This window comes from Lampetra planeri, chromosome 53 (genome assembly GCF_965212315.1).
Source record: "Lampetra planeri chromosome 53, kcLamPlan1.2.h2, whole genome shotgun sequence".
In the NCBI taxonomy this organism is placed as follows: domain Eukaryota; kingdom Metazoa; phylum Chordata; class Hyperoartia; order Petromyzontiformes; family Petromyzontidae; genus Lampetra; species Lampetra planeri.
The window spans coordinates 1,168,401-1,305,557 of record NC_136159.1 but is presented as its reverse complement, the minus strand read 5'-3'; the positions used below and the strand labels follow the sequence as shown (position 1 = coordinate 1,305,557).

Genomic DNA, 137,157 nt, shown 5'->3' with positions numbered 1-137,157 from the left:
TAGGGGTTCGGGGAGGCCGAAGAGCGTCTCGTGCTGAAAGCCACCCCGCCCCAAATCGCTGCAGGGCTGCCGGGGGCCGCAGTTCAGGAAAGCCGTATAAAGCCTGCACTAGGCCCCCCGTTGAAGCTCCGCTCACGCAGCGGCGAGGCCCCGCGTCCCCCTGACGCCTCCGGTCTCGCGCCTCCCCTAGGGGGGGGGCGTTCGCATGCCAGGACCCCACGTCCCCGAGCTCGCCCCGGGGGCCCCCGAAACTCACCGATTCCGAGGTCTCCACCGCAAGTCCCGGCTCCTCCAGCCGCGCCGCCTCCTCCATCGCCATCGGTGAGCTCGGCCTCACGTGACCGCGCGGTGACGTCACGGAGAGAGAGAGTTCTCGTGATGACGTCACGCCCCGGCGGGAGATTCAAACTCCCCGCCCGCTCACCCACGTTGACTCACAGATAAAAGTCTGTCGGTAAGACGTGATAATAATAATATAACGTTTATTTAAAATAAATTATCTCTATGACAAGGGGGTACAGTAAAAATACAACAAGAGATTTAAATAAACAACTCATATGTACAACGAAAGAATAAGGGCACACGGCTGTTTTTATTGTCACTCCACTGCTGGATGAGAGGCCTCCAAACTCCCCACTCACGTGCGGTGTCATGGCGGTTATTTGACCATACTTCACCGTGCCAGCTTGTTGGTGAAGGCGCAGGGAGCATAGACGTTGGAGCATAGCGCAGTACTGTACAACATTGGCGGTTGCTCCCAGTGTGGGCCCGTATAGTTAACGTGAAATCAATCACGTCTGTTGGCAACTTAAGCATGACCAAACCTCATAGCTATCGTGTAGGGTACACAGTTACGTGGGTAAGTCCTCGCTCAACACGTGGTTGCACAACGCGTGTTCGCTACAACGCGGTTCTTCCATTTGGGAACACTTTTCGCACAACGCGGAAAGCGCCCGTTATAACGCGAAACGCGCCCGTTATAACGCGAAACGCGCCCGTTATAACGCGAAACGCGCCCGTTATAACGCGAAACGCGCCCGTTATAACGCGAAACGCGCCCGTTATAACGCGAAACGCGCCCGTTATAACGCGAAACGCGCCCGTTATAAGGCAGAACGCGACCATTATAACGCGGAACGTGTCCGTTATAACGGGGTTTCTGAGCGGTCGATGACGAACTACTTTCTCGAGCTGCACGGCTGAGCAATCACGTGGTGGCGTACCCTGAGTTATTTGGCCCGCCACCTCACTGTGTGTAGCACATCGTATCTCGCCCCAAACATTATCGCTACATTACTTATCGGGAAATGTTTTCGCTAAACGCGTTTTTCGCTTAACGTGGCACTTTTCAGAAACGCATCTATCGCGTTCAACAAGGACTCACTGTACTCCACAACAACTGATCAGTGCTCTGATAAAAAAAAGATTGTAAAAAGAGGCCCCGTGGAGCCACCTGGAAACCCACAACAAACCAATGCTGCTGAACTACACTATTGTTACACGTACAGTATCAAAGGCAATGCCACTACACGTGTGGGAGTTGCTATTGCTCACCATCGTAATCGGCCATTCCACTGCTGGATTAAAGTCCTTCTCCCCCACCCCGCCCCCTCCCAAGCTACGAATCCACTGGCTTACGAACAGGACTGCGGTCGGATTTGTTTGAAGTGACGTCGACGTTGATTTACACACGACACTTTGACGACGTTGCTACAGCTACTGATGAGGCAATTGCGAACGAATTTCACGGAGACATCGACCACAGCGCGCGTTATGGCGGACGAGTGATGACGACAACGGCGGTGTCACGTGGTGTTGCGGTGAGCGCACAAAGACGCCGGGATGGTCACGTGCAGCACGGATGCGATACAGCTCCACGTCGTTTACGATTGGTGACATTACGAGGAGAGAACCCGCTGTTGCTCCGCAACGGAAATAAATGGAACAGCTGCGATGTGTATACTCTTCTCACAATCATCCTGTACTCGGAGCACTGCGAGTAATCTGCGTTTTTTAACGTCATAAAATAATGTCAAGATAATATGCATTGTGAGGTTTATTTTTTTCTCGGATTTTAAGAATATTCTGGCGAAATATTAACATGAATAATTAAATTGAAAAGTTAGACAATTTTTTCAATAAACCGTGTGCTTAGTCTTCTGTATTTGTTATTCCCATCTCGTCGGTGGGGGGGGGGGGGCAGAATAGATGTAGAGAAGAGATAGAGCTGTAGCGAGATGAGAGGAGATCCAGGCGAGACAGGGATGGAGTGAAATGAGAGGAAGGATGCAGACATGATACAGTGGAGAGATTAATTCGCTGTTTATGTTGATTATCTTGATGTGTTTATATTAATTGGAATTTTATCTGATCATTGAAGCACTTCTACATTTCATAAAACCAAATCCCCTTGAGATAATTGGGGCCCTACACTTGTACCTGGTTTTAGCCTACCTAGTGCCACCGTTGTTAGGAAGCTCACATCATCCTCATGACAAAGTGACGAGGGGGGGCCCGGCTGGGGCTCCTGGGACCCCCCCTCGATCTGCGGGTCCCCCCGTACTCGAGCTCCGTTCGCTGCCTCGTCCTCCTCCTCCTCTTGTGGCCCCAACTCCGCGTTCCCGCGGCGAGGACCAGGAGGCAGAGAATCACGACGCCGAGGAAGGTGAGGCCCCCCAGCCCCGCGGACACCAGCAGCAAGGGGGTCAGCGGGGTCAGCGGGGTCCCGGCGGGCTCGCGCGTCTCCCCGCGCGTCCCCGTCGCGTTGAAGCTCTCGGAGTCTGCGGGATCGACGGCGTCCCAGGGGTCCGCTGGGTCCCAAGGGTCCGAGGAGTCGGAGGGGTCGGAGAGGGACGGCGGCGGGACCCCCCCGGGCCCCGACACGACGAGGGGCACCGCGCGGAGGTGGCGGCCCGCGGCGCTGGAGGCCACGCACGTGTACGAGCCGCGGTCCCGCACGCGCGCCGACACGAGGAGCAGCGAGCCGTCCCGCAGCACGCGGAGCCGGGGCCCGCGCTCTCGATCATCGTCATCATCATCATCATCATCACCCCCCCTTCCCATCCCCCTGCTTCCCCCCCTCCTCATCACCACCACCTCCTCTCTGCTCCCTGGTGTCTCCCTGTTCTCCATTCGCTATTGGCTCTCTCGTCCCCTCTTCCCCATCCTCTTCCACCTTCTTCTCCTCCTCCTCCTCCTCCTTATCCTCCTCCTCCCCGCCATTCTCGCCCTGCTCTCCTGCCTCCCCCTGCTCCCCCTGCTCCCCCTGCCGTTCACCCCCCTCATCGTCCTCATCCCCCTCGTGCTCGTACCAGCGGCCCCGGGGGTCCCTCCACGCGAGACTGGGGGGCGGGTCCCCCCTCGCGCTGCACGGGATGCGCACGGCGCCCCCCGCGCGCACCGCCACGGGCCCCGCGCGCAGCCTCACGCGCGGCGCCCTGCACCGCAGCGGGGCGCTCAGCAGCCGCGCGCCCCGCGCCTCGGGGGGCGCCGCGCACGGGGGGCCCTCGCCGCCCCCCAGCAGCGCCTCGGGACTCGGCCGGGTGCGCAGCCACAGAAGGCGGCAGTCGCACGCGATGGGGTTACCGTCGAGGCGCAGGGCACGCAGGGCGAGCGGGGGCGCCGGCGCGCTCGGGCAGGGAGTCCAGGGCGTTCTCCGAGAGGTCGAGGTCGCGGAGCGCCGGGAGGCCGCGCAGGGCGCCCGGCTCCACGCGCCGTAGCCCCGCGCCCGACAGCCGCAGCACGCGCAGGCGCGGGACCCCCCGCAGGCACCGAGGGTCCCAGCGCGCGCAGGGAGTTGCCCGACGCGTCCAGCTCGGACAGCGCGGGCAGCCGGGCGAGGGCGCCGCTCGGCAGGGCGCGCAGCCCCGCGCGGCGCAGCGACAGCGAGCGCAGGGCGCCCAGGCCCTCGAAAGCGCCCTGCGCCACCCACAGCAGCGAGTTCTCGGACAAATCGAGGCTGCCCAGGGCGCCCAGACCCGAGAAGGCGCCGCGCGGCACGGCGCGCATGCGGTTGCCGCTCAGGTCCAGCCGCCGCAGGGCGCCGAGAGCCGCGAAGGCTCCGATCGGCAGCACCGCGATGCGGTTACAGCGCAGCGACAGGGAGCGCAGGGCGCCCAGCCCCGCGAAGGAGCCCGGCTCCAGCGCGCCCAGCGCGTTCTCGCTCAGGTCTAGCTCCTCCAGGGCCGCCCAGGCCGCGAGGTCCCCGGCGCCCAGGCGCGCCACGTGGTTGCGCGACAGGTCCAGGGAGCGCGCCGACCCCGGCGCGGACCCGGGCACGGCGAGGAGGCGACGGCGCGCGCACAGCACGGAGCCCCCCGAGGCCGGGGGGCAGTCGCAGCGCGGGGGGCACTGCAGGGCGAGCGAGGTGCCCGCCAGCAGCAGCAGCAGGGAGGTGCGTAGCGACGCCTGCAGCAGCAGGCAGCAGCAGGGGGGGGACGCAGGGTCACTTCCAGGGGGTCGGCAACCTGCGCCTCTTTGGCTTCCCCCGTTTAACAACAACCCCAAAAAAACTTCAACCTTAAACATCATTTAACGTCACGACAATGTATTAAATACGGCAGGGAATGTTTGGCTATGGAAAGTATTGGTGACGACAAAATGTACAACAGTCAAACGATACTGTTAAAGAATAACTAAATGCAGGGAAAAAATATTAAATAGACGCACTTTATTCCATCACTATTTTGTTTATTTAAGTCATAATGTGTTGTTGTTGTTGTCATCTTGCTGTTTACCCGCTGCTGTGTTTGTGTACAAGTAGCTCTGCCTGTGATGCGGTTCTCGAACTATTTGGGTCAAAGTCAAAAACCAAAATAAATCTCTCTCCTTGCGTCTTCTTCCTCCTTTGGCTGCGTCCAAAGGACGTGTGTGGGTTTGACTTCTTTCGCACCGTACGTAGCCAACCGCGCTAATCGGAGGTGCGGGGGGAAGGACAACAAACAGTGCGGGTTGCAAGTCCATATTTATAATCCTGTTTGATTGATTATGGGATTAAGGGGCCGTCCATAAATGACGTCCCGCGATTTTGCCCCCCCCCCCACAAAAAAAATGCTTCAAATCGCTTTAAACTATTGTCATTGTAGTGCGTATTTAATGTACCGCTGCACTCTGATGTTGTAGGAGAAAACATGTATTCAAAAGTCTATTTAATTAAGTAGAACGTGTAGTCTACATTTATTTAAAGTTGCGCATTTTGATGTGACGTCACATTTCTCAAACCCCTCCCCCCCCTCGTCACACATCGTCACAAATGTCTGACCCCCCCCCCCCTAGGTGCGTGACGTCATTTATGGACGGCCCCTAATACAGAGTACGATAATAGAGGAATGTGTATGGAGAGTCGTGCCCTGTACTCCAGTGGTAGTGCCTTACGCCATAATCCCTTCTCCAAGTCAGCCTAGCAGGGTTCCGGAAAATATCGAGTCAGAAATGAATGCCTAAGCAACAGTGAGGGATTGGGATGAGGAAGTGGGGTGATGGTGAAGGGGTGAGGGAGTGGGGTGATGGTGAAGGGTGAGGAGAGTGGGGTGATGGTGAAGGGGTGAGGGAGTGGGGTGATGGTGAAGGGTGAGGGGAGTGGGGTGATGGTGAAGGGGTGAGGGGAGAGGGGTGATGGTGAAGGAGTGAGGGAGTGGGGTGATGGTGAAGGGTGAGGGGAGTGGGGGTGATGGTGAAGGGGTGAGGGAGTGGGGGTGATGGTGAACGGGTGAGGGAGTGGGGTGATGGTGAAGGGGTGAGGGAGTGGGGTGATGGTGAAGGGTGAGGGGAGTGGGGTGATGGTGAAGGGGTGAGGGAGTGGGGTGATGGTGGATGGGTGAGAAATTGAGATGTGGGCCTATTCATCTATTTTAATCTATGGATTTCTACGTATTATTTAATTTTCTCTCTGAGTCTACAGGTCTTTCTGCGAGTCTACGGGTCTCTCTGTGAGTATATAGGTCTCTCTGTGAGTCTATGGGTCTCGTTGTGAGTCTACGGGTCTCTGCGTGAGTGTACGGGTCTCTCTGTGAGTCTATGGGTCTCTCTGTGAGTCTATGGGTCTCTGCGTGAGTCTACGAGTCTCTCTGTGAGTCTATGGGTCTCTCTGTGAGTCTACGGGTCTCTCTGTGAGTCTACGGGTCTCTCTGTGAGTCTACGGGTCTCTCTGTGAGTCTACGGGTCTCTCTGTGAGTCTATGGGTCTCTCTGTGAGTCTATGGGTCTCTGCGTGAGTCTACGGGTCTCTCTGTGAGTCTATGGGTCTCTCTGTGAGTCTACGGGTCTCTCTGTGAGTCTACGGGTCTCTCTGTGAGTCTATGGGTCTCTCTGTGAGTCTATGGGTCTCTCTGTGAGTCTATGGGTCTCTATGTGAGTATATGGGTCTCTCTGTGAGTCTACGGGTCTCTGCGTGAGTCTGTGTTGAGCAGATGTCTCTCACCCCACACCCCCCATCTGCCCCCCTCACCTGCATCCAGCAGCAGCAGATCTGGGCCTTTGGAGCCTTGAGGGGGAGGGGGAGAGACGCCATCACTCCCCGCCTCCAGCTCTGGGAACCCGGGGGGGAGGAGGAGGTGGGGAGGAGGAGGTGGGGGGGAGGAGGAGGTGGGGGGGGGAGGAGGGGGTGGGGGTGAGGAGGGTAAGAGGGAGAAGGTGTAGGAATGGAGGAGGTAGTGGAGGGAAGAGGAATTGATGGAGAGTGTGAGAAGAGAGGAAGAGAGGGGGAGCAGGAGATGGGGGGGGGGGGGCGAGGAGGAGGTGGGAGACGAGGAGGAGGAAGACGCGCGCCCCCTGCGCGCCGCGATGCCGGCAGTGACCTTGGTGGTGAAGGGGAGGGAAGCTTCGTCTGGGAGGTGAGGGGGAGGGGCCGTGAGGGGAGGAGGGGGGGTAACGAGAGAGGTAACGGGAGAGAGATCGCTGTAACGTCAGGGGTAACGTCAGGGCTAACGGCTGTCGTAGAGGCGGGAGGAGACGCCGTCTCTGACAGCGGCGACTGCCTTCTCCTGCAAATCTCCCTCCTCGCGTCTCTCCCTCGCGTCTCTCCCTCGCGTCTCTCCCTGGCGACTCTCCCGTCTCCCGCTGTGTTCTAAACCGAGTGAGTGGGGGGCTGAGGGGGCGGAGGGGGCTGAGGGGGCTGAGTAGGATGCCCTGGGAGGAGCAGAGACGTTCACGCGTGCTCACCCACGCGCAGGTGAGCACAGGCAGGTGTCTGTGTGTGTGTGTCTGTGGGTGTGTGTGTGTCTGTGTGTGTGTCTGTGCGTGTGTCTGTGCGTGCGCGCTAACAGAGGCAAAGATCCCCCGTGTAGCCTTAACAGACTGTAGGGGGCAAGTGCTGTTAGGGAGCACCGATGACGGCCACAACGGCACACGAGGGGGTGGGTGGGCCAACACCACGCCCGGCCGCCTGTGTCTCCCCAGTGGCAATGTTTACACACCGCACCAGGTACTCTTTTGAGGCTGAGTCGACCTAGGGAAGGCCCAGGACCGGTTCAGATAATCGTCATTGGTGTTGGCCGTGAGCGGGAATCGAACTCGGGTCGCTGGGTTTGTAGCGCAGGGCGCTCACCACTACACTACACACACAGACACGGGTACACACACACACGGGTACACACACACACACAGACACGGGTAGACACACACAGGTACACACGCACATGGGTACACACACACACAGACACGGGTAGACACACAACAACAACAACAACAACCGCCATTCGCCACTAAGTGGCGGTGACGTCACCACGACGCTACCTCCTACCTCCTCGCGGTGCCGGACGGGCAACATTGTCGTGGGCAGTGCTGTGGGGGGAGGGCCAATGCCCATTGGCCTCTCCCCTCATGGCGTCTGTGACCACCACAGTGGCTAAACGGGGGCTCTGGACGGGTGCGAGGGGCTGGTAACCCCTCCACCTTCAATTAACCACCACTAAACTACGAAGGTAGACACACACACGGGTACACACACACACATGGGTACACACAGACACGGGTAGACACACACACGGGTACACACACACACATGGGTACACACACACACACAGACACGGGTAGACACACACACGGGTGCACACACACACATGGGTACACACAGACACGGGTAGACACACACACGGGTACAGGCACACACGTGTACACACACACGCGCACCTACGCAAGGTGGCAGTTGCCAGGCAAAGCGGTGACCCTCGGGACCCTCGTGCGAGAAGTGCGTGGGGGGGGGGGGTAACGGGGGGTGGGCGGAGGGGGCGGTTAACAGGGTAACGAGGTGAGGGGTACTGGGGCGCAGAGGTAACGGGGTGAGGGGAGCGGGTACCGAGGTGAGAGGGTAACGGGGTGAGGAGGTAACGGGGTGAGAAGGACTCCGTGTGAGGGAGTGTGGCTCGTGGCCTCATCATCATGATCCCACCTCTCTCACCTCACCTCCTCCTCCCCTCACCTCCTCCTCCCCTCACCTCCTCTCCCCCCTCACCTGCTCCTCCCCTCACCTCCTCCTCCCCTCACCTCCTCTCCCCCCCTCACCTCCTCTCTCCCCTCACCTCCTCTCTCACCTCCTCTCTCTCTCTCCCCGTGTCTCTCGACCGATCCTGAAGACCGTGATCGGCACTAGCATCGTCATCAGTAGCAGCACCACGACCATCATCATCATCAGCAGCAGTTTTATAATCATAGCATCACCACCACTGTCACCATCAGCAGCATTATAGCCATAACATCATCATCTGCACCATCATCATGATCATCATCATCAGCATTACAATGACGACATCATCATCAGCACCATGAACATCAGCAGAATTCTAACCATGACATCATCAGCATCATTATAACCACGACATCATCATCAGCAGCAGCATACGCACCGTCTACGTTCGGTAGTAGGCGGTCGTTAAAGAAACTGAGTTGCATGACTGTACAATAAACTGTCGGTTATTTATAACTTCACTTACAATTGACATCGTATAATCCCGTGTCTGTTTACATGTTGAAACAATAGTCACCAGAGACCTGCATTTTCCATTGACTTACACTGCCCATATATTAACATTGCCCATAAACTAGCATTTTTTATAGACTAACACTCCACATAGACTGACACTGCCCATAGACTAACATTGCCCATGGATTAACATAGTCCATAGACTAACACTGCCCATAGGCTAACATTTCCCAGACTAACGTTGCCCATTTGACTAGTCCATAACCGTCTGTCTACACATTCGTACAATCGTCGCACTCGACAAATGGTGAATGTTTCTGTGACTTCATGTTGTAATTGTGCCGAGATCGGTTTAACATTCATCTATGGGAGCCGTCTCACGCTCCACGCAATTAGTTTTGTAACGTTGATTTACCTTTGTGCAGCATTCCCCACGTCTTGAGTTCTCACCCGGGTTAAACAATAGACTGCTTGTAACTTGAACTCACCAACCCAGTTTCAGTTTTCACTTTCATTTATTTGGTATAGCCCTGTGAGCCATTCGGTTCTTGATTCAACTCACCCACCCACTCAATCACCGGAGTCACTCTTGAAAATGAGACTCCTATCATGGTCTCCACTTGAGTTCACACCCTGGTTCAACAATAAACTATGATAATTGTTTTTTTTTCCCTTCTATCTGGCAACAAAACTGACACCTTTTTTACAAGGAGTCATGTTTACATAGACCACAATACCTGCAGTCATAATGCAAACAAACAACATAACTCTGATAATGTGCACTGTCCTTGAAGTGTCCTTGAAGTTGATTGAAAACTGCCTCTGGTGTGGACCAATCAACTTCAAGGACAGTGCATACATTATCAGTTGTGTTTTTTGTTTGTATTCCGACTGCAGGTATTGTGGTCAATGCAAACATGACTCCTTGTAAAAAAAGGTGTCAGTTTTGTTGCCAGATAGAAGGGTAAAAAAAAACATTTATCATCTTTTTACTGGCAAATGAGGTTCCAATGGAACAATAAACAACTTGAGCCTCATCAGGCAGGGCTTGCTTACGCCTGGAATTGAATCGGGGGCGGGGGGAAAGGCAGTCGTCAGCACGGACGTCTGCGGGGGGGGGGGGGGGGATTTCGCCGTTCAGATCTGTACATGACGAGAACCTCCTTCAAGAAAACCCGCAGGGTTTCGAACAAGACGCGAAGTCGCGCGACAAGACCACGCAGCCTTTGCACGTTGGATGCAAAAACCCATCAACAGCTCCTGATAGCAAGTGCGTTGTAATTGGACCTCTTGTTTGAGGTCGCCATCAACCTGTGACCGAATGGCAGCGGCAGGAGCAGCAGCAGCGATGCAGGGGTCGAGAACTGTGGACCGGTTTCACCATAATTAGCTCTCATCATCAGCAGCATCATTAGCAGCATCATCATCATCAGCAGCAGCGCAGTATCGTCACCAACGCCCAGTAAGGGGCCATCCATTGAGTAGGTCGGCAAAAATCTGTCAAAACTTGACCTTTCTCCCCCTCCCTGTACACACGCGGACTTTTTACACCCCCCCCCCCCCCAACTGCGTACGTACGCCTGACGCACCCCCCCTCCCCGAATCTTATATAACGACCGATATTTAATCCACGCAGAAACGACCAAGGATTAATAATGTTAACGTGTTTAAGCAAACAGATAGTCCACCGCCGGACTAACTCATTTGAAGGCCAATGTAGACAAATTATTATCGAGGCTTCACACCCCCCCCCCCCCCAGTTTCCTATGCGTACATTGTCAGTAGACCCCCGTACGCAAGCGAACGCATTTGGGTTAACCCCCCCCTCCATGCGTACGTACTAAATGGATGGTCCCTAAACATGCAACGTTGGAACAGCGTTGTCTAATGGTTCTAACGACAATGTCGCTGTTATTCGGCCACATTCGCTCACATGCATCTTGATTAAATGACCTGACACAAGAGGCCCAATTGCAATGCAGTTCTTTAGGAGCTGTTGATGTGTTTTTCTTCATAGCGCACAAATGTCGCACGTTTTTGAGTCTTGTCTTGAAACCCATAGAATTGACGTTCCAGACGACGGTCAAGGGGAAATGGATAAATCACGCAATGACAGACGGGTGCCACGGTGGCTAGGAGATGTTAACTACCTCGCCTGGTATGAAGGAGGTTGTGGGTTCGATCCCGACCCTGACGCCTGCTGCTGTATATTTGGGGTTTCCCTCCACATTTAGAATCAACATTACGCGTTTAGATTATTTGACTGTTTTAAATGTCCGCGTGATAAACCACGCTTCGTTGAACCGTCATTTGTGATAACCAGGTCGTTTCTTAAAAACAAGCTATATAGCTGAGTGGGCCTTACCTGGTAAAATAAAATAAAAAATCTAGTTGAATTTCGGAAGAGGCATGGCATTGTATAGATCCACAAAGGGTTTAATTTCAGCTGGCGGTTCTGTCCTGGCTAAGCGAAAATGATCTATCAGACGACCCGACACGAATATGTTCATTGTGAAAATCCAGGCCGGGCATTGTTAACCACGCCACAAAACATTCACCACACTCGCGCCTGCACAAAATACAACAAAAGACAAAGACCCCCGTGTAGCCTTAACAGACTGTTGGGGCAAGTGCTGTTAGCGAGCAGCACCTATGAAGGCCGGCACGGCACACGAGGGGGTGGGTGGCCAGCACCACGCCCGGCCGCCTTTGTCTCCCCCAGTGGCGATGTTCACACACCGCATCAGGTACTCATCGACGAAGCGGAGAGGCCCAGGACCGGTTCAGACACCGGTGTTGGCCGTGAATGGGAATCGGATTCGTAGCGCGGCGCGCTCCCCGTTCGGCAGGTAGGCAGCCGCCAGGCAGCCGAGTGGTGCAGTCAAGGGCCGGAGCGACCCCTGGTGGCGAGCGGCGAGGGCGCTGTCCTTGCGAGGCTGTAGCGGGGCGTCAATGTGTGTGTACGTGTATGTTGAACCTCTTTTGCACCGTACGTGGAGGTGCGGGGGGAGGGACAACAAACACGAAACACACTAAAAGCTGTTCTCAAGATATGCATTTGCGAATCTAGATCATGATAACGATGTAAAAGTGCATATCTCCCAGTGGCTTCCTCACATCGAAAGGAAGAGCGTTCCAGACGGCCGCTGAAGCGCATCCGAAAGCGCCGCGCGATGCGGTGACCGCCGCCGTTGTTCGCTGCTGCTGCGTGTTCGTCTCCGTCGTCGTGTTTACACTCAGCACAGACACGGCCCGTGTGGGACCCTGCCCCAGTTGAGTGAAGTCTCGGTTCTGTGACTTTCTGTTCAGTCGTGCTCAGTCGAGTCACACACTGCGCCATACTTACCATTACAACGACTGTATGTACGTGCGTGTGTATTTAACACGTAGGCTTTCGCGATCAATATTATTCATAATATAGGTTTTTGGGTCAGATCGCGTTATTTATAAATGTGTCGTAACCCTCCTTTGAAAAACGTGACACATTTTTTACTGTTTGGCCGTGTCGGGTGGTGGAAGGTTACGACACATTTCTAAATAACGCGATCTGACCCAAAAACCTATATTATGTGCGTATGTATGTTGGACTTCTTTCGCACCGTACGTAGTAAGCGATACTTAAGAGCTTCGTGTCTGGCTCCTGTCTGGACTCCTCGCCACCCCAACGATGACTCTGTTGTTGTTGTTGTTGTTATTGTTGTTATTGTTGTTGTTATTGTTGTTAGTGGCTGCTGCGGGGCCGTTGCCACGGGAGCTAGCTGGGTAACTGGCTATACGGGATTTTCTGTGCAACAAATACAGATTGAGTTGAGTTGAAACGTCGGAAGAAACATTTCGGGAGACATTTAACAACAATAATAATAACAATAGACAGACAGCGACACCAAAGAGGTGTGATTTTGTAGCGCTGGTGCAAGTGGTGATGATGACGGTGCTGGTTGTGGTAGTGATGCTGATCATGGTGGTTGTGATGATGATGATGGTGGTGGTGGTGGTGCTAGTGGTGATGATGGTGGTTGTGATGATGGTGATGGTGGTGGTGCTAGTGGTGATGATGGTGGTTGTGATGATGGTGGTGGTGCTGGTGGTAGTGGTGATGATGGTGGCAGTGGTGATGATTGTGGTGGCTGTGATCATGGTGGTAGTGGTGATGGTGGTAGTGGTGATGATGATTGCGGTGCTGGTGGCAGTGGTGATGATGGTGGCAGTGGTGATGATGGTCGCTGTGCTCATGTTGGTAGTGGTGATGGTGGTAATGATTGCGGTGCTGGTGGTAGGGGGCACGGAGGGTGGGGGGCCCTGAAGGAGTGGAGACGCTCAGGTAGTGTGGAGTGCGCGCTGGCTGGTGGGTGGGGAGGGGGGCAGAGCCCCCCACTGTCTGCATCACAGACCCCCACCCTTGGACTCAGCCTACCCCCCTCGCGTAAATAATTCACGGAGGCACCAATCGATAGATGAGTGGCAAGGGGCTGAGAGTGTGCGTGTGTGGTCGAAATGGGTGCGCGCACGTGCGCGTGTGTGCGCGCGCACGTGCGGAGCGGTGGCGCAGCAGTCAGCGCACTGCGCTACGAACCCAGTGACCCGAGTTCGATTCCCGCGCACGGCCACCAACACCAGTGACGACGACGATGATGATCTGAACCCGTCATGGGCACCCCCCCCCCTAGGTCGACTCAGCCTTAAATGAGTACGCGGTGTGCTGTGTAAAACACCAGTAGTGGGGAGACAAAGGGGGTCGGGCGGGGTGTTGGCCACCCAACCACCGACTTTAGTGCCGTTCCGGCCTTCATAGGTGCTCGCTTAACAGGACTTGCCCCAACTGTCTGTTAACACTATACGGGGGATCTTTGTATTTGTGCGCGAGTGCCGATCGGTGGCGATTCCCACTCACGGCCAACATGAGGAGCACGTGCTATCGCAACCTGACCTGGGCCCGTCCCATACCGAGACTTCAATTGAGCGGGGCAGGGCGATGTTGCTCTCACGACCACCCCCTCGTGTGCCGTGCCGGCCTTCATAGGTGCTACTCGCTAACAGCACTTGCCTCAGCAGCCTGTGTAGGCTATACGGGGGGTCTTTGTCTGTGTGTGCATGAAGTAAATGGCTGTACCAGTGGAATTTTACTTTAGAACAAGGCTGATGGATTGTGCGGATGCGGTCAAGGGATGGCTTCCTATTGATCTATCACGTCTGGAAATATCTGCTCACTCTGAGAATGAGTTGGAGACACTATTTCTGACTCTGGATCGTGTGCCACCACCATAAGAGGTGGTGCCTCACCATCAGCCCCACGCACACACACACCAAGCCCCTTGCCTGGGTACGTTGTGTCATCGAACACTCCACCCACTCATCCCTCCACGGGTCGTTGCGGAGGGAGTGGAGGAGTCCCAACACCTAGGCCAGGGTCTCGGCAACCTGCGGGTCAGGAGTTGCATGCGGCTCTTCGAGGCCCGCGCCGTGATGTTGTTCGTTGAGGATGCGTCGTCTCGAATTCGCCACACGGTGCACTGCGGCTCTTGAAATATCGAGGGTTGATTTTTTTGTTTGTTACCGAATTCGAAAAAAAATGTCTCTTTTGTTTTTTGGTTGCCGACCCTTGACCTCGTCAGCGTGCTCGTTACCAGCTCCGGTTTGGCAGCAGAGGTCTCACTCCGAATTACCGTAGCGACATGTTTTAATCGGCTGCGTGTCGCTGTGTTAAGGCTTTCTTGTTTCTCGCTCCACACGAATCCTCAGGTTCTTCCCAAGCCAAAGTTATGCCCTCCCTTCTCTATGCTTGCAAAACTTTATAGGAACATCTGCTCCGGGTTGAAATATTCAGGCTGGCCCTGCCTACGATCCATACTGGGTTTAACCAAACTGGATTACAGTGTGAGGAGCTCACAGATCCTTAAAGGCTCTGGACGCAGCCCCATCAGTGATCTCCTCCAGCAGGCAAGGCTGCGTTGGCTGGCTCAGCCATCGCATGGCCAAGCAGCTTCTGTTCAGCCGGATGACAGAGGGGGCTAAACGGGCGTGGCACGGGCTAGAGAAGCGATGGGCTGATGCGGTCCGTGAGGATGTGGAGCTTATTGGTTTTGCCGGTGACTGGTACCAGCGGTGTCAAGATCGACCTCTGGACAAGAGGCTCGTGAAGGACGCTGCTGCTGCTGGGCAGTTGGAGGCAGTCGCCCTCCAGCAACAACGGCTGGCGGAGGAGTGATGCTCACAACAACGAGCCGAGCGCCGTGCGGATAAAACGCAGTGAGTTGGCACAGTGGGGGGACACAGTTATATAGGTATGTGTGTTTAACTTCTTTCGCTCCGTACGTAGCAAACCGTGCTACTTGGAGATGCGAGGGAAAGACAACAAACTGGACACAGTCATTCCAGTCAGCAGCGAGCCTTCCGCACTTCACGTGGCTTCAAAGTGCACCTAGCCTGGTACAAGCCCATTGGAGACGTCACCATCATTTTATGGCGACTGGTGGCTGTTGCGTAAGTGATTGTGGTGTGTGTGGGTGTTTGCGGTGGTGGCCGTGGTCTGACGGTGGTGAGTGGTGTGGCTGGCGTGTGTGTTCGTGGTGAGTGGTAGTTGTGGTTGTGTGTGTGTGTGCACGATACACACACAATACACACACAATACACACGCAATACACACACAATACACACACATACACCATCCCAACACTCCCCACCCCGCCATACACACACCCCAGACACACACCCCAGACGCACACCCCAGACACACAAAGACAAAGTTCCCCCGTGAAGCCTTCACAGACTGTGGGGGCAAGTGCTGTTAGAGAGTAGCACCTATAAAGGCACGGCACATGATATGGTGGGTGGCGAGTACCACGCCCGACCGCCTTTGTATCCATAGTGGCTACGCATACACATTGCAACAGGTACTCATTCGAGGCTGAGTCGACCTTGGGGAGGCCCAGAACCGATTCAGATAAGATAATCATCACCGATGTTGGTGGCCGTGAGCGAGAATCGAAATCAGGCCGCCGGGTTCGTAGCGCAACGTAGCGCTAACCACTACACCACCGCTCTCCTCACACACAAAAGACAAAGATTCACCGTATAGCCTGGACAGACTGTTGGGGCAAGTGGTGTTAGCGAGCACCTCCCTTCACACGCACACACGCACACACACACGCACCCGTACAACCCAGTCTCATCTCTGCACCTGCTCCCTCTCTCTGATGCTGCAGATGGCTCCCTCCCTCCCCCCTCCACCCCCTCCCCTCTCCACCCCCTCCCCCTACCACCCCCTCCCCTCTCCACCCCCTCCCCCCTGTCTCTCACTCCCCCGTCATCACCCCCCCCGCTCCTCCTTTCACCCCCCTCCCCCTCCTCTCCCAAATCCCCTCCGCGGACGCGTGGAGCTCATCTCGGGGCGGAGCCGCTCATCCCGTGGTGGGGGGTCAGGGGGGAGGGGGGAGAGTCAGGATTGGGGGGAGGAGGGGGAGGGGACTCAGGATTGGGGGGGGGGGGCAGTTGGGGGGGGGGGCTGTGGGGGGAGCTGCACCGTGCAGCCGCTGCCGTCACTCGAATGCGGCTCCACTCTCCGCGATCTCATCTCCACCTCCTCATCACAATCCTCCTCGCCATCTCCTCCTATCCTCTCTCCCCCCATCTCCCCTCATCTCCCCCCATCTCCCCTCATCTCCCCTCATCTCCCCCCATCTCCCCTCATCTCCCCCCATCTCCTCTCTCCCTGCATCTGTCGACGCTCCGTGTCTGCGACTTCGCGAGCCCAGGTGAATCGGTGGGAACCGGGAGCCTGCGTCTGCCTCCCTGTGTCTTGAGCTCTCCGTGTCTCTGTCTCCCCCTGTGTCTCTGTCTCGTGTCTGTCTCTCTGTCTCGTGTCTGTCTCCCTATCTCTCCCCTGTCTCTCTGTCTCGTGTCTGTCTCTCTGTCTCGTGTCTGTTTCCCTGTGTCTATCCCCTGTCTCTCCCCTGTCTCCCTGTCTCTCCCCTGTCTCCCTGTGTCTCTCCCCTGTTTCTCTGTCTCGTGTCTATCTCTCCGTGTCACTGTCTCCCTGTGTCTCCCCCTGTCTCTCTGTCTCTCCGTGTCTGTCTCTCCGTGTCACTGTCTCCCCGTGTCTATGTGTCGTATCCCTGTCCCGTGCCTCTGACTCTGCGTCTCTCTCTCCCATGTCTCTCGTCTCGTCGTCTCTGGCGCTCCTCAAGTGTCGGCATTGTTTCGACACTAACCCCTTCCTCACCGTCTCATCATTCAACCCCTAAACCCTCACCCGTCACTCACCCTCTCAGCATTCTCCCCTTCCATCACCCCTCACCTCGTCACCCTCACCCTCTCAAATTCCACCCCCTTCACTCACCCCTCACCCTTTCAACATTCACCCTTTCACTCACCCTCACCCCCTCACCCTATCAACATTCACCCTCCCCTCACCCCTCACCCCTTCCCTCACCGCTCACCCCACAGTCGATAAGTAATTTTCACAGAGCAAACATCGGGAGGCGCCCAAGGCGAGGCTGGAATGCTGATGCCCCAGTGGTCGATGTGCGCGTGGCGATGATGGGTGATGTTTGGGTGATGTTTCTGTGTTGATGTTGGGGTGATGTTGATGTCCCAGTGGCCGATGTGCGGATGTGCGCGTGGCGATGTTGGGTGATGTTGGGGTGATGTTGGGGTGATGTTTCTGTGTTGATGTTGAGGTGATGTTGGTATAGCAGTGGTCGATGTGCGCGTGGTGATGTTGGGTGATGTTGGGTGATGTGGGGTGATGTGGGGTGATGTTGATGTCCCAGTGGCCGATGTGCCTATCTGTGTGTGTGTTGATGTTGGGGGATGTTGATGTGGCGATGCTGTGATGGTGACAATGTACCGGTGTGTGGTAATGTCAGGGGATATTATGGTGATGTGATGCTGTTTGTGTGGTCGTGGTGTTGTGTTGATGTTGTACGTGGTGATATTCGCGGATGTTGTGATGATGTTACAGTGACGTCTGCATGGTAATGAGGTGTGTGTGTGTGTGTTGTGGTAATGCTGTGTTGATGTTAACGATGTTGATGGTGTGGGGGCGGTGATGTTGGTCAGCATGGCGGCCCCTTCTCTCTGCCTGCTGCTGCTGCTGCTCGCCGTCTCTCGCGCTCTCCACGCGTTCCCTGCCGACGTCGACCCCATCACCATCACTGTCGGCAGAGGTGAGGCACGCTCACCCCTTCTCACCCCGCGCCTCACTCACTCACCTCGCCCCTCACTCACCCAGAGCCCCACTCACCCCGAGCCTCACTCACCCCGCGCCCCACTCACCCCGCGCCCCACTCACCCCGCGCCTCACTCACCCAGAGCCTCACTCACCCCGAGCCTCACTCACCCCGCGCCCCACTCACCCCGCGCCCCACTCACCCCGAGCCTCACTCACCCAGAGCCCCACTCACCCCGCGCCCCACTCACCCCGCGCCCCACTCACCCCGAGCCTCACTCACCCAGAGCCCCACTCACCCCGAGCCTCACTCACCCAGAGCCCCACTCACCCGAGGAGCCCCACTCACCCCGCCCCTCACTCACCCCGAGCCCCACTCACCCCGCCCCTCACTCACTCACCCAGAGCCCCACTCACCCCGCCCCTCACTCACTCACCCGAGGAGCCCCACTCACCCCGTGCCTCACTCACCCTGCGCCTCCCTCACCCCGCCCCTCACTCACCCCGCGCCTCACTAACCCCGAGGAGCCTCACTCTCTCGGCTTTCGCACAGAGCCACAGAGTGAAACCACAGATGAGTGGCGGGACGGTAGCAGCCAGAACCGGCGCGCGCTGCTAACAATTGCCCGCGCTCTGCGGTCCTGTATTTGGATGTTTCGACCCAACTATTTCATGAATGGGATTGTGCACATTTCCAGGGGCGATGCTGGGATCTGAAAGCACGCCCGGGTCTCCGTGCCGCTCCGCAAACGGTCGCGTCAGCGGTTCCCAAATTGGAACGCGGGCGGTGTCCCAACTTAGCCTGACCCCGGCTGACCCCCGGGGTACGCGCGCACGCACGCGCGCGCGTGTGGTGTGTGTCGCAGACACAAAAGCGTCGCAGGGGGAGCGGTGGCGCAGTGGTCGGCGCGCTGGGCTACGAACCCGGCCACTCGAGTTCGATTACCGCTCACCAACACCAGTGACGATTCTCTGAATCGGTTCTGGGCCTCGCCTAGGTGGACTCGGCCTCAAATCGGTTACACGGTGCTATGTGTGAACATCGCCGATGGGGAGACAAAGGCGTGGTGTTGGCCACCCACCCTCTCGTGTGCCGTGCCGGCCTTCATAGGCGCTGCTTGCTAACAGCACTTGCCCCAACAGTCTGTAGCAAGCTATACGGGGGATTTTTGCATTTTGTGTAGTAACGCTTATGACTCGTTCACACCGGAGTTGGAGGCACACTTGTTTATTTAACACCACACGTTGTGACATACACACTGAGGGGGTATCGGCCCCCTCACCCGTCTATCTGAGGACACACCTCTAGGCTAACCCTAGCCTGCCTCTGAGTCCTCCTCTAATGGGCTAGGGGAGGCTATCTTGGCCCGACACTGGTCAGTCGGGCCCGGTACCCAGAGTCCAGACCAGCACTGGCTCTGGCTCTGGTACCACGCCACTGGCTCGAGCCTGCGCGGTCCTGATAAGGACGGCGTGCCAGGGGGAGACCAGGGCTCTATCTAGGACGTCTTCCGTCTTCTCTTCTTAGCTAACACAACACTCCCGAGCCCTTCGATACATTCCCCTTTTATACCCAACCCCTCCCTGAGGGGTGGGGCCCCGGGGGATCATAATGACCGAATCGACCCCCCAGGGTGTCTGGCGCGGACGTCGCAGAGGGCACCTGCTCGTGCACTCATGTAGCCCCGCCTACTGTGTTTGTTTACCATAGGCTGCCATGCATAACGGGCTCTCTCTCTAACACCCCTACATCACTCCCCCCCGCATAGCATGCAGCCGTCCCGGCTGCCAACATACAAAAATTTGACAATAAAGGTGCCTTCACCCCCTGACCGCGCGTGTGCCTCACTATTTTTGAACAATAACAGGAACCAGAACAAGAACGCAACAGCAAGATGAGAAAACAACCCGTCGCACCCCCCCCCCGAATAAATACGAATTCCGTAAAAAAAACAGCCTATATACAATCAGCAGGGAACCCACCACGCACACACAACACACGGTGAAGCCAACATATGTACATCCGAGGAGTGGGGAACACACCACCCACACAACATCCAATGAACACAACAGCTATGTACACATTTTCCGGCCTCACAACAGTTTGCGCATTTTAGCGCGCGTCCTTGCAGCGGGCCCCTCACACGGGGTAACCGCGCGTGGCGGACCATCAGGTGGCAATTGTCCGTCTTGGGGTGAGCATTCATCCGACTCCGCGTGACCCTCGGTATCCGCAGGAGGGGTGATTGGGCGTGAGCCCGTCACTCCTGATGCACCTGAAGGTGGCACAGCCGGCAAGGCATTAGGTGAGAGCGACGGAGACGGACCCAGCGAGTCGGCCGACCCCCCACATGCTTGGCCACGCGCGTGTGAAGTGTGATTGTGTACCGCAGAGAAGGGTTTTAACCTAGAGGGGTGCACGAACCATCGCCGCTTCCCCCACTTGATGCGCACGCACTGCGGTCGTAACACCTCCACCACTTCCACAGGGCCCCGCCACGGCCGCACCAGTTTAGAGGAGGTTGCCAGTGGCACCTGGGGGCAGTGCAGCCATGCCTTGTCCCCCGGCTTCCACTGCAGCATGTGCGCTCGACTCAATCTGAGGCGCTCATTCGCCTTCTGACGGAGGTCAGAGTTTTGCATTGCAGCATCCCGTGCCTCGGTCAATTTGTCCAGATTAAATTTAACGTGGTCAGCCAGATTAGTTTTTCCCTGCGGCACGGGGATCTGCAACTGGGCACGAACAGGCGGGTCTGGTTCTCGGCCGTACATGAGGTAAAAGGGAGAAAACCCCGTAGCTGCATGGGGTGCCATCCGGTACGCCGCCAAGACCCCCTGAATTTGTAGGTCCCAATCCGTTTGCGAGTCCGAAACTTGTTGTGATAACATGGACGTGATGGTGCGATGCAACCGTTCGACCATCCCGTCAGTTTGTGGGTGATATGGGGAGGTCCGAATTTTCTTTGTGCCCAGGAGATCACAGACTTGTCTGAGTAGTTTACCGGAAAAATTTCTGCCCTGGTCGGTCAGCAGCCTCTCCGGAGCACCTTTGTCCAGGACATAACCCTGAACAAAGGCCTCCACGATGGCTGCTGCCGACTGGTTGGCCAGAGGCCAGGCCATAGGCCAGCGTGTAAAATACTCGACACCAGTCAACAAATATCTATTCCCCCTGGGGGTGGCGGGGAATGGTCCCAAAATGTCCAGAGCGACCAGCTCGTTTATCCTGGACACTTTGATCGATTGCAAGGGCGGGTTAGACTCCCGTGCCGGCGGTTTGCGTTGTGCACATCGAGGGCATGATCCCAACAAATCCCCAACATCCCTCGTCATGCCAGGCCAATAAAAATCAAGTTGCAGCAAGGCGAGAGTCTTTTGGGTCCCCAGGTGTAGGAGGCGCTCATGAGCGGCCCATACCACCCTGCCCCGCAACCCAGTAGGGACCACCAGCCGATGTCGACGCGACTTCCCGTCCCAATGCATCAGCAGGCCTTGGCACATTTCCCATGCGTCGGAACCACCTCTTTTTCCCCCCGCCGCACCGCCAACGCGACGTCGCCACCCGAGGAGGGACACATCCTCCATCTGGAGGCGCCCCCAGTCAATGACGGGCAACCCCAACAGGGAATCTTTGCCCTGTTGTTCGATCGAATTAGTAACTACTGTATCGTCGTCGTTGGCGGCCGCCAAGACAGGAACCGATGTGTCCCCTGGAGGTCTGCAACGTCCAGACCCCAGGAGGCATGCACACTCGGAGGTGGTTGGCAAGCGCGACAGAGCGTCCGCGTTGGTGTGGCGAACGCCCTTACGGTATGTGGTTTGGAAATCGTAATCCTGGAGGACCTCCAACCATCGGGACAATTGTCCCGATGGCTGTTGAACCCTCAGGGCGTACTGCAGTGCCGCATGATCTGTGCGGACGGTGAAATGCCGACCGTACAGATATGGGCGATACTGTTGGATGAAATGGACAATTGCCAACAGTTCCCTACGGGTGACACAATATCGTTGCTCCGCTGGAGACAACACCCGACTGCCGTACGCAACCACACGTTCCACGCCGTCAACCACCTGGGAGAGCACGCCCCCAATACCCGTGTTGCTCGCATCGGTGTCGAGCAAGAATGGTTTTGAAAAATCAGGGTAAATCAGGGGAGGAGCGTTTACCAAAGCGTCCCGAAGGGAGCAAAAAGCAGCTTCCTCCTCCTGACCCCAGCAGAACCGAACCCCTTTTGATGTTAAAGCGTGTAGGGGTTTTGCTATAGTCGCAAAATTAGCGACGAAGCGTCTATAATACGACGCAAACCCAATAAAACTCCTAACCTCTCCCACTGAGGTGGGAGTCGGCCAGGAGCTTACACACTGCGTTTTGGCGGGATCGGTAGAAATACCTGAGCGTCCCACGATGTGCCCCAAATAACGCACCGACTCGCGTAACAAATGGCATTTTTGGGGCTTAAATTTCAAATTAGCAGCCCGCATCTTTAGGAAAACCGCCCGCAACCTCTGGAGATGTTCATCAAAAGTTTTGCCAAAGACAATAACGTCATCCAAATAAATCAGGCACGACTCCCATTGCAATCCAGCCAAAACCAATTCCATCAACCGCTGGAAAGTTGCCGGCGCTGAGTGTAAGCCCATCGGCAACCGGTTGAATTGAAACAGGCCGTGCGGAGTACGGAAAGCAGTTTTAGGCTTTGAATCATCGTCCAGAGGAAGCTGCCAGAATCCCGAAAGTAAGTCCAATGTGGAGAAGAATCGCGCTCCCGCCAAGGCGTCAAGCGATTCGTCCATCCGTGGGAGCGGGTATGCGTCGGCAACCGTAATTTTATTAAGGCGCCGAAAGTCAACGCAAAACCGCAACGAACCGTCCTGCTTCTTAACCAGGACGATCGGCGCTCCCCAAGGGCTGTTGGAGGGAGAAATGATGTCGGCGGCTAGCATGTCATCAACAGCCGATTTGACATGGTCCTTTTCGGCGGGACTCAACCGAAAAGGATTCTGGCGTATTGGCGCACTGTCACCCGTATCAATATGGTGACGCAGCAGATTAGTGCAGCCCAAATCGTATTTATCCCGACTGAAAACGTCGGAAAATTCCCTTAGTAGTGTCTTAAGACGTTGACGCTCTAAATTTGACAGGTCCGTCGATCCCGCACAAAGCGCCTCGAGCCACCCTTCATCGCTGTCCGAACGTGGTCGCGGTGCAGGGACAGCGCCGACATGACTCGCGACGGGTTCCTCACAGGGCACCGGCGTTGCGTGAGCAAGCACGGTCCCCTGTGGGACCACCACCGTCTGCGAGCCCACATTGAGGACCGCGATGAAGGGTTCTCCTTCCCCTCTCACTATGGTCTGGGCCGGGAGTAAATCAGGTCCACTGACCCCGGCCCTAGACGGTCCCAACAGAACCCCTTGAGCCCCAATGCCCTTAGCGAAGGGCCGCCGAAGTTTCAAAGGAATCAACATTTGCGCCCCCGGAGGAACGCGCACCGTTCTATCTACGAACGCCGGCACCGTCGCGAACGCCGTCCGGCTCGTAGCGGGGGATGGCAGAAACGCCATGCGTCGGCCCGATGGGAGCTCAATGCATCCCTGGTCGATTAATATCCTAATCGGCATTTTGGCCAGGAAGTCCGTCCCCAGCAGGCACGGAACCGCCAGCGAGGAGGAAACAAAAATCGGCCCAGACAATTTAATATCCCCGACACAAATTTGGGCACGAATTTGTCCGATGATGCCAAGTGAACCCCCGTTAGCAGCAAAGAATGGCACGTTAACAGGCATCAAAGGACGGCTTTGGGCAGGGAGAATGTTATAAATCAACTCCGAAATAATGGTCGCCGATGCTCCTGTATCGACCAGGATGCGCACCTCGACCCCATCGATGTGGCCCACAACGGCCGACGACCCTGACGACGCGGCTACAACCCGATGGGCCAACACGGACCACTGGCTGGGTTCAATCTGAGTACCCAGAGCGGTGCGTGTTGGTGCCATGGTACGCGATATTGGCCCCCCCTTCGCTGCGGTGTTTGAGTGTGTGACGGGCGTGTGCGTGGGCCAAGCATGAGGGGTGCCGCGACTCGCCGGATTATGATGGTGGAGCTTGTGACGAGGGCCGGCGTCCCGTTGAGGTGTCGTCCTGCGCTGCCCAGGAGAGCGGCACCCCGAGGCGACGTGGCCCCGGATGCCGCAGTTGTAACAGCGTGGAAGCGCTGGTGACGACGATGGATGTTGTAGACGGCTTGAACCGGCCCGGTCCTCCCGTACTCCTGCTCCATGCTGCCGTTGATGGTCGATGGCGCAAACCTCTTCCGCCGGGAGGGTGGCTGCAGCGACGGCACGCCCGCTCGCCGCCTTGCTGGCCTTCCGTCGTTGAGAGGACAGGTTTGCGTGGAGAAGACGGGCCGCTTGGAGGGAGCACATCTCTGCATCGTCCTGTGCGACAATGACGATGTCTAAGTCGTCCGCCAGCAAAAGTATCTTCTCTGTCACCATGGCGTCGACACCCTCGTCATCCATTCGTGGAAAGGCCTCCTTCGCCAGTGCCAGGAGGCTTGTGCGGTACGCCAGGGGCGACTCCTTCGTCCCCCGCTGGCGATCGTAAAAGAGTTGGCGACAGTCCGATGGTGGACCATATACCGCCGACAGCACCTGCATCGCCTTCCGCAGCGTGGAGCGCCTCTCCTTCGAAGCCGATGTTAGAGTGGCGAGGGCGTCGCTGTCGAGAAGTGCTGGCAGCGCGCGGAGAGCCTCGGCGTCTGTCCACTGTGCCATCTCCTGGTGAGCGAGGAAGCGCCGCTGGAAGCCGCCCCAGTCGCCATCCTCGCCCACAAATTCCTTGAGTGGAGGTAGCCGCTGATGTAAGGCAGCGGCTGCAGAGGAAGAACGCACTCCCTCGTCCGCCTCACTCAAGTCAGCGTCGGCACGAACCAGCGATGGCATCGCCGGTCGCACCCGTGGTGACGTTCCGCCCGTTGGTGGTGACGCGGCAGGTACTGTACTCCCGCCGTTGGACGCGATGCTTAGAGCGGCCACGCCCTCAACAGCAGCTGCGGCGATGGCGGGAGTTTCAAAATGTTGCTCCGTGGAAATGGCGGGAAGGCGCTGTGATCGTCGGCTGCCGTTGCCCCGTGGCGGTCCCGCAGCCCCCAGCTGCGTGATGGTGTCGAGCATGGCGGCTGCGGCGTACAGCAGCTCGGTCAGCTTCGCGTGCGCCTCCCTCAGCCCCTCCATCGACGGCTCCCCTTCCTCCAGCTGCTGTGGCGTGGATGCGCCCAGCCCCGGCTGGTCGATGGCATCTTCAGCCGTCTCGGGCCCTCCGACTGCAGTGGTGTCTTCTGCCTCTGGTACCCCGACTCGAGTCGTCCGGCGTGTATCCATGTTCGTACTTTGTTTCACTTCTGACGCCAGATGTAGTAACGCTTATGACTCGTTCACACCGGAGTTGGAGGCACACTTGTTTATTTAACACCACACGTTGTGACATACACACTGAGGGGGTATCGGCCCCCTCACCCGTCTATCTGAGGACACACCTCTAGGCTAACCCTAGCCTGCCTCTGAGTCCTCCTCTAATGGGCTAGGGGAGGCTATCTTGGCCCGACACTGGTCAGTCGGGCCCGGTACCCAGAGTCCAGACCAGCACTGGCTCTGGCTCTGGTACCACGCCACTGGCTCGAGCCTGCGCGGTCCTGATAAGGACGGCGTGCCAGGGGGAGACCAGGGCTCTATCTAGGACGTCTTCCGTCTTCTCTTCTTAGCTAACACAACACTCCCGAGCCCTTCGATACATTCCCCTTTTATACCCAACCCCTCCCTGAGGGGTGGGGCCCCGGGGGATCATAATGACCGAATCGACCCCCCAGGGTGTCTGGCGCGGACGTCGCAGAGGGCACCTGCTTGTGCACACATGTAGCCCCGCCTACTGTGTTTGTTTACCATAGGCTGCCATGCATAACGGGCTCTCTCTCTAACACCCCTACATTTGTAGCAGATGCAGGAGCGTCGGTAGGGGAGCGGTGGCGCAGTGGTTAGCGCACTGCGCAGAGAATGATCACGCACGTTAGTGACGAATACTTGAACCGGTTCCTGAATCCTCCTCTAGGTCGACTCAGCCATTAATGAGTACAAGGTGTGGTGTGTACACATCACGACTGGGGAGACAAAGGCGGCCGGGCGTGGCGCTGGCAACACCGCCCCGATTCTCGCGTTGTGTTTGGCCAATCATGGGCGCTCGCTGACTGCACTTGCCCCAACAGTCTGTGGAGGCTACACGGGGGATCTTTGTCTGTGTCACAGACAGCGAGAGTCTCCCCGTGTTCCTGGGAGAGGACGACTCCACCAACAGCAGCCTCAACGTCCAGCTGCTGCTCCAGATCGGAGCACGCCTGCTCATAGCAGGGCGGTATGGCCTCACACAGGCACCACCCACTTCACACAGGCACCGCCCACTTCACACAGGCACCACCCACTTCACACAGACACCACCCACTTCACACAGGCACCACCCACTTCACACAGACACCACCCACTTCACACAGGCACCGCCCACTTCACACAGGCACCGCCCACTTCACACAGACACCACCCACTTCACACAGGCACCGCCCACTTCACACAGGCACTGCCCACTTCACACGGGCACCACCCACTTCACACAGGCACCGCCCACTTCACACAGGCACCGCCCACTTCACACAGGCAGCGCCCACTTCACACAGGCACCACCCACTTCACACAGGCACCGCCCACTTCACACAGGCACCACCCACTTCACACAGGCACCACCCACTTCACACAGGCACCGCCCACTTCACACAGGCACCGCCCACTTCACACGGACACCACCCACTTCACACAGGCACCGCCCACTTCACACAGGCACCGCCCACTTCACACAGGCACCACCCACTTCACACAGGCACCGCCCACTTCACACAGGCACCGCCCACTTCACACGGACACCACCCACTTCACACAGGCACCGCCCACTTCACACAGGCACCGCCCACTTCACACAGGCACCACCCACTTCACACAGGCACCGCCCACTTCACACAGGCACCGCCCACTTCACACAGGCACCGCCCACTTCACACAGACACCACCCACTTCACACAGGCGTCACCCGGCACTCACGCGAATGTCTCTGCTCCTCACAGGGACCACGTGTTCACTGTGGACCTGAGCCGCCCCGTGCACGGCGCCATCACCCACAGCACGGTGAGCGGCGGTGAGGGGTGCGGGGTCGGCGGTGAGGGGTGTGGGGTCGGCGGTGAAGGGTGTGGGGTCGGCGGTGAGGGGTGTGGGGTCGGCGGTGAGGGGTGCGGGGTCGGCGGTGAGGGGTGTGGGGTCGGCGGTGAAGGGTGTGGGGTCGGCGGTGAGGGGTGTGGGGTCGGCGGTGAGGGGTGTGGGGTCGGCGGTGAAGGGTGTGGGGTCGGCGGTGAGGGGTGTGGGGTCGGCGGTGAGGGGTGTGGGGTCGGCGGTGAGGGGTGTGGGGTCGGCGGTGAGGGGTGTGGGGTCGGCGGTGAGGGGTGCGGGGTCGGCGGTGAGGGGTGTGGGGTCGGCGGTGAGGGGTGTGGGGTCGGCGGTGAGGGGTATGGGGTCGGCGGTGAGGGGTGTGGGGTCGGCGGTGAGGGGTGTGGGGTCGGCGGTGAGCGAGCGTCAGGGGTGCGGTGGTGAAATGGAGAGCGGTGGTGCAGCGGTTAGCGCACTGGTGCTACGAAAACGGCGGCCCGAGTTCGATTCTCCACTCACGAACAATAACTGTGGCGAATATTTGAACCGGTCCTGCCGGGGTCTCCCCTAGGTCGACTTAGCCTTGAATGAGTGCAGTAGCTGGTGTGTGTAAGTATCAGCACTGGGGAGACAAAGGCGGTCGGGCGTGGTGATGGCCACATCACCGCCTCGTGTGGCACTTGCCCCCAACAACGCATCCAGGGAATGTTTGTGAAGAGTGAGAGTGAGGGTGAGTGTGTGATGGTGTGAGAGTGAGGGTGAGTGTGTGATGGTGTGAGAGTGAGGTTGAGGGTGAGGGTGTTGATGGTGTGAGTGTGTGATGGTGTGATGGTGTGAGAGTGATGGTGTGAGAGTGATGGTGTGATGGTGTGAGAGTGATGGTGTGATGGTGTGAGAGTGAGGGTGTTGATGGTGTGAGAGTGTGAGGGGTGAGGGTGAGTGTGTTGATGGTGTGAGAGTGAGGTGTGAGGGTGTTGATGGTGTGAGAGTGATGGTGTGATGGTGTGAGAGTGAGGGTGTTGATGGTGTGAGAGTGAGGGTGTTGATGGTGTGAGAGTGAGGGTGTTGATGGTGTGAGAGTGAGGGTGTTGATGGTGTGAGAGTGTGAGGGGTGAGGGTGAGTGTGTTGATGGTGTGAGAGTGAGGGTGAGTGTGTGATGGTGTGAGAGTGATGGTGTGATGGTGTGAGAGTGAGGGTGTTGATGGTGTGAGAGTGAGGGTGTTGATGGTGTGAGAGTGTGAGGGGTGAGGGTGAGTGTGTTGATGGTGTGAGAGTGAGGTGTGAGGGTGTTGATGGTGTGAGAGTGATGGTGTGATGGTGTGAGAGTGAGGGTGTTGATGGTGTGAGAGTGAGGGTGTTGATGGTGTGAGAGTGAGGGTGTTGATGGTGTGAGAGTGTGAGGGGTGAGGGTGAGTGTGTTGATGGTGTGAGAGTGAGGTGTGAGGGTGTTGATGGTGTGAGAGTGATGGTGTGATGGTGTGAGAGTGAGGGTGTTGATGGTGTGAGAGTGAGGGTGTTGATGGTGTGAGAGTGAGGGTGAGGGTGTTGATGGTGTGAGAGTGAGAGTGAGGGTGAGTGTGTGATGGTGTGAGAGTGAGGGTGAGTGTGTGATGGTGTGAGAGTGAGGGTGAGTGTGTGATGGTGTGAGAGTGAGGTTGAGGGTGAGGGTGTTGATGGTGTGATGGTGTGAGAGTGAGAGGTGAGGGTGTTGATGGTGTGAGAGTGAGGGTGAGTGTGTGATGGTGTGAGAGTGAGGTTGAGGGTGAGGGTGTTGATGGTGTGATGGTGTGATGGTGTGAGAGTGAGAGGTGAGGGTGTTGATGGTGTGAGAGTGAGGGTGAGTGTGTGATGGTGTGAGAGTGAGGGTGAGTGTGTGATGGTGTGAGAGTGAGGTTGAGGGTGAGGGTGTTGATGGTGTGATGGTGTGATGGTGTGAGAGTGAGAGGTGAGGGTGATGATGGTGTGAGAGTGAGGGTGAGTGTGTGATGGTGTGAGAGTGAGGTTGAGGGTGTTGATGGTGTGATGGTGTGATGGTGTGAGAGTGAGGGTGAGTATGTGATGGTGTGAGAGTGAGAGTGAGTGTGTGATGGTGTGAGAGTGAGGTTGAGGGTGAGGGTGTTGATGGTATGATGGTGTGATGGTGTAGGAGTGAGAGGTGAGGGGGTTGATGGTGTGAGAGTGAGGGTGAGTGTGTGATGGTGTGAGAGTGAGGTTGAGGGTGAGGGTGTTGATGGTGTGATGGTGTGAGAGTGAGAGGTCAGGGTGTTGATGGTGTGAGAGTGAGGGTGAGTGTGTGATGGTGTGAGAGTGAGGTTGAGGGTGAGGGTGTTGATGGTGTGAGTGTGTGATGGTGTGAGAGTGAGGGTGAGTGTGTGATGGTGTGAGAGTGAGGGTGAGTGTGTGATGGTGTGAGAGTGAGGTTGAGGGTGAGGGTGTTGATGGTGTGATGGTGTGATGGTGTGAGAGTGAGAGGTGAGGGTGTTGATGGTGTGAGAGTGAGGGTGAGTGTGTGATGGTGTGAGAGTGAGGGTGTTGATGGTGTGATGGTGTGATGGTGTGAGAGTGAGAGGTGAGGGTGTTGATGGTGTGAGAGTGATGGTGTGATGGTGTGAGAGTGATGGTGTGATGGTGTGAGAGTGAGAGGTGAGGGTGTTGATGGTGTGAGAGTGAGGGTGAGTGTGTGATGGTGTGAGAGTGAGGTTGAGGGTGAGGGTGTTGATGGTGTGATGGTGTGATGGTATGAGAGTGAGAGGTGAGGGTGTTGATGGTGTGAGAGTGAGGGTGAGTGTGTGATGGTTTGATGGTGAGGTTGAGGGTGAGGGTGTTGATGGTGTGATGGTGTGATGGTGTGAGAGTGAGAGGTGAGGGTGTTGATGGTGTGAGAGTGAGGGTGAGTGTGTGATGGTGTGAGAGTGAGGTTGAGGGTGAAGGTGTTGATGGTGTGATGGTGTGAGAGTGAGGGTGAGTATGTGATGGTGTGAGAGTGAGGGTGAGTGTGTGATGGTGTGAGAGTGAGGGTGTTGATGGTGTGATGGTGTGATGGTGTGAGAGTGAGAGGTGAGGGTGTTGATGGTGTGAGAGTGAGGGTGAGTGTGTGATGGTGTGAGAGTGAGGTTGAGGGTGAGGGTGTTGATGGTGTGATGGTGTGATGGTGTGAGAGTGAGAGGTGAGGGTGTTGATGGTGTGAGAGTGAGGGTGAGTGTGTGATGGTGTGAGAGTGAGGGTGTTGATGGTGTGATGGTGTGATGGTGTGAGAGTGAGAGGTGAGGGTGTTGATGGTGTGAGAGTGATGGTGTGATGGTGTGAGAGTGATGGTGTGATGGTGTGAGAGTGAGGAGTGAGGGTGTTGATGGTGTGATGGTGTGAGAGTGAGAGGTGAGGGTGTTGATGGTGTGAGTGATGGTGTGAGAGTGAGGGTGTTGATGGTGTGAGAGTGTGAGGGGTGAGGGTGAGTGTGTTGATGGTGTGAGAGTGAGGTGTGAGGGTGTTGATGGTGTGATGGAGTGATGGTGTGACTTGTGAGAGTGAGATGAGTGCGGAGCGTGATGAGTGAGGAGCGTGATGGGTGAAGAGCGTGATGGGTGAGGAGTGTTTTTTTTTATCGCAGAAGCTGACGTGGATGGCGGAGCGCCAGGAGGTGGACCGGTGTCTCATGAACGGCAAGACGGAGGTGAGGCCAGACGACCACGAGGGCCCCTCTCTCACGGCTCAGGAGTCTCCAACCTGCGGCTCTTGAACACCCACTTCGTGACGCTCTTCATCAACATTCACCACCGTCTCACATTCACCACGCAGTGCATTGCGGCTCGAGGAGTATTGAGGGTTTATTTTGTACCGAGTTTTGGTTGCCAACCCCTGGTCATCACGGTGGATAGATGTTAACCCCCTCGCCTGGTACACAGGAGGTCGTGGGTTCGATCCCGACCCTGACAGCTGCTGCTGTATATTTGGAGTTTGCGTGTCTGTCTCTCTCATCATCATCACGGTGGCTAGATGTTATCTACCTCGCCTGGTACACAGGAGGTCGTGGGTTCGATCCCGACCCGGACACCTGCTGCTGTATATTTGGAGTTTGCGTGTATGTCTCTCTCATCATCATCACGGTGGCTAGATGTTGACTACCTCGCCTGGTACACAGGAGGTCGTGGGTTCGATCCCGACCCTGACAGCTGCTGCTGTATATTTGGAGTTTGCGTGTCTGTCTCTCTCATCATCATCACGGTGGCTAGATGTTGACTACCTCGCCTGGTACACAGGAGGTCGTGGGTTCGATCCCGACCCTGACAGCTGCTGCTGTATATTTGGAGCTTGCGTGTCTGTCTCTCTCATCATCATCACGGTGGCTAGATGTTGACTACCTCGCCTGGTACACAGGAGGTCGTGGGTTCGATCCCGACCCTGACAGCTGCTGCTGTATATTTGGAGCTTGCGTGTCTCTCTCTCTCAACATCACGGTGGCTAGGAGATGTTAACTACCTCGCTTGGTCTACAGGAGGTCGTGGGTTCGATCCCAACCCTGACACCTGCTGCTGTATATTTGGAGTTTGCGTCTCTCTCATCATCATCACGGTGGCTAGGAGATGTTAACTACCTCGCTTGGTCTACAGGAGGTCGTGGGTTCGATCCCAACCCTGACACCTGCTGCTGTATATTTGGAGTTTGCGTGTCTCTCTCTCTCATCATCACCGTGGCTAGGAGATGTTGATTACCTCGCCTGGTACACAGGAGGTCGTGGGTTCGATCCCAACCCTGACACCTGCTGCTGTATATTTGGAGTTTGCGTGTCTCTCTTCCCGTGGTCGCGTGAATTTTTCTCCAGGTCCTCCGGTTTTTCCCCTCCACATTTAGAATCAACATCACGCGTTTAGAGCATTTCGCCGCTATAAATGTCCACGTAGCAAGCCACTTCGTTGAGCTGTCACTTGCGATAGCCAGGTCGCTTCTTGAAAAGAGCGCTACGTAGCTCAGTGGGGCCTTACCTGGTCAAATCTTTTTTAAATAAAAAAAACAAATAGTCCGTATGAGCTCCCTCTTCCTCATAGCGCAGCGCGATCCTCGGGAAGGAAGTCGCTGCCGTGTGTCACAGACACAGCCTGAGGTGCGTTCACAGCACGGGGCGATGGCTGCTGTGTGATCTCGCCTAGGGGCACCCCCAGTGGCAGCAGTCCCTGTGTATTAGTCTGTCAGTTGAGTAATTCGCGCGGTGCTAACTTGTTGACATTTTGGCGACAAAAAATTTGGACCACGAATCCGGCGCACGTCGTTGGCCTACTCGTGCGAATGACGTCACGGGAATCTTTAACCGCCCGCGTGAATATCAGCCGCAGTATTGACCGGGGCGGCCGCCGGGCTCGAACCGCGAGCGTCTGCGAACACGCGGTGAACGATGGGGCCGCCCCTGGGCCACCGCCCTTCGTGGCCGTTGGCAACGCGGGTGACACCGGCGTCACTCGGGGGAGCCGCGTGTCAGCGCCGCGTGTCAGCGCCGCGTGTGGGGGGGGGGAGGTGGTCAGTGCGCTGCGAGACGATGAACCCAGCAGAGGCCCGAGTTCTATTCCCGCTCACGGCCGCCCACACCGGTGACGATTATCTGAACCTGTGCTGGGCATCCCCAAGGTCGGCTTAGCCTTAAACGAGTACCTAGTGTGGTGTGTAAAAAGACAAAGGTGGCCGGGCATGGTGCTGGCCACCCGCCCCCTCGTGTGCCTTGCCGGCTTTCACAGGCGCTGGCTAAACAGCCCTTGCCCCCAAAAGTCTGTGGAGGCTGTACGGGGGATGTTTGTCTTCGCCGCAGGAGGAGTGTCACAACTTCATCAAGGTGGTTGCGCCACGAGGAGACGGACTTCTCTTTGTGTGCGGCACCAACGCATACAGCCCCACGTGCAGGAACTACCAGGTACTGCTGCCTGGGTCACACACACAGCAGTGACACACTCGCAGTGTCACCCACAGCAGTGTCACACACGGAGCGTCAGACACACAGCAGTGACACACACAGCAGTGACACACACGGAGTGTCAGACACACAGAAGCAGTGTCACGCAGTGTCTATTCCTAGTGCCCCTGCGTGTGTTTGTGCACGTGTGTGTGCATGTGTGTGCGTGTGTGTGCATGTGTGTGTGTGTATGTGTGTGTGTGTGCGCGTATGTGCGTGGACAGCTGGCGGACCTGTCCTTCACAGGGGAGCAGACGAGTGGCCTCGCCAAGTGTCCCTTCGACCCCCGGCAGGGAGGGGCGGCCGCCTTCGCAGGTCCGTAGGGTCGCAGAGAGACGCCAGCGACACGCGTGTGTCCATGTGTGTCCATGTGTGTACGTGTGTGTCCGTGTGTGTCCGTGTGTGTACGTGTGTGTACGTGTGTGTACGTGTGTGTACGTGCGTGGGGGAGCGGTGGCAAAGTGGTGAGTGCACTGCGCGACGAGCCCGGCCACCCGAGTGCCATTCCCGCTCACGGCCACCAACAGCGGTGGCGATTATCCAAACCGGTCTCGGGCCTCCCCTAGGTCGACTCAGCCTCAAATTAGCGCTTGGTACGGCGCGCAATCAAAATCAGCGCTGGGGAAACAAAGGCGGCCGGGCGTGGTGTTTTGCCACATCGTGGGTGCCGCTCGCACTTGCCCCCAACAGGCCGCGCGCGCTAGCCGGGGGACCTTTATCTGTGCGTGCAGGCGAGCGTCTCTACTCGGCCACGGCCGTGGACCCCCTGGGGGTGGACGCGGTGGTCTACGGGAGCCTGGGGCCCGGGCCCCCCCTGCGCTCCCTCAAACTCGACTCCAAGTGGCTCAAGGGTACTGACCCCCCCCTCACCGACCCCCCCCCCCTCACTGACCCCTCACCCACCCTGCCCTCACCAACCTCCCCCTCACCGACCCCCCCCACCCTCACCGACCCCCCCCCCCCTCACCGACCCCCCCCCTCCCCGACTCCCCCCTCACCGACCCCCCCCTCCCCGACTCCCCCCCTCACCGACCCCCCCCCCCTCACCGACCCCCCCCCTCCCCGACTCCCCCCCTCACCGACCCCCCCCCTCCCCGACTCCCCCCCTCACCGACCCCCCCCACCCTCACCGACCCCCCCCCCCTCACCGACCCTCCCCCTCACCGACCCCCCCCTCACCGACCCCCCCCCCCTCACCGACCCCCCCCCTCACCGACCCCCCCCCCTCACCGACCCCCCCCCTCCCCGACCCCCCCCTCACCGACCCCCCCCCTCACCGACCCCCCCCCTCCCCGACCCCCCCCACCCTCACCGACCCCCCCCCCCTCACCGACTCCCCCCTCACCGACCCCCCCCACCCTCACCGCCCGACCCCCCCTGTGGGAGGGTTTGTTGTTGTTGTTGTATCATGCGCGTACCATGAGTCTCACATGTTGTGTCAAGTATGTGCCACATCGTGTGTTTGGGCACGTGTTGCATTAGACTGTCATGCTCGTGCCAGGTCGTGTCACGTCACGAGCACTGTGTCAAGGCAGGTGTGTGCGCGTGCCACGCGTGTCGTGTGTCAGGTTGTGTTGTGTGTCACGCGTGTCTTGTGTATCCTGCGTCACGCGTGTCGTGCGTCACGTGTGTCTTGTGTGTCGTGCGTCACGCGTGTGCCATGCGATGCACAGAGCCCGTGTTCGTGAGGGTGCTGGAGCACGGGCAGCATGTCTACTTCTTCTTCACGGAGATCGCCATTGAGCTCAGCTCCATGGGCAAGGTGACGCGCCCTTCACTCACACACACACCGGCTTTCACTCACGAGTTCCTTCACTTGTGTAGGCGTGCTGACAAGCGTGCTGACAAGGCGCGTCGCTGCCCCCCCTCCCCCCCCAGGTGTTGTTCTCGCGCGTGGCGCGCGTCTGCAAGAGCGACGCGGGGGGCTCTCAGCGCGTGCTGGACGGCCACTGGAGCTCGTTCGTGAAGGCGCGACTCAACTGCTCGGTGGGGGGCGAGGCGCCGGGGGACGCCCCCTTCTACTTCAACGAGCTCCAGGGGGTCTCCGAGGTGCTCTACATCGGGGGTCGCGAGCTCGTGCTCGGGGTCTTCACCACCCCCCTCAACAGGTGCCCCCCCCTCCACCCCCTCCACCCCGACCCCACACCCTCCACCCCCTTCACCCCGACCCCACCCCCTCCACCCCGACCCCCTCCACCCCAACCCCAACCCCTCCACCCCCTCCACCCCGACCCCCTCCACCCCAACCCCACCCCCTCCACCCCGACCCCACTCCCTCCACCCCCTCCACCCCGACCCCACCCCCTCCACCCCGACCCCACCCCGACCCCACCCCCTCCACCCCCTCCACCCCAACCCCACCCCATCCACCCCAACCCCACCCCCTCCACCCCAACCCCACCCCCTCCACCCCAACCCCACCCCCTCCACCCCCTCCACCCCAACCCCACCCCATCCACCCCCTCCACCCCAACCCCACCTCATCCACCCCCTCCACCCCGACCCCACCCCCTCCACCCCCTCCACCCCCTCCACCCCAACCCCACCCCATCCACGCCCTCCACCCCAACCCCACCCCATCCACCCCAACCCCACCCCCTCCACCCCGACCCCACCCCATCCACCCCCTCCACCCCAACCCCACCCCATCCACCCCAACCCCACCCCCTCCACCCCAACCCCACCCCCTCCACCCCCTCCACCCCAACCCCACCCCCTCCACCCCCTCCACCCCAACCCCACCCCCTCCACCCCCTCCACCCCAACCCCACCCCATCCACCCCCTCCACCCCAACCCCACCCCATCCACCCCAACCCCACCCCCTCCACCCCGACCCCACCCCCTCCACCCCCTCCACCCCGACCCCACCCCCTCCACCCCCTCCACCCCGACCCCACCCCCTCCACCCCCTCCACCCCAACCCCACCCCATCCACCCCAACCCCACCCCATCCACCCCAACCCCACCCCCTCCACCCCAACCCCACCCCCTCCACCCCCTCCACCCCAACCCCACCCCCTCCACCCCCTCCACCCCAACCCCACCCCCTCCACCCCCTCCACCCCAACCCCACCCCATCCACCCCCTCCACCCCAACCCCACCCCATCCACCCCAACCCCACCCCCTCCACCCCGACCCCACCCCCTCCACCCCCTCCACCCCGACCCCACCCCCTCCACCCCCTCCACCCCGACCCCACCCCCTCCACCCCCTCCACCCCAACCCCACCCCATCCACCCCAACCCCACCCCATCCACCCCAACCCCACCCCCTCCACCCCGACCCCACCCCCTCCACCCCGACAGCACTGCGCTGGGCGCCTCGCTGTCGAGGAGACGTTACGACCCTCGCCTGCCGCGAAGGAGCGCGTGGGTTCGAGCCCAGACCCTGACGATGCCCGCGGTATATTTGGAGCCCGCGTGTTCTCCCCCCGTTCTGCAGCTTGTGAATGCGAAATTGTGTTTGTGTGTTTATGAGTGATCGAGTGTGGGGAGTGGTAGTGTCGTGGTTAGGGCGCTGCGCTATGAACCCGGTGACCCGAGTTCGATTCCTGCTCCTCACGGCCAACACCAGTGACGATTATCTGAACCGGTCCTGGGCCTCCCCTAGGTCGACTCAGCCTCAAATGAGTGCCTGTTGCGGTGCGTAAACATCCCCACTAAGAGAGACAAAAGTGGCCGGCCGTGGTTCTGGCCACCCACCCCCTCGTGTGCCGTGCTGGCCTGCGTAGGTGCTCCTCGCTAACAGCACTTGCCCCAGCAGTCCCCAAGAGGCTACACGGGGTAGCTTTGTCTTTACATGGTGCGCGCGTGTGCGCAGCATCCACGGCTCGGCCGTGTGCGCGTTCGACATGGAGGACGTGGCCAGCACCTTCCAGGGCCGCTACTCGGAGCAGCGAGGGCCCGACGGGCCCTGGCTCGCCGTGCCGGAGGCCCGCACGCCCACACCCAGGTGCATCACAACACAGCCCCGCCATCACACCGTGCCATCACACCACTCTCACACCACTCCCATCACACTACTCCCATCACACCGTGCCATCACACTGTGCCATCACAGCATACCATCACACCACTCCCATCACACCGTGCCATCACACCATACCATCACACCACTCCCATCACACCACTCTCATCATACCGTGCCATCACACCACTCCCATCACACCGTGCCATCACACCATGCCATCACACCACTCTCATCACACCACTCCCATCACACCACTCTCATCATTCCCATACCCCTGACATCATGCCATGTGGCTGTGATCCCTTGTGTGTCCCTGTGTCCCTGTGTCCACATGTCTCTCTGTCTCACATGTCTCAGCCCTTGTCACCCCATGTGTCACCCCATGTGTCACCCCGTGTGTCACCCTGCGTCTCATCCCCCGCGTCTCATCCCCCGCGTCTCATCCTCCGCGTCTCGCGCCAGGCCCGGTGCGTGTGCGGGCGAGGGGGAGGCGGCTGCGTTCCCCCGCTCGCCGCTGCTGCCGGACGAGGCGCTGAGCTTCGCCAAGACGCACCCGCTGGCTCACCGCGCCGTCGCCGCCGTCTCCCCGCAGCCCTGGTTCGTGCGCTCCGGCACCCGGTGAGAACAGCAACAACGTCACACCGCCGCAGCGCTTGCGCCAGGCTAGGTGCACCCTGAGGCCGGCACGGGAAGTGCGGAAGGCTCGCTGGCAGGAGGTCGCCGGACAGCCCCAGGTGCGATGGGTTGACTGCCAGACTTGACTGGCAGATGCACCACCTGTGGAAAAGTACAAAGATCCCCCGTATAGCCTCAACAGGCTTTTGGGGAAAGCGGACCCACGAAAGCCGGCACGGCATACGAGTGGGTGGGTAGCCAGCACCACGTTCGACCGCCTTTGTCTCCCCAGTGCCGATGTTTATACACTGCACCAGGTACTCATTTAAGGCTGAGTCGACTTAGGGAACGCCAAGAACCGGTTCAGATAAACGTCACTGGTGTTGACCGCGAGTACGAATCGAACTCGGGTCGCTAGGTTTATAGCGCAGCGCGCTAACCACTACCCTAACCAATCCCCATCTGTGAGATCATGCACGCACACACAGATGTGCATGCACACACACAGATGTGCATGCACACACACACAGATGTGCATGCACACACACACACAGATGTGCATGCACACACACACACAGATGTGCATGCACACACACACACACACAAAGATGTGCATGCACACACACACACAGATGTGCATGCACACACACACACAGATGTGCATGCACACACACACATGCAGACGCACACACAGAGAGCGCCAGCTTTCGGACCACCGTAGGACTCAAAACGCTGGATTCAGAATAATCCATCTTAACGCGCGACCTCTGCGTGACCCCCGGCGTGACCCCCCCCGACCCCCCGCCCAGCTACCGGCTGACCCACATCGCGGTGGACGTGAGGGCGGGGCGCCACGGCAACGAGACGGTGGTGCTGCTCGCCGCGCAGAGCGGCGTGCTGCTCAAGCTGCTGCTGCCGCCGGGCGGCGGTGGTGGCGGTGGTGGCGCCGTGCTGCTCGAGGAGGCGGAGCCCTACAGCGCCCGCGAGTACGCGCACACGTGGGGAGACGCACACGTGGGGGAGACGCACACGTGGGGGGAGACGCACACGTGGGGGGAGACGCGCACACGTGGGGAGACGCACACGTGGGGGGAGACGCACACGTGGGGGGAGACGCGCACACGTGGGGAGACGCACACGTGGGGGAGACGCACACGTGGGGGGAGACGCGCACACGTGGGGAGACGCACACGTGGGGGAGACGCACACGTGGGGAGACGCACACGTGGGGAGACACACACGTGGGGGGAGACGCACACGTGGGGAGACGCACACGTGGGGAGACGCACACGTGGGGAGACACACACGTGGGGGGAGACGCACACGTGGGGAGACGCACACGTGGGGAGACGCACACGTGGGGGAGACGCACACGTGGGGAGACGCACACGTAGGGAGACACACACGTGGGGGGAGACGCACACGTGGGGGGAGACGCACACGTGGGGGGAGACGCACCGCACGTCCACACGCTCGTCGCTGAAGCTGGCCCTGAGCGAAATTGAACTCGTGTCCCGTGTCCCACTCTATGCCCTCCCCGTATCTCTCCGCATGTCTGCCCTCCCACGATCCCCCCCCCCCCCCCGGCCCGTGTGTTCCCCACGTGTTCCCCCATCCACCGCCCTCCACCCCATGTTCCCCGTGTCTCCCTCATGTACCCCTTCCATGTCATCCCGTGTGTCCCACGTCGTGTGTGTCCCTGCTGCGTGTGCCATCACGTGTCCCCCGCCCCCAGCTGTGGCGAGCGGTCCCCGCGCGCGGTGCGGGCGCTGCTCGTGGACGCGGAGCGCCACGCCGTCTTCCTCGCCTTCTCCTCCTGCGTGCTGCGCCTCCCGCTCAGCCACTGCGCGCGGCACGCAGACTGCAAGAAGTGCGGCACACGCCTAGCACATGGCTAGCACACGGCTAGCACACGGCTAGCACACGCCTAGCACATGGCTAGCACACGGCTAGCACACGCCACAGCACACGCCTAGCACACGCCTTGCACACGCCTAGCACACGGCTAGCACACGCCTAGCACACGCACACCTTCTCACGACTTCTTCGTGAACCCACTCCTCTCACACTCCCCCCACCCCCCACAACCCCCCCCCCCTAAGCTCCCCACCCCAGGCCCATGGCCGCACGATGGGCGACGGGAGTCGGGTCACGTTCGCACAACTGTCGACCCCTTACCAGTGCCCCCTACCTTATTACAGACCAATTCAGACCTTGTTGGTCACCCCGTGCCATTATAAGTCTAAATGTTAATTCTACAAAGTCCCATCACATGGTAGAAACACAAATAGACAATGTTTTTTTTTTACTCAATTTCCCTGTGCAACAACACGGGTAAGCCGTATGGGTGGACAGGTGTGCGTCCGTTGCGTCGCGCGTACCCCGTGGGTTCCCCGCGGGTACCCAGACCCCAGGCAGGGCTCGAGCGGAGGGTGGTACCGACGCATTTTTGGCCCGGGTGATTAATAGGCCCGGTCAAAAAATGTATTAAGATTCTGAGTAGTGGACTGACTGTGAAGGTGCAGGAGATACGCTGCTATTGACCTGCTCCGTCTCGCGTGGGCCCCAGGGCTTGCCTGGCGTCCCGGGACCCGTACTGCGCCTGGTCGGGGGGGACCTGCAGCCGCGTCACGCCATCGTCCCACGGCAGGTGCGGACACTCGCACACCGCACGCACCGCACGCATCCCGCACCATACCACCACACACACCGCACGCACCATACCACCACATGCACCGCACGCACCCCGCACCACACGCTCCACACTACACGCACTGCACCACATGCACCGCTGCACACACACCGCACTACACACACTGCACCACACAATACACACACCACTCGCACCGCACTACACACACCGCATTACACTCAATAACCCACGCACACCGCAAACACAGACCGTACACCACACGTCACAAAGCGCCACGCACTGGCAGTGACGTCACCAAACGGCAGCAGCAGCCCCACTGAGACGCGAGGATTTGGGGATGTTTGGGGTTGGTTGCTGAGTGGCGGTGTCGGTGGGGGGCCGTGCCTAACTGGATGAGGGGGGGTCCCCTCTGTGCCCCCAGCCCCATGGCGGAGCAAGCCCTCGCCACGGGGAGCGCGGGGAACCTGCCTGACTGCGCCGGTGAGCCCCCCACAGTCCTGCAGGGGGGGGGATCCAGTGTCTCTGTCTGTGCCATGTGCTGTGGTAGATCGACACTTCACGTGGCCTTAACGTGCACGCACATAGCCTGGCACAAGCGCCGTGGTGATGTTGTTGCCGTGGTAGTGGTTGGGGAGCGGCGGTGTAGCGATTAGCGCGCTGCGCGGTGAATCTGGCGACCCGAGTTCGATTCACGCTCGCGGCCAACACCAGTGACGATTCTAGATTTGAAGCTTTCGTGACTGCAAGGATTCATACTCTTAGGTTTTTTCGGTAAATAAATAGTAAAAATAAAAAATAACGTTATTAAATCGATTTAGTTCTTTTTCATTGATTTTTATTTTATTATTATTTTTACCTACGCGACTTTACCGAAAAAACCTAAGAGTACGAGTGACGATTATCTGAACCGGACTCGGGAACTCAAATGAGTACCTGGTGCGGTGTGTAGTAAACATCGCCACTAGGGAGACAAAGGCAGCCGGGCGTGGTTCCGACCACCCGCCTCCACGTGTGCTGTGCCGGCCTTGATAGGTGGTCGCTAACAGCACTTGCCCCAAGTCTGTTAAGGCTATACGGGGGTTCTTTGTATTTGTGTGCTGTTTTGACTTTGGTGCAGTGGCCTAGTGTGTATATTGTCATGGGTTGTGCAAGATTGTGGTGGCGCTGGTTATGATGGTGACGATGCTGATGACGTCGATGGTTACGACTATGATGATGGTAGTTGCAATGATGATGACTTTGGTGGTGATGACGATGATGTCGATGTCGACAATGATGATGTCGACGACGATGTTGACGACGATAATGATGATGACGACGACGATGACAACGACGATGTCGACGATGATGACGACGACGACGATGATGTTGACGATGATGATGACGACGATGACGGCGATGATGACGATGATGATGATGACAACGATGATGACGACGATGACGACGATGATGTCCACGACGATGATGTCCACGACGATGATGACGTGCGTCTCCATTGCCCCGTGCTTCCACAGACTCCGTTGTGACGTCCAGCGGTGAGTGTCTCCTCCACAGCATCACACGGGGCGTCACGGTGTACGAGTAGTGAGTGTCTTGCGTTTAGTGTCAACTGTGAGTAGCGATTGTGAAGTGAGTGTGCAGTGCGCGAGTCATGGCAAGTGCGAGTCGTGTCAAGCCTGAAGAGTGAATGTGCAGTGAGTGCCAAGTGTAAGTAGTGTCACGTCTGAGCGAGTAGTGATTGTGTAGTGTGAAGTGTGCATAGCGTCAAGTGTAATGACTGTGAAGTGAGTGTCAAGTGTGAGTAGCGTCAAGTCTGAGTGAGTAGTGACTGTGTAGTGTGAAGTGTGCGTAGCGTCAAGTGTAATGACTGTGAAGTGAGTGTCAAGTGTGAGTAGCGTCAAGTCTGAGTGAGTAGTGACTGTGTAGTGTGAAGTGTGCGTAGCGTCAAGTGTAATGACTGTGAAGTGAGTGTCAAGTGTGAGTAGCGTCAAGTCTGAGTGAGTAGTGATCGTGTAGTGTGAAGTGTGCGTAGCGTCAAGTGTAATAACTGTGCAGTGAGTGTCAAGTATGAGTCGTGTCAAGCCTGAAGAGTGAATGTGCAGTGAGTGCCAAGTGTAGTGTCACGTCTGAGTCGTGATTGTGTAGTGTGAAGTGCGCGTAGCGTCAAGTCTGAGTGAGTAGTGATTGTGTAGTGTGAAGTGTGCGCAGCGTCAAGTGTAATGACTGTGGAGTGAGTGTCAAGAGTGAGTAGCGAGCGTCCCGCGTTTCGCGAGTGGCCGCTGGCACCGTGCGTGCCGCCACAGGAGCGATCCGCGAGCCGCGGGTCTCCACCTCCCCGGGCCGCGTCCCCGCCGGCATCGTGTGGCTCTGCCTGCTCGGCGCCTTCGCTCTCGGCGCGGCGCTCTCCTGCGTCGCCACCGTCTGCCTCTTCCGGCGCTGCCAACCCCGGCGGCCCGAGCGGCCGCGCAAGCCGCCGCCCGCGGCGCCGGCCCCGGGCGCCGGCCCGGGGCCGGCGGGGCCCTACGGCCGTTCGCGACTGCTCGAGGAGCTGCTGCTGGAGGGCGCCGCGCGGGGCAAGGTCGACGCCGTGGCCAGGTCGGCCGCGCTGCTCGTGCCGCTCATGGCCGTCGGCAAGGTGGACGTGACGGCGCTCGAGTGGGCGGGGGGGCTCCCCCCGCCGTTCCCCCGCGCCGGCGGCCGCCCCCTCCCCGAGCTGGCGGCGCTGCCCACCCCCGAGTCGACGCCGCCCGCGACGCGCAGGAAGGCGGGCGGCGGCGCCGCGGACCCCCGGCCGCGGCCGTCGCCCGTCGCGACCGCCGCGGCCGCCGCCGCCGCCGCTTTCGCCGTATGGCCCCGGGACAGCGCTGGGTCGGACGCAACGACCGCGGGGGGGGACCACGGGCAGCAGCAGGGCCACGCCGAGCGAGCGAGCGCACCCAGCCTGGCGCTCGAGGAGCTGCTCAGGAAGCTGCAGGAGACCGGTCAGGTGACGCAGTGCATCCTGGGAGACGGGCGCCGTCCCCGCCCGGGCGGCCGTCTGCCGTGCGCGCCGCCCGAGCGGTCGGGCGCTCCGCCCCGCCGGCACCGCTCGCGGCCCCCGTCGCGTTCCCCGCCGCGCCCCTCCGCGTGGCCCCCCCTCCCTCGCGGCGCGCGGGGGTCAACCTCGTCCGGGAGGGGGGCGGCTCGTGAACCTGGCCCCCCCCAGGTCGCCGCGTTCCCGCGTCTCGGCGCGCGCAGAACCGCGGCGGTCAAGCCGGCGCCGGCCCCGAAGCCGCCGGGCGCCGCTCCCCCTCCGGCTCCTCCCGCCGGCGCTCCCCCACCCCGCGCGCCGGCCTCCTCCTCTTCCTCCGGGCGCGCAGCGCCGTCGTGCGGACGCTAAGCGCCGGGAGCGGACGGGGGGAGCGACCGCCCGGCCCGGGGATGCTGCGGAGCCGTCGGAGCCGACGCCCCGGAGGCGCGACGATCGAACATCGGCGGTGGTCGAGGCCGCACGGCGCCACGCAGCGCCACGACCAAGGGCTTAGGGAGACGGTGCCTCACGCTGAACAAACGGCGGGAGGCGCGAGGCAGAAATAAACGGGAATGCGCGAGCTCCTGGCGGAATGGTGAAACGAGCGCACAGCCACGCGTGCGTGCGTGCGACAGCGATTGGAGCGCACGGGCCTGTATATGCGCGCGTGAACACTAACACCAATATTGGTATTGGTGTCTGGGGAGTGGTATTGTCGTGGTTAGCGCGCGGCGCTACAAACCCGGTGACCCGAGTGCGATTTCGGCTCACGGCCATGAACACCAGTGACGATTATCTAAACCGGTCCTGGTCCTCCCCTACGTCGACTCAACCTCAAAAGAGTACCTGGTGCGGTGTGTAAACATCGCCACTCGGGAGACAAACGCGGTCGGGCGTGGTGCTGGCCACCCACCCCCTCGTGTGCCGTGCCGGCCTTCATATGTACTGCTCGCTAACAACATTTGCCCCAAAAGTATGGTAAGGCGACACGGGGCATCTTTGTCTTGGTCTCGGTGGAGCAGCAGCTGCAGGTTGAATGGAGGCGGTTTCAAGAGAACGTAACGGGCGGCACTTGTAGCGTCGGGACTCGACCGCCCCTTTTCCACTGCAACATCCGAGCCGCGCCAGCGTGGGGCTCCATCGCAGTCCGGCTAGCTTTAACCCCTTTGCTCACCACTTCTGAATCTGGCCGCGGACCAAACGGGGCCGAAGAGCCCCGAGCGAGGCCAATACATTTTTTCGTGCGTGCAACGTTATTGGCACGGCTTGGTTTCTGCAGTGGAAAACACATCCTGGTGCTTCCTGATCCACGCCAGTGGGCCAGTTGGCCCGACCGTGGCCCTGGCGCAGTTTGGTCGTGCCAGTGGAGGTGGGTAGATGCGTACGCTAATTTGCAACGCGGGGGGCGAGTGTCGGGCGAGCGTGGGGTGAGTGTGGGGTGAGCCGCGTTGACGCGGGCGGTGAGCGTGGGGCGAGCGTGGGGTGAACCGCGCCGGCACGGGAGGGCGGCTCTCCCACTCACCACGCGGAGGGGGCCTGGTTCAGGCCCACAGTCCGTCGCCGTGATGGACGTAGCGGTCATGATCACGCTTCGCCCCGTCTCCATCGAGTTGGCAAACGCTTCAGCGGAGCAGACTGGAGTGCGGCACAGTGAAGTGGAGCGAGGTGGACTGGAGCACAATTGAGTGGAGCACACGAGAGGGGGCTGGAGAAGCACACTGGACGAGATTGGATAATGCAGAGGGGGAGGGAAGTGCTAAATTGCTCACACTCCATTGGATTGTGTCACTACAGTGGAGTAGATGACACTGAACTGGAAGCATACGAGAGGTGGCTGGAGCACACTGGACTGGAGTGGGCAATGCAGGCGAGGACTGACACTATCACACCGGACTGGAGTGGATTAGACAAGGAGCTGTGAGCAACCTCCGTGTCACCGACCAATCACTCATCGGTGTCCACCATCACATCGCGGTGCTCAGAGCCGTCCCTAGGGTAACGGCGAGTCGGGGTGACCCCCCCCTACCCTCCCCCCCCCCCCGTGCTTCCGACGTCACGGTGGTGTCAGATGTAATACTTCCTGTTTAGTTGCCCCGGGCTGCACACCCCCCTATGGATGGCCCTGCTCGTGCTCATCAAAACCATCGCATCCCAGGACGCACGAGACGAAGACGCGCTGACGGATGGGACATGACGGTGATCGCGGCTGCCGCCAGAAATATATGGCCCCATTGAGTGGAGTTGAGCACAATGGAGTGGAGTGGGTGCTGCTGTAATTGCAGGCACCGCTGCTGCTGCGTGTTTACAGGGCTCCGTCGTCACGGGGCCCAGGAGGAAAGCGGGAGGTGGAGGGAGCAATCCCAACCCGAGCGGCGCAGAGTCCGTGTCGCGTCGACACAGCAGAATCATCAGCCAGCTCGCGTTTCGCCTGTTTTAATAGCTTCATGTATAGCGCATTATGACTGTGATAATAATGATGATGATGATAATAATAATAACCATTCTCTTCCAACATAGCACTATTTTTTACATTAAAAAAATCAATCAATAAAAAATGGTGTCGTCCTCATCTTGGCAGTACAGGGCCGGGCAAGGTCGCAATAAACGTGACACACGCTGCCCGCTAGCGCGCATTGGGGCCCCGAGTTACACGGAGGAGGAGAGAGGAGGAATCATTACGAATCGCGTCCACCTTCCACCTCTTCCAAGATGTCGGGCCAGTGTGGAAAAGTAGGCAGAATACCCTCTTTGCTCTCTTAAGAGCTCCCTGTAGTGGAGGCCTTTCCGCCAGCAGTGGCTCGAACAAGCAATTTCAGGGCTGCACCTTCACCCGTACCGTGCCCCCCCCCACCCCCATAGCAGTGCTCACGCTCGGCTCATCCTCCCCCTCCCACCACCACCACCAACCACCACTCCCGGCGGTGGCGGCACACCCTACGAGCTGCAGTATCGGAGCTCTGACTAAACCGGAGCCAAGATGTGGTCGCCGTTGTGGAGCCAGGAGCGGGGCCGGGAGCGGGGTGAGCGATCAGAGGATCTGTTCCGAGCTGGAGGCCGAGATGTCCAGGAGGCGCCACGCAGCCAGGGGATTGAGCTCCTCCTGGTCACGGCACAGAGCCCACACGTACAGCATACGCACCACCTTGTCCTGCAGACACACGGGGCGGGGGGGGCGGGTGCGGGCAGAGCGGGCAGGGTGAGGAGTGGCGTTAAAGCACGCGGACTTTAAACCGCACGCGCGCTCGTTTAACTCCCTTGGTGGGGGTGAGAGGTTGTGGGTACGCACGGGGTCGCCCTCCACCGTCTGCCCCTTGGAGTCTCGCAGCACCAGCACGAGCTGAGCCTGGAAGGTGATGATGAGCACGGGGCCCTGCTCCATCAGCTTCCCCATCGCCAGCTGCGCGGACACACGCGGCGTCGCACGGTCACACGCGTGGAGATGCACGGACACACGCGTGGAGATGCCGAGAGACGCGGTGAAACGCAGAGACACGCGGTGACGCACGGATGCACGCAGCAGAGCAGGAGTTGAGCAGTGAGTCGCAGGACACAGAAACCAGATAGACCACAGCATAGCAAAATCACAAGCTCATAGCAGAGCACAAAGGTTATAGCTCAGCATACAGCTCGTAGCACACGGCCCATGGCATTCAGGCCCCAGCATGCAGGACAAAGCATGCGGTTCCGGGACGCGGTGACAACGACGACAGGCAGGAGGAGGAGGGGAACTCACGTCAATGTTGTCGATGTCGAGGATGCGCGAGTGGAAGGAGCATCCCATGGCCTTAGCCTGCTTGATGGGGTGAGCGAGCTGACTGTACGTCTGTGCGATACCAAACACGCGCACAAACACCGACACACCCCCTCATAAAATCCCAAGTTGCTAATTTCAGCATTGCAATGTTTGGCCACGACAAGTTACATTAGATGTTTTTTTTGTTTCATCAATGGAAGGAAACGGAAGAACCGGGAGGAACAACAGGGGAAGAGAACATTCAATCTCCACGCAGATGCCCGAGTCGGGAATTTAACCCAAGTTTCTTGCTTGCGAGGCACGAGTGTCGCTACCGCACTCCCGCCCGAAATGGCGAGAGATTTTGGCAAACGCCAACATTCCAAACAGTTTTACACGGAGGCTTTCGCGACCAGTACTCAAATTCTAAATGTTGCGGATTCACACTTCAAACACACCGGTGGGCTGAAGAAGTAACTAATCGGCGTTTCGTTAACGTGATACATTTTTTACTGATTGGTCGTGTCGGGTGGTGGAGGGTTGCGACACATTTACAATAACGCGATCCAACCCAAAAACCTTTATTATGACCTCAATGTTAATTTGAATTAGGTGTCCATTGCCGCAGACGCCATTCATTGCTTTGCACGTCACGTGAGACATGGAGAACAAGTCTCCAGGACTGGAGTTTGGGAAACCATGCTCTAAGACCCCGAGTCTCTGTGTGACTCTATGAGCCTCCGTGTGAGTTTATGAATCACAATGTGAGGACCACAGAGTAGAACTCAACATTCAGTGGGAGGCTTTGAAGCAGAAATCCACCCCACATCAACTGAAGCCATTTGCTAGCTAAACGTATCTGTACATAGACTTACAAGGTTGCTATCCACCGCAGAGTTGGAGTGATTAAATAAGTTCATGTCTATGCGTGAGACGGATTTGTAGGAACACTGGACAGAGATGGCGATGGGTGTGGGGAGGCCTTTATCCAGCAGTGGATAGACATTGGCAGGTGATGATGATGATGATGATTCCTCCTCCAGCCATACGTGCGAGAGACTCGGGCGGATGGGCAGACTCACCGCCTGGTAGCACCAGTCCTGCAGCACGTCCAACTGTCCCCGCAACATCGCCTGGGCAGAGACACGGAGACACGGAGACACGGAGACACGGAGACATGCCGGTGAGCGAGAGAGGTCCTGGGTGGACGAGTGAGGATCTGGATGAGCGAGCGAGGTTCTGGGTGAGCGACTGAGATTTTTGGCGAGGGAAATTCTCGGCGAGCGAGCAAAGTTCTCCTGCGTGAGCAAACAAGGTACTGGGCGAGTGAACGAGGTGCTGGGTGAGTGAACGAGGTGCTGGGTGAGCGTGGTGAGAATCTGGGCGAGCGAGTGAGCTCACCTCCAGCACGTTGGGGATGATGTCCTTCTCGCACTGCATGAGGAACCGCTCCTTGTCGAAGGTGGGGTCCACCTTGAGGATCTCTGTGAGCACCTCGGACATCTCCGTCTTGGAGAAAAGTCCCCCTGCCAGCAGAGCACGGACACGGCAGACGCTTCACCCCCCTGCTCTTTAATAATGCGGGCGGAATCGGACTTCAAACCCCTCCGAGGTCGAGAGTGAGAGATAGAAAGAGAGGCTACTCACCGACGAGCTGGGAGACTTTGTCGGTGAGGGTGCGTGACGCGCGGATCATAGCGTTGTCACTCTCGTCGTAACGCATCTTCATCTCAAAGAACCCTGCAACACGGCACACGCGGTGCGGTGACGCGGCGCACGCTCACAGCTTCACTCGGCGTGCCGACACCGCACCGCGGTGGTCTCACCATGCTTTACACCACGCACAGCGAGCCCCGCCACACACACCGCTCCAACACCACCCACAATAGTTGCTGCGAGGGCTGCGGTAACGTTAACCACGACGTTACAAAATCTCCACAATCCAGGACAGGGGTCGGCAACGTGCGGCTCTTTAAGGACTGCTTGTGACGACATTAATTAAGGACCACCGTCTCATTTTCAAATGGATTGCGGCTGTTTAAATATTGAAGGTTTTTTAACAAACTCGAAAAAAATAGCGCTTCTTGTTATTTCAGTTTCCGACCCCTGAACTAGGACAATCACACTCACTATCCACCACTACCACACTCACTATCCACCACTACCACACTCACAATACACGAAGGGTGAGGAGGGGTGAGGTTGGGGTTAGGGGTGAGGCTAGGATTAGAGACGGAGTCTCACTGTTGAAGACGACGTTCCCATCGCGGAACTCCCTCCACTGTTGATACCAACGTGAGTCCTTGTGTAGCACCACACCCATCGCCTCTCTGGGACATAGATACACAGCGTGCATCATACAGCACCCATGGCATATAGGCACACAGTACGCATCATACAGCACACACAGCATACAGATACACAGTATGGATCTTATAGCACCCACAGCATATAGGCACACAGTACGCAACATACACCACACATGCACACAGTATGCATCATACAGCACACACAGCATACAGGCACACCGCATCAAGCAGACTGGTGAACACCACCACCATCGCTGTCTCTCCGTGTCTCCGTGTCTCGTGCGTCACGCCGTAGCTGTGGCCGCCGCGCGTCTCACGTGTTGGCCGAGAAGATCTTCTCCTCCGTGTCCTTGTCGGCAGCGCCCTCGCTTCGCTTCCTAAGCACCGCCGGGGGCCGGTAGCTGCCGGTGCGGCCCAGCACGCTGTCATCAATCTCCCTCTTCACTGACTCCACGCTCTGCACCACAAACACGCCCACTCACCAAGATGCGCTGGCGCGTGTGCGTGCGTTGATCGGTGTGTGTGTGCTTCCGTGAGTTGATGTGTGTTGGGAGTTTTACTGTTGGCTTTGTAACTCGTGTTTACCCAAGAAAACCCCACTGAGCATTTTTCCAGAGGATCCTGCCAAGTTTCCGTAGTAGGGGGGGGGGGCAATGATTGCTGTCCGTGTGTGTATTTGTGTGTTCATGTGTACGTTGGTGCATTGGGCCGTATTGCTGTGGGTGTTGGTGTCTGATGCGTGTTGGTGAGAAGCCGGGTGTGACGCCGGGTGTGATGCTGCCAGTACCTGTGAGATTGCGCGGAATGCCGACGTCTTCCCCAGCATCTCCCCGCTCCGCGACACGGACTGCGCAGAGTCCTTGGCGGTGCGGGCGGCTCCCTCCACCCCCTCCTTGAGCCTCTTCCCAATATCGGTTTTACCCACCTCCTCAAAGCCCTACGGCACAATTACACAAAGATCCCCCATATAGCCTTAAACAGACTTTTGGGGCAAGTGCTGCATGCTAGCAGCGACTATGAAGGCTGGCACAGCACACGACGTTATAGGTGGCCAATGGCATTCCTGGCTGCCTGTGTTCCCCAAGCGGTGAATGTTTTTACACAACGCCCACATATTCATTTGAGGATTCGTCAACCTAGGGGAGGCCCAGGACTGGTTAAGATAATTGTCATTGGTGTTGCCTGTAAGCGGGAATCGAACTCAGGTTTCCGGGTTCGTAGCAGTGTTCTTACCACTGTTCCACCGCTCCCCAATAACAAAACACACATTCATACACGCACTGACATACACCCACCTCCTCAAAGCCCTGTGGCATAGTCGCACACACACATGTACAGGGCTACACCACCATCATACAACCACCTCTTCACTGCTCTGTAGTACAACCACACACGCAACATACACACAAGACACAACATACACACAAGGCTAACCATTGAACAAAGATGGTCACTGCATATCGTGAACTTTCAAATGTGCTTCTTCCGCTGTCTGGAATGCTTTTCCTTCCAATATTAGGAAGCCACTGGAGCTATGCACTTTTACATCTCGGTTCAAAACTAATTTCTTTTGGTCTTTAGTTTTTTGTCCTTCCCCCGCTCATCCGATTAGCATGGTTGGCTAAGTACGGAGTGAAAGAGGTTCAACATACGTACATACATCGACACACATTCACACAAACACACACAGGCGAATCTAATAACATGCCAACAGTTAGTGAAAGAGGCTGAATGATCCACCACAAACAAGGCGTCGATTCTAGCTTTGAGTCGACAAATCGACGCAGCTCGTCATCCCGGCTCGCCTCGCACCTCCTTCACGGTGTCCGACAGCTCCTCCATCTTCTTCTTAAGCTTTTCCGACGTCTTCAACGTCTCCGATTCGATTGTTTTCTAGACGGACGGAAACGGCAGGCAGTGGCGGACAGAACAGTGGAATTGACATGTCTCACGGTGTCCGTGTGGTTGTTTTCCGATGTTTGCATATTCATGATATCTGTTTGTGTGTGTCTGTCTGTGGTGTGTGCATATTTATGGTGCCTGTGTGTTCATGGTGTCCGTGTGTTGCTTGCATGTGTGTGTGTGGTACCTGTGTGAGTATTATGTGCCCACAGCGTCCGTGTGTTTGTGGTCTCCATGTGTCTGTGTTATTTGCATGTGTGCATGTGGTGCCTGTGTGAGTATGTATTTGCCCATGGTGTCCGTGTTTCTGTGTGTTGTTTGCATGTCTGTGTGGTGTGTGTCCATATGCTTGTGGTTTCCATGTGTCTCTGTGCAGTGTGAGTGTGCCTGTGTGTTTGCGGTGCCTGTGGGGCATGCGTAATCCATACTCACGTATTTCCTCCTCGCCTGTTGCAGGGCATCAGACTCATCGAGTCGTTTCGCCTCTTCTCGGAACTTTTTAAGACTCTCCTTCATTTCTTTATTCTTTGTCATGTCCTGCTTAATGTTGTCAAAAAACTCCGAAAAGAATCCCTTTCTCCCTCCGGTGGAGTACGCGTTCCCCTGTGGCAGGGCAGAACCGCAGCCGCGAGCATCAGCCAAGCACACGGCCGGAGAGTACACGTAACAACAAGCACGCGACACAAAGGTGCATGGCACACGAGGACTCTGCACTCAGGTACGCGACAGACAAGTACATTGACCAAGCATAGGGCACACAAAATTACACGCACCCAGTCCCCCTCTCCTGCACTTGACAGATGTCAATGTTAAAGCAGTTCTCATTTAACTTATTCATATATCCTTCATGATCGGCAATGTATTAAATAACGTGTGTAATGGATCCTCCATTCTCGACAACATATTAAATCATCCAATCTTCTTGTCGTGTCTCCTGTCCAACCGATATTCGTCTTTTCCCAATATTCTGCACAGGCTTCCAGTGTTGGCATTTGCCAAATCTTGAGGAGCGCATTATGGTGCTGCAGGACATCTCAGGGAGACGATCCATGTGGTTTTGCCTCTCCTCACAAGCGCATTGGTCGAGAGAGTTGCATCTGCCAAAATCCACTCAGTCTGTTCAGGCTCTACCATGCGAGCCATTTGGAATTGGAGCCAGATGCGAGCTCGTCACTGGGGGCGATTCCTCGCCCCTATGAAGCAAGTGCAATTACCAAACCCATGCTGGCCTTTAGTGCGGCCCCCGACAATACACAACATGTGAAAACACCCCCACCCCCCATTATCACCATCAACGCGCTGTCAAACCCCAATGTTTTCAAATGTGTGGCTGCCCTCACACTGATGATGATGTCTCACCGGTGAAAGTGCCACTCCTACCTCCCTATAAACCCCAACCCTCACCCCGTCCCATCATCACTCCCGAGGCATCACTCGTAACCTTCACCTTAAACCGCAGTCAACGCATCCTCACCCTTCGCCCCAGGTCCCACCCCACTCGCTTAAGCCTCTGACAGCCTCACTCACCCTTATCCACACTCACCCTTATCCCCTCACTCACCCTTATCCCCTCACTCACCCTTATCCCCTCACTCACCCTTATCCCCTCACTCACCCTTATCCCCTCACTCACCCTTATCCCCTCACTCACCCCCCTCTGACAATGATCGCGGGGACCGCGGCTGCCCTCACCTGCGCGTGCTGGAGCACCGGGGCTCGCGTTGCCGGCTCGTGCCCACATCGCTGTGCGGCGGTGGCGCAGAGGCTGGGCAGCGCCTGAAGCCTTCTCCTGTACACGCACTGCTGCTGCAACAAGAAAGACAAGGTCAGCTCACACTCTTTGGTTTCTTCGGTAAAGTCACGTAGCTAAAACATATAAAATAAAATAAATTAAAATTAAAACAAATGTAAAAAAAAAAATCTTTATTTTTTACCTACGTGACTTTACCGAAAAACCAAAGAGTAGGGATCCTTACAGTCACGAAAACTTCAAATCTAGAAAGGTCAGTTCAGTTCATGTATTAGGTATAGCCCTGTGAGCCCTGTGAGCCATGTGGCTCTTGACCCCCCCCCCCCCCCCCGTGAAGCTCACAAGGACTGTTGGGTGCACGTGGTGCTCGTGAGGCCGTAGTCGGCACCGCGCACGAGGTGGTGGGGAGCGGGGGGGGGGCATAGCCGCCTTTATCTCCCCCAGTGCTGATGTCTTATTGTTTTACACTGCACGGGTCAGATATTCGCCACCGATGTTGGCCACGAGCGAAAATCGAACCAAAGTCGCCGGGTTCGTAGCGCGGTGCGCGAACCACTCAAGTCTCCCAGACAGTGCGTGACCCCCGTGCTGTCGTAGATGTAACCTCACCCACCCCCCACCCCACCCTGGTGAGTCGGTCTCACCGACTCACCAACCTCACCCACACCCCTCCCTATGAACCCCAACCCTCACCCCGTCCCATCATCACCCCCGAGGCATCACTCGTAACCTTCACCTTAAACCGCAGTCAACGCATCCTCACCCTTCGCCCCAGGTCCCACCCCACTCGCTTAAGCCTCTGACACAGCCTCACTCACCCTTACCCCCTCACTCACCCTTACCCCCTCACTCACCCCTTAGCCCCTCACTCACCCCTTAGCCCCTCACTCACCCTTATCCCCTCACTCACCCCTTATCCCCTCACCCACTGACCCTCATCTCTCATACCCCGAACGCGCAATCGTATCCACTCATCCCTGTCTCCTCACCCATCTCACCTTATTCTCCTCACCACTCACCTACGTCTCCTCACCCTCACATCACCCCTCCTCACCCTGTCGCCACCCCCTCACATCACCTCTCCTCACCCCCGCAGCTCACCCCTCACATCACCTCTCACCCCGTCTCCTCACCCCCGCAGCTCACCCCGTCCCCTCACTCCTTACCCCTCGCCCCTCACCCCTCACTCCTCACCCCGTCCCCTCATCCCTCGCCCCTCACCCCGTCCCCTCACTCCTCACCCCGTCCCCTCACCCCGTCTCCTCGCCCCTCACCCCTCAATTATCACCCCGTCCCCTCACCCCGTCCCCTCACCCTCACTCCTCACCCCTCACCCCGTCCCCTCACCCCGTCCCCTCACCCTCACTCCTCACCCCTCACCCCGTCCCCTCACCCCGTCCCCTCACCCCGTCCCCTCACCCCGTCCCCTCACCCCGTCCCCTCACCCCGTCCCCTCACCCCTCACCCCGTCCCCTCACCCCGTCCCCTCACCCCGTCCCCTCACCCCTCACCCCGTCCCCTCACCCCGTCCCCTCACCCCTCACCCTCACCCGTCACCCCGTCCCCTCACTCCTCACCCTCGCCCCTCACCCCTCACTCCTCACCCCGTCTCCTCACCCCTCACTCCTCAATCCTCACCCCGTCCCCTCACCCCGTCCCCTCACCCCGTCCCCTCACCCCGTCCCCTCACCCCGTCCCCTCACCCCTCACTCCTCACCCGTCACCCCGTCCCCTCACCCCGTCCCCTCACCCCTCACCCCGTCCCCTCACCCCTCACCCCGTCCCCTCACCCCGTCCCCTCACCCCTCACCCCGTCCCCTCACCCGTCACCCCGTCCCCTCACCCCTCACCCTCACTCCTCGCCCCTCACTCCTCGCCCCGTCCCCTCACCCCTCACCCTCACTCCTCACCCGTCACCCCGTCCCCTCACCCCTCACCCTCACTCCTCGCCCCTCACCCCTCGCCCCGTCCCCTCACCCCTCACCCTCACTCCTCGCCCCTCACCCCTCGCCCCGTCCCCTCACCCCTCACCCTCACTCCTCGCCCCTCACCCCTCGCCCCGTCCCCTCACCCCTCGCCCTCACCCCGTCCCCACGCCACCTGTGAGTACCGACACAGCGCCGCCATCTTGGCCGGTGCAGGATCTCGCGAGACTCTCGCGAGATTCTCGCGCGACCCGGAAACGTTTTTGAAGCACGCGGCGGGGGCGGCGACATCCCCACGTGCGTTGTGGGGGGGGGGGCGGTGACGCGATGGGGTCAGGGGTCAGAGGCTCAGCGTGGGGTCAGGGTGGGGAGGGGTCAGGGTGGGCGCAGTGGTGAGCCGCATCAGTGAGGAGTGGTGAGGAATAGCGAGCACTAGCGAGCTGTGGTATTCGTAGTAAGCAGCGCAGGCGCCGGTGAGAACCAGCAAGCGTGAGTGATCAGTAGGCAGAAGTGAGTGTCACGGTGAGAAGTGGCGAGGAATAATAGTGAGTGTGTCAGTAGTGAGCAGCAGCAGCAGTGAGTGTGGCAGTGGTGAGCAGCAGCAGCAGTGAGTGTGGCAGTAGTGAGCAGCAGTAGTGAGCAGCAGCAGTGAGTGAGTGCGAGTGGCGGTGAAGCCGTCCGTCTCGCCATGTCCTCGCAGCTGAGCGCGCTGCTGTGTGTCGGTGACCGGGCCCGGGTCGCGCCGATGTCGCGCGGCGCGGGGCTGGAGGAGTCTCGGGCCGCGTTCCGGAGCGCGTTCGCCGGCGAGCGGGAGCAGGAGGCGGCGCTGCGCGGAGACTTCGCCGTGCAGCTCTACAGCGAGCAGTGGGGGAGCTTCGTGGACGCGGGTCCCGAGATGAGCATCGAGGCGCCCTGCAGGCTGAGGGCGGTGCCTCTGTCTGGCGGGAGACAGGTAGTGTGTGTGTGTGTCACACGGGACAGGGATGTGTGTGTGTCACATGGGGGCAGGTGTGTGTGTGTGTCACAGTGTGTGTGTGTCACACGGGGCAGGTGTGTGTGTGTATGTCACACGGGGACATGTGTGTGTCACGGGAACTCGTGTGTGTCACGTTCTGCCTGCGCGTCTCGTTCCATGAACAATGAAATGCTTTACATGACAAACGCGTGTTCAGAGAGCGCTGCAGAATCGATGCGTGTGCGCGCGAGTTTTGCTCCCTTGTGATTCGTGTTCACTCGCAGACGTCTCGACCTCTGGGGCTGCTGGAGCCGCACAGCTCCGCGTTCTTCTGCTGCGACATGCAGGAGCGGTTCCGCCCTGCCGTCAAGTGCTTCGGCGAGGTCGCGCTGGTGGCGCAGAGACTGGTGGGTGCTCGGCTGTGCCGCACTGAGTGGTGCCGAACGGTGCTGAGTGTTCCCGAGCTGTGCCCAGCGATGCTGAGTGGTGCCGAGCGATGCTGTGCTGAGCTGTCCTGACCTGAGTGGTGCCGAGCGACACTGAGCGGTTCCGAGTGGCCGCTGAGAAATGCCAAGCGATGCGGAGGGCGGTAAGCGGTGCCAGTCGCGTTCTGAGCACTCGTGAGTCCTGCAGCTGTCGGAGCTGTGCCCAGCTTGAGCTGTCTCTCCCCACCATCCCTCGTCGTCGCAGATAGAGGGCGCGAGGGAGCTGGACGTCCCCGTCGTGGTGACTGAGCAGTACCCCAAGGGCCTGGGCAGCACCGTGCCGGAGCTGAACCTCGCTGGCGCCAGGGCGGTCCTCCCCAAGACCCGCTTCTCCATGCTGGTGCCCGAGGTGGAGGCTCTGCTGCTGGGGGAGCTCAGGGCAGTCCGCAGCGTGGTTCTCTTTGGCGTCGAGGTGAGAATCGTAAACCCCGTTTCCACTGGGGCACAGAGCCATAAGAGGTTTTTTGGGTTAGATCGCGTAAATAAAAAAATTCGTCGTTAAACCCGCCACCACCCGACACAGCCAATTAGTAAGGGTTCAATTAATAACGCAGGACCCTTGGCCAAACCAAATCGTGCTATGCTGGGCCTCACTAAAAGGCGTCTGAATTTGGCTCGTGGCCAAGCAGGGCCAATGAGAAGTTAAGTACACGGAGGACGAAGTGTAACCGAGTCATCAACACGACCCATATAGAGACCGAAAGACTCGCATGGACGAGGCTGTGATTAAACCAGATTATCAGTTGTGGTGAGGTGATGTATGTTGAACTTCTTTCGGAGGTGCGGGATGATGTCATTAACCTGCCCATGTACTTCCAAACTCCCTCCACGAATGTAACTGTATACAAGTTGACACTACCACTGTGCGCGCATGTCCCGTCACAGACGCACGTGTGCATCCAGCAGACGGCCCTGGAGCTGACGGCCAGGGGCTACGAGGTGCACGTGGTGGGCGACGCGACGTCGTCACGCAGCCAGACCGACCGGCTGCTCGCACTGCAGGTCTCTCGCTGCGCGCCGCTCCTCGCCCACGGGTCGCCCACGGGTCGCCCACTGTCCGCCCACTGACCGTCGACTGTCCGCCAGCCGCTGCCGCCGCCATCGTAAAGGGAGAGTGCGCAATGCGAGACGTTGGAGTTCTCCCATTGGGTCTCGACGTGTAACCACGTGTCACTCCACGTGCCGTGACCGAAGAAGCTCCTTCCGGCACGTGGAGCGAAACCTCGAATGTTGCGCCAAACAGTGCGCACGTGGTTTAGAACCCAATGGCGCATCGAAGATCTACACTTTGCTCGTTGGCACGCACGATTTACCCGACTGCATAACGGGACACACTGCCTGTGGGGAAAGGTGAGAGGGGGGAAAGAGGCCATTGGAATGCTAAGTCACTCCAATGGCCTCTTTACACTCTGCACGCGCGCTGGTATTGGACGACCCCTTGGTATCTTAATGTGTCCCACCAAAAAGGTTCTTGAACATCTTCAGCCCTAGGTAACTGGTTGCCCAAATGTTTTGCATTTGTGCGTGTTCGCGTGTCGGGGTAACTGCTTGCACCGGGGTAACTGCTTGCACCCGTGTAACCGTGCGTTTACACACATTTACACCTGTCCGCCGTGCGTGTCCGCATTGTCTCGCAGAGGCTGTCTCAGGCCGGGGTGATAGTGACGACAAGCGAGGCGGTGCTGCTGCAACTCGTTGCCGACAAAGACCACCCCAAGTTCCGCGCCGTGCAGGCGCTCATCAAGACCAGTGCGCCCGAGACGGGGTTAGTGCCGTCCCTGGGCTAGCAGGAATCCCCGGGGGCCAGAGGGCAGCTCGGCAACAACAGCGCCTTGGTGCGTAGGCGATCACGAGTGGCGGGGCCCGACTTCACGTCACTCGGTCGCTCTCGCCAAATTGCACTATGGCCATAATAGCTTAGCCAATAGGGGGGGGGGGGTGACTTCCTTCAACAAGATTCAGTTCTACTTGAATAACGAGCTTTTGAGAGAAGGGACGATGAGGCGAGGGAAGAATCAGAAAGATAATCGAGGTGACCTGCAGTGTCTGGTGGCGGTGAACAATGTGGATGAGATGAAAGTGTCTGGTAGACAGTCCTCAACACGGGTGGGGGAATCAATAAGTGTAGCTCATGGGAACAGTACCCATGGTAGTCGCGTTAGATGGGAGTTTGGTTTTGAGTGCCTTTTACTACTGGGTTTGGTTTCCTCTGATGGCTTAATCATAATCTGTGCTCACGACCGTTACACAATAAAGCATTGGGGTTGATCTATAAACACTCCCGACTTATCGTTCAGTCCCAAAAAAACACTGTTCAGCATCACCAAGTGACACAGACAAATTGTGTTGAGTTTGAATGACTTAAAAAACGGTTCAGCTTTTTATTTGTTTACAATTGCAAGTACAGATCCCTATAAATGTACTAAAAGTCAGCAGCCACGTGGGAGGTGTTTTATTAGAGGTATAGCGAGTTTTGCTCACGACACAGCGCTACCTTATTAAAACCACAATGGTAGGAGTAACTCAGGGAAAGTACGACTATTCCGACAACACTTGGTGGTTCGCAAGTATAAAAAAACATTAAAATCAACTTTATTACAAAACCAGTCCCCTGCCTCATTTATTTCCATGCAAACGCACCGCGGGCTACCCATCGACGGGCAACACTGACACCACGACGGCTAAGAAATGACGCCTCCATCGCACATTGACCGAGCTTGCAGGATGTGGGGTCATCCATGGGTTACTCAAGGGGTCGCCCGAGATGGCCCAAGGTCAGCCGTCCTGTTGCACGAAGGGGTTGGGGATGGCCTCCATGCCGTCCAGAGGACAGATGAGCACCACGGACGTTCCACGACACACAACGAGGCCCAGCGGTCGCGTGTCCTCCGTCAGCTTGTACTGGTCATCCGGGTCTGTGTGTCGCCAATAACAACACCGCAACACCACTAATGCCACCACTCATCACCAACACCGAGCAACACTTGCCACCAGCCCCCGACACCGCTACCACTCAGCACCGACGACACCCACCACCGTCCACCACCGCCACTCGTTACCGCCACTTGTCACAAATGCTGAGCACCACCAGGACCATCCAGGCTCGATACATTTACCATCCCGCAGCACTGCCCTGCATCGCCACCACCATCACTATTCAGCAACATTCATTACCACTGCGACATCACTAACCAGCACCAACAATCACTTAGCACAACGCATATGTCGATAATAAGATGTGTCGCAGGGCCACCAACCTCGCAGATATTCGATAGTGCCATCCAGTACCAGGTTGAGGAGCGGATCGTATCCCTTGAGCATGCCACTCGCTGTGGGGGAGACACCCGAAGCACTGATCAGTGTTGGCAACTTGGCGATTGTCACTAGATCGAGTAACTTTGCCAATGACAATGCATTAAAATAAATATACCCGTTGACGTTCCGTGCAACAGCGCATGAATAAGGGCCGTTCCCTGAAACGTCGCTGATTATATAATTTTCCTGTAAAGGCCACAGTATAAGTGGTAAATGTGTTGAGTTTCTTTGTTGTGGTTGTGCACCACTGCCACCAGAAACAGCATCACCAAAATAACGTAATCTAGCAACTCTTTGTGTTTACCTAGCAACAACATTTTGTCTAAGTGACCAAAGAGAAATACAAAAAAAATGCAATTCTCATTTGAGCCCCAGCTGTAAAGTGCCGTCTTAAACCCTTTCTCCACTATCGCTCTGATCTGTTATTAAGGGCCATTGCCTGAAACGTCGCCTATGTATTATATATTTTATTTTGAGGCCACAGCGTTATTGACGAACGCATCGAGTTTGATTTGTTTCCATTCAACAAACCAGTAAGCGAACTCAAGATTACGCACCTTCTCTGCCGCCCTGGAACTTGACGCGAATGCTCTTGTCCAGGTACTTGGACAGGTCAAAGATGCTCTCCTTCTTTTTCTTCTCCTTGTCCTGAGGGCACCCAAAGCACGCGAGGTCACCCCCTGAGCGCGGTTAGGATCACCGCTCGCGGAGATCCCTTCCAGCCACCACCCCCCCCCCCCGTATCCAAAGTTCCACCACGATGCGTAACCCATGTCTCCAGATCCCAGCGTCCCCCCCCCCCCCCATGTTGTGGTCCCTGATCGTGTCTCCACGTTTCCATGCATCCACATCCCCATGGTCACAAGGTCTACGTGTCCCCATGGTCCCATTCCCCCCCAATGTCTCTATGCCCCTCTGTCTTCGGGTCCCGAGGTCCACATTACCCCACGTCCACAAATTAACCCATGTAGCCATGTTTCATTTTACCATGCCCGCAGCTCCCCATTAGTAACATTCTCCCTATGACAATTCCCCCCATGTATTCAGAACTCTAGATCTGTGTTCCCATGGCTCACTGGCTCAAGGTCCTCATGTCTCGATGCTGGGCCCGAAGTTCCCATGCCTCTATGTACACCCCTGTCCGAATGTAAGCAGGCAACTACGCGTCAGTCAGTACCCCATACCTTCAGCTCCCCATTACAGTACAGTACTACACATCTCAATGTACCAATGTCCCCAGACCCCCCCCCCCCCACGTGTCCATGTTGCCATATTCCCCGTGTCTTCATGCACCCGTGTCCACGTATCCCTACTCCCACATTACTACAGGTCTCCAACGTCTTCCTCTTATATTCCCGAATGGACGTTCACACGGGGACATGGAGACGTCCCCGTCTCCACGCGACCCCCCTCCTACACCGTCCCAGTGTCTCTCCGTCCCCATGTGTCCCCGTGTGTCCACCGTGTCCCCGCGTGTATCTCTCCGTCCCCTTGTCTCTCTGTCCCCATGTCCCTGTGTCTATTGGTTTCCCTCTGTCCCCATGTCTCCCTCCCTCCCCATGTCTCTCCCTCCCCGTCCCCTTATATCTCCGTCCCCACGTCTCTCTCCCCTCTCTCTCCCCACGTCTCCCGCTCCGTCCTCACCGCCATCGTGAATGACGTCAGGAATCCCGCGCGCCCTCCTCCCCTAACTTCCGCTTCCGGGGGCGCTCTTTACAGGACGTGGCGCGCCGTGAACCACGTGACTCCCCGGCTTCCCGTAGCTCCTCCCCCCCCCCCGTGCGTGACTCGGCGCCGACGCGCGTCCCGTGACCTCTTTACCGTGACCCCTGGACCCCGTGACCTCGCCCTTGACCTCCCTCCCCCTCCTTTCACCTCGGAGCTGACCTCGCCTCTCTCCCCAGGGGTCGCCGTGCCATGAAGAGCCTCCCGTGCTGGTGCCGCGGCAAGGTGGTGAAGGGCTTCGGCAGAGGCAGCAAGCAGCTCGGCATACCCACGGGTAAGGGGGCCCGCGGGTAAGGGGGGACCCACGGGTAGGGGGGTCACGGGTAGGGGACGCAGGGGTAGGGGAGCCTTTCGGATTGGTGTAGCGGTGAGAGTGCTGGGTTTAGGGGGCTTGGCTTGGGGTGCACAGCGGCAAGGTTGTTGCGAATAGAGCGGCGGCGGTCTCCATGGCAAGGCCCGCGGGCCACTGGCGGCCCCTGGTGGCCTTTAGTGCGGCCCCCGACACCAATACTACAGCAGATGTGAAAACACCCCCAACATGATCGTGCTGCGGTCAAACCCCAATGGTTTAAAATGTGTGGCGGCCCTCACACTGATGATGTCTTATCGGCGATAGTGCCCCTCCCCCTCTGACAATGAGTGATGAACACTGGAATCGAGTGTTGTGGTCATTGTTTGAGTACAGGGGTCGTTGTCAATGTGTCGGGTTTGGCTTCTAACGTGTTGTGTTGCATGACGAAGCGTTGGATTACTGAGTCGAGTGTTGAGTGGTTTAGTGTTTTGAGATGTTGCGCGAGTGGTTAGTCGGTTGTATTGGGGTATTAGGCCAGTGTTTTGGGCTGTTGAATTCGGGTGTTGCATTGAGGTGTTAACGTCATGCTTCGGGATATTAGGCATATTGGTTAGGATGTTGTGACAGGATTCTAGATTTGAAGTTTTCGTGACTGCAAGGGTCCATACTCTTTGTTTTTTTCGGGAAAGTTACGTAGGTAAAAAATAAAATATAAATTAATTAAATCACGACGTTTCGGAGGTAACACAAGCTTCCGTCTTCAGGTGGCACCGTCGCAGCAAAATTACTGTATCAAGTGGGGTTTATTTTGTTTTACCTACGTGACTTTACCGAAAAAACAAAGAGTATGTTGTGACAGGGTTTATGTCCACTGCGGGGCGTTCGTGGGCCATGATGCCACCTTGTTGGGCATTTAGAGGGTGTTGAGTGGATGTGAGGTTTGTGTGCAGTGTTGGGGGTGCTGAGTTGGGGTGTTCTTGTTGAGTTGCTATTATTATTGTTGTTGTCGTGATGAATCTGCTCAAAGATCCCTTGCTCATCTCTTCACCTCGCAGCGAACCTCCCCGAGCCGGTGGTGGAGCAGCTCCCGGCGGACGTGGCCACGGGGATTTACTTTGGCTGGGCGTGCGTGGGCAGCGGCGACGTGCACAAGATGGTGATGAGCATCGGCTGGAACCCGTTCTATAATAACACCAAGAAGTCCATGGTGAGCAGCGGCAGCCTCTGGGCACGTCCCCTCCCTCCCTCGCTCACATCGGATCGTTCTGGCATTCGCCGCATTCTCCCTGCACGCCCCGTAATTACACGTGGCACACGCGTGTTTGTTACATACATCATCTTCGTTCACCATCATCAATGCGGCTAGGGTGTAACGGTGAGAATGTTCGACTTGCAATTCAGAGGTCGCAGGTTCCATTCCACCTCGTGGTGCTACCGGTCAAACAATGCTCAGGTGTTGTGGGGCAAAGTGTTGGTGCTGCCTACCTCTTCAGTTTCAGTTTCATTTATTAGGTATAGCCCTGTGAGCCATTCGGCTCTTGAATCGGGTGCAACCGCAACAAACAAAAAACAAAAACATGAACAAGAAAACATATTAAAGTGACTATGCGCAAAGAGAAAAATCCAGGAAAAAACTACAAAGTCTTCCAGAAAAAAAGCACTGTACACCAACGCTGTGCAAAAATCCCAGTGGGATGCAAGTCAAACAACAACAACAACCACAAGACAACTTAGATTAAAGCCATCATTCTAACTCCGTACTACAACAAACAAAGACTGTCAGAGTAGGCAACAATACCCTTCAGTGGTGCTCTGTGGAGTTCCCTCTAGTGGAGGCCCTTCCACCAGCAGTGACTTTAGTCAAGAAATTGCAGGGCTGCACTTTTGACCTTACGCGTGCATATATTTTCCTGTGTCGCAGGAGGTGCACATCATCCACTCTTTTGAGGAGGACTTCTACGGCGAGGTGCTGAGCATTGTCATCCTTGGTTACATCCGTGCGGAGACAGGATTCGACTCCTTGGGTGCGACAGTGAGAGATCCTCCTCTGTGTGTTTGTGTGTCGGGGGGGGGGGGGGGCGTGTTGGTAGGGAAGCCACTGGGCCTAAGGTGGTGCATCCGCCAGCCATCTCAGTCAGTCATTCCAGGGCACCTGAGTCTGTCCCGTGCCCTGCCAGCGAGCATTCGACACTTCACGTGATCTCGGGCGTGCACCTGGCCTGGCACAAGCACAGTGGTGACGTCACCACCACTTAGTGGCAAATAGCGGCTGTTGTTGTAGGAGGCCTGGGTGCTTTACCATTGATTTAGAAATTTATTTAAAAAATATTGCCACTCTTATGGCAAAGTCAACAGTGGTTCCCATAGAGATAGACTTGCCCCCGCCATGCTCGGGGGTGTGAACAGGAGTTGAGTAGCAATGTTAACGCGAGCGTGGCAATTGTTTGTGTTTCCCAACAGACGACCTCATTGACGCCATTCACAACGACATCAGGACGGCCTCGAGTCAGCTGGACTTGGCGGAGTACAAGGCCTACCAGCAAGAAGACTTCTTTAGGCGCTCAGACCTGAAGAGGCCCAGCATTCCTTCGGCTTGACAGCGCTTGGCACTCCCAAGTTCGATAACCGTAAAAAACAGATGGGCGGTTATGGCACTGTCTAGGTTTCCACGGTTAAGCTGTTGTGTAGCTCTGCGATGTGGTTTTTTTCTAGTTGTACCGCACGTTGGTCGGAACGGTGTCCCCGACGTTTTGCTCCGCCAAGAGCTTCGAAAGCGGTTGCTGAACAAGCTCCCAGCGCGAGACATTGAACACCATTCCGACCAACGTGCGGTGCAACCAGCAAACGCATCGGAGACCAGGATTATTTCTTGGCATGCCTAAATGTATTTATGATTTAATTATTATTTTTAGTTTTTACATTTTACTAAATATTCTTGTCAGTTATATCCAGCAAGGTCTTTGGCAGGCTCCATGTTTTCAGACCCAGAGATTATTTATTCCGTTTAAGCACTCAGGAGTGCAAAGCCGTGCCTGTGTTCTCTGATGTGCGTGCATGGGTCCTGCCGATGAGTTACCATCTCTTCTGTTTCAGTTACTGCTCATAGTCTGGTCTCTCGTGTCGCATTACGATGTAAAATGTAATCTGTTTCGCAGATTTAATTGCAATATTTTAAATTGGCTCTCGAATCATTAAATAAAGTATATTTGAGATTTGAAAAACAACACTGAATCCTTACATTTCATCATCATCATCAGCCTTGATCAATCCAATGCTGGATGAAGGCCTTAACAAAATCTGTCTCGACCTTACACTTTAAGTGTAACATCAGTGCATCAGCTGGGTATTAAGTAATGTCAATGTTGTTAGTGTAAGGTGTAGGCAGGGCTGTGGGTGGTAATTCGAGTGCTCGCTGCGCATTGGTGGCTATATATACGCGTGCTATTCATAGCGCAGGGCTTGCGGCTCACCGATGCACAGAACAGCAGCAGGTCAAACGCGAGGGTCCAGCGGTCGCCCAGCACATGCCCCCAGCTCGTGGAAGCTCATGCCGATGATCGTGGTGGTGCCATAATCCAGGTTGCGCGATGAGAGGGGGCGGTGCTACGAGTCGGGTGGCGCGATGATTTGGGGGGTGGTGAGAGGAGAGGGGTAGCACGATGACCGGGGTGGTTTCACGATCGGGGTGGTGGCGGCGGCAGTGAACCGAGCGGCGCAATAATGAGCAAGCCGTCGCCGACGCGCGACCTGCGTGTCACGGTGGAAGGGGTCGTGTTCGAGGTCAACCGGAGCCGCATGGCCGAGCACTGCGACTACTTTGGCGCACTCTTCCGCTCCGGAATGCGCGAGTGCCAGCGCGATGAGCTGGAAATAACCGGATGCATAACCGCCAACGGTTTCTCCATCATGTTGCGAGTCCTGGATGACGGCGCCACGCCTCTCCGAGCCGACGACGTCGTCGACGCGGTGGAGGCCGCCGGCTTCCTGCAGGTGAGCGCCCTGGTCGCGTACCTGAGCGCGGCGGTAGATTCGGACAACTGCGTCGAGATGCTCGTCGCCGCCAGCGAGTACGGCGTTGAGCGGGCGCGCCGCTGCGCCGCTCACTTTGTGCGGGACGTGCTCGACGAGCCGCGCTTCGCGAGCAGGCTGAGCCTCCTGTCCGAGGAGCACCGGCTTCACGTGTCCGCGCTGCAGCCGAGCCGCCTGTCGGCGGTCGGCACGTATTCCTCGTCGAACGCCTACCTGGACGACAAGTCGCGCACCGTCTGCTGCCTGGACGAAGTCCACAACCGCTGGGAGGTGGTCACGGCCCTTCCCCGCAGCGCGAGCTCCGCGCTGGCGGGTATTGCCGTGCTAAACAACAAGCTGTACCTGGTCGGTGGGATCCGCGGGATGGAACGCGACCCCGTGGAGACAACCTTCTGCTACGACCCGCTCCGGAGGGTGTGGCGGGAGCTCGCCGGCCCCATTCAGCCGCGCTACAACCTCGCGCTGCTGGCCCACCGGGACCGCCTGCTGGCGATCGGCGGCGAGCACGGCGGCATTAAGCTGGCGACGGTGGAGAGCTTCGACGAGCGCGCCGAGGCGTGGTCGCCCTGCGCGCCGCTCCCCCAGGCGGCCGCCGGGGCGGCTTGCGCCACGACGCTGGGCCGCGCCTTCGTGTGCCTGTGGAAGCCACTCGACACCACCACCATCTCGGAGCTGGACGCGGACGGCGAGGCCTGGCGCCGCCTGGCCACGCTCGTCAAGCCGCACAGCTACGGCCACTGCATGGTGGCCCACAGGGACAACCTCTACGTTATCCGCAACGGGCCCTACGACGACTTCCTGCACTGCGCCATCGACCGCTACAACATCAGCAGCGCGGCGTGGACGACGCTGGCCGGGCAGTACATGAACAGCAAGGGCGCGCTGTTCTCCTCGGTCGTGAAGGGCGACCGAGTGTTCACGCTCAACCGCATGATTGCGATGCCCTACGCCATTGAGGCGGAACGCTGGAGGCCTCTCCCTGCGTTTGCTGGGTTCCCCAGAGGTGGAACCCTGCACACGTTCCTGCTGAGGTTGTAAATAGAGACACCGAGACTGTGAGCGAGACACTGTGAGCGAGACACTGAGACCGTGAGCGAGACAACCCTGCACGACGGGCGGCGGAGTCCACAGTTCCGCCTTTCCTCCAAGTTGGCCACACACGTGTGCGGGCTTCACAGGGGATGCCAGGTGTGTGACCCAGGTGGGTAACTGGAAGAACAAGCAGCTGTGCAGGTTTTGAGACAGGATTGGCTGGTTTGGTTTGTTTTGTTTCCTTTCTCCAGAACAAAAACACGCGTTAAAGCACGGATGTTGGTCTGCTGCGGTGCGTTTCCCGCGACTGAACTAAGAAATCTCAATGGCTTAACTTGGCTTAGCGCCGCACACGCTGGCAGCACGTAGATGGCCAACTTCCAACTGTGTCTGTCCGGGTTCCAAGCAATCTTACAGCTTATCTGCTTCTGAGAGTGTGATTCCCGGCCTCTGGGAGCGTGATTCCCAGTGTCTGGGAGTGATTCCTGGCCTCTGGGAGCGTGATTCCTGGCGTCTGGGAGTGATTCCCGGCCTCTGGTAGCGTGATTCCTGGCGTCTGTGAGTGGGATTCCCGGCGTCTGGGAGCGTGATTCCCAGTGTCTGGGAGCGTGATTCCTGGCGTCTGAGAGTGATTCCCAGCTTCTGGGAGTGATTCCTGGCGTCTGGGCTCTTCAAAGCAATATTCTGCTTTGCCAACCCAGCAGTGACGTAGTGACGACATTATCAGCTCGGGGGGTGCGGCAATCGGTCAGGTGGGGCCCCAATATTGGATTTGTCTCGCACAGCCACCAAACGTTACCGCTCTAATTAAATTAAAATAAAACGTGGAACGCGTTTTCATTTTAATAAATGTAAACCCCGTTTTAAATCAGTTGTCCTTTGAAACTGTTGTTGAAAACAAGTCTCACGGTGGTTGTCAACGGGGCCTGCCCCCCAACGCTCATGCGACTGCAACCCAGCCAATTGAATTGGCAGGCTGTCGATGTTTAAACCCTTTTGCTGCATACCGACCATTGCCGCGATGTGATTTCTAAACGACGTTGCAGAGTGTTACGGCTCGTCTTTTCAAATCCATGTGTGGTAAAGGGTTTCGAAATTGGCAGCTTGGCAAGTTGGCGATATGCAGCCGCCAATTGTTTAAGCAGCCAACGGCTGGGTTCAGCTTTGGTTTTGTTTAACCAGGTGAGAATCGAGAGACCATGTAGTCTCATTTGCAACAGTGGCCGGAGTCACTAAAATGACAAAAGTAATAAAGTACAATGATACGAAAATATTGTACAAAAATTTAATATGAAATAATGAGTATTTGTTTTTGATATATTGAGCCTTATACAAACTAGGAACATATTTAAAAGAGCATGTTAACTTATTACCAGCGCAGTGTCAGGGCTTCAGTGCACTCAGGAGGATGATCTCAGAAAGCTCTGGACTCGTTCAGAGAGCAGCAGCCACGAGAGGGAGGAGGGGCCAGGGACAGGGGTTTGTTTCGTCCTCATATTAATCCAGTCAGAGTGGCAACCAAGATAGTTTTCTCCGCAACAGAAGAGGGCGACAGTATGTGCATCGTTGAGACCTCCTTAGCAGTTCACCCCAAGAGACCTGGTGCGTGGACCGGAGCCAGCGATGAAAATGCTCAAAGGGAGCATGGGTGTGGTGAGGCGCTGCGTGGTGCCAATCGGGACGACATCGGATTTGGAAACATTCAAGGGTAGACCGTGGGCCCAGAGGCCACTGCTGCAGGCTGGCGGTGAACTCCGCAGAGCCTCTGGAAGTGCAGAGGCGTCTGTGGAATCGACGGAGGCGAAGAGTCGGACGTCATCTGTGTAGAAACGGTGCTTGACCCCAAAGCTGTCAACGTGGTGACCGATAGGAGACGTGTCGGCCCAAGGGATGGCCGACCCCTCCTGCACGTTGCCGTCTTCTGACGCCCTCTTCATCGGTGCGTCCGTCCTTGTTGAACATCGTCCATATCACCGCCGTTCTTTTCCAGCCACTCAAGCTCCCACGAGTCAATGGTTGTCTTCACACACATATTTCTCACCTGGTCTCCTTTTGACCTTTAAAGGCTCTCAAAAAAGTGTATAGCAGTTTATCTCAGATTTACTGACCGCCCCCGTACGTGTGGCCATCATCCCTAAGGCTTCGTCCTTTGATGGCCGGTGCCTCCCTGTGCGTTCCTCGGAGCCGGCTCCCCCTGTGCACACTCCGGGTGACCTGCCTCCTCCTCCTGCTGCTGCTGCTGCGCTACTCACCGGCGTGGAGCGAGCGCCTCGCCCGATGCTGCTCACACATTCAGAAGATGAACGGCGCCGCGGTTTAAACCCCCTTCCTCGCCACGCACTTATTCTCTCTCGCTTTCGGTTCTCTCGATTAGCCGCTGTTTATTTCTCCTTAGTTTTGCTACCCCTTGGCCAGTGATATATATAGTGATGTGCAGTGCCTTGCGTGCCGAGTAGAAAGGCACTTTGGGAAATGTAATGTATTATTTAATAAAGCATAAAGGAATTGCCAAAGCCATAATAGAGCTGGAACAGATACACTGACAGTACATCACTTCAAACGACACAAAGCATAATCGGATATATGCTTTGACAGGCTGCTGTTATGAGGGAGATGAGATGTTTGTCCTTAATATTGCATTTGGGAAATAAGAGGCAAACATACGTTAATGGACAAAACATTAACCAGCTCAGATTTTCTGACACGATTCGTTTGCAGGAAACAATTGATTGTGAAGTTGGACTCAGGATGAATGGATATGTTCATCTGGTTATCTTGAATCCAACACTGCACCCTTTGTTTTGTAAAAGCCACGAATATTACTTTTTTCTAATAAAAATGAAATAACGGTTGGACACAGGCGGTGACACAAAATAAGCCGTGTTCCTGGGGCGATTGCCGATTTCAAGGCGTTGGCAAACGTTCTGCAAACCACATTCTAACGTTGTCCCAGAGATCACGTGGTTATTCGGAGAGTTCTAAGAATAGTTTTTATCCTTTCTGGCAATAAAACAGGTGTTAAGATGTTAAAACACCAAACAGAAAGCTTTTGCAAGGAATAATGTCGGCATTAACCACATATACCTGTGGTGAGCATGCAAACAAAAAACATTGTCTGGTAATATAAGCTCGCATTGCCCCTACAGTGCATTGCCTTTGTGCTGTTCGCCTTTTGGCGTCCTCTGGTCTAGCACTGTTTGAGACGAGGCTCGAAAGAAATCTGACTTTGGTGTGGACCAATCAGTTTCAAAGACGATTGCATATATTACCAGAGCATGTTTTTTTTTTTACGTTTGCATGTTCACCACAAATATGTAGTCAATGCAGACATGATTCCTTGCAAAAGGTTTCTGTTTGGTATTTTAAAATCTGTTTGCCTGTTTTATTTCCAGAAAGGGGAAAACATTCTTATATTTTGATACTGGCAAGGGAGGTCCCATGAGTCGGAGCGTTATGACAACGTTCAGAGAGAACAATTGTGGCCTCGCATGATCGTGAAAGTTGGTGACGGTGTGGGGGGAGGCCTTCATCAAGCCGTGGAGTGACCACGGCTGTTGATGATGAACGTTCAGAATAAACACCTCGCTCCAGACCCAAACATTGCACATTCTCCTGCCTTTGAAATTACTCCCCCACGACACTGGTGTACCAAACGACTCGACCACACATTCACTCAGCCGCTCACCCACAGGCCGCGATACATGGAGACACACGGAGCTGGAGACTCATAGAGATACACAGCGACCGGTAGACACATTTGAGACGGACTCGAAGATACATCGAGGTGCATTAAAGACAAAACCACAGGAGTGCCATTGTGGGCATGCAACCCAAATTATGGACCAAATAGTAAACCCACAGAGACACAAAGACTCATAGAGACCCAGAGGCACATAGAGACACAGCGACACAGAGAGAAGCGTTAAAGACACAGGCCATATACGTGCGGCTGTGGCCATGCAAACCCAAACTATGGGCCACACAGTAAACCACTGTAGCCTGCGCTCCTGCAATGGAGGAGGAACAGCAAAACGACACAAAACTCTCTCTTTTTGCTGAAGCCCTTCTCATCGTGGGCAGCAGCAGAACTCGACATTTGATATCGAGATCCTGAATCACGCTGCTGTTGCTGCTGCCACCGTGTGGCTAAGAATAGAATTGCTGAGTGTGTGTGCGTGCACGTGTGCGTGCACGTGTGTGTGAAATTGTGTGTGCGTGGGCTCTGGGTTGTTCTTCGTGCTTCCGGAATCCCTATGAAGGCCGGCACGGCACACAAAGGGGGTGAGTGGCCAACCCCACGTCCGGCCGCCTTTGTCTCCCCAGTGGCGATGTTTACACACCGCACCAGGTACTCATTTGAGGCTGAGTCGACCTAGCGGAGGCCCAGGACCGGTTCAGATAATCGTCCCTGGTGTCGGCCGTGAGCGGGAATCGAACTCTGGACGCCGGGTTCGTAGCTCAGCGCGCTAACCGCTACACTACCGCTCCCCACAAACACACACGTGCACACTCACACACACAAACACACACACGTGCACAAACACACAAACGTACACAAACACACACACGTGCACAAACACACACACAAACACACACACACGTGCACAAACACACAAACGTACACAAACACACACACGTGCACAAACACACACACAAACACACACACACGTGCACAAACACACACACGTGCACAAACACACAAACGTACACAAACACACACACGTGCACAAACACACACACAAACACACACACACGTGCACAAACACACACACGTGCACAAACACACACACGTGTACGCTTTCTCCCAGCACGACTCAGTCCAATTCGCGGAGGATCGCTCCCCTGAACAAAATAGTCCCGCGGTTCAGTTTGCAAGGAGGAGTTTTGCGTTTGAAGTCAATGTCATTAAAAAGCTACGGATTTCATGGAAGCTGGTTCGTAAGCGCGGGCTGTTCGTAAAGCCGCGCGTTCGTAAGTCGATGACTGCGTGCGCGCCCCGTTGTTGTGTTCCCACTTACGAACTAATCGGCTCACGAAACGGGGAACGGAACCCGTACGTAAGTCGAGGACTGCCCGCAAAATAATTATAAAAACGCGATGACGCCATCACGCACCGGCACGTCGTGACGTCATTACGTCGCGTACGCAGGGCGAGTTGCTCGCGTCACGTGACCTCCGACCCCCCGACCCCCGCGCGCATGCGCAGAGCGCGACTCGGGCCTCGCGGAACAGAATGGCGGCCGGGCCGATCTCGGAGCGAAACCAGGGTGGGTCGCCTCTCTCTCATCTACTCTCTCTACTCTCTCATCTACTCTCTCTCTCATCTACTCTACACTCTCTCCTCTACTCTCTCATTACTCTACTCTCTCCCTGCTCTACTCTCTCTACTCTCCTGTGCTCACTGCCCACTCTGCTCCCTCTCCTACGCGCCGCTACGCACTGTACCGCACTGTACTCCCCCCAAACTCCGCTCCCGATTCTCTGGCGCCCGATCCTCTCCTCTCCCTCACTGCCATCTCCACTCTCCCATCACATCCTGCCATCTCCCCTCTCCACAGCCTCCTCCTCTCCCGACTGGAGTACTCTCACGATGTTGCCGTCCACTCCCTCATCTCCCCACTCATTATTACTCCGCTCTGCTGTCCCTCCACTCTCTCTCTCTGCGCTCCCCCCCCCCCCGGTCTCTTTATTGCAGCACGCTGCCCTCTGCTTTCTTTGGGCAATCCAAACTCATCTCTCCGTCAACCCCCCTCTCACCGCCCTCTTGATTCCCTACATCTCTCATTTCACTTGTTACGTCTCCCAGATCTTCAACTATCGCACCCTGGGTGCATTTGCGTTGTGTCCTCTGCAGTGCGGGTTGGTTTAGGCAGGGGCACGGACGTTGGAGCATAGAAGTACAGTATAACAATTGCTTATTTCTGCACTGCATTCTGCTGCCAACAGCGCAGTCTCCCCGCAGCCTGTGACATTTGTGCCACTTCATGATCTCCCATACAACTGTTATCCAGGCACAAACCGGCTTTGCCCTCGTCATCTGTGATCATTCAAAGTAATTTGGTCATGGTCACCTCGCTAACTAATGCTGTGCTGTGTCTTGCTGCACTGTTGCAGATGCCACTGTGTACGTTGGTGGACTGGACGACAAAGTGAGCGAGGCGCTACTATGGGAGCTCTTTCTGCAGGCAGGGCCGGTGGTAAACACCCACATGCCCAAAGACCGCATCACTCAGCAACACCAAGGTGCGGTCCCACATCACAAACATCGACGTTAACCACCGACAACACAGCCAGCCCCTTGAACCACTCGCAGTAACCAGCCACATCACAAACATTCACTGAAACCGCCTTCACAACACACACAAAAAAACATCCCTCATACAGCCGTTAAAGGATTCTGGGGGTATGTGCTGTTCGCGAGCACCTATAAGGGCTGGCACGGCACAGGAGGGAGTGAGTGGCCAACACCACGCCTGGCCACCTTTATCAAGTTCTCATTTAGCACTGAGTAGACTTAGAGGTGGCCCAGCACCTGTTCTGATATTCGTGACTGAATATTGGCCGTGAGCGGGAATCAAACTTTGGTCGGTGGGGTCGTCGCACAGTGCGCTACACCACTACACAACCGCTTCCCACTCTACACAAACCGTTAGCTACAACAAACACGTCAAGCCCTCACATCGCAAACATACATCGAGTACTCGCATCACAAACACCGTCACCCACTCACCTTATCCAAGTGCCACTCGTGTGTCTCCAGCACCCATAGGCCACGACCAACTGCGCCACCAGCTTATTAGAACTGGACAATTCTCGTGAGTCCTAGCCTGGAGTCCGGATTCAGTAGTTATGATTCCTAGTGGGCATGTGGGGTCGGTGGACTTGTGGAGGAGCCAGGCTGCCTGGTGGATGCAAGTGTTGGCGTAAGAAGGGGAGATCTGGTGCCACCCGGCCAGACTCGGAAACGTGTCGGCGATGCCGATATAATTCGTTTCGGTGGCGATTCTGGTTTATATTGGGCCGACTGTTAACGGCTGCGCCTTCCAGCGCTGCTGAGACAACGCAACCCCATTTTGAGAGGTTCAAGTCCTGTGCACCCTCAGATGTTTGTCACGTTACAGGGCACCGCATTTCAAATGTGAGTTGTGGTTTTTAAGCGAGCGCGGTGCGTGCGGGGCGCGTGTGTCGACGTTAACGGCGCGTCCGTCCTCCCTTCGCTTTGCTTCGCAGGCTACGGCTTCGTCGAATTCCTTGGCGAAGAAGATGCTGACTACGCGATTAAAATCATGAACATGATCAAGCTGTACGGCAAGCCGATCCGCGTCAACAAAGCGTCGGCCCACAACAAGAACCTCGACGTGGGCGCCAACATCTTCATCGGGAACCTGGACACGGAGATCGACGAGAAGCTGCTGTACGACACGTTCAGCGCGTTCGGCGTCATCCTGCAGACCCCCAAGACGATGCGCGACCCTGAAACGGGCAACTCGAAGGGCTACGCCTTCATCAACTTTGCGAGCTTCGAGGCCTCCGACGCCGCCATCGAGGCCATGAACGGGCAGTACCTGTGCAACCGGCCCATCTCCGTCTCGTACGCATTCAAGAAGGACTCGAAGGGCGAGCGCCACGGCTCGGCCGCCGAGCGCCTGCTCGCTGCGCAGAACCCGCTCTCGCAGGCGGACCGCCCCCACCAGCTGTTCGCCGACGCGCCGCCACCCCCACAGGCCCCCTCCGTGCCCGTTTCTGGGATGCCCATGCCGCCGCCCGGTGAGAGCGGGCCGTTGCTCGTGCCGTGCGGATGCCGGACGTGTGCGTGTGTGGATGCGCGCGTGTGCGTGTGGGGAGCGGTAGTGTGGCGGTTAGCGCGCTGCACTATGAAGCTGGCGACCCAAGTTCGAATCCTGCTCACGGCCACACCACCGAAGATTATCTGAACCGGTCCTGGGCCTCTTCTAGGTCAACTCAGCCTCAAATGAGTACCTGGTGTGGTGTGTAAACATCGGCACTAGGGAGATAAAGGCGGCCAGGTGTAGTGTTGGCCACCCACCCTCTCGTGTGCTGCGGCCGGCCTTCATAGGTGCTTGCTAATAGCACTTGCCCCAACAGTCTGTTTAGGCCATACGGGGAATTTGTCTGTGTGTGAGCACATTTGGTTGTTGGTGAGTTTTGCAGCTCGTGCTGCTGCTGCTGCTGCTGGCGGTGCTTTACACACCACCCCCTTCGTCAGCCGTTGCTGCCCTTAATAAGTGCTGGACAACAGCTCTTGCCTGAAGAGTGCGTGTGTGTCGCTTACCCAGGGAATCTGTGCGTGTGCAGCATACTGGGTGAGGGTCAGTGCGTGTGTGTGGTTCATTCTGTGTGTGAGGGTCACTGTGTGTATATGTTACTGTGTGTATGAGACAGTGTATGTGAGACACTGTGTATGTGAGATGGTGGCAATGAGTAACACTTCATGTCTGAGAAGTGCATTCGAAGGACACTATGCTACCGGACAGTTTGAGGCAGTCGCCCTCTAACAAAAACGGGAGGGCGAAGGAGCATGTATTTCTTTATTTTTAACTTTTTTTACACCGTGCATAGCCGACCGTGCTAATCGGAGGTGTGAGCGACGCTCGCAACAATGAGCAATGCGTCAGGTGGCTACAACAGAGCACGATGGCACTGGGGAGCACAAGCGGTGCATCTGTCAAAGTGCACATAGGCTGGGAAATCGCTGTGGTGAAGTCAAAGCCACTTAGTGGCGAATGGCAGCTGTGTTTGTGTGTGTGCGCATATTTACATATACATGAGAGACCATGTGTCTGTGCGTGTCTACGAGAGATACTTGCACGCGCGTTCTAACGTGGCCTGGACTCTGCCGTCGCAGGAATGTCTATGATGGGAGGGCTTCCCCCGCCGGCCCCTATGCCCGGCTCTCTGCCTCCCGGGATGACGATGTCGGGCGCCATGATGTCTCACGGCATGTCCGCCAGCAGCTCGGCGGGGCCCTCGCCCAGCCCCGGCCACCCGCACTCCTCGGGCCCGCCGCCCGTGCCGCCCCCCTTCCCTCCCGTCATGCCCCACCCAGGTAACCGAACCAGCACGCGGGAGTTGTGCAGCGGGTGATGTGTCGTGCGATGGGTGAGGTGAGGGGTCATGCGATGGATCAGGTGATGGATTATACGATTGGTGAGGTGATGTGTCATGCGATGGGTGAGGTGACGTGTCATGCGATTGGTGAGGTGATGGGTCATGTGATTTTTGAAGTGATCGGTCATGCAATTATTGCGGTGGTGGGTGATGTGACGGGTGAGGTAATAGATCCGGTGGTTTCCGTCTGTAATCGTTGTCGTCATGTCTTTAGTCTTTTCTTGTAGACTGATTGTTGTCTCAGTGCTGTATCTGTGGTCTCTTCTGATTGTCGCCTCTGCCGCCGCGTCTTGCTGTAGGAATGCACCCGATGGGGGTGATGCCGCCCCACAGCATGGGCATGGTGCCCCCTCCCCCGGCTCCGCCCGTGTCGGTTGGGGGTCAGGGCCCCCCATCCCGGCCCCCATCTCACTCGATGCCCCACGGCCCCCCTCCTCCACACATGGGCATGCCGCATCGTGGGCCCCCCTTTGGCCCCCCAATGGGTACGTATGGTGGACCGCATGCCGTTTATGACAAACTGCACAAGTCAGTGCCGCGTTCACACCTGCGTCTCGGTCGTCGCACGTCTCCCGTGTCACACGCGCCACCGTGTCTCTCGCCGCGCCGGCCTTCTGACCCCACGCATCGTCTGTGTTTGTGCCCCCAGGCCCCGCTCCTCCGAACATGAGGGGCCCCCCCCACCACATGCCGCCCATGGGATACGGAGCCCCCCCACGGCCGCCTCCCTTCGGCTTCCCTCGTGGGCCCCCACCGCCTCCCCCGCGCGGGATGCGGCCCCCTCCTCCGCAGGTCCAGATGCGGGGACCCCCTCTCCTCCCGCAGTAAAACGTCTCCCCGCCAACCAGTTTCGTATGCCCCCTTTTTTTGCACCGTCACATCCGGGCCGTGCTGACGAGGGACCCGCACAGTACGGGTGGTTTTCCACTGGCTATTTGCCGACCCGAGCTGGACCAAACTCGGAAAACTCTGGCCCCGGGGGCCAAGCGGGGTCAGAACCGGGGTTTAAGTGCACACTTCAGGAAATGCGAAATATTTAGTCATGCATTGGCATGCACGTGCGACTCGGCTCATTGTGACGACGTCGTCGGCACGGCTCGGGTTCTGCAGTGGAGAAACAACCTCGCGCTAGGCTGGAACGCATGTGCGGTGGGGAAAAAAGAGGCATTAGATTACTACTGCTGCCCATCCACAGAGCTAGAGAATCTTGAGGGAGTTCTCCACTCGGTGACGTCAAGTCGGGGGCTGCACCGTCTCTGTTTTCTGTCGTCATAGCCGAAGGTCGCGTCTCGGGAGTGATTTTAATAAACACAGATCTTTGTAACATTGCACTGTTCCGTTTGCTGGGTATGTGGTTACGATCAAGGTCAATATGCCAGCATGGTCAAAGCTGCAGATGCCACCACACCTTGCTACCAACATTTTCTACCTTCCAGATTTCGAAGCTGCGTGCACATTTAACATGCAACCTATAAGATCTGACCTCAAAGTATCCTAATATCATCAGCTCTTCAGTTTTATTCTTGGTCGCGCCAGACACGTGGAGACCATGGTCCTGCACCATCCTGCACGCATGTCCACGGTGTCTGTACCAGGCAAGGTGAATTGGAGGCTACACGAGCGGTTCAAGACCCGAGCCTCTTTCCAATATTAAGCTGCCGGGCTCCCATTGGCTCCACCGCCGCCTGATCATGTGGAAAAAAGAAGGCAGCGTTTATTATGGTCAGACCCCTTGGCCATACCACAGCCCTGCACCACACAGCCCTGCCACAGCACACAGCCGTACAGCAGAGCAGCGCACAAGCTGCAGGAGCAGCACCTCCAGGAGAAGCAGCAGATCCAGAAACATCAACAGCTCGAGAGGGAGCAGCAGCTGCAGCAGGAGCATCTGCAGCAACTGGAGCAGAATGAGCTCAATGAGTTCGATGAGAACGGGGTTCCCATCTTTCCCAAACACCAATCCCAGACCCATTTGTCGCCCACCACGGTCCTAAAAGATGGGTGCAGAATCACGCGAGGAAGTTGATCACAATCTCATAGCAGTGATGGCTCCACAGACAGGTTTAGGGACTCCATTGGTGTCGCGCCATCTCCTGGCCACCTCAAACGTGTCTCTTGGTTGTCCTTACCACGCACCTCCGATTGGCGGGGTTGGCTACGTAGGGTGCGAAAGAAGTTCAACAGACCGTACCTTCTGGCCACCACTCCGTACTCTTAAGTCTTTTCAGTAAAGTCACGTAGGTAAAAAAATAAATAATAAAAATAATATAAGAAATAAAATAATAACTCACGACGTTTCGGAGGCAACACAAGCTTCTGTCTTCAGGTGGAACAGTCAGCACAATTGCTGTATCCTATTATTTCTTATATTATTTTTATTATTAATTTTTTACCAACGTGACTTTACCGAAAAGACCTAAAAGTATGAATCCTTGCAGTCACGAAAGCTTCAAATCTAGAATCACCACTCAGTACTCAACTGGACACAAAGCAATTTGCTTTATTTAAGGACAATAATTTGCATACATTGAACATTAAGAAAAATGGGCATGTACCTCATTGCATTTATTCCATTATTCATTGATTAATAAGCTAACAACACGCAAAAAACTGACACGCATCCATGTTCATAGGATTTATAAAACATGCCAGAAAGGTGACTTCACTTTTGTGCGTGTAGTATGCCATGTAAATCGAGGGGTGCGCTGTGTGTCTGCGCATTGGGAGCTGGTGTGCGTGGTGTCATGTAAATAGTGGGGGGAGGTAGTGTAGCAGTTCGCGCGCCGTGCTCCGAACACGACGATTAATTGAACTAGTCCTGGGCCTCCCCTGGGTCGACTCGGCCTCAAATAATTACCCGAAGTGCGTAATCATCGCCACTTGGGAGACAAAGGCGTGGTGTTGGCCACCCACCCCCTCGTGTGCCGTGCCGGTCTTCATTACTGTTCGCTAACAGCACTTTCCCCAAGTCTGTTTAGGCTATAGGGGAATCTGCCTTCTTTGTATTGCGTGTTCCATTAATCAACGTGTGAATGTAGTGTCATGCGTGTTGTGTACATATACAGAAAGCAGTCCAGCAAATAGGTTGAGTGATCTCCACGCCTGTGTAGGTTTTCTCTGGGCATTGTTTTCTCCCCCACAACACACACATGAGCTGTTATCGAGGAATTGGCAAAAAAAACTGTCCTGAAAATAAATCTTTAAAATGTAACATTGGAATTCCTGAGTAAAGCTTTCAAGTTACTCAACTGGTGGAATCCGTGACCAGTGCCTCTGATGCCGCCACACCTTTTTCCTCGTCCAAAGTCCCCCAGACCCCACAACTCTGGAGTTGGCGAATGCTGCTGGGCCACTTCTCTCGTGCTCCCGATCGCAGCTTGGTAGTCGACTACGCGCCCTGAGTGATGGCGCTGGTAGCAGTGTTGCTGCAGCTGCCGCTGACAGTAGTGTTGCTGCAGATAGCATTGCTGCTGCAGCTGCCGCTGGTCATTGTTTATGCTGCTGTTGCCATTGTTCATACGGACATTACTGCAGCTGCTGTTGCAATTGCGGCATTCTGCTGCGGCCGTTACCGCTGCTGCTGCTGCTGCCTCAGAGGGACGTCCACCACCATGAGGTCCTCGGCCAGCGTGACCTGGCACCGGGCTCCGTCTCCGGCAAGCGCTATCCGCGCCTCGGCCTGCTCGCGCAGCCGCGCCGCCTCAGGCCCGCCGGGCCGGTAGCGCTGGCTGAGGTGCGTGAGCAGCAGGCGGTGGGCGCCGCACGCCAGCGCCGTGGCGGCGGCGCCCGACGGGGTGGAGTGGCCGCGCAGGCGGGCCTTCTCCTGCAGCCCGTCCTCCAGCGTCGCCTCGTGCACCAGCAGGTCGGCGCCCTGCACCCGCCGCAGAAGGGGGAAAGATTCGTGGGGCGCCACGGTGGCTAGGAGATGTTAACTACCTCGCCTGGTATGCAGGTGGTCGTGGGTTCGATCTCGACCCTGAAGCCTGTATATTTGGAGTTTGTGTGTATCTCTTCCCGTGGTTACGTGGATTTTTCTCTGGGTCCTCCGTTTTTACACGCTTTCATTTAACCAACTCTGTTGTATCCTCAAATCTTTTAACTCAATTTCCCTCCAAATTTTGAATCAAAATGCTGTCAGAGTATTTGGCTTTTATAATTTTCCACGTAATTTGCGACTTCGTTAAGCTTTCATTTGTGGCCACGTCACTTCTGAAAAAGAGCTGTATAGCTCAGTGGGCCTCAACTGGTAAAATAAAAATAGTTTTTAGTTTATTGCCCATAATAAAAAAAATGTGGGTTAGATCTCGTCAATATGAATGCATCGTTAAACCTGCCACCACCCGACACAACCAATTACAAAACATGCCAATTAGTTACTAGTGTTGTAGAGTAGATCCACAACATTTACAATTTAAGATTCTCCCCTCAACGGACTGTTGGTGCAAGTGCTGTTAGCGAGCACCTATTAAGCCCAGCGAGGCACGCGATGGGACGGGTGGCCCGAACCACGCCTGGTCACCTTCATCTCCCCTGTGGGGATGATTACGCATCGCACCAGGTACTGTTTGAGTCGACCTAGGGGAGACCCAGCACTGGTTTAGATAATTAATTATCAATGGTGTTGGCCCTGGTCGGGAATCCAACGCGGGCCACCGGTTGCGTAGCACGGTCTACGAACCGCTGCGCCACCGCTCCCCACATGCGCACACACTAAAGGGGCAGAGAGGAGTGGGTCTATTGGCGTGGGTGCGAGTGTAGCGTTTAGCGTTGGAGAGTGGTGACGCAGTGGTTTGCACACTGCGCCGGTGAAACGAGTTCGATTCCCTAACATCAGTGGCTGGTATCTAAACTCCTCCCAAGTCTCTGCGAGGTACCTGGCGTAGCGTAGTGTGTATAAACACCATCCCTCCGTAGGCACGGTGCTGGCCACACCACCCCACAACACTTGGCAGGACCTTCCTGAACGAGTCTTGAGACTCAAGCGAGGCTTTCCTGGTTAAACAAGCGGACTCTCAACAACAACAAGAGCCGCGCTTGTTGTTGTTGTTGTTGTCCGCGTGGTTGCGTGGAGCGCTGCGCACCTGGCACAGCCTCAGAGCGGCGGGGCCCAGCGGCTCCGAGCAGTCGCCGAACACGGCGACCAAGCGGCCGGGCACGGGGGGGTCCGCCACCTCTCCTGGCAGCAGCACCCTCCCGCTCGGCAGCGTCACAGCCTCGCCCGCCTTCAGGCGGCCGTACAGGGGCCCTGGCGGCACACCTGAGGGGAAGGGGGAGGCACACCACGTGAAGAGGGGCCACGGGGGCACGGGCCCCCTCCGTCAACACCGTCACCCGCCGCCCGTCCTCACCCGCCAACCTCACCCTCACTCACCATCCACACCCACCAACCCCACGCACCAACCTCACCCTCACTCACCATAACTCGCTACCCAACCAATACCAATGAAGCGACGGTGACATCACCACGGTGCCTGTGCCAGGCCAAGTGCACTTTGAGGCCACCAAACCTCAACCGCCACCACCCTCAATCAAGAGAAGCCCAGGCCCGGTGCCGAGGGCCCACGATGCCCCCCCCCCACCTGCCCCCCCCCCGCCTGCCCCCCCCCTTCCCCCCGCCACCCCCCCTCACCGAGCCCACGCAGCACCTCCACGTGGAGTAGCCCGGCCCTGGGGGGCTCCCTGACGGCGTAGCCGAAGCTCGGCACGCAGTGGCGCAGCGGGAAGGCTCGCACGGAGGGGGCGCCGGGGCCCCCCTCCAGCACGAGGAACCCCTCCTCCTGGGGGGGCCCCTCCGTGATCTCTCGGCCGGGCTCCTCCTGGGGGTGCGGGGCCCCCTCTGCCTGCAACGCACAAAGACGCCCCCCTCAATCCTCAACAGGCCGCTGGGGTGAGCGCTGCTAGCGGGCAGCAGCCGTGAAGGCCGGCACTGTGGCACACGAGGGGGTGGGTGGCCAGCACCACGGCCGACCGCCTTTGTCTCCCAGTGGCGATGTTCACACACCGCAACGGGTTCTTATTCATTTCAGGCCGAGTTGAGATGATCGGGACTGGCGTTGGCCGTGAGCGGGAATCGAACTCGGGTCGCCGAGTTCGATTGCACCACACGGTCGCTCCTCACACACACGTACACATGCACAAGCCTTGTATGAACGCAAGCTGCATCATTTAATTATATTACACTTCTGCGAGATAATGAGCGTACAACTTACACTTAACTTAATTTTAGGCGCGTTTTTTTAAATCATTACAATCATGAGTTTAAAAAAAGAATTAGAAGCATCCCAGTTTGAGCCGATGCTCATCTCACGTGGCCCCAAGCGCCGTTTAGAACCCTAAACCCGATCGTCACGTGTCCACCCATCATCCTCCCGCACCTCCTCCGGCGGCCTCCAGTCACCGCTGTCGGCCGCGCTCCACTGCTGCGCGCTGGGCCGCAGCTCGTGAACGGCGAAGCGGAACCCCAGCTGCGAGCGCGACAGCTGCAGCGCCACGCGCAGCAGGCGCCGCAGCCCCACGGGCCCAAACACCTCCAGCTGCGGGGGCCCCGCGGTCTCGCGGGGCCCCTCGGCGGGGGCCTCCTCGTCCGGGGGGGCCGCCGCGTCGGCCGTCCCGAAGGCCAGCATGCTGAGCGAGCACATGAGGCCCGGCAGGCCGAACACGTGGTCGCCATGCAGGTGGGTGATGAAGATCTTGGTCACCCGGCCTATGGTGGGGAGGACACGGATGAGGTGAAGGTGTTGGTGGTGGAGGAGGTGGTGGAGGAGGTGGTCGGGAGGACACGGAGGTAGTGGAAGTAGTGGAGGTGGTGCTGAGCTCCGAATGGACCACAATTCTGGCATCTGCTTCTCGGGGTTCACGATGAATGGAGCACGCGAGTGCTGCTGGGCTACAGGACTCTGGCGTGGACTCACTGACGACTCAATGAGCAGCACGAGGCTGCGGTGTGACCCTGCCCACTGCCGCATTCTCCAGATTATACCACGCACCCTCTAACTTGTGCCTTACAATTCCCGCGGGCAGGGTGAATGCTGGGATGCGTTTGATAATTCAGGGAATACGGTACGCCCATCCCGAAGTGGAGGGGCCTCCGCTAGAGGAGGCTTCGACGTTGGAGATATTTGGCCACGAATGCCACTGGCGAGAGTTTGGGGGTCATGGGGCACCAGGGAAACCGCCGCTGGGAACTCCGCACAGATGGATTCAACCCACACGTGTGCCGTACTGCCATCCGCTGGTCGCATCGCAGTCCAAGGAGCCTAGCAGGTGGGAAGAGCAACACCTGGCAGGTTCACAGTGGCGACGTCTCCTTCACTCGCCCCTCGATGTAAGACTGCAACAGGAGGAAGACGCCTTCACTATTCTGGCAAATCGCCTGATGAAGCCGACTGCTGCTGCTGCTGTTGTTGTAACCGCCAGCGGAACGTCACTCGAATTGTAAATGTTGTAGTGGATTCACTCTCCAACACACAATCGGTGTGCTGCTGTCGTAGCAACTCAACGACACGGTTTTGTTTACGCGACGAACCTTGCCAATTGGCTGTGTCGGGTGGTGGTGGTGGTGGCGGTGGCGGCGGGTTTAAAGACACATTTATATTTACGCGATAAAACACACAACACCTCTACCCCCCCCCCCCCCATTGTAGTGTACATCAACAGTCGAGGGTGCGAGACACGAGGTTTGTGTGTGTGTCCTGTGACGTCACTGGCCCACGTGTGGATCGCGTCATACAATGAATCCGGAGAAGAAGTTCATGGACACCGCCTCGTTGCTACTGTTGCAAGTCGTTGTGTGCTTGCGTTTGTTGGGGAGCGGTGGTGCAGCGGTTAGCGCTACGAACCCGGCGACCCGAGTTTGATTCCCGGTCACGGACAACACCAGCGACGATTATCTAAACCGGTTCTGGGCCTCCCCTAGGTCGACTCAGTCGCAAATGAGTAGCTGGTGCGATGTGTAAATATTGCCAACAGTGAGACAAAGGCGGTCGGGCGTGGTGCTGGCCACCCACCCCCTCGTGTGCCGTGCCGGCCTTCACAGGAGCTCCTCGTTAACAGCACTTGCCCCAGCAGTCTGTGAAGGCTACACGGGGGAGCTTTGTCCCCGAGAGGGTGCTGGTCACGAAGGGCCCCCTACTGGCTCCTGCGTGAGACGCGGCCCCCCACGGACCCCCACGGACCCCCACGGACCCTCGTGCCGTACCGGGTTTGAGCGGGGAGCGCATGAGTTGTGTCTGGGTCCCCTCGCCGCAGTCGAAGAGCCACACGGAGCCGTCGGGGAGCCGCAGGGCCACGGCCGAGGTCCCGCGGCGCGGGGAAGGAAACGCGGCCCCCGTGCCCAGCGCCGTCACCTCCAGGGACATGGCGGGGTCAGTGGAGCCCCCACCACCTCCACCACCCCCACCACCACCCCCACCACCACCCCCACCACCACCCCCACCACCACCACCGGCTCCACCACCACCACCACCCGCCGCGTTCACCCCGAGACGACCGCTACCAGGACCCCTTTCCCCGACTCTCTCGCTCTCTCTGCCGTGTCCCTCTCTCCTGCTGCGGCCTCTGCTTGCCCGGCCTCCCCTGTCCCCTCTCGGCCTCCGACTCCTCTTCTGCCTGGTAACTTCCTCCTTCCCTCGGGGTCCTCTCTCTCGCTCTCTCTCGCTCGACCTCGACCCCTGTTAGGGGGGGGGGCTCGGACTTGCACCTCCCGTCCCGGGGCTCCCGTGAGGTCCACGTGTGCGTGCCACGTGAAACCTCTCGTCTGGCAACGCTTTCTTCCCTGTGGGCGGCGCCTCGGGAACTGGGCGTGGCCTGAATTATCTCGGCTACCCCCTCCCTCCCGTGTGGAGTAAGTTGCCCAAGGGATCGTCCATAAATGACGTCACGCGATTTTGGACGATTTTTGATCCCCCCCCCCCTTCGTCACACGACGTCACAAAAAAAGACCCCCCCCCTCAAATATGACGTCATAAAGCTCTGCCCCCCCCCCCCAAAATAAAACATGCTTCAAATCGCTTTAAACTATTGTCATTGTAGTGCGTATTTAATGTGGCGCTGCACTCTGATGTTGTAGGAGAAAACATTTATAAAAAAATATATTTAATTAAGTAGAACGTGTTGTCTATATTTATTTAAAGTTGCGCGTTTTGATGTGACGTCACATTTCTCAACCCCCCTCCCTCGTCACCCATCGTCACAAATGTCTGACCCCCCCCCCAGGTGCGTGACGTCATTTATGGACGGCCCCTAAGTCTCTACTTGCACATTGTCCTTGAGTCGATCCACTGCTGGATGAGGACCTACCCAAGCCGTGTTGGTCGCGGGGGGTTATCTGACCATACTTCACTACGCTGGTCAATTCGGGTTGGTGAAGGTGGGGAGCACAGAAGTGCAGTATAACATTGCATTGGGAAACACTGCCCTCTGTTAGTGTGCATGTTGGAAGCCCATCCAATTACTATCCAAGCTCAAGCCTGCTTAGCGTCTTAGTTTGTGTATGTTATACAGAGCGTCCCCCCCCCCCATTCTGCGTGCTGGGGCCTCTCCAAGGCCGCGTTGCAGCTCCATCTCCTTGGCGCAGGTTCTACTCTGGCTCCGTCTGTACCGTGGAAACTCACCCAGGCCCACATCATTTTTTCCGGTTGTTTACCCAGGAAAGCCTCACCGTGTCTCGAGAATCTGTTTAAGGACGGTGCTACAACATTTTTAACAGCAGGGGACGATGTTGCTGCTGTGTGCGATCCCAATTGCGTAATTTGCAGGTTACGTCTCTGCACTAGGTTAGCCGCATAAAGCGAGGGGGAACCTGCACGGTTTTTTTAAGCTGAAGGAGGAAATCAGATAACCCAGAGGAAACTCGTGCGGGAAAGGGGGAGATACAAACACCACAGAGTCTGTATGCTCTCTATGCGAACCCAGGGGGTGGAACCCAGGCCCCATGGACCCACGGCACCGTGCCTGCCGAGTTATTGTAAATAAAGCTGACACAGACACATTGCGCAGGATATATTATACACTTTGTTTATATAGCACGCTATATTTCTTACACAGCATAGAGATAGCAGCACAGCCGTAACAAATGAGTCGGGAAGGGCGAAACGCTGCATGTCCTCTTACATGGGTATAAAGTGTCTTTAAACCTCAACTAAAATGCCCTCACTATGGTCCGAATTCAGCCACGGTTTGGCTCTGGCTCGGCTCTTGCTCAAGGGAGCCAGCTTAAAGCCATGCAATTAACGGGAGTCGGCTCTGTGAGCGATGGTCCCAGCCACGGTCAAGATGTCTGTGAGCTGAGCATGAGCCAAGCGGCCGAGCCAGAGCTGAGCCGTGATGGGGCCTAAGTATTTACCGAGTGGGCTCTAATGGTGGTGGGGAGGGGGTAGTCTGTATCTGATCGCACACTAACCAAACAACAACAGCCGCAATTCGCCGTTAAGTGGCAGTGACATCACCACCCATCGCTTGTGCCAGGCGAGGTGCAATTTGAGACTGCGTGATGTTGAAGACTCCCTGCTAGCAGATCACGCCTTTCTTTAGTGTGCCTGGCAAGGCGATGCCGAATAATCCTTGCCATGACCTGTCCCGGCACACTGAGGAGGGAGATACCCTGGTAGTTGCTACAATCAGTGTGGTCCCTCTCCCTAAAAGGGGGGACCCCACCAGGGCATCCTTCCAATTTGACTAATCACAGCTCCATTCACAATTTTTAAAATTCACTCACACACTCATACACACCCAGTTACACTCACTCTCACACACATGAATTTGGGCCACCATGCCACACGTGCTCATGTTCAGCACGAGATGAGAACTAGCACTGACTCTAACTTGCACTCGAACCTCTAACCCCAACACAGGCCCAACCCCTAACCTCCATTAAGCCTTCGCCCAAACAAAATCCTTAGCTCATAACCATATCTTTTGAACCCAACACAGTCCCTAGCCACTGACCTAACCTATACTATGCCCTAATACTATAACAGACCCAGTCATTAACTCTATACAAATCTATAAACTCCAACATACACTCTGACCTGTCACCTGAATCGTGCCCCTTAGCCCTATCGTGGCCATGAGATTATCAATCCAGATGGGAGTTAAACTATATTGCGTGTCGCAATAGATCCAACTGTGCATTGTGAAGCAAGCGGACTTCTCAATAACAAACAAAAGATGGAGATCAGGAGAGAGAGGGGGGGATTAGAGGGAGAAACAGAGGCTATAGAATATAGAGGAAGACATTGAAAGTCCAGGGGAGACAAGGAAAGGCAGGGAAACAGGATATGGTCGAAGGAAACTATGAGAAGCACATCAAACAAGAGGAGGCAGGGAGAGGTATGGGGAGGTCTGGGGCAATTGTCCGAGATGCAGGGTCAGTACTTAGGGCCAAAGGGCAGGGGCCCGAGCTCTATCTCCACTTCGGCCACGTGCAGGTCGCAGTGGCGCCGTGGCTTCCCGTGCCACGCCCTGTAGCTCTGCTGCTTGTGCTGCTCGTGACACCGGTTGTGCTGCTCGGTGTGCTTCGTGCTGTGGCCCTGCCCCTGTGGGGGATGCGCCCTCTGGGCCCCGTACTCCTCGGGGCCCCGCCAGTCCCTCCCCTTCATCTTCAGCCGCTCTTCCCCTCTCCGCCTGCTGCCCTGCCCCTGACCTTGCCCCTGCCCCCGCCGGCCGTCCCCTTGCCGCGCCTCGGCCCTCGCCTCGCTCCCGGCCCCCGAGGTCGCGTGGCCTCCCCAGCCGCGGCCCCGGCTTGCGTCGGACTCCGCCTGCCCGGCCCCACGCTCCGCGCGCTTCCTCGTCGAGTTCTTGGCGTCCTCGTAGAGCCGGTGGCGGGGGTCGGGCCCTCGCACCTCCCCCTCCTCCTCCTTCCTCTTCCCGTGCTCGGTGGCCGCGTCGCGCGCCTCCACGTAGAGCCGCTCCCACAGGTGTGAGCGCCGCCCCTCGGCCTCCAGCGCCACGGCCGCCGCGTCGCGCTCTCCGCGGGTGGCCGCGGAGGCCGCACGCTCCTCCCGCAGCTCCCGGTGGAGCCGGCGAACCTCGGCCTGCAGCCGGCGGCCCTCGGCCGCCAGCTCCCGCGCCGCCGCCCGTGCGGCCTCCTGCCCCTGTGCGGTGGCGGCCCCGGGGCCCTCCTGCCTCGCCGCCGCAGTGGATCGCCCGGCCTCTTGGCGTAGCTGGATCAGCGTCGCTCGCAACGCGGCGTTCTCCTGGGACAGGGACCCACGCTCTGCCTCCCAACGCCCGGCCATGGCGGTCGCCTCGGCCTGCAGACGAGGACACACACACACACGCACGCACACAAGTACACACATGCACCGTGAGTTCTGGCATGTGGTGGGGCTAGGTCTGTCAACCGGGGCTCTCAGCCAGCTCCGCGTAGAGACCACTCAACGTCATCAGCACCCACCCACATGGACACAAGGTGCCGTTCCCATCCCTTCTCGCCGCAGAACGAGGTGTGAGCATACACACTTGTGTGACCTTGTGAGTGTGTGCGTGTCCATGTGTGGGAGACATATATGAACACGTCTACATGTCTACGTGTACACATGTGTGCGTGAGTATTAATGTGTATGTGTGTGGGCGTGGTACTGCCCACCTCACCCTTCGTGTGCCATGTCGGCCTTCAACAGTGCTCGCGAACAGCACTTGCCTCAATAGTCTGTTAAAAGGCTATATGGGAGATCTTTAGATGTATAAACATATGCATGTGTGTATAGACATGCACATGTTTATACCTGTACCTCCAATTAGCACGGTTGGCTACATACAGTGTGAAAGAAGTTCAACACACCTGTGTGAGTATACACGTGTGTATATATGTTTCTAAACGTGTGTACATGTCAGTTTTACACGTTGGCTTTCGCGACCAATATCATCCTTAAGAGGTATTTTGGGTTAGATCGCGTAAATATATAAATGTGTCTCCAACACACCGGTGTGCTGTACTAGTGACGAATTGGCATGTTCTGTTTACTTGACAACCCTTACTAGTTGGCTGTGTCGGGTGGTGGCGGGTTTAACGACACATTTATATATTTACGCGATCGAACCCAAAAAACCTCTATGATGTGTGTACATGTGCGAGTGTGCGCGTGCGAGTTGACCGTCACCTGCAGCTGGCGCTCGGCTGCCCTGAGACGCTCGTTCTGCTGCACCAACGCCCCCTGCCTCCCGCTCGCCACTGCTCACGCACGCACGGCCACACATGTAGGGGGCTCACAATGGCCATGTCGGGAAACCGAGCCGGCACCGCTGAGATCCTGGGTTCAAATCCGGGTTCTCAAGTGTAGCGAGATGATCGTCTCAGGCCAGTCACCCATGGTCTCACATAGAGACCCACAGACTCATGTAGAGATTCAGAGACTCAGACAGAGTTGTGATTTAACCAGGTACTCAAGTGTATCAATGCCCGGTTACCAATGACTGCACAAACAAAAACTCCCATAAAATTTATAAAAAAGCGGAAACCTGGCGGCACTTACTCAGAGCACATGGGACACGTTGTTCTATTAGTGGTCGCCTGTTACTACTACGGCCAGGGGCGAATGGGCCGTAGGTTTTGCCCTTGATGTTGATCCCCGGCAGCTGGTGGTTGGGGGGGCCAGACGGCCACGTGTGGCCATTAACACATGCGGTGATGGGTGGGGGGGGGGAAGAGGAAGGTGGTTGGGGGGGGGTGACCCCCACGGTATTAATAGCAATGCCGTCTGCACACACGGTGCCTGCCCCACTTACACCACAAGACCGCGCGAGCCCCGGCGCTGTCAATATTTACACGTCCCGGCGCCGGCGGTCACATGACCGTGATGGTCACATGACCCAGTCTGCAGTGCGAGGGCATCACCGAGTTAACTTGTAAACAAAAAGAGCCTCGGCCTCCTCGACCGGTGATCATTTCAGGCTGAGTGGACCGAGAGGAGGATGTTGCCAAATTCACCTCACTCCTGAGTAACCTGACACTGACTGAAACCCACAGAAACTCATATTAGGCTGAGCACACCTAGGGTTGGCCAGTGTGGATGATCGGGGAGTGTGTGGTTGGGGTCTGGGTGGTGGGGGATTGTGCCGCTCACCGTGGTTGCTCGCTATCACAAGGCCCAGCGCCACGATGAGCGCCAGCGCGAGTGCGGGCACCAGCACCGTCACCGGCACACCCGTGCCAGGCACGGTGCCCCCCGTTGCAGGCACGGTGCCGTCGGCCAGCGTGGTGGAGAGTTGCCGGCGGGCGAGGCGTCGGCGCAGCCTGGGCGCCGTCGGGCCACTCCTGATTTCGTCATCATCACATCGAATGAGCTTCTCCTGGTCTTCGTCGGTGCTGGAGCCGGCGCCCAACGGGGCTGCAGGAAACGCAAGGGGAACCATCATCGCTCGGCTCCATCAACTCTCGTTATCCTCATTACAGTGGCGGGATCACCGCCCTCATCGCAACAGCAGAGCAGATAGCGCAGGTGGAACGATTTTCGAATTTCTGCAACTCTGGATGGTGAATAGCGACAGCTCTTGTGGCCGTAGCGGTGACATTGACCCATTACGCACAACAAACGCGAGCCCAAAACACGAGTGTTTGCACGTGCGATTGGACGCACGTGTCGTGAGCGCGTCTGTGTTGGTCATTCGTCTCGTCCGTATTGGTCACATGTCTCCCACATGAGTGGATCAGACGCTGCAGGTCCCCGTTGCGACCGCTGAGGAGCTCAACCCACCTCGCTCGCGCCCCAGGGGGAACGGGAAGCGGCCGCCGATGCTCAAAGACCCCGCGAAGGTGTCCTCGCCATCCGCCCACGTGACGGGCTCCACGGATGCCTCAGAGTGGGTGGAGGGGAGATGAGGGGGGTCCTCCAGGGCTGCCGCAGAATCGGGCATCTCCACGGACGCCTCAGAGGGAGCAAGAGGATCCGGAATCTCGTCGAGCGCAGAGGGATCCAGCGTGAAGAGGTCGGAGTCATCGCTCCCACTCACCTCCTCGCTCACCTCCATCATCTCCTCACCCATCTCCTCCATCATGTCCTTGTACATCTCCCCTCTCACCTCCTCCATTACCACCTCGCTTCGCTGCATTTTCACTTCCTCCATCTTTTCGCTCACCTCAATCACCTTCGCCTGCACGTCACCACTCAACTCCTCACTCAACTCCTCACTCACCTCCCCTCTCACCTTCTCGCTAACTACCTTGCTGATCTCCCCCCTCGCCTCCTTGCCCATGTTCTCGCTCCCCTCCCCTTTCACCTCCTTGTTCACCTTCTTGCTCACGCTCCCGCTCAATACCTCACTCACCACCTCGCTCACCTCCTCTTCCTCCATCATCTTCTCGCTCACTTCCACACTCAGCTCCTCGCCCAACTTCACCTTTCCGCTCACGTTGCCCATATTTTCGTCCACTATCTCAACCTCCTCACCCATTGGCTCACTTGCCTTGCCCACCTTCTCGTTCGTCTTGTTCACCTCATCTTCCTCATCTCTCACCTCCTCCTTATCCTCATCTCCCACCTCCGCATTCACATCTTCCTTCACCTCTTCAGGCCCGGGTGGCCGCTCCACCTGTTTTTGTTCACCACCATGACATGAATGCAACGTGTCAAACGCTGCTGTCCAAACCGTTTACGTTTATGTATGTGTGGAAGTATGTAAGTTGAACTTCTTTCGCACCATACGTAGCCAACCATTCGAATTAGAGGTGCGGGGGAAGGACAACAACTAAACACAAAAAGCTCATGGTAAACAACAAAGAACTCGATGCTATTTCAAATGCATGTCATAATAATAAAAATCAAACAACATTCTTGATTTACCAATGGAAACTTCGTTGAGTCTCAGGGCGCTTTTTCAGGAGGCTGCTCATGTAATCTACTATGTATTCTCGGCGTAAAACATTTTAATCATGGCGAGCCGGAAGTGAAGTCTGTACATTTACAGTAAACATTACCCATGATCCCCGACGACAAAGCACGATGAGCTTTTACATGGAGAGCTGTTTGTGCGTTTGGGCCGCACCGTGCTGGTGAAGCCGTGACCTCACGTTTATGTTTGTTCCGCTGCATCAGCTGCCAACCGCGGCTAACGTCACAGGCAAGGAGGTGCTCTATCTGAACCCATTCTGGCCCTCTCACCAACCCATACTTAACCAAGTATGATCAAATAAGCCCCAACACGAACATTACATGGGGAGGCCATTATCCAGCAGTGGATTGATGATGCCACTGTATGAATGCCCACAAGCCACATCTGTGAAGCCCCAATCTAGCATGCACAGGCCAGTCTTCTTGATCGATCGAGGCAAAGGTGGCAGTGCCCAGCCAGCTCGTGCCAGCTTGGGTCAGCGACCCCTTACGTTTTGGATAATCCCGCTCTGAGCGATTGGATTGTGAATCGTCAGTGACAGCCTCTGCTCGGATTCCCCACCCATTTCCCCACCACCACCACCGCTGCCGCTGCTGCTGCTACTCACCGTGCACGTGGCCTCGTCGGGGAGTCCGGTTTCCCCCACCCTCTCGCAGCCCTCGCCCCCAGCATCCAACGCCTCCCGGAGTTTCCCTTCCAGGAACCCTGCGAGACACAAACTCCTCGATCACTCCGAGTGTGGAGGGCGGCCGCAGCAGAGGGACAGCTGAGCATGAACCTACAAAACCACAACCCTGAGAAACCCGGAGCAAACCTACGCAGAATGGGAGGGGGAAAACGCGCAAACTCCACGCAGCAAAACGCCGTGAGACACAATTGTTACGACCGTGCTGCAGTAGTAACAGTGGCTCGACTGTCTTGAGTGAAATACCATCGGTTAGGTCGTCTAAGTTATTGATGTTCATCTCTCTGTGCGTATTTCTTTTGTTACCCACGTGTGGGGTTTCAATGTCAAATCCCTTTTAGCACTTTGAAACCTGCCACACGCGTGTCACGCGCGACAACATAAATAATAAATGACGATGATGATGATGACCTGAGCAACTGTAACTCTGCCCTCAATGACAGTTACATTACATGACCAAACCTAACATTAATCGTAGCCACTTACACTCTCGTCATCTTCATAATACATTTATAAAAATCCGAACATAAACCACAAGTATAAACATTCATAATAACCCTAACATTATATACACCAAACACAATTCTGCTGTTACAACTCCCAACCTTAGCCATAACACGTATGATTAAAAGTTTACTCCTACAAGTTATCATTCTACCCACATTACTCTAACCCTCAACCCCCAACTCTGGTAACCCCAAACGCTAATAACCCTGACCCTTATAATCATAGCTCTGAACATTCTAACAATCTACCACCCACCCAGCGATTAGATTAATTATCACGATTCAGTTACGAATTGATTTAAAAATGTTTCGTCTTATTCTTATGACGATTTTGTTCACTGCATTTGCCTAAATGTAACATATTATTTTAATATCACATTGATAAATCATCCATATTATTTTCATATCACATTAATAAACCATACATATTTGATTCTTAGATGCACAATTCTATACTGTTATCATGAGTCCAAGAATGTATTTTAAACAAGGAATAAATATATAGTCATGTGCCTAACCCTGAGCGGTTAACCCCCAAAACCCGACATGGGAAAGTTTAGCTGAACAATATCCAAACACAACTCTAAAATGCCTTTTGGCGGGGGGCCACACATTAGCACACACCTCTCGGCCACTTATTTCAGTACAAGAGGCCCTTGAAGTGACAGCAGTGACTTGAGCGTGCTAAAATAAGAATCACTATTGTTGCCACATAAAAAATATTCCCCTCCAGTACACAATGAGTACGGCTAAAATGCTTATGGCTTCCAGGCCTTTTCAAAGTGGACGATCTCATGTGGCTGCAGGCCACGGTAAAATGAAGTCACAGACCAATTTTGGCAAATGGGCCGTAGATGCCCCATCCAGTGCCTTAACTCTTAGTCCTTTTTTTCGATTTAAAGCTTTCGTGACTGCAGGGATTCATCTTCTTGGTTCTTTCGGTAAAGTCACGTAGAAGGGAAATAATAAAATAATAAAAAATAAAACATTATAAAATAATTCTCACGACGTTTCGGCCACAACGCAAGCAGCCAGCCGTCCTCAGGTGAAGAACAGGTCTGTCAGACGCTGTCTTTCCGACAGACCTGTTTTTCACCTGAGGACGGCTGCTTGCGTTGTGGCCGAAACATCGTGAGAATTATTTTATTATTTTTATTTTTATTATTTCATTATTTCCCTTCTACGTGACTTTACCGAAAGAACCAAAAAGATCGTAGCCCTTTACCTACGGGGCAGAAGGAAGGGGAGAGTTGTCGCGCTACCCGCGTCGCTTTGCCCACCGTTGCCTTGGCTCCGCGCGACGTGGGCCGGCACCGTCTCAGCTCCATCCTCCTCGGAGTCCGAGTGCCCGAGTTGACGTCTCTGCTTCGCGCCCACGCACTCCTCGTCCAGGCCCTGCACGCCGCGGCCACGCGGGAGAGCACGGGTCAGTGTCTCTGCCTCTCGCCCGCTCGCCCTTACTCCCCCCCCCCCAGCGAGTAAACACGAGCCCCGCGCGGTGCCAGCTCTGTTGTGTAAATCTGGCCATTGCGTAAGGAGGCTGTGCCAACGCGCAACCGGGGCCAGCGGTTTGGGGAGGGGGGGGTGCTAACGCCGAGACGAGGGCCCAGGTCCCCCTCACCTCGACAGGGGTCCTCACCACACGGGTCCCTCACCACACGGGTCCCTCACCACACCCCACACGGGTCCCTCACCACACCGGTCACCTCACCAAACCCCACACGGGTCCCTCACCACACCGGTCACCTCACCACGACGCGGAGTCCCTCACCGCACGGGTCCCTCACCACACGGGTCCCCTCACCAAACCACACACGGGTCCCCTCACCACCACCACCACGACGCAGGGTCCCTCACCCCGCACCCCGCACCACGCCCCCCCATCACAAAAATCCCCTCAAAACCACGGATCTCATCGCGAATCCCCTCACCCCTTTGCCGCACGGGTGCCCTAAACCCCTCTGGTCCCCTCACACCAGCGGGCTCCCATCAACACGCGGGTCTCCACCCCACGAGGGGGTCCCCCTCACCTCGCGGCTCAGCAGAGTCCACCCGCTCGAGTCGCTGTCGCTCTCCGAATTCGACATCGCGGCGGCGGCGGCGGCAGACGAACCTGAGTCGGGATCGACATGGAACTCACAACTCGAGTACAGTACGAGTGCGTGTGTCTGTGTTGTGTCGACGTACTTGTCTAAATTGTGTGTTAACGTGTATTTGTATCCGTGTGCTGTGTGTATCAATGTGTATACACGTGTCTGTTTGTTTATGTACGGCCTTAATAGGTTCTCGCGAACATCACTTGCTCAAAGTATGTTAACGACTGGAGTAGGATCTTTGTCTGTCTGTCTTTGTCTGTACACGCCTAGCCGTGTCTGTGTGTGCGCGCATCAACCCTGAAGCGCCCGCTTTGTTTACTTGAGAATGCAAATTACCTCGGCCTGGTCGCGCGCGGGCCCCCAACGCTTGCCTGGCCGCTGTACCGGCGCACCCTCACCGATGCCCGCAGGCAGAGGCAGACCGAGCAGGGTGTGGGTCGCGGTGGTGGGGGCGAGTCGGTAACGGAGTTGACCACCTTCGTGGAGCGGTGGGATGGATTGTGGACGCCGCCGCGCCACTGAGCTCGGTTCGAGTCTCCTCCTCCTCGTCGTCTTCTCCGCGTCTCATCAACCTCCTCCTCAACCTCCTCCTCCTCAACCTCGTCTCCCGCTAAGGCTGCAAGTCACGTGATGAGCGGAGCGCGGGTCACGTGGTCGCGATGAGGTCACCACTGGGCGAGCCCCCCCCACCCACCTCACCCCGTCGCCACGGCAACCGAAATGTAAACAGAGAGAGTCACGTGACCCCGCCCGGTGGACACCCGTACGAGGCCTACGATACGGACCGTCGTTAAGAGGATCCACTACCATCTACCTCGATAACTGTGGGTATTGTTTCTGCTATAAACCTTATAACGTTAACACAGATTGAGGCCATCGCGGTGTAAGCTTTCGCGTGTGACCAAATCTCCGGGGAAGGCGCCCGGCCTCGGAAGCTAATTCAGAATCAGAATATTACTGGAGGAAGAGCTATAAAGCTTTTTTTTTTACAGATTTCCAAAAGGTTTAATTAAGCAGCGGTTGATTGATGTAACGTGACAATGATGATGATGCTGGTGATGATCGGATTCTGTTCGTGCGCGTGATGGCAGCATTGTGCACAGGAGCTAAATGCCAACGTCGAGGTCTGTTCGCGACGACGAGAAGAGGGCTTCAGGAGAGAGTTGTGGTTTTAATTTTAATCCGCTGAAGAAGCGCCGACTTGTGATTTACCATATGGTAACCCGTAGTTTGGGTAACATGGCCACAATATCACGACTGGCTTGTCTTTAACGTATCTCTGTTTATCTCTGAGTCTCTGTATACAGGGTGTTTCAAAGAGATGGACCCGATTTGAAATCGCTATATCTCTGCAACACGAACTGCCCATGAATGAAACTCTTACCACTTGACAGGGCGGGGTATCGAGCTTCAAATGATGACCGCTAGATGCCTCTCCCAGCGCACAAACAGCCCCTAGCCTCAGTCATTCGCGAGATGGTGACCCCCACAACACAAGGGGCGTTTTGTCTTCTGCAGTTCAGCAAGACTGAATCCGTAATTGCGGTGCAGCGTGCGTTTCAACGGCGTTGGCATTGATCCGCCAATGTCAGAGCATTCGTCGTTGGTACCGACAATTTGAGGAAGCAGGCTGCTGTTGATGTAAGGGGAAGAGCACGGGGCGAGCACGCACCTCAGAGGAAAACGTGAGAAGAGAGGCGTTTGGAACGAATTCAACTATCGTCTCGATGTTGTCCGTACAGCAGGCACATATAGCATTTATAAAATGGTTAGTAAAACTTGATAACTCATTAAAGCGTTTGTAACTTTTAGTGTAACTGTAACATGTTGCCATCGTGAAATATACTGCTTTGAAATTGGGTCCATCTTTTTTAAGCACCCTGTATATCCGCGTGTCTATATGGGTTTATCTTCTTGGTTCTTTCGGTAAATTCACGTAGAAAGGAAATAATAAAATAATAATAATAAAACATAATAAAATAATTCTCACGTTTCGGCCACAACGCAAGCAGCCGTCCTCAGGTGAAGAACAGGTCTGTCGGAAAGACAGCGTCTGAATGAGCACCACCAGGCTTGGCAGCGTATATTTAAGCTGGGTTGGAGGGGGAAGGGCGCCTTGACAAAGGAATTTACATATCAAGAAATTTATATGGGTTTACTTCATGGTCCATAGCTCGGGGCTGCATGTCCACAATCGCCTGGTTTATCTTTCATGTATTCAACCCATGAAGATGTTGCGCGTCAGCCTGTCGTTGTTGATGGTATGGTGCGGTTCATGGTCACACCACCAGTGTCTGTGAGGAGGAATGTCAAAGCCAGGAGGTGCGACGATGATGATGACGTGAGGGTCTCGAATGAGGCGTTTCTCCTCAACGTCCGTGTTGTTCAACCGCCTTCTTCTGCCCGCCGGTCCCCATGAGCACGGCTGCCGCGTCTCGGTCTGCAGGCCGTGATGATGTCAGACGCGGGCACGGGGCCGGCCGGGCCGGGCCTCGGCAGCCCGAGCCCGGGCAACCCGGTGTTCACGGTGCGCGCCGGGGCCTTGCCGCCCGCCTCCTCGCTCTACCGCACCACGGCGCACGACTACGGCGCCCTGAGCCCCGGGCCCGAGGCGGCGCCGTGTGTCCACTGCCCCGCGTCGCAAAGCTTCTCGCGGCACCTTGGGGAGTGCGGGATGCCCCGCGACCGGGCCCTCAACACGACCCTGGACCGCAGCCGCGTCATCGACCACCCCAACCTCCAGCACACGCTCTGAGGCCTCCTGGGGCCAGGGGTTGGGCGATGTGGGACCGGGTCATGAGTAGGGGCACCACCTTTTCCACGAAATAAATTCAGACATGTCTCAGTCAGCCTAAGTCTATCCAAACTGTACAGTATACTGTAATACAAATGCCAATTACCAGACTGTCTGGGTTTCACCCAGACAGGTGGCAAGCCTAGTCATGGGGTCGGATAACTTTGTGTTTGGGTCAGCTTGTGCCTGGTCTTGGGGCTAGTGGCTGGTTGCATAAAACTCTTTTGGTAACTTTTTTTCCCGTAACTTATACATACGAGTACAGGGCAACCGCGCTCTGCTGCCCACCACATAGCTCCGAAGCTTAGTGCTGGGATGGGCTACCACCATGCATCATCGGTGATGTAGGCGGCTGCTGTGCTACGTAGTGGGCAGTGCATATAACACATCATGCATGGTGGTCGTCCATCCATGCACTAACCAAGCTTATCCCATGTTTAGTACTTTTGCAGCCCGTTTTGGCAATCCACTTCTGGATCATAATGTTCTCATCTTGCATGCACCATGCTTTGCAAAGATATTTTCAGTACCACTGTTGTGATTTTATCAAATGCACCAATGGAGTTCACTGAGAGATAAGTGTTTATGCTGCAAACTGTAAGGAATATAATACTCATCTGAATTAAAAAAAATAATTATAAATCGATTATATGGTAATTTTCAACACTAAGTCAATATGAATCATTCGTTCATGCTATGCCATGAAATCCAGTGGTTTAGACAACATAGAACTGTAATGCACAAATATAACTCAAATGTTATCTGTGACATACACTCATTTGAGACGGTTGACCTCTGGAATATTCTTCACGCGAGTTTGATATTTACAAAAACTCAGGGCAACTAAAAATAGCATTGTATATCCACAACCCTAAAAGATAAGACCGGTGATTGTGAACTAAAAGTGTTTTTTTCAACCAGCTTGAGGCTGAGCTAACCTGGAACTCGGCCAGGGCAAAACACCACCATAAGGCCTGGTCACCATTATCAATTTTTTTCCATTGGAACATCCAAGCCACGTAAGCATGGGGTCCTCACAGCATGGGTGGTTTTATGTGATTTGCCATGCCGAGCCAAAACAAAGCCATGAAATTCTGAATTCACAAAAAAAAATTGTCAGGCTCGGGGACAAGCATGGCCAGGGACAAAGTTAATAAATGTCGTTATACGGTGGGTTCGTCAACAGTGCACTGGCAACGAGACTCATTCAGTGGCACAGCTCAGTTTCTGCAGTGGCAGAACCTGGTGCCTCCTGATCCACATTGGGCCCGTTCGGTATTGCCACGCGACAGCTCCGTTGTAGAGTGCAGGTTTCCCTCGCTTTATGCGGTAGTAGATGCGGTCCAAATAAAGGGCGCAAAAAGGCACGAGACAGCTGCCTGCCAATAAGGGCACACAGTACACACACAATGTTGTCTCAAGCCCGATCGCATGTCCACATGTGAGTGAATTAAAACCACATCGCGAATTTTGGGTAGAAATAGGTTAGCCGCATATACGCGAAATCACACAAACTGAACCCGCATAAAGAAAGGGAAACCGGTTTACGGAGGCCAGGTCACCTTCAGGCACGGTCTCCTCTGAACCAAACTATAAGAATCTGGGTTCTGAGGCCAGATCACCACGTGGCACAAATGCCTCATCGTTCTCCTCTCTCCATTCGAGGCTTGTTATTGTCATGGGGAGGTGTGGAGTGATTGCGACTACAGCATGAGGCAGAGCTCACACCGGGTTTCTATCCCCAGCTTTAAACCTCTTTGCCCGGTCAGGCCATTTGTTATAACAAACACTACAGTGGCTTCTCCGGGATGAGAATCTCAGCTGGGAGTGACAGGGCTGTCCTCTCCTCTCCACCGCCATCACGAGGCACAACTTATTTGGGAAAATAAGGCACGTTACACGTTATATGCGTCCGGGTGATTAATGTCTTTGTTATGAAACGCTGTTTACAGATCTGCCACTTGTTTTTATTGGGTGCGCTATTTATACTGGCGTTTCCAAGATTTGCCCGGGTGCGATGGCGAGGTGTTGTGCCAGCGGGAATCGCCGCCGTGGCCGATGAGTGACTGAACAGCTGCGTACTCTGCCACGCTTCCGTAACATGCCGTGTCGCGTGACTTTCACTTTAATAAACACTTGTCATTAAAACCACCAGCGTAGAATATATTTTTAAACTTGAAATGTGTATTTTAATAATAAGTTACACAAAGAGGACGTTGACACCAGCCCACGAGGCACGCCAGTTGAAATCGTCACATACAGTATAAGAGCCGTAGCGTGTGATGACCACGGCGCACATTAGGGTTTTACTTTTATAGGGAATATTAATGGAATTGAGTTCTTCACCACAACTGTAGAACATAGCATAAACCCACGGTCACCAACAGGCTGAACCTGCACCGGCCAGCGTGAAGTAGGGTTAAATAATCCCGACAACCCATGCATGCAGGCCCCCCACTCAGCAGTGGATTAACAAAAAGGGCTTGTACATCATGATGATGGTAGCAGATGGTTGAGAGAAACGACGGAGTGGCATCCAAACGGGAACGACAGAGATGAAAACAACTCCTGTGCTGGTGCCAGGTGGATTGTTACATCGCAGGACCATGTAAGAGATGGCAACGGCTTGGAGAGAAGGCCTTCATCCAGCAGTGGATTTATAAGCTGGCTATACATGGAACTACGTTTTCAATTCAGATCGTGGCAGTATCACGATCCAAATGTGTCACATTTGATTTAAAAAAAACATTGCAATTACTTAATTGACAATAGGCAACATAGTAGCATCGCCTCCTTCTGATAGACTAATAGCCACTTGCAGACCGGTGCTGCGTTCACCTTGTGCCGTACTTGAGTGTGCCTGGGACATACATGCGCTCAATGGGAGACAGAGCCTTCAGCAGCAGCCAGGTGCCTCCTCAGCTGTGGAGCGACACTCATCCCCAGAACATTCGGGACTCTCAGTCGCGAGATGCACTGAAACGGAGGCACTCTATAAATATGAAGTGATGATGATACGTCAGGACAGGCCACGTAGCATAAACCCCGGGAGTGGTGCCGGCATCACCGCGTCTCCTCTCCGCGTGAGCCCTGTACGATGTCCCGGATCTTGCGAGCATCCTCCCTCAGCACCACATTATTGGGGTCGAGCTTGAGAGCCGCCTCATAGTCCATGAGTCCTGCACACATCGATGATGGGTAGTCATCCAGACGGACAGGTTGCAACTTGCGGGAAGATTCGTAATTTGTAGGCATGTAAAGGTAGTAAAAGGTAAAGGTGCAGCCCTGCTTATGCCACTGCTGGTAGACGAACCTCCACTATGGGGAGCTCTAGAGAGGGTATTGGCCGACTCTTCCACACTAGCCAGACATGTTGGAAGAGGTGAGAGTACCCACAACTTACCCACCACACACAACCTGCCAATCGATGGATTTGCAGTGTCTCCATTTAAACTGCTGGGTGGACAGTGGTGGGAGGGGGATTGAGAAACTTGCCACCACTCTTTCAACTGCTGCGCCCAGAGATCGAATTGTACCGGTGACCTCTGGATTGCAAGTCGACCGTGCCAACCGTTAGACCGCTGCGCGACAGAATCGACACAGAGAGACCCGGGGAGAAATGAATCCTTGCCGTGCCGCTGGGCCCGGCTCCACTCACCCTCGACGAACATCTCGAGCTGGCAGAGCGCCGTGCCACGCCGCACGTGCGCCTTTACCCGCGACGCGCGGTTCGCTGGGACTGGCGGCGTCAGCAGCTCCAGCGCCTGGGCAGGAATAAAACAAATGAAGAAAAAAATCACACACGGATTCTGTTAAACGCTTTACAATGCGCGTTTGTCCCCGGGAAGTATTTAATTTGCAATAATAACAGTAGCACTTGCGATAAGACAGCTGGGCTCCAATACCTGCTCTGGTCATCTGATCAATTTGACTGGTTTTGTCTAGGCTATGTCCCTAATAGCAACACAAGTGAATACTAAATTACTATTTTTACAGTTTTTTGGACAAGAATTATGGTGCCCCCTCGTTACAGATTGATGGACAGTGCTAAGAGAATAATAAAAATTTGTACTTTTAGTTGGCATTAAAAAACCAGCACCGATGAGGATGAAAATGCAAGAGGACACCAGGGCCACAAGCGACTGCTACAACATCGCCAGTAGCGCCAGGCCATGGGAAATGGACCTCTTAAGCTCCCCGCCGCCACGGATCCGCACTGACCAATGTGATGAAGCATGGCGAGCGAACCCCACCCCTCCAAGACAACCCACACAGCCCCCATCCAGCTGTGGATTACCAGAAGGGCTGTACATGTATCAATGAAAAACTTCCAACCAGCAAGAAAGCACGGAACACACAGCACCAATGCATTGAGGAAGCTACAGCTGGAGCAGATGTGCTCGATTGGTCGTGGCCCATCAGTCACGGGGCGGTGACAACGTGGCCCAGTCCGAGCGCCTTTACCGCCTGTTGCAAAGGTTCGCCATTGGAATCCAGCAAGCTGCCCTGGTTATTACTGCAGATGCATTAACCGTAATATATTCGCAGTTTTCTTTATAGTAAGTAGAAAATAAGTAAAACTCAAAGACGTTAAAGATCCCTTGACAAGATTCCAAAAGAGTAGGTCATTGTGTGCCAACATCATGGTTCACATTTGCCAAATTAAACATCGCCACTTGGGAGACGAAGGCGGCTGGGCATGGTGCTGACTACCCACCTCCTCGTGTGCCATGCTCGCCTTCATAGGTGCTCGCTAACAGCACTTGCCTCAGCATTCTGTTGAAGGCTATACAGGGGAACTTTGTATTAATGTTGTGGACAGGTGCCAATTGTTGAGGGAAAGCTGGTGAGCTGACTGGCAGGCAGGTTCTCAGGCGGGCTGGTGGATGGACGGGCGGGCGGGCTGGCGGGCAGGTGGACGCGAGGGTGAGTGAGCTAACGTACCCTGGAGCTATCGTGCAGGGCCTTGTGCAGGTTGCGGAGCTTGAGGTGGCACGCGGCGCGGTTCAGGTGCAGCGCCGGATCGCCACCACTCAGCCGAATCGCCAGGTCGTACGCATTCACCGCAGCCAGGTAATTGCCCGCCGCAAACAGCTTCCTGTCAGGATGGGCGTCGCTCGCTCGTTAAGAGTCGGGCTCACGTGGGAGCCGCTGCTGTGTGAGGGTGGAGCTGCGTGGAACTGCATGAAGCCAACAGAGATATCGCTGTGTTCGAGTGGAGCTGTGTGTAAGAGTAGAGGTGTGTGTGTGTGAGGGTGGAGCTGATAGCGCAACTACTGCTGTGCGTGAGGGTGCAGGTGTCCACAGGAGCAACCCACCCGCCCTTTTCCTTGAGCCACTGTGGATCCTTCTCCTCCCCCGAGAGCTCAGGGTCATTGAGGTCACATATATTCCGGGCCTCCGCCTGCCGCTGCAACCACTGGGGGCGACACGCGGGTGAGCACAGAGACGTACATACAAACACAAAACATAAAACCTTTAACAGATTGTTGGGAGTAAGCGCTGTTAGCGAGCACCTATTAAGGCCAGAACGGCACACAACGGAGAGGTGGGGGCGCGTGGCCAGCACCACACCTAGTTGCCTTTGTCTCCCCAGTTCGGATGATTACACATTGCACCAGGTACTCAAGGATGAGTCGACCTTGGGGAGGCCCAAAACCGGTCACCAAAGTTGGCCATGAGCAGGAGTCGAACTCAGGTTACCAGGGTCGTAGCGCAGCACACTATTACTCTCCCGCTCCCCACACTCACAAAACACATTGTTGGGGCAAGTGCTGTTAGTGAGCACCTATGAATCCCGGCACGGCACACGAGGGGGTGGGTGGCCAGCACCACACACACACGCGCGTCGTCTCACGTGCGCACCCTCCCTCAGCGATGGCGAATGGAGAGTCGAGGCGTTAGCGATGGCCCAGGCGCTCTCACCTGCTCCTCCTCGGGGACGCGCGATTCTCGCAACGCCGTGGGGAACACGCGCGGACTGAAGTGAACTCCGATGGCGGCCGCCTGCCGGGGGGGCGGCAACTCCTTCTCCTTTTTTGGGGGGCGCCCCCCACCTGCTGGGAATCACAGAGCGGATGTGTGGCTGCTGAAAAAGCACGTAATCAGCACGCTGGTCACGTCACTCTGATATATTACCAGCGTGCTATGGTGGTGCACCACGCAAACAGCACGCGAGTATGGATAAACTGTCATTGCGAACAGATAATAAGATTTAAAATAAATAATAAAATACATTTACAAGCATGCTGGTCTACTAGCCGCTCCCCACTTGTTGGAGGTCAGCGCTCACGTGACCAGCAAGTAATCCGATTGCTTTAAGAAGCAATACAGATGTGACGCATTCTGCAAAAATGTAGGTTCTAGCTGCCAATCTTATGGTTCAGAGTCGATTTTTGAGACAGGCCACGTGATTATCTGATTAGATTGTTGTGGTTAAGACGATTCTCATAACCAAATTTAACACTTAGATGGATCTATTGTTTTTCAATCCACCATTGAGTGAGTTGAAACATTGATTATAATCGGTGTGTAGTTACACTCTTGTATACATGACAAATTAGTTTGCCTGACTGTTAGGTGGTGGAGGGTCTTAAAGACACAAATTTGGGAAAACCAAGAAAGAAATTGTGAATTATGCATTCTATGTGTTTAATAGATTAATTAGTATGTTACCATTGTCTGTGTTTTTACCATTATCCTAACCCTAACCTATTCTCTTTCTCACCCACTTCCCCAGATAATCAAGAGTTGACTGTATCAACAAGACAAGAGCTGTTTGTTTTGCTGGTTATGTCTTCCGTCGTAGACCTGCCGCTTTGTGAACAGACGCTCATCAGCGCGTCAAGGTGGCGAACCCTCAGGTGAAACAGGACAGCAGCTGGTGGCTTGTCAGCATTACACCCGCCCACTGTACACCCTGACGTGTGGTCGCCTAGCAACGCCGCGCCGCACTCACCGGCACCTGAGATGTGGCACGTCACGGTGGTGAGATGTTAACTATCTTGCTTGAGATACAGGAGGGCGTGGATTTGAGCCCGACCCTGACACCTATATATTTGGAGTTTGCATGTTTTCTCTCCTTGTGGTCGTGTGTGGCTTTTTCTCCACGTCCTCCAGATTTTCCCTTCACATTTAGAATCATGCCTTTTTGAGTATTTGGCTGCTTAAAATTTCCACGTGAAAAGCCACTTTGTTGAGCTATCATTTATGGCCAGGTCTCTTCTCAAAAAGAGATCTATAGCCCAGTGGGCCTTACCTGGTAAAATAAGATTAGTTTAGTTCACCTGTTGGCAACTGCTGTTGTTTCTCCCGATTTTGCTGTCGCAGCCGCGCACATTCCTCCCTCCTCTTCTTCTCCTCCTCTTCCTCTTCCACTCTCCTTCTCTCCTCCATCTCCTGCCGGCCCTGCTGCTCCTTCCACCTCTCGAGCTCCGCCGTGGCGTGTTGGCGCTCCCTCTCCTTCTCCTCTTCTATCCTCTTCCGCTTGTCCTCCTCGATCTGTTCTCCACAGGCGGCGGCGGTGGTGGTGGTATGGCAAAGTTGTCACAACACGGGACTCGTGATCAATAACACTGCAACTGCGAGAAGCCCTTGTGACTTGCGGTCATTAGTAGCACGCAATGTAGACAAACTATGAGGGTCTAACACATTCTGAAGGTTAAAATGCGTCATCTACATGCTTGACTTGTTCTTCCCCTGCATTTTAAAGTACAGGTGCATCTCTTAATCCGGTAGGTGACCTATGCTGCCATCATTGCCATTTCCACCCTTACACGTGTGAAACAATTTGAATAACTTTCTCAGCACCAGGCAGTCAGCAACTTCTCGACCACCACACAGCCACTTCCACCGTTACCGTATTCTCCGAATTATAAGATGCACTTCCTGTTCCCAGCGTTCAAGGTATGTTTCAGAACTTTATATTTTACACCCTTGTTTCCTGCTTTCTTCAAACATCGCGCTTATTGAGAAAATGTTGATTGGGGTGCGTCATACCAGAGGCAGATCTAGAAACTTTCCAAGTGGTAGGGGTTGGTCCAAAAATAAGCAATTAATGTATTTTCTCTGTGAAATATCAATACAACAACACATTTTGAGGGTCTCTTGGGGAAGCCTATCGCCCTCATCGCCCACCCCTTGGATCTGCCAGTACATCGTAATTGCTGCAGCATGTTATAATCCGTAGAATTCGGTAAAAACACGTGAGCATCTGGAAGGACGCGATAATAAACGAGCGCATCGTAACGCGTCACCTGCATCATGGTCTGCAGAGCGAACTTCTCCTCCTCGCGCTTGCGCACCGCCCGTGCCTCGGCCTCGGCTCGAGCCTTCTCCTGCGCCCTGGCCAGCGCCTCCTCGTGTGCCCGCCGCATCGCCGCCTTGTCCGCTGGTGCACACACCCACGCAGGCGTCCCGTCAACACAGTCGATACAAGCGCATGCACACGCTCTGAATTTTAATGGAGCCGCGGATACATCAATAAACTTTCAACTCTGAAAATTCATCCAGCTGGAAATATATAAATATTATTAAAATTTGTAATGTGCCCAGTATTTGTTCACTCTCAAAGTGAGAGAACAACTCGGAGGCGCAGCGAACAACAACCAAGCATGAAGGCAACAACGACGTAGCGAGCCGGTGGCAACCATTGCCTAAGCTCTCTATATTAAGGTGTCATCGGCCAATTAATGAGTGTGGGAGTAAACTGGAGCACCCGGAGAAAACCCACGCGTGTGAGAGGAAAACACTCTACCCCATACAGATGGAAGAGGAGGAGTCCACATTTTTGCTGTACTGCCAGGGTATAGTAACTTCGACCCCCACAGGAAGGGAGTTTCACAACATTTAGGCAATCCACCAACCCTCGCCTCCATAGTGCTGGATTACAGGCCACCACTGTAATGGTACTATCATGTACATTTTTTTCCACTGACACATCCGAGCTGAGCCAGCGTGGGGCCCTCACAGTATGGGTGGTTTTCCTCTGGCTATTTGCTGTGCCAAGCCAGAACCAAGCCACGTTATGCTGACTTCACAAGTCCACTGCATCTAGCTTGGGGTCAAGCAGGGCTATTGATGCAGTGATGCCATGTCAGGACATGCAAGGACAAGGAATCACTGCGTCATCTACATGCTTGACTTGTTCATTGCGTGTGATTCCAATGGGCATGGCTCTGCAGTGGAAAAACAACCTGGCGCCTCCTGAGCCACGCCAGGCTGGCACGGCACGGCTCAGTGGCAAAAGAGGTGTAAGATACATGATGCCGTGTGGTGACGCTGCTATGAGCGCTATAGGCAGTAGCTGTGGCACCTTGGAGCGATGACATGAGCTGGGGCCATGGTGCCGGCTCCTTTTTGGGCAGGGTGAGCAGAGCAACGCCACGGCCCAGCCGAGCCGAGCTGCGCGCCTCATCCACCGGCGCAAAGAGCAGCAGCTCCAGCAGGTATGGCGGGAAGCTTACCTGACAGACGAGACACACGTATACCAAATCAAGATCAAGATGTCATCATACCAAAGCCATTATGGAAACCAGATTTCACCAATGCTCTTTACAGTCTGGCTCATCCTGCAGCTGTTGTGCAGTAAACACACTACCCGCAAGATGCCGAATAGTCTAACACCATCTGCTCTTGTAGAGACCATTCCAATGCATGTCTTGGTAACCGGCCCTCCCCCGTCCTCCCCACATATCCTACTCCAGTACAACCTTTTTTGATGTATCATATCTACAGCGCTTACCTTTCATGTTCTCTTCCAAACTTCCGCATTGCTTAACCTGTCTTTCCACAAAATTCCTAGCAATTTTGTCTCAGACACCTGTGCTCAAATGGCAACAAATTCCTTTTGAACAGTTTAAGAGTCCAGCTCTCTGAGCCAGAGGAATAGAAATAGCACTCCAGCCTCAAATACACTTTTCTTTACACTCCAGACGTACCTCTCTTCTTTTCCAGACTATGGATACCAAATTTCTGGGAGGCTAAACCAGGACAATGAGCTGACAGCCCCTCCATGACCCCGTCAGACAAACCCATTTTTAGAAATCCACGCCCACTCAACCACTACCACCGCCCACACGGCAAGCGCATCCCTCGCTGCTCATAGGCACTGCCACTCATCCATCAACCACTCCACTTTGCTAGGGCCTATACTTTGCCTGTATCATGAAAACCACGACAAAAATCACAATTTCACGTATGTTTAGGGACACGGTAACAGCCTTTTTGAAGCCAAAATTGTCCCAGCCAAACCGGAACATTTGGTAGAATCAAGACGAAGGATCTTACCGCCCTAACGCACCGAGCTCCTAAACACGTGCTGATCGCATCGGTCCGATCCTCGGTGGTCTTTCTCTCGGACGTGATCTCTCCTTTTAAAGCCATTTCATTACCAGCCTCGACCATCAGCGATCATCCGTTCTCGTGACATGTTCTGCCCAAGCCCACTTAAATCCCTTCACCAACAAATACACCGTCTCTGATAAGTATTTGTTCACTGACCCATGTGTTCCCCTCTCTGTATGTCAATGCAACTCCCACCTCTCCACGATTGTTTGGGCACCTTTTCGACTTTTGTCCCATGTTATTTTGCCCGTGGCCATGTTCCCGATCGATATAATGGGCAGCATCCACCAATTGAAAACTTTCTCCATTGGCTACATTGGCCACATTGGTTCGTCGATTTTAAATTTCGAGTCCGTTAAGCAGTCGGTGATGCAGTTGTTACAGCACTAGTCCAGCAGGGGGAGCGGTGCCTCCTCGTTTCAAGGAAATCGTCTGTGGGTTTCCTGCGAGGTGTAGGGGTAATGTGTTTTTTGTGTTTCCCCCAAATGTTTTATTATCCCGGTCGATCTTCTTCCGGCGTCACGTCACGAGCGGAGAATCCATTCAGAACTTTCACAGCGCATAACCCCGTGTTAAAGAACGGTCCGTGGAAGCAGGTAGTGAAGAACTGTTTCTGAGATTCTCTGAAGTGACCTATGACCCACAAATCAGGGGGCAGCACTTTCCCAATCCGCCTTGCTACAGAGAAAAATGCTTTGTCTTCGTACGGCTGATAGTTGATGTCGAGCAACAAATATAATTTTATACTGAAGTAGTTGAGCCAGATCATTGCTTCACAAAGAGAGTGGCGTGTCCCTATCTTCTTCCTTTGTATTACAACAAATTACAAATTGATGTCGAGATTTGATATCCATTCGACTGCCTCAGGAGTAGCCGGGGTGTATTTGTTTCAGATCGCCGTTGAATGATCCAATTGGGGCAGTCATTCACGATATGTTGCAGGGTCTGAGACGTTGCACCGCAGCCACATATACTGGACTCTCGTTAATTTTCCATTTTTCCTGTGCCTCTTCTGCATTTGTGAATCGGGCAATGAGTTAATTAAATGCTCCATGGTCTATTCTTCTTTCCGTGCATCACGAATCCGAATCTGCCGTGGTTTGTGTGGCGCATGCGCTTTTGGGTTGTGGCCCATTAGCTTTGCGGAAGATCGAAACCAAGGGATCTTCTTGCGTCGTATCTTTCACGAGGGTCTTCCGCAAGAGAAATGCTCACAAAAATCACATTTATAATTCTCAGAGATGGAATTTTTGCAAATTAAGTGCAAAACCAGATTTTACACAATGGTGTTTATGTGCAGTCATTGCAGTTTTCAATAGAGGTTATCACTTTAAGTGTGTTGTTCTATTATACTTTTGAGCTCCCAAGTCAATGCTCTCCGCTTTCGTCAACCCACACCGACCATAGTAGTACGCTCAAATAACCTTCACAATCCGCACCACGTGGGGAGGCCCTCATCCAGCAGCGGACTAACAAAGAAGCTGTACATTTGCATATAGGCATTGGTCACCGGGTTTTGAGAGACCATCAACTCACCATGCTTGAGAGCATTGTCTAATTATGTACGGCTGAGCACATGATTCATACCCAGGGTCTCAGCAGTGCCGGATAAGCACTGTGACCTCTGACCTACCCGGTCGATTACTCCGTAATAAGAGCAGAAAGCGAGGGGAAGTTTCAAAAGTAGACTTTCCATTGAAGATCAATTCGGAGAACGAAATTGGGGAAGTGTTTTTTTCAGAACTACGTGCAGGGGGCATTTTGAACTGGGCTCAATAATAACACTTTTATGACCACGTTCAAAACACCGTATATTTCGCATATTTTACGTTGAAAAAAGTGGCAGAACTACGTGGGAATACCCCTTGAACAAGATTATCAAGTACAGAGACCAACAAGATAACATGTACTAGGCCGAGTGACAGTCCAATGACTGTTGATGACTCATTGATGGGCACGAGTGTTAATGACGGACACATTATTTTGCTGCTGATGCTGCTGCTTTGGCAGTGGTGCACAAGCACAAATAACAAAACAACAAACACATTTGTCAATAACACGGTGGCCTTAAAATGGGGTGAATATATAATAGGCTTTATTTCGCACATTGGCACTTCTGTATGCGTGTTAATGGCTGACTGATTGGCATGAGCGTTAATTGCTAAACTCTTGTCAATGACTGCTTGATATAAGTGTTAATTACTGACTCATTACTATCGACTGTCAATGACTGATCAGTGTAGATCCCTGTGTTTGGTCTTCCACGAAGCTCATGGTTCACCCTAAACTGCATCCACACAAACCATGGCAGATGCAAATACCTGACGCACAAATGAAAAATACAAAATAAACTCTCCAGTGTGCGACTGTGGTCATCCAGAACAGACCGTGCAACGTATAACGACGCAATGCTCGATGCACAAATGCGAAGGAGACATCACAGCGAGACACTCCTGACGTGGTTCTCTGGCTTGACCACCTGAACGTGAAATTGTTGTTGATGCTCTGCATCTACATCAGCAGCCATACGAAAGAATAAGACGTATGGATATTAATGACAAGTGAATTTATAAAGACTGTCAATGACTGATGGGAGTGAAGGTTACCGAATAATTGTCTAAAGTGATGACGTGGTGCATGATGATTAGAACCCTGATGATGTAGATGACGCCGATTGTATAATACCGCAGATTGATGACCCGAATGATCACGGTGTTGATAATGATCATTATACCGTGAAGGTGATAATGATGTAATGATTCTGATGGTGGTGGTGGTGATGATGACGCTCATGGCAATGATGCATTGAATAATAATCCTGCTGCTGATGCTGGTGGTGGTATGTATTACAATGCTGCTGCTGCTGCGGATGATGACAACGATGATTGCGATAATTTTCAAGGATATTCTATGAGCCAAATCACAAACCGACACCACCTAAGGAAGAAAAGCGTTAACATTACATAAGTTTTTGCACGACCTGATAACCCCACTCATTTCAAGAGGTCATCGCATACAGTAATTGTCTGTTATTGCCCACATTAAGCAATTAGAGCCACGAAGGCGACACCACCTCAGGTGGCACCTACAAATGAGATATCTGGTCTGGGCTCATGGACCACAAAAGCCCGGACCTGCCCCTGACGGTGAAGTGTGGTCAAAGACAAAGGTCTCCCGTGAAGCCGACAGAATGTTCGGGCAAGCGCTGTTGGCACAAGTAGCACCGGCGAAGAAGGCGCACACACGCGGTTATTAAACAACCCGTACGACCAACTCGGCCTGGGGGAAGCCTTCGTTCAGAAGCGGAGTGATCATGGCTGATGATGACTATCACCACAATGACGCACGGCGATCCTGCACGGAATGTGAACACCCCCCCACACCCACACCCACAAATCGATTCATTACCAAGACCCCCCCCACACACGAATCGATTAATTACTGAGACCCCCCCCCCCCGGCTGTGTGTAACCACGCAAAGCCCGTTGCTATGGCGACCCGCATGCCTGGCAACATCCGTCAACACAACTTTAAACATTAAAAGAAACAGGCTTTGCCACCAAATACCAAACTACTCCGACTCATAACAAAAACACAACTAAAATATGACTTTAGATACATTATTAGTGCAGAGAGTCGTCCCGTTGCCATGGTAGTTAAGCGGCAGCCTTCTCATTCCTCCGAGGCCGATATAATAACCCCGTTTAATACAATAACCCAATCATTCATAGCTGAACTCGCATTAAATTAATGGCAAAGTCGGGTTAGACTCGTACATGTACCGTGTGTTGAGATCCCCACATCATCATGTCATGGTTTGCAACAGCGAGTTATCTAAACTGATGGTAACATTTCGATGTAAAGCTTTCGTGAGTGCAGGGATTAATATTCTTGGTTATTTCGGTGAAGCCCCTTCTACGCGACTTTACCGAAAGAACCAAGCATATGATGGTAACATCTCCGTGGCAGGGGACGCAATTAAAACAATCGTGCAAGATGCAGACCGAGAGTAAGTTCGCGTGTGCGAGATACGTAACGATACACACGCAAAAACCCCCTCTTACAATCCCACTTTCCGTGTAACTTTACCACTTTAGCTCTGAGCCCGAGAATTAAACCCGTTTTACCCCGGGGGGCCAGGGGGTCGAGGGTCAGGCCGGGACTCGTGGAAGCGGGGTCCCACCCCCAAGACCTCGGGTCCCAGGGGACCCCATGAGGGGGTCGATATCCACCCCCCCACGACTCCTCACCTTGATGTATTCATCAGAGGCGATGATGTCCACGCTGCCCGGCCGCACGCCTCGCAGCGGCACGGAGAGAAGCACCGCCGCGTCGGACTGCTCCCACGAGAAGTCGCTCACGGCAATCGGCATCGCTGCTGCTGCTGCCGCTGCTGCTGCCAACGACGGCTGTCCCCACGCCGAACGCCTTCCCTCACCAAGATGGCGGCGATGGGACAGCGCACCGTGTCCGTGTTGCCCTCACCAAGATGGCGGCGATGGGACAGCGCACCGTGTCCGTGTTGCCCTCACCAAGATGGCGGCGGTGGCATAAGTCCAATCGATTCGTGTTGCCCTTACCAAGATGGCGAGCGACGTCAGATTAACGTAATACATTGGGCTTCAGAGGGGCTCCTCAACTTACGAACATTCCACTTGTGAACTTTCGGAGATACGAACAAACCTGTCCGTATGTCATGGAGATGTCACATGAAGAACCAGTTGGCATCTACATCTGCAGAACATGAAGAACCAGTGCCATTTACATCTGCAGAACATAAAGAATAAGTGACATCTACTGGAGATTATGCAACTTTTAAAGCCATTCCCCGTGTTTAGTGTACATGAAATCGACAGGACTTACGAACAAATCGACTTACGAACAGCCGTCTGGAACCGAACTCGTTCGTAAGTATAGGAGTCATTGTACCGTAGTTTATCGTATTACATAAAGTCCCCTCTGATCTTCGCACCTGATAGGCTCACAGTGATGACTATCACTTTTACTCCCCTATTTAAGACTGTAAATAGGAAGACTTCTTCACAATTCTGCAACTCGCCTGATGAAGCTGGTTGTTGTAATCGCCAGCGAAACGTCACGATACTCAGATTGTAAATGTTGTGGGTTTACTCTCCAACACATCGGTGTGCTGAAGTAGTCACTAATTGGCACGTTTTGTTAACGTGACACACCTTACGATGTGGCTGTGTCGGGTGGTGGGTCAACGGCACATTTATATGAACGCGATCTAACCCTAATATAACTTTATGATAAACAACTGGCGACTGAACGTATCGAGAGCGCAATAATGTTGAACATTGCCCAGATACTGCACTGTAAAATACGAACCCCTTGCATCATATATGGCTTCCAGGCAAACACATTGCGCAATCGCACTACAGGATATTTATTTAGGTGGTGGGGCGAATGATAAACTTATACATAGCACCGCACCCGGCACGCCACATTCAGTATACCTCTCACGATGACTGCGGCTCGTAGTCACATGCCTAACCCAGGCAGTCCACCAAACAAGCGTTCAGGAAAACAGTGAGAGACAAAGCCCATGGTGAACCCAAGGTTCTTGCCATGTGCAGCAGGCACAGTCAGTATTGTTCAGCTAGAGCAGTGTTCTTCATTGAGGGCCCGCAGTTCACCTGGCAGCCCCTGGTGGCCTTTCGTGCGGGCCCTGACGTGTGGCCCCCGAAAATACACAAATGTGAAAAGACCCCATCGTGCTGTCAAACCCAGTCGTTTCCAATGTGTGGATTACCTCTGAAATTAGTGAAGAACACTGAACTAGAGTAAGCACCTCGGTATACCCTCTAGGGAGGCCCCATTACGACGTGTTCCACCAACCCCACACGCAAGTGGCTCGATTACTCTACTGCTAGAAGTGCCAGAGGGTGGGGGAGAGGTGGCACAGTGGTTTTTAAGCACTGCACAGTCACCAGCGTGGGCGAAGTCTGGTCAAAAACAGACGAGGTGTAGATCTGACATCATTGGGCTGGAAATTTTGGATGGAGAAAGGAGGGAAGGTGCGTGGTAGTGGAGCCACCAGTAGAATGGAAATGAATCATTAATCATGCAGCCTGTGGGTTGAGCCGCGTTATCCAGAATTAACGAAACAGCCCACTCATCAACAACAGTGCGGCTTTAAAATGGAAGATATATAAAAGGGGACGTTTCAGGCAACGGACTTTCAACATGTCCATGAAACGTCACTGATTATATGCTTCTTAAGGACTCAGGGTTGTTGAAGAATGTGCTGAGTCTTTGTTGTTGTAAATGTTCTCATGCACCATGCAGCAGCATTACCAACAGAATTACTCTGGGGATTTTTCCTTTACGGAAGTAATATTTTAATACGAATTTCAACAATGGACCCATTTTTGCCTACTTCTGCTACCGTCAATAGCGATTACGTTCAGTGACATCTGAACCAGCCCCCCACATCTTCACCAACCCACACTGACCAGCGTGGTGAAGTATGGTCAAACAACCCCCACGACCGACACGCCATAGCTGGCTGGACCCTTCATCCCACAGTAGATTGACAATGAGCTGTACATTTTTTGAAAAAATGTGACCGATGACTATCATACGTGTTAAAATAGTTTTATGAATACGAGCATGTTATCTTCACTAACTATGCTTTTAAATATTCTAGATATTCTAGATTCCTATTCAAATCTAGAATTCTAGATTCCGTTTGCATTACTATTCTATTTCGCCTAAACACGAGAATTGCTGTTATGCTTGTTATGAGATGTGTTTTTTTTTGCAGTCGGGGTAAGTTAACTCTTCTTGTTGATGTTTTCGGGCTCATGAATGGAATTTCGAAAAGACAGATAAACTCTGCGTTATCTCCAAAAGTCTAAAACTCCACAGTTCAAACGTTCCTAGACCATTAAATCATGTGATGCAATGAACCGTGTTTACCATTACAAGCTTGCTTTATCATGTTACTTTATTGAAAAAGCAATGTTATAATCATAACAAATAACCAGCAGCTATGGTCAACCCACTGCTGGATGAAGCCCTCCTCAACTATGTACACTATGCGCAGCTGTTTTATTACTCCACTGTTGGATGAGTGCCTCCCGACGCCGTTGTGCTGGGGGTTGTCTGACCATACTTCACCAATATGGTCAGTCCGGGCTGGTGTAAGGTAAGAAGGCTATCGACACCATTGGAACCTCATTTGCCAGTAAAAAATATGATAATTGTTTTTTTACCCTTTTATCTGGCAACAAAACTGACACTTTAAGGACAGTGCATACATGATTAATCAACTTTAAGGACAGTGCATACATTATCAGAGTTATGTTTTTTGTTTGCATTATGACTGCAGGTATTGTGGTCTATGCAAACATGACTCCTTGTAAAAAAAAGTGTCAGTTTTGTTGCCAGATAAAAGGGTAAAAAACCAATTATCAAGGCTATCGACGAGACCACATATCGCGGGACAACACCATTGGATGTTGCTGCACTTCCCAACTTGCTGTTGGCCATTGAAGCTATGCCAGCAGTCTACAAGGCTTTTTAATGCATCATTTTCCACCACACAAGGAATATCCACGCTGAGATCCTGCTTAGCTTTTGAGATCTGACGGGGAAAGTTCGGGTGCATTCAGGGTGATTTGGTTCATAGGGGTCCGAATTGCATTGACGGTAGTGTAGAGTGTTGGGAAAGTCTCCGATTCCGGTTGCGAAACGCATCTCAAATGGAGTTATTTTCCACTGGAATTAAACCGAGAATTGAATTAAATTCGCAGAAATGTTATGACGAACTGTGTGTCAATATTGTTCCGATTAGTTTTTTTTGTTGAAAGCGGGGACAATTCCAGCAAACAAAACGGCATCTATTTTGACACAATCGGGCACCGAGGATGCTGCTGATGGGATAAACATGTTAAGCCACGCCGAGTTTCAAGGTTTTCTTTGAATGATAGCCCTGCTACCATTGCGATATTCTGCCTGACTGAATTCGTGGTAGAGGCTACCAGGGATGAACCCGGATAAACCCCACCACGTATACACACCAGCGCAGAAGGTAAGAAACAAAACCTCGGAAAATGGATTAAGCTCCCACCTCGTACCCCCTTGTCTGTAACACCTGGTATTACCCGGGTAGTATCACATCCACGTGCTCTAACATGCAGGCTCAACCGTACAGTGGATAGATCATGGCTGATGATGTATCTCATCATCACAATGCTGTCTCTAACTCATAAAGTTCCTTAAATGTAAAGAACAATTTTTGGGCAAAGCACTTTTACTGAAAACATCAACGTCACCAGCCATGTGCTATCAACTGCTAGATGAACCCCTCCACACACCGAGGGTAACTCTCACGATCTTTTATTTTACCATACTCAATATTAATTCCACCATAAAAGAAGATTCTGGAAACCCGGATTACATAACCGGCCCAACGAAAACGAAACACACTGTAAACTAGCTTCCAACACGGGGACCTTCATAAACGCCACACTTTCCAACGCTGGCAGCAAACAAAAAAACCCCGTGCGTTATTATTCACACAGCAGATCTTTCACTTGGATTATTTTAGAAACCTATCAGACAAGAAAAATCCCACCACTTGACCGAGGGAGAGAGGGGGAGGAAGTTGGGGGCGTGGCCTCTGCCCCGCACCGCCCCGCCCCCAGTCAGTGCTGGGCCACAAAACCGACGACCGCGCTACCAACACCGCCCACAGCCGCAGTCTCACCGCTCACCTCCATCGACACACCAACAACCTCCCAAGCTACTTTGCTCGCACGCAACCATGGTGGCCGACGGCACTCACGCAGGGATCTTCGCCGCCGACAGGTTACAACAACAACAGGGCGCGGGGTCGCCTCCCAATTCTCCTTCGCCCCGCGACAACGACACGGCAACAGCACCCGCCATTGACGAGGCCTGCGGCGCGCCGCCACCCACGACGCCTGCGACCTCCGCCGACTCCGTCTCGCATTCCGCGGCGGCCATTCAGGCAACGCGGAGTGGCGGAGCGAGGCGCTTCGACGACGACGAGCTGACCGTGAAGACCGCGGATTTCATCTCGGCCTACATGGCCCATCTGACACCGACGGAACAGCCGCAGCAGCAGCAACTTTCTGCCGCTTCAAAGCTTCTCAAAAGTATGGGAGACTCGCTCCTGGAGCAACACCGCGCCGCCATCTCGGGCATGGTGAGCCGCGTGGAGGCCCAGACGGACTCCGAGGAGCTGCGCGGCTCTGCGCTCGGCGTCGCCCGGGAGATGTTCTCCGACGGGCACATGAACTGGGGCCGCGTGGTCGCGCTGGTGGTGTTCTGCGCGCTACTCGTCAAGAGGCTGAAAGCCAGCGGGCGGCTGAGCGACGCCGAGGCGAGGGCCGTGGCGGACGAGGTGGCTGCCTTCCTGGTGTCCTCGCGGAGGGCTTGGTTCGTGCAGCAGGGAGGCTGGGTGAGCCACGCACTTGGTCGAGACACGGCGCGGTCGGCGGTGGAGATGTGCGACGTGGTTGTGATTGATTGGTAGTGGACACTGATGGTGGTGGTGGAGAAGGTGGTGGTGATATGCGACGTGGTTGTGATTGATTGGTGGTGGACACTGATGGTGGTGGTGGTGATAGTGATGTGCGACGTGGTTGTGATTGATTGGTGGTGGACACTGATGGTGGTGGTGGAGAAGGTGGTGGTGATATGCGACGTGGTTGTAATTGATTGATGGTGGACACTGATCGTCGTGGTGGTGGTGGAGAAGGTGATAGTGGAGATGGTAGAAATTGTGATTTTTGGTGGCGATGTGTTCAGACGGGTTTTTTTTTTACAACGCGAGACGGAAGAGCAATTTATTTGGGTTTCTATTTGAGTTTGCCAAGTTGCTGAAAAATGTCGGCGGCGACACCTTAGCGCTTGTGTAGAGTATTGAGCGACTCCAGGGGCAGCTTGTGTGTGTGTTTGTAAATCGGGAGACACGTTTCCTCTCTTAGACAGCATTCGTCCTGTTTTCATACCATCTGCATTACCATCTGCATATTTTCGCTCCATTGCCTATCGGCTCTTCAGCGTCCATGTTTTCGAGAAGCATTTGTTTAAAGCAGTCAAATGTGTAAAAACAAATTCTGTACCGATTTCTGCAGTCACAGTTTCAATAGCAAAGTGTAGCAGCCCATTAAACAGCTGTGGGTTTGAGTTTACGAGGGGGAGAGACCTGCAGAAGTAGTCGACAGTTCACGCGCACCTCGCCTTCTACGGCATGTGACCCAGAGAGACGTGGCGTTTTTCAACGTTAATAATTAACATTACCATAATTGTACAACGGGTTTTATTCTCCAAATTAGTCATCGCATTCAAAATGTATTTATTACAGAAACGACGCATTGACTACGTGCCTAATTATCCACGTCCTAAATTGGGTACTTAAAATTGTCGGTAATTTCTGCATCCACTTGGTGATAATCTTGGGCTTGTAAAACAGCACTTAATATTTCAGACGGTACACATTCACTTTTGAGTCTCATAATTGCCTGCTTTATAACCTGGATTAAGTCTCCGAGTCTCAACTCATTTGCACGAGGTTCTTGCTTTTTAAGAGTTATATGGTCATTCTCTGATTCGTAAGGGGGCCCATTGTGACAAAAATAGACTACCTTGGTTCTTACTCGGTTCAACAACAAAGGATCTTTATTTGCACTGTAACGTGAGCGATAGCTGGGACACTGAACAATGGAAACTCATATTCGTGCAGGGGGGGGGGTAGCTGCCGTTTTCTAGAATTTACAACGGGGGATTTTTCTTACCTGAGAAAAATTTTCAACACGAATCTTGCCAACAATCAAGCGAGCGAGCCACGCTTTATCTCTCAACTCTTAAGGGGGGGGGGGGGCCTTTGCCGCACCAACGGAAGACTGCGAAGCAAAAACGTGGAAATCAGAAACCCCTAGGAAAATGTGACTGTCATGTTTCGTGGACCCCCCTCAACAACCATTTCTGGGAACTCAAAACCACTGAGCAAATAAGGTGCGGCCCCTGGTGTGTGTGTACGTGTGTGGGCAAAAATGCTGTGATGTCAAACGAAACAGTGCAAATGCCTCCTTTATAGAGGCGTAAATTGTGGAACTAAAACTTCCGCCGCGGCAGCTTTTTTTAGGGCTTTCAAACTGAGTATTTGTTGTTCTCTGTGAGCCTCGTACGGATCCTCAGCGCCGTTTTATCAATCCACTGCTGGATGAGAGCCGCCACATTCATACTTTGCCACGCCTGGCCAGTGCGAATTGGTAAAAGCAGGGAGTCGAGATGTGGACTCCTACAAGTACAATAATTGGTCTTTTTGTGCTGCATACCCCATGCAGCCCATGTATTACAAACAAGCTTGCAAACAATGCAAATGCCCAGCTGCTTGGCTTTGAGGTCTAACAAGATCGGGTGCATTCCGCGATTTGGTTATGGCTTGTGCGGGCCTCGCCCTCTTTAACATTTAAATACAATCTCTCTACGAAACTGTAAACATTTCCTTATTTAATCTTTGAATATTTTTTTATTGGACAAGGCAAGGCCAACTGAGCTATATAGCTCTTTTTCTTAAGAGACCGAGCCACATGTGATAGCCCATTGAAGTGGCTTATGTGGACATTTGTGGAGGGAAAAACCGGAGGGACAGGCGTTGGCAGAGGTCGCAATCGGGTACCCGATACCCGGCTATCCGTACCTAGCTGGGTACGGGTACCCGTTTGCGACCCTGGTGCAGCCGGGTACGGGTAGGCCGTGAGTCACTGGTGAGTAGCCGTTTGTCACTCATTTCCCAACGTCTTGTCTCTTCTCACAATTCAAGTTCCTAGAATCAACCCACCCGCGCCTGCAACATGGCTTCATCCCAGATTTCGCAATCGGGTACCCTACCCGATACCCGGCTACCCGTACCCCGCTGGGTATCGGATAGGGTACGGGTAGGGTACGGGTACCCGCTGGTGTGGCCGGGTACGGGTAAGGAATCAAAACCCGTTTGCGACCTCTGGGTGTTGGGGTCGGGATCGAACCCACGACCTCCTGTATACCAGGCGAGGTAGTTAACATCTCCTAGCCACCGTGGCGTGTTGGTGGACACTGCTTTGTATTTTTCTTAACAACGGAGGCAGACCGCTGCGCTCCCTGTGCAGCAACATGCTCACAGTCATCGCCAGCTACCGCGCCGGCAGTTGCGTAAACAGAACTGTTGTCCATTGGACTCGGATTGCGTGCGCACATGCAAAACGAGATATGGACTTCAACATTTTAAAGAGGCGCTGACGCCCCGGAATTAGATTGCCACTCGCTGTGGCCTTCATTCATTGGCTTTCGTTCACAATGCGAGAGAGTAACAAAACCTTATTGCTGGAAAAGTTCAGCTCTGCTGACGACGACTGCATTGTTTGAAAATAAAGGTTTTGATAGATAGTGGCTCGGACCAAACATCTCACAGCTGCTCCAGGCACTTCACTGCTCAGCCTGATGGGATGGCCACAGTTGAGTTGGTCTGAACAATACTACAGCCACATGTTGGGCCCTTTTTACATTGAGCTTGGTGATCTAGATAGGGCTGAGAGCATTGAAAGTACTTGCAATGTCGTCACGACACGCATGCAAGACATGGGAGACGTGCCTTCTTGCTGTTTGTGAGCAGTATACCTTTGCATGTTGTTGTTACCAACTGGTGAGGGAGGGAGGGAGGGCGGGCGAGCTATTGGGCCCATTCCCATCTGGCTGTGGCACTGGTGGGAGACAGAATTGGGGTTTTTTGTTTCGTCAATTGTAAGGGGAATGTTTGTGACGTGGCAGGAAAGATTTATTTTTCCAAATGTGTGGGTGCGTAAAGCCCGCTATTGATCATGAGCTCCTCCACCCCGCCCCCACACCCGCCTCTCTGCAGCTTCCTATTCTGGCTTTCCGCCACCATGCCTCCACCACAACCACCCCCTCTCTCACGGATCTTTGTATAAAACATGAAAGAGCTGTGTTTTTGTAATCTCGCGTGTTTGCGTCCATACGTGCATGTGCGCATAAGGCCAGTGGACAAAGCCCCGTCACACATTTAAGTCTGAATCGTAGTGTGCTTGGTGTGGGCCCTGGTGGAAGAAATGAAATGTGACTGGCCCTTTCTGCCAATTCCCCCACGAGTGTGTGTTTTTCCTGTTATGCTGTATGGCCCTTCCATTATTTTTTTGGTGGGCCAACATTTTCTCCAAGACCTGCATTAAGTTTGTGAAAACATCATTGGAGAGCAAATTTCCCCTCTCTTTGTAACTCGGCAGCTGGGCCCCTCTGGCTCTTGAGCGCCCAGTTGCACCGCCTGTACATTCGATCGCTATTCCACCGCTGTTTTCAGGACCGATGCCGTATGTGTGTGTGTACATGCACGAACTGTACTGACGTAGATTGCGCTTGTGTTCCTCTGGTGCAGGATGGGTTCGTGCGGGAGTTTGAGCGGGAGACGCCCGACAGCATGCTCAAAAACACGCTGATGGCCGTCGCGGGGTTCGGAGCCATGACGGCTCTGGCTGCGTTGGGCGTTCGCAAGATCCTCAGCGGTTTCTGCTGAACCTTCCAAGTGGCACACGAGGCCCCAATCTTATCTGGCTCCCGCGCACGGTGTGCCCCAGCCTCGTCACCTCCAGCTGAGCTAAACGAAGCACCACTACCACAACCGCGGAAAAACATCGAGACTCTGAACAGACGTGGCACGCATCACCCACCCCTGCAACGTTAAATTGTGGTGCTCAACGTTTCCATGGCGGTAGAGTTTTGGCAAAGATGCAGCTGTAAATACATTTTTTTTTACATTCTGATTTTCGCTGTTCGTTCGTTTCCGTTTTGCTAAACCTGCCGCATGGGAGCGTTGGCGACTGGGGTGCATGGTGCCAAATCGTTGGTTGCATTCCGTGGGGCCTGTAATGCTTTGTTAATATTTTAAACCTCTGTGTGAGCAAGGTGTTTGCGTCTTCCTACCGAGAAAAACCCGAAAGTCGAATGGAAATTGACGCACAGGCTCTTGTTGGATGGCAACTATTTGCTTTTAAAGAGTCGTTAAATTCATTTAAATCTGGCTCGATGAGGCAGCATTGTAAGTGTTGGTAAAATTGAGCATTTCAGAAGCACTTATAATTTTAATTATTATTTTCTTAAAATAAAATTTCAGAAAAGGTAAAAGATTAGAAACGTGTTAATGTGTGTTATATTGCTACCTCAAACACGGCGAGGAATTGAATAACTCTTGCCTTCGTGGCAGTGTTTTGGCCAGAAACAGAATAATTTGTTCTGATTGTTTTGGTCTTTACGCAACTCGAGGAAGCGAGAGTTGCATTTGGCAGCGGGCAGCAACAGCCGCAGCAGCCCCTTGCATGAAAGTTGCAGGGTAGGAAAGCCTCAACTTGCAACACAAAAGGTTTAACTTTTTTTTGGTCATATGATGTAATATCAGGACTGTGGGTGCAACGATTGTACCCATTTATGAGTACAGGCCTAGAAGGTAGACTGAGGAGAGGGTTCCAAAACCCATCAGGAGCCTCCTCCCTGTGCGTGTCCAGGTGAACACGATAGGCAGCTTGGATGGGCGGGGTGGGGCCCTATGGTGCACGGCAGTCTGATTTTAAAGCCGCATCTAGAAACGACAAGCCTGGTTTAAGCATGCTGTTAATTGGCATTGGCCTACCCCAAAAAGTAGCCTTGCAACGTGTGCGACTAAAAAACACATTTTGGAGTTGCGATGTAGCTGGCCCGGTGGGGGGAGGGGGGGGGTGTAGATTCTTGATTGAAAACAGAGAACCCACCCCCCCCTGTTTAAAATGGACTCTGGGTAACCTTTACCCATTGCCCTGTCCTGGATTAGATTGTAGTGTACCCTTACCATGCAATAATAATTACTTGGTTCAGGATAGATCTTGCATATTTTCCTAAGGCAAATCAACGGTGTGTTGATTGCCATGGGGGGGGGAGGGGGCGGCGGCGGTAAGAGGTGGCAGTTCTACCTGGGTGGATTTTTGCTTACCAGGGATTATCGAGAGAAATTTCCTTGCTGCCCACATGTGCGTCATCTGGAGCGGCTGTTACTGAAGCACATTTTGTTTTAGTTTATTTTAAATCTGGCTTTTGAACGATGTGACGGTGGTGTATGACGTGTGTGTGTGCATGGGCGAGTGAGTGTATGTATGTATGAGTGTGAGACCACACTGGGGCTTTGTGATCGCTCATAATCCCTTATCCACTGGCACGTTTGTGCCAAGCCAGCGTAGGGTCCTTCACAGTATGGGTGTTTTTTTCCCACTGCCTATGCCGCAACCAAACTGAAACGCAGACCCTCGCAAAATCAAAGTCTTGGCTCGGGGGGCCAAGCAGGGCCAGGATTAGTTGCATCCTCCTGCAAATGCGCCTTGGTCACTGCAGGACGCGGGCACCATCGTGGCAACACGCCGCTGTCACCGGTGTGCAGTTCGAGCCGGCCGTAGCGGTGTGACGGCGCCGGCGGCACAGCTCAGAGTTGTGCAGCGAGGAAAGAAAACAACCTGACGTCTCCTGAGCCGCGGCCACGGCTTGTTCAGCCCTGGGCGCGGCTCTGTTTTTGCGAGTGGGGAAAAAAAAGAGGCATTTGGGTGACACTGTGGGGGGGGGGGGTGCCTGTGAAGGCACTGGGGTGGTAGGCGCCCCCCCCCCCCAGGGCCATTATTGCTTGTGCATGCTCCACATTCTTCAGATCTTATTGGTGCTTTCAGTTCCCGCTCCGCCTCTCAAAACAACAATAAAAGAGTATCTTGTTTATTTGCTCGACACGTGTTTTTTTATTCTGCCAGTGCTGATTCGATCGTAGCTGAAGTGGAATTGATGCCAAGAAAGGCGTTCAGTTTATGTATGCGTTTTTTTAGATTGTGTGGCTTGTTTATCGTAATCGCCAGCCTTGGTCAATCCACTGCTGAATGAGGACCTCCCCATGCTATCGCTTGTGGTAGGTTATCGAGCCTCGATATTACTTGCAGGAATGTCCACGATAAGAAGTGTTATCGGCTGTGTGCTTATATCACCAGTGCAGCAAAATCCGTTATGCTGTACTTAAATGGTCCCACGTCTATGCTCCCCACCATAACCAACATTCGCTGACCAGTGTGGTGAAGTACGCCTTAACCTTCCACAACTCAAAAAATTGTATTTTACTATATAAGGCCCACTGAGTTATATAGCGCTTTTTTTCGAAGCAATCTGTCCACATGATATCCCAACGAAGTGGCTTGTCACTTGGATATTTCTTGCAGCCAAATACTCTAAAACGCATGTTGATTCTAAATATGGAGGGGAAAACCGGAGGACCTGGAGGAAAAATTCCATGTCGCCACGGGTGGAGACACATGCAAACTCCAAATATACAGGCGTTGGGATCGAACCCATGACCTTCATACGAGGGAAGGTAGGGACGCTCTCATCCAGCAGCAGATAATACAAAAGGGATCATACTCTCAGATTTTTTTCGGTAAAGTCACGTAGGTAAAAAATAAAATTAAAATGTATAAATGTAATATAAATAAAAAATGTTGTTTTATTTCTATTATTTTATTAATTATATAAATGATTCCATACAGTCACGAAAGCTTCAAATCTATAATACAAAAGGGACTGTGTACTCCTGCGCATTATTAAAGGAGCACACAGCGAGTGTACATCGTTGGCTGCAGCAGCAGCAGCAGCATCAACAGGGTCGGTGCCCTTTGCACCACGGCCTGTAAACAAGTGATGAAACTGCGTGGGCTGGGAGGGTCTTTTACCCCACCCCCGTCTCTCCGCTGAGCCGAGGGCGACTATAAGTCACGTAGTGCACGCGCAGGCGTTGTGGTGTCGGTGTCATTAGTGCAGGACGATTAGTGCATCGGTGTACTTATTGCACGCGCCACGTCCCTTGCACACGGTACTGGATGAGGCCGCCGAGATCCATGAACGGGGGATTTCGCAACGCTCTGCAGAGACGTAGTCGGGACTGTTGCCAATTTGTAATTCCTTTCGTCATCACCATCGTCACTGCGGGATAAATACCCCCCCACCAAAACTGCTGCTGCCCCGTGTGTTGCAAGTCTGCAGGCGGTGGTGAGCTGGTATAATACTTGTGTAGCCCACCGACAAACATGAGACAGAATCAATTAGAAACTCACGGAGCAATGCGCAACCCCTACCTCTGAATTTTAAAAAAATGGCCAAGAGTAAGGTTTTCATGGCGATGAAGGCTGTCACGGTGTAAATATATTAACTACCTTGCCCAGTATACAGGAGGTCGTAGGTTCGATCCCCGACCCTGACACCTGTATATTTGGAGTTTGCATGGCTCTCTCCCCGTGGTTGTGTGGACTTTTCTCAGGGTCCTCCGGTTTTTTCCTCCACTTTTAGAAACATGCAAATTTTTGGCTGCTTTAAATTTCCACATGATGATACGCTCCTTTGTTGAGCTTCCATTTGTGACCAGGTCGCTTCTGCAAAAGAGCTACCTAGCTCGGTGAGCCTTGCCTGGTAAAATAAAACATTGATTCTAGTTAACTGACCATTTTTTTATTCTCAGAGCTGCAATTTAATAAAATTAAATGCAGAACCAAATGTAATGAGACTGTTGGAGACCATCAACTCCACTGTATTTGAGAACCCAGTTTATTCGCAGGTGGCTGCCAGGATTTGAACCCAGGGTCTCAGCAGTGTCAGCTCAATACTCTGACCTCTGAGCCGCTCATCCACAGAGGGTGTGGGGGGGGTATTGTAAATCTGCCACACAATGGCCAACTCAAGAATGATCAAATAGTACGCCTCACTGACATACATCAGATAACTGCAAACACCTTAAGTTGAAATGTCAACAAATGAGTAACAGGGCTGTGCTTTCCTCCACGTTTGCTCAGCTCCAAACTGGCAGTAGTTATACATTCGACGTTTGCATGGCAGGGGCCAGTACATCCGTAGGATCATTACTTTTCAGCAAACGTGAGTAAGCAACCCGCGGGGACCAGCAGCCTGCTGAGAGTCGAAAAACTAAATAGAGCCGAGACGGTGAGTCGTTCGAATCTCGACTTCGCATAAACAGTGACGGCCAACGACATCTGTTGTGGTTTTTTACGTGGGGCCCCTTTTAAAATTACGGCAGCTGCCCCTAAATATGCGATCCTCAGCAGCGTGGCACGGCTTACAATGCCCACGTTGCCACCTCGCACCGGACCCATCATCTCCTGCCCAGCGGCACGCATGGGAAAGGAGGGTTTAGACTTGCCCCCCCCCGCCCCACCAACGACCCCCACAACTATTTTTGTGTAATCCAATTAGTCAATTTAGAAATCCATTATTTGCATAGCCGGGGCAGGCCCAGAGCTGGAGTCGAACTGCAAACTGGATGGTTCAGTGGGGACTTCGCCCCAGGACTATGACAATAGCCGTGCGGTATTTGTCGGCCTGTCTCAACACTCGGACCACAGCCACTCCCTTCTGTTGCTATGGCCTCCAGGCTGTCTGGGGGCAGGCTGTCTTTACACGGAGACACTCAGCTGCATTTTTGTTTACACAAAACACAGGGTGTGTACCTTACTCCAAGGACGCACACACGGTGATGATGCACAACACCATGTTTACGTGTCTACACACGGCCCCCTACGGTCATTCTGCACTGCCTATTTTCAAGGAGATTTGCCGGGCTGGGTCGTGGCGGTTATCGGGCCATAGTTCACCACGCCGGTCGGTGCCACTTAGTGAATGCAGAGCGGACCCTAGAAGTATAGTCCAACTCTAGATATTGCTGCATTGCCCTCTGATGCTGCCCACAACGTAGCCCCTGCAGTAGCCCCCAGCACCCTGTTTTCTGCATGGTGGTTGCCCATCCAGGCACTATTCAGGCACAATTGTCCGCTTAAGCTTCTGAGATCTGGCTTGAAGTGGTTATAAGTTCACATCTCTTGTCAGGGTCTAATTCAGCCGTTCCGATCTCCTGCAATAAATTGAGTCACCGCCCTGTGGCCGAAAAACCAAGAGTGGCGGTCGAATGCGTAGACCGGCTCCCACCATATCAATGTGGAGTTTACGACAAAGGGCTCCGGACCGTAAACAGCCCCCCCCCAGCCACGCTCGTTCTGTGTGGGGAAAACACAGCCTTCTATTTTCTGACATTCGAAGAAAACAATTACATGAGTCTCCGAGTTGGGCGGCTGTCGTTGACTCCAACCGAAAAACTCCATTTCCAACTTCTCCACGAGTCTTGTGACTTGCGGGCGCCTTGTGACTTGCGGGCGCCTTGTGACTTGCGGGCGCCTTGTGACTTGCGGGCGCCTTGCCCGCTCCGCTTGTCATTGTGCTGCACCGCCCGGGCGCGCGCTATTACACGTCCATCCGATTGGTCAATCAATGGATGAAGTCGTTGAACTGGCCGCAAACTGTCGTCAACAACACGTTGCTCTGCGGTCGGTGACGCAGGGCCCCTTTAACAAAGCTGGCCGTCCACCGCGATGAAGGCGGGAAACCCTTCGCCCCCCCTGGCTATTGGTGCACCGTCTGCACCCTCAACCAACTCCAACCTCATCATGAAACTTCCAACACCCTCCACGACGCAACCCCCCCAGTCCCTCGTGAAACGTCTCGGGATGTTGTTGCAAATTCTTCTCAGGTTCGGGGGGAGGGGGGAGTGGGGGAGATTTCCTTTCGTCCAGCAGTAGACAGTCCACGGCCGACGACTGATGCATTGCAAGGTGGGGCGGGGGGGGATATGCGGAGTGGGCGATGGGAGACGCGCATTTTGAGTATTTATCGCTGCATGCACAGAGCCGGAATGGTCGACCGTGTGCAAAAAACGAAGCCGCCGCCACCACCACCCACGAACCAAAACAGCCACCCCACGAAGAGGAAGGGGCCCACTTCCGCATCTCGTAGCAACGGGGGGGGGGGGGGTGCCGAGCCAGCAGCGGCCGTTACCGCGCCGTGTTGGGGCACCTTTGGCCTCTGGGACATCCGAAGGAGAAGAGATTCCCATTGGCTATCCGCCGATGCACACAAAGACAAAAAGATTCCCCCGTGTAGCCTACACGGGCTGTCGGGGCAAGTGCTGTTCGAGAGCACCTGCGAAGGTCCGGCGCGGCATGGTTCAGATAATCGTCACCGGTGTTGGCCGTGAGCGGGAATCAAACTCGGGCAATGCACTATCCACTGCGCCACCGCTCTCCCAATACAGGTGTGAGGAAACCCGCTGCCGCCACGACCACCCAGCCGCCCTGTGTCCAGAACACAGGCAAAGAGCACGGCCCCTTTCACATCGAACCAAGACGGTCACTGCTTTCAAATGCGCTTCTGCGGCCTTCTGGGACGCTCTTTCCTCCGATATGTCGGTTGAAGACTCGTTTCTTTAAAACAGCTTTTTGCGCTTAGTTTGTTGTCCTTTCGCCGCACCTCCGATTAGCACGGCTGGCTACGTACGGTGCAAAAGAAGTTCAACACGCATACATACACACATTCGTATTCATTCACATCCTGCGTCCGTTCAGGGAACCTGCCCTTGTCAGCCATCCTGAATGTGCGACACACGCCGTTGTGACGGTGCGTTGCCTGCCCTTGTCTGCAGCTGCACGACGGTGCCAGCGGACCGGGCAGTAGAGGGGGTGTGGTGAAGGGCAGCAGCAGCGAGCAGCGAGCAGGGCAGCGGACGGCAGGGCACGGTGGCACCTCCACCCCGCACGGTGCCTTCCCACGAGTCTCACCCCGGTGACACGATGTGTTTGAGGGGAGCCCGCAGATTGCAGGAGTGCAGTGATGTCCGGGTGAGTTGTGAGCTTAGGTGGTGGTGAAAGAGGGTGAGTGGTGGTGAGTGGTGGTGGTGAGTGTGATTGGGGGTGGTGGTGAGTGTTGTCGGTGGTGAGTGAGGGTAAGTGAGAGTGCGTGCGAGCGAGTGAGTGAGGGTGGTGAGTGAGGGTGGCGAGTTGTGGCAGGGTGAGTGAGGGGGAATGGTGTGCATGGGAGGTGGTGGTGAACCGTAGGAAATGTAGGTCGTGATTATTGGTGGTGAGCGGTGCTGAAGGGGGGGGAGGGGGGTGAGCGTGGGTGAGTGATGCTGAATGTTGGAGTTTGCGTGTTGGGGGGTGTTGTGGGGGGTGAGGGGTTGGTTTTTGGTTTTTCGGAGAAACGTCTTTTCGGCGAAATGGGCTGACCATGCCGGTCACATGACCCCGGCCACATTCCACTGAGGCAATCGATTTCCTGTGAGTAACTCTTGGCATCGCGCCGACCAATCAGCAGCGACGAGCGCCGCGGCGGATCTGGGGGGCTGTGGTCTGGGCCCCAACGGCGCAGGCGGCAGAGGGGAAGCAGTCGCCGTCCCAACCGTCCCGACCGTCACGCAGACAGCAGTGGCAGCAGCCGTGGCGGAAATTCCCGACAGTCGTACGCAGAGGTGGAGTGGGAGGGTGGGTGGGGCGGCCCAACTGTGCAGTGGACAAAGAAGCCTCCAACAACAAGAGTCGACCAACTGTGGCAGAGAGGGCTACGACGTGGCAGAGAGAGGTCAAGTTGTCACCGAGGGCCCACCTGGGGCAGTGGAGGTGTCCCAGACGTGGCGGCGAGCTCACAGACCTCCTGTGGCCCAGAGAGACAACGTGCAGGCGGTGAAACGGCATCGCAACTCACCGGCTGGAGGGGGCCCAGTTGGGGGGGGGGGTTCGTGAGGAAACTGGGTCACGGAGGAGGGGGGTGAGGCGGCCCATTATTGACTTCATTACACCGGAGCCGAATGCCTACTAAGGCCACGCCGCTGCGGGCAGGTCATCGTACACCCGGACGATGCCAAGGCACGGCGTGTTATCCCGAGCAGCTCTGTGTGTGTGTGCGTTGAACTTCTTTTGCACCGTACGTAGCCAACCGTGCTAATCGGAGGTGCGGGGGAAGGAAAACAAACCATGTGCAAAAAGCTGTTTACAAAAGAAATTCAATCTAGATTTAAAAGTTGCTTCCTAATATGGGAAAAGCGTTCCAGACGGCCGCAGGATTTGAAAGCGCGCGATGCAACAGTGGCATGCTACGTCTCCTCCGATGTGGTGTCCGCATTGTGCCTGCTGCCGTGCATTGCTGCTGTTGTTGTTCGGCGCGACGATGTCCGACGTTTCGCTCCGTGTGCCGCCGGGAGCATCTTCAGGAGCGCGCCAAGCATGAACGTCCGAGAAATCGGCAACGACCATGGAAACTCCCGCGCGGTGCCACGACGGCAACGCGGGAGGCAGCGGCAGAGAGAGGCTCGATTACGTCCACAATAGCGCAGTAGCCACTTTATTTAATTATTCATCCCGCCAGTTTGCCCGGGGAAGGCCTCACCGAGTCTCGAGAACCGTTGGTCAGGAGGGTCACGCCGGGTTTGTGCAGTCGGGGAGGCGATGCCGCCGCTGCCACTGCTGCTGCGTGTGGTTCCAATTGAATGATTTGCATGTCACTTTTCAGAATTGGGGATCTTTGACCAATACTGTACTAGTTACACTGTGTCTGTGTGTGGGTTTTGGAGGGAACCGTAGAACCCAGAGGAAGCTCACGCAGAACCAAGGGGAGAACATACAAACTCCACGCAGACAGACGCTTGAGTCAGGAATCGAACCCAGGCACTTCCTGCTGTGGGCCACAAGCATTGCCAACGCAGTGCCACCCTGCCACCCCTACTGCTGGTGAACACGGCCCAAGATTTCCGTGGAGCATCCTGACCTTGAGTGACGGAGGCCCAGCCTTTACCGAGAATCCAACCGCAGCTCTCGATTCCAATTGGAAGCCTCGTTCCTGTGCCCTCTTATCGGACTTGTGCAAATAATGAATAATTCAGTACGTGTGGTATTGGCGCTGCTGTTCTTATATCGCAGGGCGATCATCGCGAAGGGAGGCGCCGCTCTGCTTTGCAGGCGCAGGCTGCCCTAGTTTCACAGTACGGGACGATGTCGCTGCCACGTGGTCCCAAAGTGAGTGCTTTTGCGGTGTCATTTGCTCAAATTTGGAGCGTGACGCCAGCCCGCGATGGCCTCCTACTCGTTTCGTCCACCGTGAGTGAAGCGTATGGCGCGCAGTCGGGAGTATTTTACGCTGAATAACCCAGCGGCAATTGCCAGGGCGGCCCGCGGGATTCGAACCGCGAACCTCTGCAAGCAAGCGGCAGATCCGCGACCGCCGGGCCGCCAAAACAACGGGGAATTTCATTTTTTCCGCCGTGAACTTTGGCGATGGTGCGCGGGAGGGCGTGGGAGCTGGAATCAAACTCGGGCCTCTCGCGGGAGAGGGAGGCTGTTGACATCCCCTCGCTTGGTGACTCAGGCGCCTGGTGCCACGCGGTTTCGTTGCAATTATTGCGATCTCACACATTCCGCCCACGCCGCCATCTGGCAAAGGTTTAGATTATTTAATTTAAAGTGCCATGCGTTTCCGAGGGGAGATCGTAGATTCAGGCGTAAACAGAGGGCGCAGCTCTGGTGCCAGGAATGTCTTGAGCATGAGCATCCCCATGCCCAAACCCGTCCAACCCCTCCCATTTTTGTCGGCTCGGAGCCTGGGCCCCACCAGACTGCGAACCCTCGACGCAGTTGCACCGCCTGCACACTGCAGAGCTACGCCACTGACCATAGACTCGCATCGAGACCTCCATAGACCCACCCAAGAGAGAGACCCATGCATCTGCAGAGGCCCGTGGACTCACACGGAGAGCCGTGTACGACTCGAGCATGGATCCGTAGAGGATCGCGAAATGTGCTTGGCGTGGGTCCTGGTGCATGCTATGAAATCCCCCTCCCTGTCCCTTCCCCCCGCCCCCCTCCTCTTGTCAAATTTCTCCCCCTTTCTCGATGTGGCTTGGCGCCCGGGCACCCTTCTCCAGGCCGTGGGGCGCCGGTGCAGTTGCACCGCCTGCACACACACACCATGATAGGTGCGTCACTGCACGAGCGTGCCTGCTGTATGTATGTATCTTGAACTTCTTCCGCACCGTACGTAGCTAACCGTGTGGTGCAGCGCGAGCCGTTTTTACTCTCAACCACGCATCAGCTGAGCTCGCTGCGTGTGCCAACGGCTCTCGCTGCCGCGCTCTCGGCCCCGAATCGGAGTGACGTTTGGGGTGCGAGGCAGGGGCTGGGAGCCCAGCGGAGAGCAGGGGAGATGGGGGCCACCGCAACCCGGCCAGAGACCGCTCGGTCTGTGGTCTAGAGACCCCGTTAGGGACCAGTCTGTCGATGATCTCAAGACCCCGTCAGTGACCAGTTTGTCTATGGTCTACAAACCCCATTAGCGACCGGTCCGTCAGCTGGATTGCAACAGAAAGTAGATGCAGGCAGCCACGGTTGGTTAGCTTTGCCCACGTGGAGCCAAGCCTGGACGTGTCGGTGTCACGCGCATCGCTGATGATGACGATGGCGATTATTTGTGCTTGCTCATGGTCCCGTAGAACGGTGCTGAAACAATGTAACTGCTGTTAATGCGTAACTGGAGGTCAGTCCACAGATCACTCATTTGCGTCTGACTTGCAGCTTATGCGCCACTGACAATGGGTAATTAAGCCAGTCCAAACAACACCGGCTAATAATATCTGCGCGCTCAAATAATGGAGGTTAAAGCCCCTGAGAAGCCTCAGCCAGGACTGCGACAGGATGCAGGTAGGGGCTTGCCTGGGTATGCCACGTGGCGCACTCCGTGTGCGTGTGGGTGGGGGTGTGAATGGTTGACGGCACTTTCATATACTGGGCCTGATGGAAAACAAGAATAGCTTCTACCTTTTCTGGCAATTAAACAGGAGGTGTTCAGATGTACGAACACCAAATCGATAGCTTTTTCAAGGCATCAAGTCGGCATTAACCACACGCACTTGTGGCAAAACATGCAAAGAAACATGCTCCGATAATATCTGCGTTGTCTTTGAAACTGACTCGCCTACACAAGAGACGGCAGCCTTCTTTATAGCCTTGTCTCACCACCGGTGTCAGACCAGAGAATGCCAAACGGCGGACAGCACAAGGGCAATGCCACGCGTATCAGAGCACTTGCAGCTCGACCTGCTGCTGGTCATCTGCGAAAAAGAGCTTCCTAGCTCATCGGATCCCTCCAGTCGATATCAAGATTACAGCTCTAATGTCGAGGACCGCAGATCTTTGTGCAGCTGTTGGCAGCGCGGGTTGACTGCCTGCAGGCTGCTGCTGCCTGCAGGCTGCTGCTGCTGCAGGCTGCTGCTGCTGCCTGCAGGCTGCTGCTGCACGCTGCTCGTCTGTGGCTCCACCTCGGTGAGCGGAGGCACAGCGCGGAGACGCGTTCACAAAGTTCAAATAATTTTACCGTCAATGCGTGCGGTGGATAACAGCACGGCCAGAAACTTCTGCGAAGTCCGTTTTGAGTTTTCTTTTAGGTCTCCATGCGCGTCAATGGATCTCTATGTAAACCTCTGGGTCTCTACGTTAGCCTATGGTTATTTGTGTGAGTCAGTCAATAGCCTATGGGTCTCTAGGTTACCCTTTGGGACTCGACGTGAGCCCATGTGTCTCTATGTAAACCACGAGTTACACGACTGAGACCATCAACCCACGACACCCGAGAGAACTCGGTTTGACCACAGGCAGCAGCTGAAATCCGCATCGGCGCCCGCGACCTCAGAGGTGGCAGCCTCCGAGCCCCGACCTCTAGAGCCGCCCAGCCGCCCGCAGCCGGCCGGGATGTCTCGGCCCTGTGCACGCCGTCATCAGGTGACGATGCATCGCACGAGCTCACCGCACACACCGCTACCAGCAGGAGCTCGCTACAGGAGGAGGGGTGGGGGCGGTGGGGATAATTCGTTTTTTTTTCTGAGCTGCATTCATTCATTAAAACGGCACAGTGCGAGTGAGTGACCTTGGGCCTCCTTGGGGCACCGTCCTCCATCGCCCCGGTCACCTGTTCAGTAATAATAATAATGAATCACATTTATAAAAAAAAAAGAGTCTTTGTACGAGGTGTACACACGGTGCTTTCCATCGCACTCGGTAAAGAAACGAAGCGATCGCTGGGCCAAGGCGGAGGGAAAACGAAGCGGCATTGAGGAGCTGCAATCGAGAGAGCCGACGCGTCCTGACGCCGCATTTTAAAAGCCACGCTGGCGCTTCCCGCAAAATCGCGAGCGGCACCAGCCAGGGCACCTGGGCGCTCGCTGCACAGCCGTGGAGCAGCGCGGCAGCAGCAGCAGCAGCGGTGGCCGCTGCCACCCGGAGTGCGGAGGAGGAGGGGAGGAGGAGCCGCATCTGGGGAAATGCGCGGCGGCCACCAGCCATCGAAGAGCAGAAAGCCTTCGGGATGATGGGCACACATTGGGGGCGGGGGGGAAGGGAGGTCAGTAAATCTGCGAGATACCTCGGCTGTCCACTTTTGAGAGCCGTCTTGGGTCACAAGGAGACTGAATCTTTTGACTCGGCTCTGAAATTTCCATCGACAGCCGCCGAGTGCAATGCGGCCGGCTTGTTGGCGAAGGATCGATGCCCAGGCGCAGACGGGCGCACGTCTGCGTGACGGGCGCGGCGACACGTGGCAGTGTTTTTCGTCGCGTCGCTGCGGTAAATCCTTCGTGATTGTCGTCTCCTCTGAGATCACTGCCCCACCCCCCCCTTTGATCGCCCGCCGTGTGCGTTTGATCTGCTTGGCCGTGGCGCTCACCTGTGTCAGCTGATCCTGTCTTCACACAAACCCCGCTCGTGTGCTTTGCCACGCACGCTCAGTCACGCTCAGACATTAAAATCTGTTGCCGAGTGACAAGGTGCGGCGGGTAGCCCAGCGACCCGAGTTCGATCCCAGGCCACGGCTGGCGTGCGTGGGGAGTGGGTATCGGAACCGGTGTCTGAGCCCCCCCTCCACCTTCACCCACCCCGCACTGACCTGCGTGGTGAAGTATGGCCCAACAACCCCCCACGACCGACATGGCATGAGGAAGCCTTCATCCGGCGATGATGATGATGGTGGTGTGGATGAGGTGGCGTCACTGTTGTCTGCAAATCATCAACGGCAAGCCGATGGGCACAGCTCCTTCACGAGTGGGACATTAAAGACACATTCCAGAGTAGTGTGAGTGTGGCCATGAAACCCAAACTGTGAATCGTCGTATAGTCAACTCAAAGAGACACACAGACTCATAGGGACCCATGGAGATACATTTACAGCAAGCCACAGACGTGTGATTGTGGCAATGCAAAACAAACTAAAGATCGTATCGTAATCCACTGTGGTCTACGCTCCTTCAATGGAAGTCGGCAAAACTCGTACTTATGCAATTTGAACTTATACTTAATCTATTTTACGTATTTATTTTTCGATTTAAAGCTTTCGTGACTGCAGGGATTCATCTTCTTGGTTCTTTCGGTAAAGTCACGTAGATATAAACATAATAATAATAATAAAATAATAATAAAAATAAAACAATAAAATTATTTTATTATGTTTTATTTTTATTATAAAATAATAAAAATAAAACATTGTAAACTTATTTTATTATGTTTTATTTTTATTATTTTATTATTTCCCTTCTACGTGACTTTACCGAAAGAACCAAGAAGATTACGTATTTATTTTTTGTGATTTGCTCACCTTACCTATACCGTACTTTGCACTCCTATGGCGGTTGTTTGTGTATTGTTTATTGTTGGAACTTTCTTCCCCGTGCCCCAACTGGACATCTGTGAAAAAGAGCTTCATAGCTCATCGGATTTCTAAATAATATTCCGATTCCAAATTAAGATTCTGACACGAGCAGCACTTGAGTGAAAGGCCCTCTCGCCGTGGCCGGAATCTCATCGCTGCCTCCGCCGCCGCTTCTGCGATGACAGCGCGCGAGAAGAGCAATGGTGTTGTGCGTTGCGATTCGTCATGTGACTTTGGCAAAATCCCAACTCAAAGATGTGACCTCATAGCCCAGGCAAATATTTGTCTGGATTGAGTGGGGCATGGGTGGTGGGGGGCTCTTAGTCCCGCCCCCCCGCCTTAACCACACTCTCGCCAACCCCCCAGCCCATCCCTATCTCCCGACCACACAATCTCGCACTCTAAATTCAGAACAGCCAAAGCACCGCAGAGGAGGAGGAGCCTCCCGAAGGAGCCGTGGGGCTCGGTGAGGTTCCCCCCCCCCCGCCTCCTTCCTTGGGTAAATCAAGAGGGCATTATGATCGTTGATATTATGAACGATCAGATGAGCGGTGGCGCAGTGATCGATTACCCGCTCACGGTCCACCAACGCCGGTGTCCCCAGGACGAGTGACAATAATCACTCGCTGCTACCACTCATGATAACCGAGCTTCAGGTTGCCGGATTTAGAACACAGTGCGCTAACCGTTGCGCCACCGCTCCACTCCCAATGTTTTTTAATAGTCCCCAACAATTAGCTGTTTTGGGTGTGGGGGGCTGGGGGTTTATAATCTGGTGGGGGTGGTTCTTGACTGAATTGCCTGCTTACCCCTCCGCTCACTCCTCACCCTCCTCCACCTTCCCCCCCCCCCGCGGAGGAGTCCCAGACAATGGCACGCAGGAGGTCTCTGAGAAGAGGTCGGGAGGGAGATCTGCCCCCCCCCCCCAGACGGGGACAGCAGCAGCGCGAGCCGCGCTTGCGCAACGACCTTTGTGCACAGCGGGGAGTCACGTGGCGTGTGGATGACGAGACGGGGGTGTCTGGGTGAGTCACGTGTGGATGTGCCGTGACCGATGTGCACACTGACCCCGGAGGTTCCACTCCGGGTCACCGCTGCCACGCGGCGCGGTGGGGGGGGGGACTCAGAAGGAGGAGAGATAATCGCAGTCGCCCCCCAACGTGGCGTTCACGACGCTAACAACAGCCCTGACACTGGG

At 55.2% G+C, this 137,157-nt stretch overlaps 13 protein-coding genes and 1 long non-coding RNA gene across 25 annotated transcripts in view; 8 read left to right on the top strand and 6 right to left on the bottom strand.

Annotated features, from left to right (window-relative positions):
• LOC144734879 (protein FAM219A-like) overlaps positions 1–348 on the bottom strand; it is a 5,332-nt gene extending 4,984 nt beyond the window's left edge. For both annotated transcript variants that reach the window (XM_078617316.1, XM_078617317.1), the window contains exon 1: positions 257–348. In XM_078617316.1, coding sequence (XP_078473442.1) covers positions 257–319 — 63 coding nt within the window. In that variant the 5' untranslated portion in view covers positions 320–348. The remainder of the gene's footprint in view (positions 1–256) is intronic.
• Positions 349–16,482: 16,134 nt separating this feature from the next.
• Positions 16,483–39,745, top strand: LOC144734799 (semaphorin-6A-like). Its single transcript, XM_078617182.1, has 13 exons — positions 16,483–18,080; positions 26,387–26,492; positions 27,250–27,310; positions 30,934–30,996; positions 33,121–33,222; positions 33,486–33,576; positions 33,993–34,112; positions 34,935–35,023; positions 35,140–35,369; positions 37,083–37,214; positions 37,695–37,850; positions 38,657–38,845; positions 39,583–39,745. The coding sequence occupies exons 1-13, from the start codon at positions 17,963–17,965 to the stop codon at positions 39,743–39,745; spliced, it is 1,620 nt and encodes a 539-aa protein (XP_078473308.1). The 5' UTR covers positions 16,483–17,962.
• Positions 39,746–40,322: 577 nt separating this feature from the next.
• LOC144734886 (uncharacterized) lies at positions 40,323–42,938 on the top strand. Its single transcript, XR_013588558.1, has 3 exons — positions 40,323–40,497; positions 40,922–40,980; positions 42,015–42,938. It is a non-coding gene; the product is annotated as an uncharacterized LOC144734886 (long non-coding RNA).
• A 2,989-nt stretch (positions 42,939–45,927) lies between these two features.
• Positions 45,928–55,403, bottom strand: TIMM44 (translocase of inner mitochondrial membrane 44). 5 transcript variants are annotated; one of them, XM_078617297.1, is made up of 13 exons: positions 55,305–55,403; positions 53,147–53,260; positions 51,887–52,057; positions 51,365–51,445; positions 50,340–50,489; positions 49,870–50,009; positions 49,488–49,573; positions 48,891–48,983; positions 48,645–48,769; positions 48,326–48,376; positions 47,244–47,333; positions 46,797–46,907; positions 45,928–46,658 (listed from the first exon to the last, which is right to left on the bottom strand). In XM_078617297.1, exons 1-13 carry the CDS (start codon positions 55,329–55,331, stop codon positions 46,539–46,541), a joined length of 1,359 nt encoding a protein of 452 aa, XP_078473423.1. In that variant the 5' UTR covers positions 55,332–55,403; the 3' UTR covers positions 45,928–46,538. The 5 variants fall into 5 exon arrangements, with proteins under 5 accessions (XP_078473423.1, XP_078473424.1, XP_078473425.1 ...); XM_078617298.1 differs by having other exon boundaries at positions 53,147–53,257; positions 55,305–55,397; XM_078617299.1 differs by having other exon boundaries at positions 53,147–53,254; positions 55,305–55,370.
• An 85-nt stretch (positions 55,404–55,488) lies between these two features.
• Positions 55,489–59,172, top strand: ISOC1 (isochorismatase domain containing 1). Its single transcript, XM_078617309.1, has 5 exons — positions 55,489–56,081; positions 56,369–56,491; positions 56,775–56,981; positions 57,455–57,571; positions 58,207–59,172. Exons 1-5 carry the CDS (start codon positions 55,818–55,820, stop codon positions 58,354–58,356), a joined length of 861 nt encoding a protein of 286 aa, XP_078473435.1. The 5' UTR covers positions 55,489–55,817; the 3' UTR covers positions 58,357–59,172.
• Positions 58,916–61,624, bottom strand: LSM7 (LSM7 homolog, U6 small nuclear RNA and mRNA degradation associated). 2 transcript variants are annotated; one of them, XM_078617320.1, is made up of 4 exons: positions 61,529–61,624; positions 60,442–60,532; positions 59,827–59,898; positions 58,916–59,484 (listed from the first exon to the last, which is right to left on the bottom strand). In XM_078617320.1, the coding sequence occupies exons 1-4, from the start codon at positions 61,532–61,534 to the stop codon at positions 59,345–59,347; spliced, it is 309 nt and encodes a 102-aa protein (XP_078473446.1). In that variant the 5' UTR covers positions 61,535–61,624; the 3' UTR covers positions 58,916–59,344. The 2 variants fall into 2 exon arrangements, with proteins under 2 accessions (XP_078473446.1, XP_078473445.1); XM_078617319.1 differs by lacking the exon at positions 61,529–61,624 and adding an exon at positions 60,961–61,084.
• Positions 61,625–61,638: 14 nt separating this feature from the next.
• On the top strand, positions 61,639–65,125 carry RFK (riboflavin kinase). Its single transcript, XM_078617318.1, has 4 exons — positions 61,639–61,883; positions 62,957–63,108; positions 63,823–63,925; positions 64,362–65,125. Exons 1-4 carry the CDS (start codon positions 61,802–61,804, stop codon positions 64,496–64,498), a joined length of 474 nt encoding a protein of 157 aa, XP_078473444.1. The 5' UTR covers positions 61,639–61,801; the 3' UTR covers positions 64,499–65,125.
• A 112-nt stretch (positions 65,126–65,237) lies between these two features.
• LOC144734867 (kelch repeat and BTB domain-containing protein 13-like) lies at positions 65,238–69,847 on the top strand. Its single transcript, XM_078617303.1, has one exon. It carries the CDS (start codon positions 65,622–65,624, stop codon positions 66,966–66,968), a length of 1,347 nt encoding a protein of 448 aa, XP_078473429.1. The 5' UTR covers positions 65,238–65,621; the 3' UTR covers positions 66,969–69,847.
• Positions 69,848–72,094: 2,247 nt separating this feature from the next.
• Positions 72,095–77,420, top strand: SF3B4 (splicing factor 3b subunit 4). The gene is made up of 6 exons (XM_078617304.1): positions 72,095–72,229; positions 73,077–73,205; positions 74,193–74,729; positions 75,829–76,029; positions 76,391–76,576; positions 76,741–77,420. Exons 1-6 carry the CDS (start codon positions 72,196–72,198, stop codon positions 76,917–76,919), a joined length of 1,266 nt encoding a protein of 421 aa, XP_078473430.1. The 5' UTR covers positions 72,095–72,195; the 3' UTR covers positions 76,920–77,420.
• A 1,155-nt stretch (positions 77,421–78,575) lies between these two features.
• Positions 78,576–84,475, bottom strand: ELAC1 (elaC ribonuclease Z 1). The gene is made up of 5 exons (XM_078617307.1): positions 84,289–84,475; positions 82,466–82,794; positions 81,721–81,931; positions 81,173–81,348; positions 78,576–79,962 (listed from the first exon to the last, which is right to left on the bottom strand). The coding sequence occupies exons 1-5, from the start codon at positions 84,446–84,448 to the stop codon at positions 79,660–79,662; spliced, it is 1,179 nt and encodes a 392-aa protein (XP_078473433.1). The 5' UTR covers positions 84,449–84,475; the 3' UTR covers positions 78,576–79,659.
• A 1,609-nt stretch (positions 84,476–86,084) lies between these two features.
• LOC144734860 (uncharacterized) lies at positions 86,085–95,874 on the bottom strand. Of its 2 annotated transcripts, XM_078617282.1 has the most exons (8): positions 95,543–95,874; positions 95,141–95,223; positions 94,391–94,505; positions 92,527–92,624; positions 90,785–91,619; positions 90,155–90,418; positions 89,192–89,262; positions 86,085–88,342 (listed from the first exon to the last, which is right to left on the bottom strand). In XM_078617282.1, exons 2-8 carry the CDS (start codon positions 95,195–95,197, stop codon positions 87,458–87,460), a joined length of 2,325 nt encoding a protein of 774 aa, XP_078473408.1. In that variant the 5' UTR covers positions 95,198–95,223; positions 95,543–95,874; the 3' UTR covers positions 86,085–87,457. The 2 variants fall into 2 exon arrangements, with proteins under 2 accessions (XP_078473408.1, XP_078473410.1); XM_078617284.1 differs by lacking the exon at positions 89,192–89,262.
• On the top strand, positions 94,669–109,402 carry PIERCE2 (piercer of microtubule wall 2). Of its 4 annotated transcripts, XR_013588555.1 has the most exons (3): positions 94,669–95,257; positions 103,298–103,436; positions 103,876–109,402. XR_013588555.1 is itself a non-coding variant. In XM_078617321.1 (2 exons), exons 1-2 carry the CDS (start codon positions 95,240–95,242, stop codon positions 97,959–97,961), a joined length of 327 nt encoding a protein of 108 aa, XP_078473447.1. In that variant the 5' UTR covers positions 94,676–95,239; the 3' UTR covers positions 97,962–100,148. The 4 variants fall into 4 exon arrangements, 3 of the variants coding, with proteins under 3 accessions (XP_078473447.1, XP_078473449.1, XP_078473448.1); XM_078617321.1 differs by lacking the exons at positions 103,298–103,436; positions 103,876–109,402 and adding an exon at positions 97,653–100,148 and having other exon boundaries at positions 94,676–95,257; XM_078617323.1 differs by lacking the exons at positions 103,298–103,436; positions 103,876–109,402 and adding an exon at positions 97,653–100,148 and having other exon boundaries at positions 94,676–95,262.
• On the bottom strand, positions 100,143–112,800 carry DNAAF4 (dynein axonemal assembly factor 4). 2 transcript variants are annotated; one of them, XM_078617305.1, is made up of 9 exons: positions 112,595–112,800; positions 107,314–107,464; positions 106,256–106,389; positions 105,287–105,500; positions 103,926–104,059; positions 103,319–103,419; positions 102,945–103,098; positions 101,659–101,764; positions 100,143–101,179 (listed from the first exon to the last, which is right to left on the bottom strand). In XM_078617305.1, the coding sequence occupies exons 1-9, from the start codon at positions 112,715–112,717 to the stop codon at positions 101,064–101,066; spliced, it is 1,233 nt and encodes a 410-aa protein (XP_078473431.1). In that variant the 5' UTR covers positions 112,718–112,800; the 3' UTR covers positions 100,143–101,063. The 2 variants fall into 2 exon arrangements, with proteins under 2 accessions (XP_078473431.1, XP_078473432.1); XM_078617306.1 differs by having other exon boundaries at positions 103,926–104,056.
• A 4,240-nt stretch (positions 112,801–117,040) lies between these two features.
• LOC144734875 (induced myeloid leukemia cell differentiation protein Mcl-1 homolog) lies at positions 117,041–124,121 on the top strand. Its single transcript, XM_078617311.1, has 2 exons — positions 117,041–117,795; positions 121,771–124,121. The coding sequence occupies exons 1-2, from the start codon at positions 117,136–117,138 to the stop codon at positions 121,906–121,908; spliced, it is 798 nt and encodes a 265-aa protein (XP_078473437.1). The 5' UTR covers positions 117,041–117,135; the 3' UTR covers positions 121,909–124,121.
• Positions 124,122–137,157: the final 13,036 nt, after the last annotated feature.

Bases quoted from the DNA above. Each gene is read 5' to 3' on its own strand.
- LOC144734799 (XM_078617182.1), top strand. From the start codon at position 17,963: ATGTTGGTCAGCATGGCGGCCCCTTCTCTCTGCCTGCTGCTGCTGCTG. The intron at 33,577-33,992 runs GTCCGTAGGGTC...CTGTGCGTGCAG, and splicing joins AGGGGCGGCCGCCTTCGCAG to GCGAGCGTCTCTACTCGGCC. The intron at 35,370-37,082 runs GTGCCCCCCCCT...GCGTGTGCGCAG, and splicing joins TTCACCACCCCCCTCAACAG to CATCCACGGCTCGGCCGTGT.
- TIMM44 (XM_078617297.1), bottom strand. From the start codon at position 55,331: ATGGCGGCGCTGTGTCGGTACTCACAG. The intron at 52,058-53,146 runs GTGAGGGCAGCC...GCCCTGCCACAG, and splicing joins CGGTGCTCCAGCACGCGCAG to GGGAACGCGTACTCCACCGG. The intron at 47,334-48,325 runs GTGAGTCTGCCC...GGTATCGCACAG, and splicing joins AGGACTGGTGCTACCAGGCG to ACGTACAGTCAGCTCGCTCA.
- ISOC1 (XM_078617309.1), top strand. From the start codon at position 55,818: ATGTCCTCGCAGCTGAGCGCGCTGCTGTGTGTCGGTGACCGGGCCCGG. The intron at 56,492-56,774 runs GTGGGTGCTCGG...TCGTCGTCGCAG, and splicing joins CGCTGGTGGCGCAGAGACTG to ATAGAGGGCGCGAGGGAGCT. The intron at 57,572-58,206 runs GTCTCTCGCTGC...ATTGTCTCGCAG, and splicing joins ACCGGCTGCTCGCACTGCAG to AGGCTGTCTCAGGCCGGGGT.
- LSM7 (XM_078617319.1), bottom strand. From the start codon at position 61,005: ATGGGAACTTCGGGCCCAGCATCGAGACATGAGGACCTTGAGCCA. The intron at 60,533-60,960 runs GTGAGCCATGGG...GGGTGCCCTCAG, and splicing joins GACATGAGGACCTTGAGCCA to GACAAGGAGAAGAAAAAGAA. The intron at 59,899-60,441 runs GTGCGTAATCTT...TCTCCCCCACAG, and splicing joins GTTCCAGGGCGGCAGAGAAG to CGAGTGGCATGCTCAAGGGA.
- RFK (XM_078617318.1), top strand. From the start codon at position 61,802: ATGAAGAGCCTCCCGTGCTGGTGCCGCGGCAAGGTGGTGAAGGGCTTC. The intron at 61,884-62,956 runs GTAAGGGGGCCC...TTCACCTCGCAG, and splicing joins GCAGCTCGGCATACCCACGG to CGAACCTCCCCGAGCCGGTG. The intron at 63,109-63,822 runs GTGAGCAGCGGC...CCTGTGTCGCAG, and splicing joins ATAACACCAAGAAGTCCATG to GAGGTGCACATCATCCACTC.
- LOC144734867 (XM_078617303.1), top strand. From the start codon at position 65,622: ATGAGCAAGCCGTCGCCGACGCGCGACCTGCGTGTCACGGTGGAAGGG.
- SF3B4 (XM_078617304.1), top strand. From the start codon at position 72,196: ATGGCGGCCGGGCCGATCTCGGAGCGAAACCAGG. The intron at 73,206-74,192 runs GTGCGGTCCCAC...TTTGCTTCGCAG, and splicing joins CATCACTCAGCAACACCAAG to GCTACGGCTTCGTCGAATTC. The intron at 76,577-76,740 runs GTACGTATGGTG...TTGTGCCCCCAG, and splicing joins CCCCTTTGGCCCCCCAATGG to GCCCCGCTCCTCCGAACATG.
- ELAC1 (XM_078617307.1), bottom strand. From the start codon at position 84,448: ATGTCCCTGGAGGTGACGGCGCTGGGCACGGGGGCCGCGTTTCCTTCC. The intron at 82,795-84,288 runs GTACGGCACGAG...TCCCCACCATAG, and splicing joins GCGCTCCCCGCTCAAACCCG to GCCGGGTGACCAAGATCTTC. The intron at 79,963-81,172 runs GTGCGCAGCGCT...CGGCGGGTGCAG, and splicing joins CCGCTCTGAGGCTGTGCCAG to GGCGCCGACCTGCTGGTGCA.
- LOC144734860 (XM_078617282.1), bottom strand. From the start codon at position 95,197: ATGTCGAATTCGGAGAGCGACAGCGACTCGAGCGGGTGGACTCTGCTG. The intron at 90,419-90,784 runs GTGGGTTGAGCT...CGTTTCCTGCAG, and splicing joins CCCCCTGGGGCGCGAGCGAG to CCCCGTTGGGCGCCGGCTCC. The intron at 88,343-89,191 runs GTGACGGTCAAC...CCTCGTCTGCAG, and splicing joins CAGCCGAGCGCCAGCTGCAG to GCCGAGGCGACCGCCATGGC.
- DNAAF4 (XM_078617305.1), bottom strand. From the start codon at position 112,717: ATGCCGATTGCCGTGAGCGACTTCTCGTGGGAGCAGTCCGACGCGGCG. The intron at 105,501-106,255 runs GTGACGCGTTAC...TGTGGAGAACAG, and splicing joins CTCTGCAGACCATGATGCAG to ATCGAGGAGGACAAGCGGAA. The intron at 101,765-102,944 runs GTACGTTAGCTC...ATTCCTGCCCAG, and splicing joins CCCTGCACGATAGCTCCAGG to GCGCTGGAGCTGCTGACGCC.
- LOC144734875 (XM_078617311.1), top strand. From the start codon at position 117,136: ATGGTGGCCGACGGCACTCACGCAGGGATCTTCGCCGCCGACAGGTTA. The intron at 117,796-121,770 runs GTGAGCCACGCA...CCTCTGGTGCAG, and splicing joins TCGTGCAGCAGGGAGGCTGG to GATGGGTTCGTGCGGGAGTT.